Genomic DNA, 144179 nt, shown 5'->3' with positions numbered 1-144179 from the left:
CCCTAACCAGGGCCAGATTGGATTTATATAGAAAACTCTGAAACAATTAAGTAAATTTCATGGGGGAAATATAGTTTTAGGAGGAGATTTAAATGTTGATGCAATGGTGCTAACTGGGGGAACCAAAATTATTTTCAAAAAACAATCTTTACTTTATAAGAATCTCCAGAAACTAATGCAATCGAATGAGCTAGTAGATACGTGGGGAGTTATGAATCCTTCAGCTAGAGGATTTACCTTTTTTCTGGGTAGACATCAATATTCTACGATAGATTATATATGGGCTTCCAGAAGCTTTTAAAATCAATTTCAGCAAGGAGAAATTGCACCTATACTTATAAGAGATCATGCCCTGGGGATTTTTGAACTTAAATTGGAGGAGAATGTTCCATTTACAAAAATGTTTCATTTTTAACAGCTTAATCATGTATTATTTAATAATTCAATAGCAAAACAACAGTTAGCTCAAACATTAAACAATTTTTTCCATGAAAATGATATGGAGCAAACGCCATTAACTATAAGATGGGATGCTATGAAGGCTGTTATAAGGGGGGGAATGCATATCTCAGATGAATAGTATTAAAAAGGGAACACTGGGAAAGATAAATATATTACATTTAAAGATAAAGAACCTACTGTCAATGTACAATAGAACGGGATCCGTAAATATTTATGAACAATTGGAAAAGGGAAAGGGAAAGCTTGAAGTTATAGAGACTGGGAAAATTTCTGCTCAATTTTTATATGTTAAACAAAGATATTAGGGGAGGCAGGGCAAGATAGTGATGGGCTAACAACCTAATCATCAAGCTTCTGCCTGTACCTGGGCATTCCCCCTCCCCAGGCATGCCACTGAAGGGGTTGATCCCATCCAGGGGGAGAAAAAGACTACTGAGGAGTCCCAGCAGCAAGAGCCCCCCCCCCAAAGGAAGAAGGGGGGAAATCAAGGAAGAAGAAACAGCTAAGGATTGAAAACTTCCTCCCCCCAACTGAGGCAGTGCCAGAAGACTCTTTTGCTGTGAGTACCAAGAACAGATTCACAGCCCTGACCTCGGAAGCCCCCACCCCCACTGACAGGCAGACTCACCGGGAGACACATAGCAAACAATCCACCTCAAGATCGTCTCAACGGAGGAATCAGGAGGGAATCTCTCCAAGCCATGGGGGCCAAAGCTCTTGGGAAAGCACCTCACTCCCAGTCTGACCTTGTTACCCAGCAGTTGAGCGATGCCTGTCTTATCTCTCCAGAAGGTTTGCTTTTAATTCTAGGGTGTTTATACCAAATTGGAAGACAAATAGAGGCTCTAACACAGGCTTTTGCCCAATTCTCAGCTAGGACCCAGCAAGGGGTTAACAACTCGGCAAAATGGACACCGCATTTGGATCAAGCATTGAGAGAGCTACTTGCCTCTGACCACCTGCAGTGTATCCAATCCTCCTTACTTAACAGCAACCCCATCTATGCACCTCTGGAGTCCTATAAGGCCCTAGTCCAGGAATTACAGCAGCTCCTCTCTCATAAGAACCGTGAGCCTCATACACAGCATCAACCAGCCTCCAAGCAATAGTTTGATAAGTTTTGATGTCATTGCCAAAAAAGCCCTTGCCAATACCTATCGAGATTACAAATCTGGCTCAGAACTGTGGGCTGTGCAGAAAAGGCAGTATAAAATTCTTCTGACTCGTAAGAAAAAAGAGGCCATGAAAGAGGCTTGGATAAGACTCATTCAGGCCGTTAGATCCAAAGACTCTGCTATGTTCTGGCATCTAATAAAGAACTCTCCCAGGTATGGCCCAAATCACTTGGACCGTCCAGAGATCTGGGAGAAACACTTTCAAGATTTATACAAAGACCCTGTCGTAGTCTGCAAAAGTCCCTCCTGTGCCATTGAGGATACCCCAGCATGGTCTCCGGTGTCAGCTTCAGAGATCCGCAGTCTATTCACCCAACTAAGACTGGGAAAGGCTCCAGGAGATGTCCTCATTCCTCCGGAGGCTGTTAAAAACAATCCGGACTGGTGCACTCTCATCCTGGCATCACTTTTTATCTATAGCAATATGAATGGCCAAATTCCCAAGGACTGGGGAGTAGCGATCATTGTCCTCATATTTAAAAAGGGCAAGAAGGACGATCCCGCCAATTATAGACCCATTCGTTTGCTCAATACCATCAGCAAACTCTATGCGAGACACCTATACCGGAAACTTAGAGATTGGCTTGAACAGGAAAATCTCCTTGCTGAGGAACAAGCAGGCTTTAGGGAAGGGTTATCCACCATCAATCAGTGCCTAGTCCTATGGCACCAGATAGAGAAATATTCCTCCTGCAGGACGACCTCCCTTTATGCCGCCTTAATTGATCTCAAGTCAGCATTCGATTCTATTTCATGTGTTAAACTATGGGAGAAGTTGGAGGCCTCCTCCATTGACCGGCATCTGCTATATCTCCTCCACACCCTGCATATAGACACCTCACTCAAGGTGAGATGTAGTCCACAAGGGTTGTTCTAATTCAGAAAGGCTTTGAAAAAGGATGTATCTTGGCCCTAATTCTACTTAACTTCTACATTAATTCTATGGTGGGCCAGCTTAGCAATCCTGATTTTCACCCTCCAAAACTTGCGAGGAGACACATTGCCATATTGTTATATGCAGATGATGCAGCTATCTTCTCAAGGACCCCCGTCAGCCTTAGAAGAGCACTGAGGGCCTTGTTGCTGCACTGTAAGGAGGATCGCCTCGAAATTACCTATCACAAAACTAAAATTATGGCCTTTGCCAGGAGGCCCAAGATCTACTCTTGGAGGTTAGAAAGTCATGAGATTGAACAGGTTACCCATTTTAAGTACTTGGGAGTAGTTTTCCACTCTGGTGGCTCTAGAAAAGCCCATGGAGAACACATGGCTTTAAATGCCCAGAGAAACTCCTCTGCTATTCTTCAGTACCTATGGACAAGAGGAGGCCATTATCTACCCGCAGCACTTGAACTGCTCAAAGCCAAGCCACTAGCTCAGCTCCTCTATGGTGCTCAGTTGGGCCTCTTTCCCAACATTGCGTCTCTGGAACGGGTACAATCTGGAAACAGGCCTGATCAAGATTGAAGCCAGGGTGTGGGCGACCACTCTTTGTTATTGGCTCAGATTATCCTCTCGCCCAATTGGCCTTGCCCCATTAACCCTATACAACGACTACAATTCTAGTTCAATACAGACAATTGAGGCCAAAATGGCTTTGCTGGGGCTCTCCACCCTGACCATGCTCAGCATGAGCTATGATAAGGCAAAAACAACCATCAAGCAGCGCATTACAGACACTGAGCAACAAACTGATCTCAGCAGTGTCCCAAAATTTTATATCAGTGATGGGCTTAGATATTCTGCTTCTCCTGCAGTATATCTCAGTCAATTGGGGGTCCCAAACCACAGAAGGGTGTTAACCTTGGCTCGCTGCCATGGGCCTCACCTCAGCAGTGCTAAAAGGCCGCTATAGAAGGATCCCACTTGCAGACCGTCTATGCCCCTGTGGCTCAGGGCAGATTGAAACTACTGAGCATGTCCTTGTATACTGCTCGTTCTATAGAGATATTCATGCTTCTCTCATTCTTCCACTGTTAAGCAAGATCCCAGGACAACCAAGACAGTTCTACAGTTCCCTGCTACTCTCTGACCTTAAGCCTAACATAATTTATAGCGTTGACAGATACTGTGCAGCTGCGATCAGCATCCGCCAACGGATGACTGGCTCTGAACCTTTTTAGCCCTGATTTGATTTAGTAATTGCTCACGCCTCCCCTTTTACTCCTTTTATTGGTCTTAACGTTCAATATAATTTTTACTCTGACTTTTTTAGTTCTATTATATTATGCTTTTTAAATTCTACTATTTTATGTCCCCTTTTAAATGTCTTTTATGCATTTTTATTATTTTTAAACATAGTAATAGTATTATCATTATAATATGCATTTACATTTTAGTACTTTTAGCTCTTTTAGCATTCACATTTTTAACACCCTCATACATTCTAAGTACTATTAGTTCTTTTAATGTTAATATGCATCATCACATGTGTGACTACCTTCCATTTCCAATTATTTACTCGTATTTTCTAACATGTAATTTTATGCTGGTCTATGACTAATAAAGGATGATGATGATGATCAAAGATATGAATTTGATAATAAAAATCTGAGATTAATGGCGTTTAAATTAAAGAAAGCTAAGGAAAAAAGATTTGTTAGAGCAATAAAAGATAATAAAGGTCGGATCATTACTAATACTAAAGATATTAGTAAAGAATTTACTTCTTTTTTTAAAACAATTATGTTAATCCAACACTGTATGAAATAAGTAAATATTTAAGTAGATTGAATTTTCTGGAAGTTTCTTCATTAGATGTTCAGTATTTGGATTTGCCTTTTTCAGAGTTAGAAATAATTGAAGTTTACAAAATTATCAGGAATGGAAAAGCCCCAGGCCCGGATGGCTCATCGGGGTGGGGGGGAGTTTTATCAAGAGTTTAAAGAAATTATTATTCCTGGATTTCTATTGATATGCAATGAGTTACATCAGGGCAGCTCTCTTCTAGGAACTTGGAATTAGTCTAAAATAACCATGATTCCTAAGGCTGGTAAAGACTTGCAAGAGGTAACTTCATATAGACCTATTTCATTACTTAATGTAGACTATAAACTTTATACTAAATTACTGGCAAATCGTCTTAAGTCAATGATAAATAAAACAATTCATCTAGACCAGTATGGCTTTATTCCAAGAAGAAATATATCTAGTTCCAATAGGAAATTGTTAAACATTATATATTTTTGTAAAATTAACACACTTTCATTAACAATATGTTCATTAGATATATTTAAAGCTTTTGATTGTTTGGAGGGATCTTTTTTAAAACAAGTATTACAGAAATTTAAATTCGGTCCCCAGTTTTCCAATATAATTGATCGGATTTAAAGTTTAACAAAAGCCCAGATAAGAATTAATAATTATGATTCAGAATTGATTATGATTTCTAGAGGTACTAAACAGTGCTGTCCTTTATCTCCTCTGTTGTTTAATTTGGCTATGGAGGCATTGGCTATTGTAATGCGTACCAATAATCAAATTTGTGGGATAAAAATAGGGGCTAAGAATTATTTATTAAATTTGTTTGCGGACAATATGATCCTAACTCTTGCAAATTCTGGATGTTCTGGATGTTCAGCTAAATATATTAAGGAGGAGTTACAAGATTTCACAGAAGTATCAGGATTAACAGTTAATTTTCAAAAATCTTAATTGATTTTTTTTCATACTCCCCCTATAGTTCAGAAAGAGGTATCTAATATTTTGAGAATATCAGTGGTTTATCATTCTTTTTGATACCTAGGTATCAATCTTACTAAACATTTCAATAAACTATTTAATAATAATTTTATCCCAGTCTGGAAAAAATTAAGTAAAGAGATGAAACGTTGGGGGAAAAACATATTAATATATTAGGATGGATTGCAGCTGTAAAAATGATGGTTCTTTCAAGATTTAATTTTTTTGCTTCGATCTCTCCCAGTGAAAATTCCTGATAGAATATAATCACAATGGCAGATGAAAATTGAAAAATTTTGTTTTAGCTCTAAGAAACTGTGGATTAATAAGAAGATAGTGTATAGGCCACAGAAGAAGAGAGGATGGAGAATTCCAAATTTAAAACTATATTATCAAGCTGCACACCTTTGACATATGATATCATTTATACTAGAAAACTCAACTAAACAGTGGGTCCAAACAGAGAATGTACAAGAGGCAGATGGTTTTTTAATATGAGTTCTTTTTTCCCCAATTCCCCCCCGCAAAGATAGCCAAAATTAACCATTTGTTTACTAAAGCGATGTTCCAGATATGGAAGAATAGATATAAGGAGTTGTTGGGGACTATTTCCCTATTAACACCTTAAAAAAAATCAGTGAAATTTTTTAATTTTAATAGAGAATTATAACAAAAACATAGTTGAGTCAAGACATTCCAAATCACAGATGATATTACAAAATGCCAATCTATAGCCATCATATCACAAAACTCCCATAAAGCAAAGTAATGAAAGTATGTCTGTAAAGTTTAAAAGAAAAACCCTCATATAGAGAAAAATAAGATAAGAAGAAACAAAGGAAACAAAGAAATACAACTAAGTAAAATGTGAAGAGTAAAATATTCAAAAAGAGTAAAAAAGCAACAATAATAATTGTAAATAATCAGATAGCAAAGAGTGTATACTTAAGTAATTATTACAATATCTATATCTATATCTATATATTCAATACTTAATTAAAGAAATATGGATATTAATTGCTATTATGGTTCTCTCAATGCTAGTTATAAATTTATGTATCTATTGGAGTCTGTTAGAGTCTTAGCGTATTTAGAAAAAGCCAACTAGATTGAATTTAATCTTTTCCCACCCAAGAGATAGTACCAATAATTTTCCCTCAGCATATATCTTCATTTTCTTGCAATGAACAATATATCTATAGCTAATATTTACTCACTTCATTTGGTCAAAGACTGCAAATAAATACTAAAGCCAAAGTTATTTACTCGCAAGATAATTTCTGACCCCAAGAGTTACTTTTGATCATCTCTTGTCCAGGAAATGATGCTAAATTCTTAAGCCTGGGCTTCTTATTAAAAAAACTCATTAATCTCCATAGTAATAACCTGTAGAAAAAAGGTAAAAACAAACCAACAGACAAAAACCTTGATCTCTAGTCTTGATTCTCCCACATTAAGTCTCTCCTTATGTTTGAAAACTGATTAATTTGGTTATTATTTAAAGGAATGTTAAACATGTTAAAATAATTTCTGATTTGTAGTTCTTTATTCAAGAATAGGCAAATGATAAACAGGCTGTTTACCTTTGGGATCCGAATCCCTATTTAATGCATTGTTAATGATTGTATTACAGGATAGATTGATAGATAAACTTTATTATTGTACAACAAAAAACATTACATAAGACTAGAGCGCATAATACAATGTAGCAAAACCTAGCCACATTGAAAGTGATCTCTCAAAAGTTAGATAACAAAAACTCTAAATAAAATGCATCAGAGTGACCTGGAAACTTCCCCAAAAGAGGAGTAATTAGTTTTAAACGAGCATCGCTATAAAATTTACAATATAAAATAACATGAGGGGTAGTTTCTACGGCACCCATTCCACAGGAGCAAATCCTCAAATTAAACGGAATCCCTTTACCATCCCTGAATTATGCTTGATTTAAACACTTTTCACAAAGCACTTAAAAGTGTTCAAACGAGAAAAATTAGTAATGTTCTAGTTTCTTCCTGTAGAAAAACAAGCTGAAGTTGTAATCTACAGAAATTCCACTGAGCTGATAAGCAGACAAAACAAAAGAGACAAACTTGAGTGGGGGCAAACAGTTCACTAAAAAACAGTCAACAGCAAAAGAAGTCCCAAGAAGGATTTTTCCAACAAGGGAGAGTAAAACTTTCCAGTGGCCTCCCCCAGCCTCCTCCAGGCGGCACTTTGCCCACCACCTGGCTCCCTCCCTCCCTATGGAGGCCCCTTGTCCTACTCCTCCATCCATAATCTACCCTGCCCTAGCCTGTCTGGTCATCCAACAGAGTTGGGACTGCAGTGTCAGAGGGGTTGGAGCTGGAAGGCCACACCCGCGAGGACTTGATGTTCTGCGAGTCCTTCTGAGACACCGTAGCCGTCTTGAAAAAGCACGAAGGGGGGAAGACTGACAATAGCAAATAGGTAGTTTAGCACCAAACCAAATAAGCACCTGTACTGGAGTGAGACAGGGCAAAAACTGGGTCTGATGGGGTATCTCCTCAGCTCACCAGGTGAAGTTGTTTCCTGATTGACCCTGTCTTGGAGCAGGTGGGGGAGCAACCCAGCATCACCAGATACACTCCCCCATTGAGGGAGAATTGCAGCCAATGTACTTGTTAACAAAACCGATGTTGAGCCTGTTGACAAAGAAGGGGAAGAAGGCGGGCGCCCATCTTTTGGGCAGTTCTTCTTTTTAGTTTTAGTATAATTTTCTTCATCGGTTTTGACTCTTTTAGATGGTTATAAAGAGTCAGTTTCTTCACTCTCTGAAGTCAAATCCACTTTCAGATCGACATCTCAGTTCTGAAGGGTTAAAGAAAAATCTTATGTCAGAAAATGACAACTGTTTTTCAGTCGCCAAAACAATAATCATCTGATTTTACATCACAGACTATATTTATTTTTCAAAATAGGTATATATCCTGCCTTTCCAACAGTTAGGCCCACACATTTGAATAAAATTGTTATCAGTTTCAGCACTTCCATATACTGTTTGTTCCACCCTAAAACAGACCAGCACATCCCACCCTACACGTTCTCTTTCCAGCCACAATCCCAATACCGAACAGGCCTGCGAGTGCATGCTCTTTCCCAAAGAAAATAGCCCTAGTGTGCATGCAGTGACTTTATTAACACATGTTGTTTGGCCCTTGTTTAGGTTTAGTTGCAACAGTTGTAAGGGAGGTAGAGTTTGGTCAAACGGAAAAGGTGCTTTGCCCCCAGACCCAAGGAGACGCTGAGACATTGCTATGGTGGAATCAGCCAATTTTTATTGAGGTTTAGTCGCATTGTGCATAAAGGCATATTAGCTGGGATTAGTTCATCCCCTTACAGTGCGGTAGCTAGCTGGCCGGCCACAGCCGTGACCACCCTCACCTAAATGCCCGTGGCGATAGCACCTTGGCTCCAGGCTGCTCCTCCGCTCTAAGATGGATGTGCCCTTTTTCACCGACCTTAGGTCAGATTTCCACTATCAAACACCACCCCTCCGATGTTGCACAGCCATACGGAAAGGATGTCGCCTGCAGAGAGATAGGAGCTAAGCAGCATCCCTGATCTGTTAAGCCTCAAGGGATCCGCTCCTCCTCGACTTAAAAACTTACCTAAGGTGCCACACCCTTACTTAGCTGTTCCCCACCACACTGTAGCTGCCATAGTGGGCGTTAGTCTAGCTTAATGTCCCGCACCCCACAGGCCCAGTATCACCCCTGCCAATCCCAGCCTCAAATCATAGATGAAAAGCCTCATGCCCATGGCTGATAGGTGGACCCTGTCACCCTGATAAAGGGCGGGCTGTGAAAATACGATGTCATCATGCGGAATACATCCCCCGCCCCTAGAGGCCAAGAAGTGAGCCATTGCTGCATTAACACCTCGCCTAGCCCTGTCCACCTTGTTCTGCTTGAGTGTCCCCTTCCACACCTGAGCTGTGTGATGTCAGACCAAACAAGGACCACACCTGGGCACCAAGCGAAAACCATAACCATCCCCAGATCCCGCGTGGTCTGTTGGGACAGTGAAATTCCTGACTGACTCACTAGATCGTTCTCCCCGAAATGCAGGAGCAGGATATCCGGTGTTGTATTCTCCTCCAGGTACTCCCGCAACATTGGCAGCAAGTGGGCCCTTGGCATACCACTCCACCTGCGCCACTCGATGGAGGCCCATCGCCCCAGGCCCAATTGCGTTCCTGGATCTGTGCCTTGCGCCCACTTGAGGGCCCAAAATACAAAGGAGTGGCCCAAGACGAAGACTCTGGCCCGCTTCGCCGGAGGCTTCGCCCCTGTGTAGAGGGGATGGGGGGTTGCAGGTATAGGGAGGTGGGGAGGTGTGGGAACACCCCCCCCCCTCAACTCACATACTTGTGGTAGACTGCGGACCGCCAACGGCCCAACCTCTGAATGGCCGAGTAGCCCAAACCTGCTGATGATGATGCTGCCCTGATTCTGAAGGAGTGTGGTGCTAAGTGGCACATGGACATGCCGGCCACTCTGAAGGATCTCCTCATCAACGCCCAGAAATGGTACTGAGACAAATGGCCTCCGTTGGCATGCACAAAGAGGCATCCTTCCGCCTCACCTCTCACCGCCATATAGTCTCCCAGAGCCTGCACCGGGCACATGCGATGGTCAGTGGACCTGTGGAAGGTGACCAGCTGCCCCTTGCCGCGCTGGTCCATCTTAGAGAAGCAGAGCCGCAGCATTACCGAGGCTGGCCCCACAGCCAGGTCACGCTTCTGCAGGACCCTTCCCACCAGGCTGCGCTCTCCCCTAGGGAACAACTCCCCAACCCTGAAGGCCCCATAGAAGGTTACCAGTGCCACCGCTCAGAACAATGCCTCCTCATAAGGGGAGGAGCACACACCCCTGAGGCGCTGCATGGCATGCTGCAGCACTTCAGGCGAAATGGGCCGGCGCTGATCCGGCTGGGCCGGTGTCTCCCTGGCCCAGCCCTCCAGCATGTGCCGGACTCTAAAATCACTTAAGTGGTCAGGGAGCTCCCTGGCCTTCCCGTAGAATGCCAGTGCCGCCAAATGCCCGGCCATGGTGCTCACCGCCAGCCCATCTGCCTGGAGGTGTACCAGGTACCACATCAGGTGCTCAGGCAGGGCCGGCCATTCCTGGTCAATCCCTACCTGTGACCTAAAGCGTTGGAAGGCCTTAACTCTCCTGTCATAGGCCACCCATGTCCTAGGCCTCAATTGCCCTGAGCACCTTTACACTCCAGGATTCCACAGCCCCTCGGGCATCTTCTCAGGTGCCTTTTTGGGGCCCATGGCCGTGGGTGCTTCCTGAACCGCTGTGTGGGGGGGAGGGTTGGGGCATACACGTGCGGGGCCCACACTTGCTTTGTGGCGGTGGCTACACAGGACCAGGCCACCGGATGGCCACCCTCCTTACTCGCCTCCCAAGTTAACCAGGGACAACTGGAGGGGCGGGGTGGGGTGGGGTGTTAAGGGATACAAAAGGCCATAGCTTGGCTAGTCACCTGCCCGCTCCCCTGACCTTATCCCGGCCTGCCCCCACCCCTATCCACATCCTCCAAACCTGGGCTGGGTCGAACCCTGCCTGCTGTGCCGACCGATGCTGCTCCTGGCATCCTCCGGTTGGTCAATGAAGAAAAAGGGGGGGGCAGGCTCAATAGCCTGGGCCCTCCTTTACAGCCCCCAGGCAGGCGGAATAGCAAAAAGGAGGTGGAGAAGAAGGGGGGCTAAGGTGCCCAGGCCCTCATTACTACCACGTGGGCGAACAACAAAGGTCGGCGGGCCTCAAAGCCCGAACTCTCTGCTGTGCCCCCTGCCCCCACCGGGCCACTCCTAGGGCCAGGCCACATGCTCCAACCCAGCACATCCGAGTGCTCTGAGAGCTCTGGGCAAGTTCAAAATGTGGGCGGGCCTCCCGCAGGCCGGCCATGCACTCCGCAGCCGAAAATGGCAGCCAGAGCATACCGCACAGGGTCCCACCGCCCTGGCACCCCGAGAGTGCCAGGCGAGACAAAGAAGCAGGCGGGCCTTGAAGCCCGAACTCTCCACTTGCTGCCCCCCGCTGAGCTGCTCTTAGGGCCAGGCCACGTACTCCTGCCCGGCACATCTGACCTCTTCAGCACAAGAGGCGGACTGAGTGCCGGTGCAGGTACGCTGCCAGCTTGGCACTTCTGGCCCCGGAAGCACCCCGGGCCAATGGGAGCCAGCTCCCAGGCCCCCCGTGCTCCAAGGGGATGGGCTGGGGCAAAACAGCTGTGCTGCCGATGTGGGGGGGCGAGCGGCTTGCTTCTGAAGAGGGGTTTAAAGGATATGAGAGACATGGCAATTCTAGGCACAAGGGAGAAAGGATGGAGTTGTTTGATGGGTCTGAGGGTGGTAGAGCTCAATGAGGAAAGGTCACAGGCAAGGGTGTGTAAGTACAGTATTGAGAAAGTGTAAGTACTGAATATAGAACAACTTTGAATTTAAGACTATCCCTGGATTTCTAATATCAACGAGCTTGAAAAAACCCTAGTCTTGGATTCAAGTAATATGGTATATGACAGTTGATAAATAAGGTGGGGCGGGGGTGGGGGACAAGGCCATGGGGGGGCGGTTGTAGGCAGAAATAAGAGACATGTGCAGGATCAAGGAATGGGCAGAAAGCCAATGCGGGGATTTAAAGAGGGGAATCTTAAGGTCAGAGTGAGAAGACAGGTGAAAAGGTTTTTGCAGCTGGTCTGGATGGAGGTGAGGAGACTGAGGTAAAACAACAGAAAACCAGGGGAGGAAAACAGAAATCCTCTGGGCATCCTCACAGATGGGTACTATGCCTGTGCGGACCAACACCCAGGATACCCCAGTAGGTCCTTGAGATGTTGTTTCAATACTGCCCTTGTTCAGTGGGCGTGATGGTGAAGGCATAGCAATTGAAGTGTCTCCTCTTCATTACTTCCAAGACCACTGCTGAAAGAATAACTGGAATCCCTCGCCTCTTACATTGCAATTCCTTCTACAAAAGAGATACACAGTGTTATCTTTTGGTGAAATTAACCTACCTAATTTTATTGGTTTTGTTAAATACTGAGAGTGGAGTTCATTTGAACACATTTAAATTCATTAATGAGTGTGAAGAAAACCTTGGGGAGGACCACTGTGCCAATTCACGTGGAATTTGCAATTGATTCTCCAAGCAACAAGATGTAATACAGAACTAAGGCTGAGAGCCTCTCTCTAAAGAATAGCTTTAAAATCTCCAACAATGTCTCCCACTTAGCAATCAGAGGTCCACAAAACAATGAGCTCAGTACAGTCAGAACCCCCTAAAAACACTGAAACAAAAATCTTCTTCATCAGTGTCAAAGGAAGAAGAGACTTCTTTATGGCCCCAAATCTGGTTGCATATTTCACAATACAATATCTTGCCTATCTTTTTACTTAAGTCTCAGCTGGGCAAAATTCAATACATTTCCAACGGCTTTCTCTTTACCTAATCTCCCCAAAGACAACACCGAGAGGACAAACATTACTCTCAAGCGAGTTAGGACAACTCTTCACCTTCCACATACTCAATGATTGCAACTAATCCTTTTCCTCCTAAAGGGAACATATACAAAGTGCAGTATGGACTAACTAATCAACCAAGATGATGTGGGATGAAGCTCAAACTGAGCCCAAATCCTTTGGAAGTCGCTACATCACACATTGCGATGTAGCAAAACTTGCCATTTCTTCTCTACTCCCCACCAGCCTCCAGGAGAGATGGAAGCTGATAAAAAGGAGGGTGTAGGCCAGTGCCGTAGTGGTGGCATGGTGTCAGATCCAAGTACCTCTCCACATTTTACAGATGAAAATGGAGACATGCCTGTGCATAAGTACGTAGTGCTAGAGATGGAGCCCTTTAGCCCAGCAACATCACCTGGCAGAAAATACATGCTCAAATGGGCCTCAGCCAGGAAGCAGAAGCTAAATGTGCACACAAGCAGAGGACTACAGAGGTGAACAGCAGAGAGTTGACCCATAGGCTACACGGGAAGCCCTGCCTTCTTATGGTTAAGGACAATCAGTAACAGCAGAGGGCCTTGCAGAATATGCGGACAGGTTTCAGTTGCTTCCTCCCCATAATTCCTCCAGAATTAGGAAGTGGGGTGATGAAGTGATGAAGACATCTCTCCCAGAGAGATTCAGACCCAAACACCTTTCTCTTCAGAATCACTAACCCTATTGCCGTTCCATTACACACAACAATTCTTTTTGTTTTATTGATCCTCCTCATCCTAGCAGTGCTTCACAAAATTAGGCTCTTTCTCCCTCCTCAGTTCTTGACCTTCCTATGGGCAGGCTTCCATCATCCATGCTTTCCTTCCTCCCTCAATTTAATTTGTGCCTAGGATTCACTAGGGCTCAGAGCACTAGTTTGTTTTCAGTACTAGGGCTGAGTTCTCAAACATGGGAAGGAAATTACTTCTGAGCATGTGCAGAATGCCTTCTCACCACTGAACAACTGAAGAGGACTACCAGAGAGTAGGGTCAACAATGGGAACTGGAGCAAGTCTAGTCAACAATTAGACAAGGCTGGAGCAAGTCAAGGCAATTCTGTTGAATAAAAGGGGGAGGGGACATAGCTGATGTTTTTTTTAAACAAAAAAGCAGGAATATTAGTTTTGTCCATAATGGGCATTTGAAAATGTGATTTTTCTAATAGAGCCAGAACACTTGGAAGGCTATAGAATGACGATCCAGGCTAGAGTCCATTTTATATTCTCAAAGCTCTGGGGACAGGCCTTTTTCAGTCATGATACTGCAGCTATTGAATGCCCTCCCTGGGAAAAACTGCCAAGCCTCCTCTTTCACAACCTTCGAGGTGGCTGTGAAAATCCTCCTTTTCTGAAACAGTTTATCTGCTAGTTTTTCTGCTGCTGATTAATTTTTAATCTCTGTGTTGTGGAGTTGTGCTAGAATGGTGGGACAAAGAGAAATGAAATAATACCTTAATGACTGAACCTTCAGAGGTGTTCCTAGCTCACCAGGCATTCAGTGCCTGAAGTCTTGGGTGCATCTCTCTTTCCTCACACGCCGGATCATCTCTTTATTTACCCGGTGGAGTCTCCCTTTGGTGTGATCATTAAAGGCTTGCTGCAGGACACGCATGGTGCTTGCTCCTGCACTCCTTACCTGCTCAACCTCATGCCTCATCATCCCTTCAAGCCCTGAGGGGGCAAGAGAGAATAGATCAGCTGGCCAAAGATGCACAGATGACTACCCTTCCACCCACCCCAACACCAGTGGGATGTATTTCTTTAGACTTCAAAGGGCAAAAAAACTGTGCCAAGACATGGGCAAGTTGGTAGTAGGAGAGGGAATAATGGGGGTGGGAGACAGCCACTAGATTGCCCTCTTCCCATTAATTCACACAGGCCACAGGTCATTGGAAAGTTTCCCTCACAGGCCCCAGGGACAGTGGAGTTTTGCTACAATGGTGGTTCCTCACCCACCAGGCATTCAGTACTTGAAGCCTTGGGGGAATCTCTCTTTCCTCACACGAAGGATGAACCTCTTCTTTAGTGTGTGGACTCTTCCTTTTGCGTGGTCATTAAAGGCTCGCTGCACTAAACAAATGTTGCTTGCTCCTACACGCCTCACCTCTTCATCTTCATGCTCAGCCATCCCTTCAAGCCGTGAGGGAGTAAGAGAGAATCGATCAGCTGGCCAAAGATGCACAGATGACTACCCTTCCACCCACCCCAACACCAGTGGGATGTATTTCTTTAGACTTCAAAGGACAAAAAAACTGTGCCAAGACAAGGGCAAGTTGGTAGTAGGAGAGGGAATAATGGGGGTGGGGGACAGCCACTAGATTGCCCACCTCCCATTAATTCACACAGGCCACAGGTCATTGGAAAGTTTCCCTCACAGGCCCCAGGGACAGTGGAGTTGTGCCACAATGGTGTTTCCTCACTCACCAGGCATTCAGTGCTTGAAGTCTTGGGGGCATCTTTCCTTTCTCACACGAAGGATGAACCTCTAGTTTGTGGACTCTTCCTTTTGCGTGGTCATTAAAGGCTCCCTGCACTACACAAATGCTGCTTGCTCCTACACCTCTTCATCTTCATGCTCGGACATCCCTTCAAGCCCTGAGGGAGCAAGAAAGAATCGATCAGCTGGCCAAAGATGCACAGATGACTACCCTTCCACCCACCCCAACACCAGTGGGATGTATTTCTTTAGACTTCAAAGGGCAAAAAAGCTGTGCCAAGACATGGGCAAGTTGGTAGTAGGAGAGGGAATAATGGGGGTGGGGGACAGCCACTAGATTGCCCACTTCCCATTAATTCACACAGGCCACAGGTCATTGGAAAGTTTCCCTCACAGGCCCCAGGGACAGTGGAGTTGTGCCACAATGGTGGTTCCTCAGTCACCAGGCATTCAGTGCCTGAAGTCTTGGGAGCATCTCTGTTTCCTCACACGCCGGAACATCCGCTTCTTGACCCGGTGGAGTCTCCCTTTGCCGTGATCTTCTAAGGCTTGTTGCAGTACATGCATGGTGCTTGCTCCTGCACTCCTTACATGCTCATCCTCATGCCCCATCATCCCTTCAAGCCCTGAGGGGGCAAGAGAGAATAGATCAGCTGGCAAAAGATGCACAGATAACTACCCTTCCCCCCCACCCCAACACCAGTGGGATGTATTTCTTTAGACTTCAAAGGGCAAAAAAACTGTGCCAAGACATGGGCAAGTTGGTAGTAGGAGAGGGAATAATGGGGGTGGGGGACAGCCACTAGATTGCCCACTTCCCATTAATTCACACAGGCCACAGGTCATTGGAAAGTTTCCCTCACAGGCCCCAGGGACAGTGGAGTTGTGCCACAATGGTGTTTCCTCACTCACCAGGCATTCAGTGCTTGAAGTCTTGGGGGCATCTTTCCTTTCTCACACGAAGGATGAACCTCTAGTTTGTGGACTCTTCCTTTTGCGTGGTCATTAAAGGCTCCCTGCACTACACAAATGCTGCTTGCTCCTACACCTCTTCATCTTCATGCTCGGCCATCCCTTCAAGCCCTGAGGGAGCAAGAGAGAATCGATCAGCTGGCCAAAGATGCACAGATGACTACCCTTCCACCCACCCGAACACCAGTGGGATGTATTTCTTTAGACTTCAAATGACAAAAAAACTGTGCCAAGACATGGGCAAGTTGGTAGTAAGAGAGGGAATAATGGGGGTGGGGGACAGCCACTAGATTGCCCACCTCCCATTAATTCACACAGGCCACGGGTCATTGGAAAGTATCCCTCACAGGCCCCAGGGACAGTGGAGTTGTGCCACAATGGTGTTTCCTCACTCACCAGGCATTCAGTGCTTGAAGTCTTGGGGGAATATCTCTTTCCTCACACGAAGGATGAACCTCTTCTTTAGTTTGTGGACTCTTCCTTTTGCGTGGTCATTAAAGGCTCCATGCACTACACAAATGCTGCTTGCTCCTACACCTCTTCATCTTCATGCTCGGCCATCCCTTCAAGCCCTGAGGGAGTAAGAGAGAATCGATCAGCTGTCCAAAGATGCACAGATGACTACCCTTCCACCCACCCCAACACCAGTGGGATGTATTTCTTTAGACTTCAAAGGGCAAAAAAGCTGTGCCAAGACATGGGCAAGTTGGTAGTAAGAGAGGGAATAATGGGGGTGGGGGACAGCCACTAGATTGCCCACTTCCCATTAATTCACACAGGCCACAGGTCATTGGAAAGTTTCCCTCACAGGCCCCAGGGACAGTGGAGTTGTGCCACAATGGTGGTTCCTCACTCACCAGGCATTCAGTGCCTGAAGTCCTGGGGGCATCTCTGTTTCCTCACACGCCGGATCATCCGCTTCTTGACCCGGTGGAGTCTCCCTTTGCTGTGATCTTCTAAGGTTTGTTGCAGTACATGCATGATGCTTGCTCCTGCACTCCTTACATGCTCATCCTCATGCCCCATCATCCCTTCAAGCCCTGAGGGAGAAAGAGAGAATAGATCAGCTGGCCAAAGATGCACAGATGACTACCCTTCCACCCACCCCAACACCAGTGGGATGTATTTCTTTAGACTTCAAAGGGCAAAAAAACTGTGCCAAGACATGGGCAAGTTGGTAGTAGGAGAGGGAATAATGGGGGTGGGGGACAGCCACCAGGAACGCTTCTCTCTGCTTCCTTTGTGTCTGAACCTGACAGAGGCACAGAGGATACCAATAGTGCAGCTGGGAGGAAGCTTTTTCTAGCAGATGTCACACCAAAGCCACTTACAAGTTACTGGTTCTTGGGTAACCTGGAACGGAATCTGTATTCCCATTGTTCTCAAAGAGTCACGGAATGACTCCGGGGATTAGGATGGGGAAGATGGCTTGGTTATCTATCGGCTGTAGCCACCATGTGGACATCAGAGACATAGCACCAGTGCCTTCCAGGGCCATTTCAGAGGCATGTTTTCTCTGAGAAAACAAAAGCTTGTCCGCCCTTCTCATTTTTCCAAGCCAGAACTTGCTCCAAACAGAAAGAGAAATGAACATGTGTTTTGGGGGCTGTGGAGTTGCCATCAACATCCATCCATCCATCCATCCATCCATCCATCCATCCCTCTTCTCAGTGTTGCATCTGTCTTCATCCAGGCACACTTGCCAGCAAAAGCCGCTTCCTTCCCTCCCTTCCAAAGACAAATCTCCCACTTACATGTACAGTAACAACCCATGTCCTCCAGTGTAATGAAGCTGGCATTCTTGTGAGTGAGGTGTCCTATAGAGACAACAGAGCAAACAGGAGTCACCACCGGGGAATCAGTCTCAATCAGATGTAACTAGTGCAGGAGGGGATCACCCCTTAGGTCCAGGATCACCCCTTATGGGAGGCAGCTAGAGCTTCTTCGTCCTGAAATCTTCTGGAAGAGCAAAGTGAGCTGGATTAAACTGCCTTGAGTCTCTGAGAGAAGGGCAGGGAGAGTGGGAGAAAAAGCCATGCATGTTTAGCTCGGTTTTATTGTTTCTGGGATAGAATGGGCCTCTGCCCAATTAATCAGCTAATTACAGCAGGATCCCTTCGCCTCAGAGGAAGGATAAACAAACGGTCCAAGAGCAGAGGACAGCAGAAGAGGTCGTGGTGAGCTGTGCATGGCAAAACTCCTGGGAGAGACTGGATGGACTCCTGAACTCTGCCTCCCTAAGAGGGGACTCAGAGAACACCTCTCAGACTTGATCCAGCCTTTCTCCAAGAGGAGAGTTTCCTGCTTTTTCTTTCATATGTGGTAATTCAATTGTGCCACCTAGTGGAGAAACTGAAAGCTGCACTTAGCTCACATGGTGTGTGTTTTGTCTTTAAGAGGAATCTTAATGTATTTATGCTGCCTACATGATAAGGGAAATTACTGGAAGCAGTCAAAATTAAAAAGACAAGACAAGCATTAACTTGTCCTTTTAATTCCAAAGGGACTGCTTTGAGTAGTTTTCCTCATGGTGTCAGTCAATGTTTTTACCCCGGTTTTTCTCCAAAGTGCTTAAGATAGCATCTATAATCCCACCCTCTATTTTATCCTCACAACAGCCCTGTGATGTAGGCTAGGCTGGTGGATAGTGACTGGCCAAACTCACCTAGTAAAAGCTTGCAGGTCTTAATAGTCGTAATGAAGGAGCAGTTAAGCAAGCCATGAGCTGCTAGACATGGGCTCAGGGTGCAGCCAAGACCTCTGGGAGAAGGAAAGTCAATGATGGTAATGATTCTGGTATCTGAACTGCCTCCTCGACAGCTGCATAAGCACTCCTTTAACAATGGTAGTATTGTAAGCCTGTTGGCCTAATATGGAGTTGTACTGCCAGACTACCTGGCTGGCTTGTTGTGAATGATGATGTATTCAGATGTATCAATTGTTGTATAAAAGCTTTGGATGGACACCATCTTGGGTCCGTCTTGTCTTTGGGAACTATCCCCTAGACTACCACTTTGTTATTCTGCAGAATCCAATAAAGTTTCTTTGAACTATAGTTTTCTCCTTCTTGGTAAAGCGAGAATTGGCAGTTGTCTACCAAGTAGATAATAACCCATTGGTTAACAGTGTTGCTTATACTAGGGGTGTGCATGGAACCGCTTTTGCGGGTTCAGTTCAAATCAAACCCAGATTTGAACCAACCTGGTCCAGTTTCAGGTCCAGTCGAACTGGGTCTGGTCTGGTTCAGCCACCAAACCAGGCCGAATTGGTTTGCGGGATGGTTCAGGGATATACTTGTAAAGGGGAATCTGGCAAGGATTCTGGTAAGGTCAGGGGGCGGGGAGAGAAAGGGTATTTCTTACCTGATTGGAGGGGGCGGAGACATCAAAGGTGGTGGGGGCTCCTCCAATCCCCCCCCCCGCTGGCCTCCTGAAGGACAGCCAGTGCCACTGTGGTCCGGTTTGAATGCCACTGCCTCCAGTGTCTTCGCCACCTCCAATCAGGTATGAAGGGCCCTTTCTTTGCCTGCCACCCCTGGCCTTACTATAGGGAATGTCCCTCTTTTCTTGTAAAGGGTCATCCTCGCTGGATCTCCCTTTACAAGTATATCCCCAAACTGGTTGAGGAAACTGACAGCAAAGGACAATGAAGAAAGACTGTTCAGTCACAAACAGTTTAAGGGGGATGCAAATGGTGTATTTGCATTGAGCCCTTTGAAGTCCATATTATCAGATGTCTACATAGGTGATTTTGGAGCCTGAACCTAAAGGCCTTTTGCCCACCCCACAGCCACAAAATAAACTGCAATACTCTATTTTTTTTCCACCAGAACATGCTCAGGGAAAGCTAGAAACTCCTTTTTTGGAAGAAATTCTGAATAAGATATTTCCCATTGACCTGCACATACCACATTTTGCATGCCCTGGCCACAGCCAGGATTGCATGGGGAAGCCTCCTGGCACTGCTGTGGCGAGTCACCAAGTCCTTTTGCCAGCCATAGGAATCAGGCACCGGGCTGCAAAGAAGGAAGCTGCCGTCACTCACCAGGGCATGAATCTGGTACCCATCTCTCTCTTCCCCTGCTCCATCGGGAGGTGCCTTGACAGCACCCTTTCTGCACCACCAGTTCTGCCCATTTTGCAGATGGAGACTCTCTAACCCATGAAGTCAAGAGGCCACACAGCTGTGTTTGGACACGCGAGTCCAGAGCTGCCAGGAGCCCACCCCGCCCCTGTGTTGCGGAGCTGTGCTCTGCCACCTCGGAGCCTTCACCGTGTCGCTTAAAACTGAGTCTGCTTTTGAGCATATGGAGCTGCCTTGAAGCAAGTCAGACCGTGAGCCCCTTGGCTTGAGCCCAGTCCTGTTTCTTGTGCTGGGTAGGTAGTAGCCCTTCTCCCGGATCTCAGGCAGACAGGAATCTGAGTCGACTCCTCTCTGCCCAGCCCTGCTGCCTGAACTGGGACTCCATTTTACTGGGGATGCTGGGAAGGAATCTGGCCCCTTTTCCATGCAAAGCAGGGGCTCTGCCCCATAAGCTCTCCTTGAATGTAGAAAACTGCCTTGCATTGGGTCAGGACTGTGTTCCACTTAGTCCATGATTGCCTACTCTGACTGGCAGAAGCTGCCCAAGCTCCTCCCCAGCAATGTTAGCTGGAAGCTTGCATCTAGAGATTGAACCTGGGACCTTCTGAATGCTGAGCATATATTCTGCACACTGGATGGAACCCATTGGTGATATAGAGTCTGAAGAAGTCCTTCCTCTTCTCCAACCCAAGTCTCCTGCCATTCAGCTTCATTGGATTTTGCAAAATGGATCATAGGGGATTGTTTTTAACGCTTGCTCCCCCCACCCCATCCTTAATTTCTTGTTTATCAAACAAACCAACAAACCTGGGGTGACTTCATGTGCATTTTGAAAACCAGATTGGTTGTACATGGGGTCTTGTCTAAATTGCTTTTTTGGCTTGGCTTTCCTTTCCTCGTCAGACTTGGTCTAGAGTGATTGAGGCATGAGATGCTGGGTTGTGCAGTTCAGATTAACCGGTTTTATTTGAATGAAATCAGTCATGTATACGGTATTTGAAGGTATTAATGTTTTATGTATTTTATGAATTTTACTGTTGTTGTTTCTTTTTCTTGTATTTATGCTGGCCTTTGGCCGAAATAATCAAATATTACTACTTCCTCGTTAGACCTTTGGCAAGGTCATTCTTATGCTTTTCTTTATGAGACATATGTATTTGCCCACTTGTCTAAGGAAGAGATTACAACCGTTATTCAAAAAGGTATACTGCCTCTGAACATAGAAAGCCATCATGATGCTGGCTTACATTTGGATAGGTGAATGCATATGAGTACTGTAAGGTATCTCCCTTGTGAGATGGGCCTATAGTCCAGTGAAGGAGCATCTGCATGCTTGCATGCAGAAGGTACCAGATCCAATCCCTGGCAGCATCTCCAGGGAGGGTATGGAACATCTTCCGTTTGAAAAACCATGGAGAATTGCTGGTAGTCTGAGTAGACACTACTGCAAACGATGGACCAATGGTCTGGCTTAGGATAAGGCAGCTTCCTGCGTTCCTAAGGTCACTATGTGGTAAATAACTTCATGAGGTTCAAGTTTTGTAGGATTACAAAACTATCCTTGTAACAGAACCCCCAGAATTATTGCATCTACAGGTGGAATTCAATATTTGTGGGGTTCCATTCCATGGCTGTACTGCGGATATGGAAACCGCAACTATCAAATCATTTATCCCTATGGGATCGTGGAGATTAGGTTCCTGGTTGGCCATTTTCGGCAGATTTCTGCCGGGGGGGGCGCTTCTTACCTTGCTCTGCTGCTCCCCCCAAGTCATGCTGTGCCCCCCCAATGGCTGAAAAGATGCCGGAAATTGCATGTTCTTTTGTTTTGTTTTGAATGGGAGCCATTTTGTGGCTCCCATTCCTAAAATGGCAGCCAGAAATTATCTCCATGGTCATTTCTGGCCACCTCCAACACACAGATACACGAGATCAGTAGTATGCTTTATTTCCCCCCCCCCCCGTATATACCAAGGTCAGCTGTCATTTCCCCCAACCGTGGATACGCAAAACCACGGATAACGAATTCGCAAATAACCAAGTCCACCTGTATTTAAGTGGGATGTGGCTATATGGGGCATAGTTGTGCCCCATATAGTTGTGAAAGAGAAACTAAAGTATGTAGTATACCCCTCTGGGCTCCTTGGAGGAAGAGTGGGATATAAATGTAAAAATAAAAATAATAATAGCAGCTGTCAGGGTGAGAGTGGCTGTGGGGACTGCCTGCTGACCCTGGAGCAGGGGGGTTGTGGGGGGAAACAACTTTTTGGTGAGAGAGGGACCTCAAGAACTTATTTTGCAGTAGACTCCAAAATTGCTTCTTCCAGCCCTGCTCAGGCCACCTGGGAGCAATGTGTGAGTGCCACCTTGGATTTCATGGAGGACAGAAAGATAGGATACGAGGGATGGATGAGAATGTGTGACTGTATTCCTGACAGAAGGGAGAGTCCCTGCTTCAGCAGGCCTGGCTTTTGCAAGGAGGGTGCCAATGCAGTTCCACCAGCTATGAAACCCAGGTTTGTTCTCTCATTCATGTGTGGGGCATGCAGAAGAGTCCGAAGCAACAGAAGAATGAGACAAGCAAATGGTACTCTGAGAGTCAAGTATTTGCTGGGTGAGGGGAGACCTAAACCCGCCTGAAGGAAGAATATGGTGCCATGGGGTGCTCGTTTTCAGCCACTCCCCAATCATACCACCCCACAGCACTAACATTTGAAGTTGTAAATAAATACCATGACACGGCTGAGTTGATTTGCACCCACTGCTATATATTATCAGTCCAGCTGATAAGCAGCAACACATCCCTTTTGGGGAAAGAGCATAATATGATCCTGCAATTATTCCAGCTAAGAACAATTCCTGTGCACAGCATCTACAGTAGATTTTTAAAAGGCACACAGATTCTTGCTTTGTGTTGTTGTTTTTTTAAAAAAATAATTGCTGCAAAAATTATCTTCTCATCCAACTGTGAAGTCTACGTGAGCTAAACCTAATCTTAGAAGTAAGTGATCACTTGACTTACAGTGCATTTTCTTTTTACACGGGGCTTAGAGTATTGAGCTATTACCCAGTAGAGAGCATATCACAGTTCATCCCAAAAGAGAGAAGCCTGGTTGTCACATAAGAGGGGAGGGGGAGAACACACAGTGCCTTCAGTCCAGTCCAGGCTGGCCTTAAGGGTGGCCAAGCCAGGCGGTCACCAGGCTGGCCTTGCACAAGCCACACAGCTAGGCCACACTGATCAACTAACCACTCCTCACCCAGGTTCACTGTTGATCCAAGGACTGGCCCCGAGTTCAGTCCAAACCCCAAACTGTCAAAATAATAACCAGCAAGCTCGGCATTGCAGGTTTTTTTCTTGGTATAACTTTGAAAGGAGGGCTGTCTGCTCTTATCAGCATTTTTATGCATTCTCTTTAAAAGTTAAGCAAAGAAAGTGCATTTTTTTGGATGCACCTTTTTGGATGAATCTGTTAATGAGGTGAGAGACATCTGTACTAAGAAACACAAGACACTGAAGAAGCAGCATGGGCAGGCCAGTTTACATTCCCTGTTTTGTCTCAATCAAAAACAGGAGAAATGGAGAGAGAAATAGATCTGTTAGAGTGACTACTGTGTCACCCTTAAGGCCAGCCTGGACTGGACTGAAGGCATTGTATGTTCTCCCCCTCCCCTCTTATGTGACAACTGTGTCAAGGAGCCCCTGGTGGCGCAGTGGTAAAACTGCCGCCCTGTAACCAGAAGGTTACAAGTTCGATCCTGACCAGGGGCTCAAGGTTGACTCAGCCTTCCATCCTTCCGAGGTCGGTAAAATGAGTACCCAGAATGTTGGGGGCAATATGCTAAATCATTGTAAACCGCTTAGAGAGCTCCGGCTATAGAGCAGTATATAAATGTAAGTGCTATAAGGCACTGGTTGACAAATTGAGAGTTAATCAGACACATATGTTAGTTTTTAAGGTGGCATCTGTGCCCAAGCCTGGGAATTGCAAAGTCTGGGAGCCAGACACAAATGCTTTCAAGGGAAGATGGGATTATCACAGGACCTCAGCCAGGGCTAGGACAGTCTAGGGTATAATTGATCTGGAAGAGCCGGGTTAAAATTGCTGCCGAGTCCAAGGGGCCTCTCCACACATATGGATACATCACTTGATGACTTGCAGTTGAATGTGTGAACCAACGTGTTGGAGGAGATGTGAAAGTTCTGCCTGTGGGAGTTAATCTGTCACACGTGCAAATCACCACTTGATACTTAATAGTAACATGTGTGACCCAGCTCTAAGCCTCTCAACATCACTTCATCATCTATAAAACGAGAACAAGAGTGACCTATCCCCAAAGGGTTATGCTGACAGTAAGAAAGACTGTGAACTGTAAAGCGCTCTGTAAACTGGAAGTTCTAATATTCTTAGAAACAACCACCAGTCCTTGTATTTTTGATATGACTCTACAAGGAATGAACCAAGCCTTTGGTGACTCACAGAACTGACATCACAGAGATTGACTAGGGTCTCCGATAGGGAGGGGAGATAATTTTTGATTGTGTTCCTTTGAAAAAGAAAACAAGGTCCCCTTCCTTTTACTCCTCTCAAAGAACATGGTTGACACCACAAAACTAACAACAATTCATGTTCAGCAGCAGCAATCACAACTTGAAAAATCCTGTGCACCTCTCCTAATCCCTGCATATATTAATCTTTATAAATACAGTAATTCTACAAATTGATCTGTAGAAAGTCGTCATTCAAGGAACCTTTCTCAGCAGAAACATGCTGCTGTGTAAAGTCTTCCAGGAACTCATCAGAGATACCTTGCGGCACCAAAATATCTTGAGCCAAAACTGTTGCTTGCTGTCAATACATTTCTCCAAAGTCTGCCAGCCTGACCCACTCTGGTTGATGAACTCCCCATACTATTCTTTTACTTGCAGGCAGTCAAATCCCATTGACTTGTTTTCCAGTTCACACAGCACACTGATATCTCTGAAGGTTCCTAGACCAAAAGATGGAGCACAAGGCATGTTCGGCTTTTGCTGCCGATATTGTCAGGGCACCATGGCCAAGTGAGCAGTCATAGTTCGTCTCTCGCAGAGGACGGGTTGAGAGAGGGCTGAGGTGGCAAGGCATCTTTGTTCTGAGCATCTGTATGGATCTGGCCCTGCTGCCGCGTTTTTCGAGACAGCGTTCTGTCCCAGTCAGTGGGCACAGTCTCATTGTCCCAGATTGTGGAGGTCTCTGTGTCACTAAGGTAACCTGGCTGCCCAGTGTAGTGGGTTGGATAGACCAGCAAAGGCTCCGCAGAGAAGGCTTTCAGGTCCCTGGTTTCATAATATTCCATGTACTTGGCACTAAAGAGAGGAGGAAACCAACATCAACATAGCTGCAGATCGGAAAGGGGGAACTTTAACAGCACATTGTGAAATTGTATGCATTTGATGGGGAGCTTGGGCAGCGTAGTGGCTAAAGGACCACATGGTCCTCCCCCAAATCTTACCTCTACTGTGAACCTCTACTCATTAAACACCCTTAAGCAAGCCTTTTTCTCTGAACCCCCATCTACCCCAGTTACAGGGGGATAATTATACCAACCTACTGTCCAAAGTTGTTATAAGGGTTACTGGGATAATGTCTGTGTAGAGCTTTATACTCTAAACATATATATGAAGTGTAAGTATTCTCTTTATAACTATGTATTATACTGAAATGCTGATTTTATATGGTTGTTTACTTGAGCCTTTGTCTCAGAAGAGAGGGTTATAAAGCAAAGCAAACATGTGTGTTTAAAAGAGGCTAAGAAACTAAATAGAATCAAGAGGATCATTTCCCTCTCCCACCCACCCCCACGCCCCCTCTGCCCCCAACCTAGAGTCCCTTTTGCTCTCCACATCACATTTCTGGGTTCTGCCGTTGAAGCTCTCCAGTATTCCTAGACAAAAAGAGATTTCATTGTGACTCATGCCTTCACTCCCACTGGGAATCCCATCTGAGACTAACATCTTTTCTCTATTGAGTTGCTTCAAAAGAGGCCATTGCCACAGTATCCGACAGAGATACTGAGTGCATAATTTAAAAAAAAAATAAAACATGCCTCTTAAGGATGGCAGTGGCAAGTTGCCCAAGCCAAAAGCTGGTCTAGAGACGCAGTTTTCAGTTAGGCAATAGCAAGCAGCTGTTTACTTATGACAGGAACATAAATGGCACAAACCTAGCTTACAGCCCAATGGAAGCTAAAATCAGGTACTCAGGGCCAATGACTTACACTGGGTGCTTGTTATACATGACCGGCAGGAATTCATCTACAGGCAACATCTTGCTGAAAGGCTGAGCCCCAATCAGTTTCTGAGCCCCCTGCAAGGAGATGGCATAACCCAGTGTCCAGTAAGAGTAATCAGCTTCCACAAGATTCATGACGTTGGGAACAGCCTTCTCAGGGCGCTCCACCTGCATCCGTTTCCGACCAATGTAACTAGAAAGAAAAGAAGGAAAATGCTGCCATGTCCATGACATTCTAGTCACATATGTATCACGGGGAATGGTCTGCAAGCACCTGAAGCTGTAAGCATGTGTTGAATCTAACCAAGAGTAGACCTCAGCCATGCCCGAATAGAAGAGTTCTGGGAGCTTCAAGCAAGCTACTCTCAGCTTTCCAAGATGAAAAGTGAGATATAAGAAACAAACAGGCATGCACAGTTAACACCAATGCATAAAGATGATGTGTGGGGGTGGGGGGAGAATTCACATTCTGCTATAAGAATTGAAATAATGAACCAAGAACCAAACCGCAAGGAAAACCTGCGTTCAAAAGTGTCCAGGACTTTGCATCTCTAGAAAGGGTGTGCTACAAGGAAAAAAAATGAAACATGTATATCTACCTACAGAAGAGGCTGCATCTCTATATGATTTAACTACTCTGGCCTTGCTTTCTAGCAATTGGGAGACACATCCAGATTAATAACTTATGCAGAAATGTAAGTGTGTGTGTGTGTTTTCATGGAGTGTTCCTCTATAGGGAAGTAATTCTTAGAGACTCTAAAGGTAAACGTTTGCAGATGCAAGACATTCCCCCAGAGAGAGAGAGAGAGAGAGAGAGAGAGAGAGAGAGAGAGAGAAGAGTGAGCATGCTGGTATGCGCAAGATCGAGAGTGAGCGAGTGAGTATGAAAGCTCAGGAAGTTTTAATTAATTAAAGATCCTTGCTTGCATCAGGCACTAATCCCATCCCTTTTTCAATCCAGGCAGTAGAATCCATTTACCACATTTAATTGTGATCTTCTGCACAGGTATGCAAACCAAGTTGGCCAGTGTTCCCAAGATGCATTGCTCCTTTGCAAATCACATTAAGTCAAGCACAATCCATTCAGAGTGCATCTCAATGAGACCCCCAAAGGCCTACTCAATTTCTTCACTGTAATGCCATGCTGGGCAATTCCTAGGCCTTCCAATTACTCTTTCTCCTACCTCAGTATTTGGGCTGCCAGTGCCAGCTCTTGCAAGCATGCCTGTGGACCACTCCTAAGCTCCGCAGAAGGGAGACCTTCAGCAGGCAACATGAGGTGGACTGCTACTTACATGAGCTCCCAGTCAAGCTGGGCTCTCTCAATATCATCCATCAACTTTGTGAGCTTCCTCTTGAACTGATGCTCAAAGCGCACGTCATCTTCAATGACGAGAGTCTTCTCCATCTCTCTGTCTACCACCTTAAAGAAACAGTAAGAGAAGTCACTGTAATAGACTTTACTAATGACACCTACCAGTTGCTGCAAGACATTCAGGAGTAGTTTGGCAGATCTTCTTGGTGACAGCGCAACAACTTCAGACTGCCTTCCCCACTGATATCTGACTAGCTCCCTCCTTGTCTGGTTTAGAGGCTAAAAGGAAGAAAACAGGAACGGTGCACTGGCAGTTTATTAAAAGAGAGGTCCCAACACATTTCGAGTGGAACTCATCTTCAAGTGATTCACAAAGCACAATGCTCAACTTTTCAGCAGCTACTAGAAATGCTAATCTTTCGAGGTCTCTTTCAAGGCCTTGCAGAAGAAAGAAAAGGGAAACTAAAGACCTTCCTTGAACCCCCTTGTACAATAGGTCAGTGACAAACTTCACCTCCTTCCAGATATAGTAGTGGCTAAGAAAGCATCCAATCTCCCCTCTGGTCAAAACCCTTGAGGAGTAAGGATCCTGGTAGCCAGGGAGCATGTCAATGTTGAGGGCTTTCAGCTGGCTCGTATTTAGTGCCCTGGAAACAAACAACAATAAAAAACAGTGACAGATGCACATCTCAGTATCTTGGCCTAGCTTATACATGGAGGAAAATGAGGTGATAAAATGCTGCCCAATGTCAAGAACTCCCTAGAACAGAAAACTAGCGCAGTTGACAAATTAGGGCCTTTTGCCTTAATGTTCTAGCTTTCTGTTTGCAGAATGCTTCCCCTGCCACCCCGTCACCCCCGCAGGAAACATGAGGAGAAATTCAAAAGAAATGCTTCCACTCACAGAGGAAGAGGCACAGTCCATTCTACCAGTTCATTCCAGCTTTGTGGCAGGTATGGACCCAGAAATACTAGGAGGTGACACAAGTTCACTGCACTTTGCCTTGTAACACAAGGGATAGCGGGCTATCTGAAACTCACAGGATTTGCCCATTGAAGCAGAATTTAACGGCATTTGCAGAATACATGTAAGGGAATGCCAGTGTCTGCATATTGCCAAATCTTATCCAGATCACTACTCTAGGTTTGCTTCCCCCATGCCAAGGCTCTTCATGAAATTTCCCCTTAGTGATCTGTGTGACCCGCCATTTTGCTGCAAGTCATTCCTTCCTCTTCAGCCATTGAAATCGAACAAGATGAATTTGCCCCACATAGCCTTGGAGTTACTCACACACACCCTACATAGAACCCTGAGAATCTCAGTTTTCAACAAAAGCCTTGAGGCCACCCAAGAGCACATCAGAAGGTAGTTGCTACTTCCCTCAGACAGCAGCAGAAAGACCTGTCATCAGTATCCTCTTGAATACATTGATCTCTTGTGCAGCCATAGAAAGCTTTAGAAATATATAACTATCTTCAGAATATTTGCCATCACATGTCTATTTAAACTGCAGCATATCTGTTAAGGGAAGCTGACCAGACACAGAACACACCAATAAAGCTCTTTAATGCCAATCCCATTGGAAAGGGCTGTACAAATGCACAACAATGCTCCACTCTTCTAGTGAATTGTGCCTATAAGCAGTGTTCCCTCTAACAGGGATTCCCAGATGTTGTTGACTACAACTCATAAGAACGCAACAAGGTTCTGATCTGTTTGAGTACACAAGTTCTTCTCTACAGCAAGATGAGAACCATCTGAGAAAGCCAACATGAATCATTTTGCACCAACCAGCTTCACCTTAAATTAATATTTCCCGAAGTTCTGAGACATGCCTTATTCCAAAATAATTTGAAGGCAAACTCTGCTCTTACACACACAGGTTTAGATTATGTAAAACTAAGAAGGGCTGTTCGGTAGTAGAGTACATGTTTTGCATGCAGAAGGCCTCTGGTTCAATCCCTGGTATTTCCAGATAGGTCTGGGAAAGATCCCTGGCCTGGGTCCCTTGGAGAGTCACTGCCAGTCATGAGAGACAACTAGCTGAACCCACACAGATCAGCCGTTAGCTAGGACTCTATTGCTCTCCTTGACCCCTGCCACAGCCCCTGCTTTATTGCTCAGTGTCAGCCACCCACTCTCACTCGCCCCCTCCTCGCTGCTCTTCCTTCTCTGCATATGAAATCCCCAATGCCCAATCACCACAGTGCTTCTGTTCTGTTACCTCCAATTGTCAATGTGTGGGCAGGGCTTGCCACGTATGACCTTAGTGTATTATATATATACTGTACTAGCTTAACCCATGCAGACCATCTGCGCACTAGTACTTGATTCCTCCCCTCACCCCCTGCCAGCCTCCCTCACCTCAGATCTTTCCACCCTCACCTGAGCCATACTCCTGCTCCTCCTCCTGCATCCCATTGCTTCCATCCCCCTCACCTCTCTTGGTCACTCCTCCATCCATTTATTCCATCCCCCTCAACCCTACTGGTCGTGGCTGTAGCATTGTGGCACCTATTGGCCAAGCTACAGCCCCCTATCCCCAGAGACCTCCCCACCCTCATCCAATCCCCGCTCCTGCTCCTCCCAACAGGAGGAGCAGTGGTTGACCAGGCCCTTCCTCGCTGTTGCCACCGCCATGACCGCTCGTTCCCTTCAGGCTGCTGACAGGCCTGGGCCTGTCCCTTGCCTGCCTGCCTCCACCAATGGCCTTGGTAGCCCCAAACAGCAGCAGTGGTTGACCGAGCCCTTCCTTGCTGCCGCTGCAGCCATGCCTGCTCATTCCCCTCAGGCCACTGACAGGCTCAGACCCATCCCTCACCCTCCCTTCTTTCTCTCCTCCTCCCCTCCCCCTCTTTCTCCTCCACTCACTCTTCTCCTGTCTTTCTTCTTCTCCTCCCTCTCCCTCCCTGAGTTAACAGATCTTGTTCGTCTCGTTTCCTCATCTGATTCACACAGTGGCAGCCTCCTTCTCCTGAAGGGGCTCTTTCCTCCCTCATGACCCCTCTCTTTGCAGACCCCTGTCCACTACTATGAGAGCAGAAGCATCATGGTGATTGCGCAGTGGGGATTCCATGTGCAGATAGGGAGGAAGAAACTGTGATGGTTAAGGTCAGTTGGAAAAAATGTGTCTCTCTCTCTCTCTCTCTCTCACACACACACACACACACGCACTGCCACACATGGGATTAGCCACAGGTACGCCTTAGAGAATTATATATACAGATAGATATGGATTGACCAATGGTCTGGCTTGTATAATGCAGATTTCTAATGTTCAGAAGAAAGTGGCTTCATGCATTCAGATGCCCTCAGCAGCTCTGGGTATCTGTATTAGTCACTGATCTGGTGTTTCCACTGACTGGAAGGAGGGAAATCCAAAGCAGGGTGTCATGTTGACCAGCATCAGGCATCCTTGTATAAGGGCAATTAATTCTGCTGCATTAAGAACAACTGAACAACAATCCAGTCATGCCCAATGCAGAGAAGTGGCAGAATACCTATCCTCAATGGAGGTAGAATGGAAGGCAGCAAAGCCAGAGCCAATGAATTATGCAGAAATTTAGCAGGAAACTTCCTCTGTGGATGAGTGTGTCAGGCTCAAAAAGGCCTTGCAGTATTTTGCATAGTCCACAAGCATTTCCAGGCAGATAGTGTGACAGAGACTGCCTCAAAGATATCTTTCATGCCCTGCCATCCATCAAATTCAACATATCAAAAATAGTTCTGTTGTCGAGGTTCAAGCATTGTGCCAGACGATGTTTAAGCCTTCCACAGTCATAGGAGGCAGATCAAGACTCACTTTCCATCCACGGCTTCTACCAGCTTGACAGCAATTTCCTGCTCGTGCAAGGTTCGCAACATTCGATCCCGCCTGTCTTTCCGACGTTTCAGGTTTATCATGAAAATCTAGAAAGAGAGAGGGAGACCAGATTTCCCCTGCAAAATTAAAGAAGGCAGTGGGGGTGGGGAAGTGTGTAGTGGGCTGAGAGACTTATGGATTGGGGTGTTGTTCTTTTCAGTTTGATTAATGCCATACCATAAAATATATCCACAGCTGAGTAAAAGGACTCTTGCCATTCAACTTAGTGGCCAATTGTCATGGAAAATCAAAGCACGTGTGTGTGCGCACACACACATACACATGCCCCAGAACACAAAACTGCTGAGAACCCAAAGAACTGGGGGTGGAGGGAATAAAAGCCCACACATGTGTGAGTGTTAGCACGACTCTGATCTTGCTCTGGATAAAGAAGCTTAGACACTACATTCCCTGGGTAGGGACAATTCAGTGCCTCACTGCCAATGGCATTCAGGGCTGCAGCTCAATGGTCAGACACACTTGCTTTGCGTGCAGAAGACCCAGGTTCAATCTTGGCACCTCCCAAGCAGGTCTGGAAAAGATCCCTGTCCAGCAGCTGCAGAGACCTTGGCTGGCCTCACTCAGCCCTAAAGCTCTCTCCAGGGCTAGTCTGTCCACTAGGTCAGGCTACCCCAACCTGCTGCCCTCCAGATGCTGCTGAACTACAACTCCCAGCATACCCAGTCACAATAAATTGTGGCTAGAGATGCTGGGAGTTGTAGTTCAGCAACATCTGGAGGGCAGCAGGTTGGGGAAGCCTGCACTAGGTGGTCACCTAGGGCACCAAGTGGGGAGGGGCACTGATGGCCTGGGTCATGTGCCAGGCAGTGAGCCAAGAGCAGGGCCAGCCTGCGTGCTAGGCAGACCCAGGTGGCCACCAGGAGCAGCAACTTGTCAGATAGGTTGTTGCATTGTTGCACCACCCCCACCCCTTGGGCCCCGTGGGTGGGTGCATGCATCTCCCATTGTGCAAGTGAGCGGGCGGGCGGCTGAGCAGGCACTCCCCATCCCTTTTGCCCACCCAGCTGCCCGTTTGCTCTCCCCACACTTCTGTTGCTGGTGGAATCCAAGGGGAAAGAGCATCTAAACCAGAGCTGCACAACTTTGGCCCTCTAGTGGCTGTTGGACTACAACACCCATCATCCCCAGCCAGAGTGGCCAGTCATCAGGAATTATGGGAGCTGTAGTAGTCCGACAAATAGCTGGAGGGCCATAGTTGCGCAATCCTAACCTTAATAGACCCCAAATGTGAATTTTTAGTGGCAAGTTGTTTTGCTTTCCAACAGACCAGGAGCTTGCTTGTGAGACGCCTTAAAAAGGAGAGAAGATTAATTTAGCAGAGTTCAGAGTCCCACCAAAAGCTGTCTCTGTTCCACACAGCCATTACCAGATGCATCTATGACCATAACAACAGTGTAAGCCAAGTTCAGCTGTGCAGAGAACTGCCACAAACCAATCAGCAGCTTATCTTGCCTGAACTGTAAGTGGATTACCAGTTACAACAAGGGCAAGGAATAGGTAGAAAAGGTTTGCCAGGCAGTCGTACCTAGCCCAAGCCAAGCACTTACAAACCCAAACCTGCCTAGCCAAGAGCATCACTGAAAACATGCAGAATGGTCTATGGGGTGCACTCCTGGCCAAAAGCAAGCAAGAACAAGTGCAGCTTTCAGGCATAGGGAGGAGGAACTGGCATCTATTTAAAACCCAGCTTGTACTCCAGCACTTCCTCCTAACGTGGCACAGATAAATAAGTCTGGCAAACAGAATGCAAGCCACAAAAGGTACAGAACAGCTTAAAATATTCCAGCCACCAGACAGCATAACCGCCAAACATGATGTGTTTATACAACACAGTCAGGTAGTGTTACACAAGTCACATAAACAGAGACATCTCAGGGCTGGTCAAGCCAGCAGGCCAGCTCCTGGCAGTGAAAAACTAGAGACAACAGCAGCCAGTTGTTGGTAGCTCCACCCATTCTCCTAATCCCTCCCAAGAATTCTACAGACAATTCAGTAGCCCTGTGTAGGGTATCGACGCAAGGGTGTTTATCCAACCATTTCTGCCAGCACCTCTTAACCCCTCTCTTTCTACATAGCATAGGTAGGGTGTGGTAGGACTAAAACCTTACCACACCAGCATCCCAGTGTGAACTGGCAAGAAGGGAGTTCAGAAAGAGCCTCTGTATTCTTCTTATGATGCTTCCATGCGTATGTAGAAACAAGAGCAAAATAATGATCGTTCACAGATCAAACCATACAGTCGATGGGCGCCAATGAGCTCTTTCTTCTTCTTGTCAAATATCAGACATGGGAGTCCCAATTGAGTTTGTTAAGGGAAGCAAAGTGTTAACACACCTCTTCTCCATGCCTCCCCCAGTCTCACAGCTGTTATTTATATTTTTAAAAATCAAGCACAGGGGCCCCAGTCACTTGCCATATCATCAAGTTTGGCCTTTTGATGCCTGAAACCAAGCAGCATCCAGTATGGCAGCAATGTCTACAGCCAATCCCTACTGATTTTGCTCTATGCTCTTTCACTCTCAATGAAATTAGCACACAAAAGCAGGCACCCTCCCATTACCTCATCAAATCCCATCTTGTCTGGATGCCTTGGAGGAACCGTGACATACTCAGAAGGTTCAACTGGAGGACGGTCAACTGGAAGAGATGAGAAACAGCCATCACAACACATTAACAACAAATGTCTTGAAGCTGCTCGGTGGAGAGTGAAAATCGTTCTCTGAGTACAATCAGGTTTGTACGCAGCTTCTCATTGTGCTGGGCAACTTACTTAAGGGTCAATCCATATGCAAGTTCCAATGCATTCAATGGGGCTTGCTCCTAGTTAAATGTGAATAGGGCTGCAGCCTTAGCAGGCTGCTACTGGTCTCTAATGCAATTTTATAAGAACAGAAACTCACCAGTAAAACATAACTTATAGACAACAGCCTAGTAATGGCTGGTTTCTCCTCTGCATCAGCCTGAATATCCCGAATGCTAATCTAAATCATGCCAGAAACTTGAGTTGGTGCATCAGAGCAATTTTGAAAGGCTGTTCTAGCTGGGTAGACTACCAGAAATCAGTTTAGATATCATCATTAATCAATGCAATTCAATTTGATACTGGTGAGCACACATTGATACTTTGGGGGTCTCAACAAAAGAGCTTGTTCTGTATCTACACCCTTCATTTCTTTAACAGTGGTGTTGTGAAACATGTGGAATGCCAATGTAAAGAGTCTTTAATGAGCCAACTAGGACACTACTGGGTAGAAGTTTTGTCCCAACAGTCAGAACTAACTCCCCTGGCCCAATTTGGGATGGGGATTCAGTAAAACAAATTCACTTTTGGCAACACCTGAAAACACCTCCAATTACCTTGATCCTATTTCAGTTCAACACCATCACACTCCCAATGACATTGCCAACGTTTTGAGCGACCAATTCCTGCAATTTGACATGATGCCACAGCGAGCTCATTTTCAACTTCTCCATTATGGCAAGCCCAAAAGTCTCCCGGCCACCACTGCATCCCTTCTTCAGACTTCCCTCAATGAGCATTTGCAGTGGTGTGGAGGGCTTAGGGTAGCATAGGCTTCAGGATTAAGGCCTCATCATGGACATGAGCATGCATGGCAGCAATCCAAAATGGAGTTACTGCTTGTGACACCATCCAGGCTCACTCACAGTGAGCTTGGTGTGGCATAATGTCAAACTGCAGGAATTTGAAGCTTAAAAGCCCAATTATGAACTTTGGCAACATCACTAGTTAATGTTAATGACATTTCCTCATAACTAAGAGGTACTTAAAACCTCAGAATTCAAAAATGGCTGCCAGCAGAAATCTGAAGGAAAAACTGCACTGCAGTGAGATGGTGCATGGATGCCCAATATATTACTTACTCATTGCCTCAGTTAGCAGATGAATAAGATTTTCAGCTTCATCTTCCAGGGTCTGGTGGGGTTTCAAGGGCACAGGGAGGTAACCGTAATGTTCTCTGTTGCAAATGTACATCTGAATGTCTGGGGGTAAAAAGGGAAGGGGGAGGCAGAAATATGTTGTTGGCCCCCTTAGTGAAGCAAAAGCAGTTACCATGGCAATCTCCCCTGACCGCTTTCAGATCGTGTTTTGAATTGGTCTAGAATCCCTCCAGATCATTAGTACAATACAGGAAACTGCATGTCCCATCTTGGCCCTGACAATCAACTCAGTGTCAGGGCCAAGGGGCAAGCCAGCAATCACCCTCTATTTAAGAAACATCTCGCATATAGTACTAGGGGCGGCACATGAATAAAATGAAGAGGCCCCAATATGTAAGTGGACATTCTAGACAAAAACCATGAAACAAGGAGGAGGCCACAGAAGAAAAGGAGGAAACATGGCACTTGCTGGTTAATGGTAGTAACACCTATACAAGAATTAGCCCATCCCAACAATTAAAAAAAAATCAACGGAATTAAGGAGGAAAACGGTGTTGCACTTTCAATAATTTCTTAATTAAGGGTAAAGTTTTCCTGCTCTGTTGGGGCATTCTCAGTGTGTCTGTGAAGCCATGCTGACCTTACCCTGGGGCTCGAGGAAGAAGCACATTATGAGGAAGAGAGCAAGCACAGCTAAGCGAGTTGTCAGCCAATCCAGTTATGGAGGACACAAACTGGTTCCTTCGCTTGGATCAGATCACCAGAGCAATGAGTTAAATAGCAACTGATTTGCATGTTAGAACCCTTTCACACATCATGCAGTAGCAAACCCTGATTTGCAACTAAAACTACACTCAGCATGGAGTTAGAATCAGAACTGAGTGGCTGTGTGTAGGGTGAGTTTCTCCTCTTGTATGTTCCCACCCATGCAATGGACACTGTGTGTATCAGAGGCCTGGCTTTGGGTTCCCCAACCAACTAAGATGTGGTGGGAGAGGAGCAGGACCAGGACCATTTGAGTTGTCATATATTTTCTAGGGAATCCCGCTTGGCCCCTTGGATGTTTTCATCATTTAGTTAGAACCTGACTTTTTAGGCAGGCTTTTGGAGCAGATTTATCTGCTGCTGTGCTGTGGGAGGAAATCTCATGATTCTTCTGAGTGTTTTCTGTATTATTAGATTTGGAGTTGATGCTCTAGATATTGATGTTTTGATTATTTCTTTGTTTGTTTAAATCTGTTAGCTGCTTTGCCTTTTCTTTGAGGGGGGAAGTGAGAGAAACATTTTTAGCCTACTTTCCTTAAGAAAGTAAGCTTATAAGACTCATGCGTGTGTGCGTGTGTGTGTGTGTGTGTGTGTGTCCTATCAACCAAATTGGGTACAGTTGTAGGGACAAATAGGGATGCCTCAAAAATTGGGTACAGTTGTAGGGACACATATGGATGGCTCAAAAGGGCATCGTCTGTAATTATGTCATCCACCCCAATTCATGATGGCAGATGTGTGAACATTTGAGGCACAAGTGGGCTAACTTGTGGACCACCTAACTGATTTGGACCAATTTTGGCGCAGTTGTAGTGAGTGACACAAAGCAGCCTCAACAGCCTAGTTTCTGACTATATCATCCACCTCAATCCAGGATGGCAGACATTTGAATCTTTAAGGCACAAGTGGGCTAACCTATGAACTGCCTAATTGGTTTGGACCAAAATTAGTCCAATTGTAGGGATAGTGAAAGGAAAATAGGCAGATTAGTTATTACCAAAACAACTTATGTAAATACAAGTTCATGCATTTGACTCAATACATTGTCAGAAACTTTATATTTTCAACTATCAACTTAAAAAGTATTTAGTGTACTGTACAACACACACAAGTATACCAGGCTCAATGTAGTTTTTGTCACGGGAATCTTAACCAGGTATAATGCTCAGCCCAATGCCATTAGCAAATCCATTTTTCAACAAACTCTGACTATAGCTCAGCACATAATAGCACAGGTCCCTTAAATTTAGATGTTTGGACTGAGATTCAAATAAGAGACAGCTGGACTTGGCTTGCTTATTGTTGCTACATCCGTTCCCCAGTGAAAATATTTTGTGGGCACATGATTCTCTTCCTTATGCGCATGCCTCTTCTTTGGTTCTGGGACTTGGCATTTGAGCCAAAAGCCACCAAAGCCAAAAGGGAAAGAGTCCCGGTGATTGCAATGGGCTGTAGATCAGACTACCAGTTCAAGCGCCAGCAGGCCTGAGAAGCTGCAGAAATTCAGCCACTCCATAGCTGCTTTCCAATACGAAGTTGAAAATAAATATTTCCAACTCCATGGGTTTTCCTTCCCCCCCCCCCACTTTTTTTGAAGGCCCGAGCTCCAAAGTTGAAAACTAAGCTCCAAGCAGACATGACCTGCTGAGCCAGTGGCTCAGATTATAAATAGCAGGACTAACCTCCGCACCCCAGTATTTTTTAGTAGAGCAGGATTGTCTGCGAAAAGAGCTATTGTGTCTCTGCACCATTATGAACTCTTGTCTACAGGCAAACCAGCTGACTGCAATTCTTGCCAAACCACAGTTCAACTGTCAGGTGGCCTTTATGGGAAATTGAAGGAAAGTTATCCTGACTTTAACGGATTTGGCAAGAATTTAATCAACTATTTTGCACACCCAGCTGCCTCATTCCCCAGCCTCTGACTTGTTAACCATTGTAAAAACATCCCAATTGCTCAATAAGCTTTGGGTAAGGTTTGCATTTTCCTTCGTATCTTCATTACCCCTTTATGCACATGTGTGTGCGTACACCGACCCACCCACACCTGAAATTGGCTTTGAATTCATCTAGAATGCTGTCTGTTGCTCAGTTTTTTAAATCAATGCCATGCTCTCCAACATTTCACAGAGGCAAATAGGGACAACATTTAAGCAACAGTCCTTTTCTCACACCAAGGATCACTGCCTGAGCCCCTTTCATATTGCTGAAGACTCTTCTCTCCGGCTGTTTTCATGTAGAACTTTTCTACACATTACATGGAATGAGGTGGAAGACTAGGGTGATAAGAATTCTGGATTGTACCATTTCAGAGACCAGATGGAGAGTTGTCATTTCCCCCCCACAAAAAAAATTTAAACATGCATATAGTAAGCTAGTACACCAGGATGAAAGATTTAGCACAGATTCTCCCTAATGTGCACAGGGTTGTTGTGAAAGAGAAACTTAAGTATGTAGTACACCGCTCTGGGCTCCTTGGAGGAAGAGCAGGATATAAATGAATAATAATAATAATAATAATAATAATAATAATAATAATAATAATAATAATAATAATAAAAAATATCACCCTTCCACCTGGACTTTGAAGTTTTGCTGTCCAGATTACCAAAAAAATCCCTTGACAAATTTTGGATTTTTCCATACAAATTTTTTAAGAAGTTGGGACTTGTACAGGGAATGTACAAAATACAGACACAATGTAAAAACTGATATCAGAGTGATAATGTTGGTACAAATATTCATGTTGTTACCAAGGGAAATATTCCAAGACTAAATGCATCCAAGTCAGGAGGTGATGACTGAAAGGAGTCAGTTGACATTTGTACTTCCAGGTTTGACAAGTTCACTTATTTATCTATCATATTTTTATACCGCCTGATATGCATATCTCTAGGCAGTGTACAAAATTTAAAATATTTAAAAGTCACAAATTAAAATACATGACAATAAAACAATAGAATAAAAATATTAAAACAAGTTTTTTAAAATTATTAAAGTTATTAAACATGTCAGGGAGGGAAACCATTTCTCAAGAACATTGCCTTTATATATTTGGGATGTAATGTCGCTTATAGCTGGGTTGAAATTTTATTCATAATAAGTATGTCCCATGTTTTCTTATACCATTCCTTGATTGAGGATGTTCTTTTTTGTTGTTGCTTTTTTTCATTTCAACACTATTTAGGATTTTGCCGCTATTAAAAGAAGTGTGTTCACTGTTGGAATAGTCTCACAAACATCCCACAGTAGGAAAAGTACCATGGGGTTTAAAGGTAAGCTATATCCTGTAATTTTTAAAAAATATGATTAGCAATAGCAATAGCAATAGCACTTACATTTATATACCGCTCTATAGCCGGAGCTCTCTAAGCGGTTTACAATGATTTTAGCATATTGCCCCCAACATTCTGGGTACTCATTTTACCGACCTCGGAAGGATGGAAGGCTGAGTCAACCTTGAGCCCCTGGTCAGGATTGAACTTGCAACCTTCTGGTTACAGGGCGGCAGTTTTACCACTGCGCCACCAGGGGCTTAGTTATCTTAAATCACTGTTGATGGGGACAGATCCACCAAGCAAAAGTATATATAACCCCAACTCTCCACACAATTTTCAATACTGCCACTGAATTTGGTCACCTCAGTCTACTGCCTGTTTCTTAATGTGTAGAATGGCTCTTACTCTTCAATCACCTCTCTTCTGTTGATTTAAGAGCAAATAATAGATATGTTCCTTTGGTTAAAAATGACCTATACCTTCACTGATATAGGTCAGTTCTGCCCCACTCAGCAGTGGGAAGGGTAACTGTTCCTATCCAACCTCACATCATCGTTTTTCTAGTGGCTGTTACTAGTGTCTACCATTTTGTTTTGGACTATGAGCCCTTTTGGTACAGGGAATAATCTTATTTCTTTTTTCTATGTAAGCTACTTTGAGAGCCTTTTTGTTGAAAAGCAGTATATAAATATCCATAATAATAATGATTCCGCTTAGCAGAACAAAATGAACTTCACTAGCTACAGCAAGCCTGCTCATCTCCCCACCCCCAACAACTACCATAATCCTCAGCCACAGTGGCCAATAGTCAGAGATTATGGGAGTTTAAGGCCAACATCTGCAGGAGGGTCAAAGCTGAGCAGCACTGAGCTACAGCATGCAAGAGGACAGGCTAAACTCAATGTCGGCCTCAGTGTCCATATTTATGATCTTATTGGTATGTGCACGAAAGACAACATGCATTTACTGCTATTCCAGACTTGGTTTATACTCATCTCCGAGTTTAAGTCATCATTGCAGAGTGGCTGGCTGTAAGAACAACAGTCCCGAGGGTCACCTAAGCAATCACTGGACCCATAACCAGAGCATACCATCTGAGGGGTGGGCAAGAGGAGCAGTTGCACCCCACCCCAGATTGAGAAAATCCTGTTGAATTCAATGGGGCTAACTCCCAGATAAGTGGGTATAGGATTACAATTTTCACAGGCCCTGGAAAAAGTCTTGGGCATGGTGTCCGCCCATGCCCATAACATTATTATAATACAATTACTTCCACGGTTGGTTCACAAGGGATACCTGCTTGGCGACTTGAGAAGGCAAAGACAATGATGTCATCAAAGGTCCAGGTATAGTCCTGATGTGGGGGATAAAACATCAGCTTATCAGAGGCCTCTTTTCTCAGGTCAATTAGGAATGTGGAGTGAACCATCGGAACTGCAAAGCAGCCGGTCCTCTTCCATTCCCTGACCAGGACATAATCTGGTGTTCTCTTGTAGTAGCCCTGGAATAAGGAGAATGCACAGCTTAGTAAAAGGAGAACGACTGCCTACCAGAACCTCTACATCTGGTCCATTTCAGCCAGTAGCAGAATCCTACAATATCAAGTACCCAAATGGTATGACTGTTTGAACTCTGGATCTGGGAATCAGATCATCTAGCAAAAACCATACCACTCTTCTTTTAAACAAGTTGCAAAATTTAAAAAATAAAATAAAATAAATAAAATAAAATAAAATAAAATAAAATATGAAGTCCTACATTTGAACCAAAAAAAAAAAAAAAAAGCATAGTCAGGCTGATCAAAGACCCAGCTGAACATAAACTATACTCACTAGGATTAGCTGGTGCTCTGCAGGAAGTACTCAGGTCCTCAAAGTATCTGCACTTTTTCCTACTTCGTTGCAAAAGGAGATGAGAGCTTACACCTCATCAAAAAGCAACAGTGCACCATGGAACAACCCTATACCAAAGCCATCTAACCCTAAATGCAGAGGCAGGCCTACAATCAAGGGAACATGCGACCTGCCATCTGGCTTCCCTGTTGCACCATAAGGCTCAGTCTCCGAAGTGCTTCTAAGATTAACTCCCATTTCCCACAAAAATGGAATATGTGCAAATGATACTTTACACTCCGCCTGCTAGGTCATTGGCCTATTTGAAAGTGACCAAACTCCCTCTGTCAAGAATGGGATAGACCACCTGGGCACAATACGAAGGGAATCTAAAAACAACAAACAAGCAAACAAAATCTCTGGAGAAGGAATATCAGAAATATATTCCCAGCTCCCTAGGAACCCTCCTTAAGTTGTAGGGCTAAGACAAGAGAGAACCTGAATCAAAATGTATCATCATGCCTGGCAAATATTACTGCATAAACCACTTTCAGTGACGGAAACAATTACTTAAATGTCCATCCTGAAAAAACACAACTTTCCAGCTCATTGGCAAGATGTGAGAACAGCATGGCACAGACAGAAGCAAACCTGAAAATAATTCCAAACACTGAGTCACTGAGATGAAAGGTGTGAACACCATTTGTTGCCCTGGTTTTCTGTGCTACCTACCTACCCTCAGATTGTAGCTTTGCTGGGAACAGCAGCCACTTATCAGACAATCAAACCCAGCTTTGCTTGAAGAGGTTTCTAACAGACAGATGTCATACTAAAGAGCAAGGAATTTGGGTTGCTTCTGTTCCCAGGAACTGCTGCAACACTGCTGCTCCAGCTGCACACAGATGTCAGCCTATTCACCAACAACTAATCCCCAAAAGGGGAAAACTCAGGAAGAGCAGAACGAAACCACTGGACTAGAAGTGTAATACAAAATCTAGGAGTGGCAGGGGAAAACATGTTTTCGTTTCATCTTCACAAGAAAACTTACAAGACGTAATTCCCTGTCAAGATTATTTTCTTTGTGGGCTTCATTTTCCCATCAAAAAATCAATTACACTAAAGAACTGGATACTTGGGTTAAATGTGATGGACCTGGATGTCAAACCCCAAAGGCTTTGGGCAAAGTCATAAGTCTTTCAACCTTAGATTCCTGTTTGTATTATAAGAATAGCAGCAGTGTCCCTCACCAGGTTGGGAGGAGGAGGAGGTGGAGGAGGTTGTTTGATTGAAGAATGTGGTTAAGTTTAACATGTATAAGAATTAATAAGAGCTTCCTGTGTCAGATCAGACTAGGCTGATACCAATAGAATTCCATCAGAGCAATCTAAGGAACCACCACTAACTTAGAGAGGGAAAGAAACTGGTCTTACAGATGCCCAAAATAACACACACACAAAATTCATGTGGTTTTAAAATTGTTTGTTTAACAGTCATTCCCAATTAAATATGGAATGCCAGGACTGAACTCTTGAAGTTGTCAGGTATATGACAAACTATTGTCTCTGACCTGGAAACATTCAGTGAGTAAGAATTTTCAGCTAATAAGTATTATCCTACATTTATTTCCTACATACTCTGGTGAAGTAAATGCTGCTAGTTGCTTCCAACTGGTTATATAGAATGGCAAAATATATACCCAACTAAACAAAGAAGGTCTCCTTATTTTAAATATCAAAACATTAAGATTTAGAAACATTAAGATTTAGATTTTTAACAGTATATCTGCCTAAGGGGCCAACTTAAGGTGGCTTCACACATGACCCTATATATATTTGTTATTGTTGCATTTAAATCCCACTCTTCCTTCAGAAAGCTTAATTTCCAAACCAGGCACGGACTAAGTATAGAGACCTGCTTTGTTTTTAAACGCACAAAGAATCATCTGCCCATAGACCACTTTTGCACTGAAGATGATGGGTTTGTGGCATGTTATGGTACTATCACACATAACCAGGAACTGAAGATTTTGAATCAGTACGCAAGCAGATAAAACTGGCCTAAATTTACTCCCAGCTCAACTCACCCCACTTTCAAACATTATAATGCAAGTTCCTTGGGGCAAGTACTTGGATATTTTTATTTGCTAATGTATAAAGCATCATGTACAGTAGTGGCGCTTAGTAACAATACTTGCCTGAGGTGTCATTCCACACCAGAAGTTAGAGTAGAGAGAGCGCGATTCAAGCATTGGTGCCACAATGGTCTTATTCTCTGCTATCATCAGATTCAGCACTTCTGGGTTAGTCAGGAAGTTATCAGCATCAATGAACTAGGAAAAAGGAGACAAAAACAGACAAGGCTCCATCCAATAGGTTCTTGGGGATGGGATAGCTTCTAGATGGCTCAAAATAAGAGTGTGATCCATCTTGAGCTCTTACAACATGAACTTTTGCATCCTTCACAAATCCAGAAGCATTAAGCTAGCCAAAATCTACACTGTACTGAAGCCAACAGCAGACATTAGTAAACTTTCCAACTACTTTTGGTACATACCAAAAGCTGACACTAAATAGTAAGGAATTTAATTGATTTCTACTGAATTACCCCTGGAATTCATAAGCAAGAATAGAAACCTCCAAATATTTTTGCACTGGGCCCAGCAAAGTGGTCCACTCTGTAGCCATTATAGGAAAAGAGCTTGATTTGCGCTTTGGTGGAACCCCGGTCCCATTTTTGTCTACAAGAGCCCAACCTGGAATAACTGAAGTAGTATGCACAAGAGCAGAATTCTTTCTCCTCACCAATATGTTACTTAAGTTGGAATTAGAGGCTGCTGGAATTAGAGGCTTTGAAGCAAGAGTATATGGCTTTCAGGCAGCCTTAAAGAGAGAGTGTAAATCTGTACTGCGGTGGGAGCCACCGAGCATCTTGGATCATTCAGCAACAGCAGTGCCCCAAGCACTGCCCTAAGACATTGGCACTATCCATGAATATCAGGTCAACATGGTGCATCGTGGTTTGTTAATGTGTGAATGTAGCAATCAATACACAGTGCAGTGTTGGTGAACAGTTGGTTAGGCATGTTTTGGAATCTAACTAGCTACATATAGCAGCTCACACAGATGCTTGCATGGAGAGATGTATGGGAATCCAGGTCTTAGAGCAAGAAATCTTATGAAAAAATCTTGTCCTAGTACTAGGAAAGAATCACTAGAGTGACAGGTGTAGGAGACAAGAAGCAGTGAATGTTAAAAACAACAACAACCCACAGTATGCAAAATTTCAGAACAAAGTTTTGGGAAGGAGACACTTCTGAAGATACACACACCACTACACCACTCTCCCCCTTTTAAGCTCAGCCAGAGAATGATCCTCTGAAATATTCAATTAGTAAATCAAGAAAAGAAAGCAAGCCTAGTAACCCAGCACTTTTTTTTTTTTACCATGATATAATCAGACCACTTTTCCCTGGCAGTTCTCAGAGCAGCCTGCCGCAGCTTCATCACGTGGGTAAACCTGGAGTTTGGCCAATGTTTGGGCCCAATTTCCTCAGGGTAAGACCTATGAAGTGATGAACAAAACAAAACATTACTACCTTCTTGCCATATTATGTGCTGTAGCTCTTGCAGGATTGCTCAGTATTATTTCCTTGCCTATTTCAGCATATTTTTTTAAAAAGAGAAGCAAATATACTGAGTCACCTCAAGTGCCCCCAAAGGTAAGAGAAGAAATGAGAAGGAAAGTTTTAAGCCACGGAAACACTTCCAAATTTATTCCTGGATTGTGTACCCAGGACTTAATGGAACACGCAGCATCACTGCACTTCCTGCTAAACATGTGTGCTGTGCATTAAAAGGGAACTTTTAAAAAACACACCACCTTTTTTGTAAACAAAGCTCTGGATTTATGTAAGACAGCATTAGCTCGCTTACAACATTCAATTCCACAAAATTTAGATATGGACACATCACTCTTAGATGGTTTTGAAGAGGATTAGAAAGATTATCTCCCTTTTTGAGGAGAGATTATATTGTTTAATGTATGTGATCACTGTATTCTCAAAAGGCTGCATTTCGGAAATGAATGGATTTACTAGTGGGGTGGGCTGTGATGCTGCAGTCTCAAGTTTTGAGCAAAGAAAGGTATGGCAGTAGGAGACGGACTAACTGATTAAGGATAGGGGTGTAACTATAATAGAGCAAGGGGAGACAGTTGTCTGGGGGCCCACTACCTTGGAGGGCACCCCAGAGGCAAGTCACATGACTGACTCCCCCAGTTGTGCACCCGCCCGAGCTTCCTTCGGTTGTATTCATCTTCCGAAATTGATGTGAGTGTTAAGACCTGGAGCTACCAGAACAGCATGTCTTTCTCTAGTGCCATTAAATGACTTGCATCGTCCACAATTTACAAAATCTTTAAAAAAATAATTTAGGATGATCTATTGTGGCACATAGGAGATCTCTCTTTCTCTCTGCTTTTTGTTACCACTATTCAGCCTCATTTAAGATTTCTTTACTTCAAGAGCTGAGCTTCAGTGAAGGGGCACATTTTAAAATCTTGTCTCTGGGCCCACTCCAACCTTGCTATGCCAATGGTTAAGGAAAAGGGTGTTTGGGGATTTACTGGCTATTCCATTTCCCCTTGAGAGGTAGACCGAGACCAAGACCAACACTCCCAGATGAGTTGATCCTGGTTGTCCTGTCACTGAGCTGTTGAGGTGGCAATACCAGCCAAATCACTTTCTGAGAAAACGGCTGTATGTGCATAGGCATGAGTGAGCTTTTGTATCTCATGCTGGATACAATGGAAATAAGCTTATGATAAACTTGGATATGGTCAAGTTTATGAAAACTGTAGTGATCAGCCACTCCACCCCCACCCCCTACTCTAAAGAGCTAACAGGAAGTGAACCCTGTCTTGACTGACAGACTGGTGAACACCAGGGCTCAGCCAATCAGCATACCTGGTGGGTGGGACCTAGAGAGCTGTTGGTAGGAAGTTCTTTGTTAGAGAAGGACATGTGGCCATGGAGGCTGGCTGCAGGAGAAGGACTGCAGCTCCTGGAAGACAGAAGCTGCAAGGGCTTGATTCTCAACCAGTGTTCAAGGAAAAGGGAAGTTTAGTCTAGGGAAAAGTTTGTTTAGTCAGACTTTGCATTTGAATTTCTATTTCTTTGGTGGGGGGGGCTTTGTATATCCCTAATACTGTTCTAGTACTGATTACCTGCAACTTAATTAAAATAAGAAAAATTAGCCTATGCCCATTCTACCTAGGGAATTACAAAAGACTCTATAAACATGTGCATTAAGACAACCTATTTTTGTAATCCTATTAAGTATTCTTAGCTGTATTTAAAACTGAGAAAGCCTCAAAAGGAAGCAGTCTGTAGTAACTGGATAAAACTGTTATTTTAAGTCTTTTCTGTTTACAAGACCCTCTGAGTTGGTTTTTAACTCAGGAAAAAGGGGGGACTGAAGGGGAGAGTTCTCTGGTGCAAACACATCCTCAGATGCTCAGCAGCTAACAGTTTTCTCATCCTGTGAAAGCTTACATGTGGAAGGTTTTTGTATTTGCCCAATACCCAGTTACAGAGGGACCTTGGAATTACAGCACCCAATCCACTGGTCCAGCTCTCTTTAAGTTTTAGTGTGCTTGGTGGCAGCCTTTAGAACCTACTGATAATATAGAATAGTTTTAAGAGAAGCCTGGCCAGGCAGCTCAGGCAGGGATGATTCAGCATTTTGTTCCCTCACGTTAGCTCACCCTGAGACAAAGGCTTTAATCTGCTACAAAAACAAACTTGGATACACAAGACAGAACAGGGATTCTTTTAGTATATCATCCATGCCACTGCTTAACACAAGCAGCCCAAATGCAGCTGGCTGGCTGATACTGGAATCAGAATTCTGGACTATATGCACAGCATAGCAGTTGCAAAATTTTTAGCACTGTCTTCCTGATTGTACTAGCACAGGTCCTCCACCTTGGATACAATTACCATACAAAATGGCTACTCAGCCATTTGGGATGTTATGCAATTCATAGCAAGCCAGTGATATGTGTAGTGGTTAGACTACGACTGCACAGCTCCCATCATCCCCAGTCACTGTGGCTAACATTGAGTGATGATGGGAGTTGTAGTCCAACATCTGCAGGAGGGCTGACGTTGTGCAGCCCTTGGTTAGACTGTCAGACTATAACTAGAACAACCCAAGTTCAAATTCCCACAGCCATGAATCTCATTGGGTGACCTTCGGCCAGTATTCATCTTCCAGCCAGTGTTCCCTCTAACAGGGATTCCCAGATGTTGTTGGCTACAACTCCCAGAATCCCCAAGCAATGAAGCTGGGGATTCTGGGAGTTGTAGTCAACAACATCTGAGAATCCCTGTTAGAGGGAACAGTGCTCCCAGCCCAAGATAATAAACTGTAGGGGAAAAAACCATGTATGCTGCCCCAAGCTCCTTGGAAAAGATGGACCAAAAATGGTAGTCTTGTGTTAAGCTCCTCCCCTTCTCATAACATTTCATCAGACTTGCTACGTAATTTCTCTGCATCTCCCATCCCTCTGCTACCAATCGATGATATAAAGTTGTGGTGGGCAAATGATACTGATAAAAATGAACATGACAGGGGGGACTCAACACGAGGCTGTTGTTTTTTAAGATAACCCCATGTTTGTGTTTCACATCCAGTTGTCCCCCATGGAGATGGCAGGGCAGAGAAAACGAAGCCTGCATCTGCTGCTGTACATCCCCACCAAGGGGCAAAGAAGAGGGAGTCTCTTCCCTATCCATTAGGTGGCTTAGGCAGGGTTGTGCTGGGGAAGGAGATTTCCACAAAAGATTCACCAGCAGGGGACAGCGGACCACTTGCAAACAATTTTTTGAGGCCTTAAGCTTGTCAGTATGATTATTTTGCCAGAAAAGCAAAGACTTACTGAGGGTCATCCATTGGCCTCCACTCCACATCGTGATACAATTTTTGTACATTCTTCAGCCACTCTCTCAGGATGCCTGTTGTGTTGTCAACGTTGTGGTCAGTGGCTACCCTAAGCAGCAACGGTTCATACAGAGAATTAGTACTTGAGAATACCATCTTCCAGTCAAAGATCATCTCAAGAAGGCATGTGCTGGATGGTAATCACTGCTCTGTCAATGCTTCATATACGCATGGAGGGTTAGTGAACATTTTTCCAGAGGATAAACTCCATTTGGGGTCTGAAAGATGCACACAAATCTCTATCAACCAAGGTCCAGAGACATCCTAAAATTATACTAAACAAGAACAAGCCATATCTTTCAGTGGACCAGTTTCAGTTAGTGCAATAGTGTGCAGACTTTCAAGTTACTCAGACTGTTACATCAGTTGAAAAAACAAAAACAGAAAGGCAGCTAGGTTTTGGCCTATACAGGAAGCAAATGGTTAGTTACAGACAAAAGTTTATTAGTTGTTATTGTAATATAATCAAACCTTTATTACAGTCCATGCCCAATATAATCACTCATATCTTGCTTATACTGTAAGAACTATATAGACTGTGCTGGTAACCCACGGGTGGGGGAAATGAGATGCAAAGAACAGCATTTGTCTACAATTAACTTCAGTAAGTGCGCATGCCTGAAAACTAGTTGCCCTTCCATTCTGCCTGAGGAAGCATTCTGTGTAACTAAAAAACTTGCGTACTTCTATGAAACAAACTGATACAATCACAATCGTTTTTACCTTCCCCTCCTCTGACCATGGGACACAAATGCAGCCAGCACTCAGGACAAAAGGCTGTGAAAGTTCTCCCTTCATATATTTGACAACAGCATGAATTCTGACAGCAGAAGAGATTGTCCCATGGCAACCAGGATCTGTGCCTACAAAAGGCAAGCTACATTTACTCATATATGCCTCTAATATCGTGTGCCATTTTAAAACCTTGAAACCCAATTCCGTGGACTTTAGACTAGTTTTATTTATGGAGCTGAAATTCTTGCTGTAGGGAAAATGACAAGAATACTCAGCAATCAGCAGTGTTGTTCAGAAGCATAATGAGTTGATTCAGTTCATGGCATTGTCAGCCAGCTGTACACTTTAGAAAGCAAAAAGCTTTGTTACATTATATTAAAACAAAAGATTTTCTATTTTGCCCTGCTTTGCCATATGCCAAACACACACACACACACACACACGAGCTTCTGCCAAGGCAAGAGAATTAGCTCCTGTTAAAAACGGTCAAATAGAAGAGAAAGATTTCTTCCCCAGCCACAATGGAAGGAAACAGCTTACATGAGAGCCATTTTCATTAAAATGCTTACCCAGAATGAACAGAAAGCCTATACAAATAGTCTCTTTAGACTGGCTGGCAGAATGTACAGGGGCCACATCTGCATTATGTGGACATACAAGAATGGAGGACATGCGCAGAGTAACAGGAATATCTCTGCTGTATACTCCCTCTTCAGGTGGTAAGCAGAAAGCAAGGCTGGGCTGATAATCCCCTTGGGGTAGGATGTAAAGAATGCAGAACATTGTTGCCACTTTTTCTAATTTCACAGCTCCAATTGCAGCATTTTTAGGGTCTGAAGGCTTCTTTACTATTAACAAGGGATGAGCACAGCTTGGATAAGCACAGCCCCAAACCTGTCAATGGCAGGTACTTCTTGTCTTCCCCACAACCCACATCCCACAATGATGGGTTCCTCCAGCAGAATCTACGTAGAGTATCAATGAAATACTGAAGAATGCCACATAAGAATTGTGTGAACCGCCCTGAGCCATTTTTGGAAGGGTGGTATGTAAAGCAAGCAAGCAAGCAAGCAAGCAAGCAAGCAAATAAATAAGAACTACCTGGGCTGGGCGCAGAGCATCTGCGCCTCCAGCATGCCCGGCTTTCTTTGTGGTCGCTCCCCCCGCCGCCGCTCGCTTCTCCCCCCTCCTCGCACTTTCTGACAGGCTGGCTGGCCGGCCTGCTTCCTCTCCCCCCCCCCACCTCATGCTTTATGGCTTGCAGGCTGGCCAGAAAGCTGGCCTGCCACCTCCTCCTCCTGGCAGCCGGGCCAGGGCTCGGCAGAGGGCGCTCTCCCTCCCTGCCCGGCAGCGGGCGCTCTCCTTCCTGGCCAGCCCAGTCAGTGGCGGGCACTCTCCCTCCCTGCCAGCTGGCCCGGCAGTGGGCGCTTTCCCTCCCACTGGCCCAGTGATGGTGACCATTTTCTCTCTCCACACCCATCACTAGTGAGAGCTGCCACGCATGGGATTTGCAACGGGTACACCTAAGAGAAATAAATAAATAGATAGAAGATAGATTGTACACACTGAAAAGGTGCAATATTTTGCCTAGAATTTAACTTTTTGAGCAAAGTTCAAACCTTCCCCCAGTATGAATTCATATTTCTAGCCTTAATGCTTATATAAAGGTAAAGTTGTGCCCTCGAGTCGGTGTCAACTCCTGGTGACCACAGAGCCTTGTGGTTGTCTTTGGTAGAATACAGGAGGGGTTTACCTTTGCCTCCTCTAGTGCAGTATGAGATGATGCCTTCCAGCATCTTCCTATATCGCTGCTACCCAATATAGGTACCAGCAGGGATTCGAGCTAGCAACCTCATGCCTGCTAGGCAAGTCATTTCCCGCTGCGCCATTAGGTGGCTAATGGTTATATAGATACATATAACCAACCCCACCCCCACCCCACCCCCCCACACACATGAGGTACTGATAAAATGTTCCAAGTCCAGCGGCTGGAATATGCATCTTGCATGCAGCCTCACACCACTTTGAGATCTGTTTCTTTAAACGCAGTATGTGTTTGCATGTGTACCCATACACGCACCTGTGCTCACTATAAATTAGAAAAAGGAAATCTTTTCATTACTGCTCCTCTTTTATCCCTTGCACTACCATCACTCTCCTTGACAAAAGACTTCCAAGAGATAGGGAGCAAGAAGCATATTTTTCAAGAAGCCTCTCTTACCTGTGGCAGTTCTGACCACTGAGCTGTCAGAACTTCGTGCTATAGAAAAACAGTCAGAATCAAACATTCCAGTTTATTTGCCATTGGCCCACCCTAACATAGCTGTATTCAAACAAACACCAACAGATAATTCTTAGTAAAACCAGCCAGAAAGTTAATGGGAAAAGTTCCATCCACTCTCTTCTCCTTTTTATCCTTGTTTTGAGCTTCTACTTATTTCCTGTTTGTTTATTTTGAGCCTGGTGTCGGGGAGCAAAAGAGCAGACTAGTTTGCTAGTTTTCATCCTTGAAGGAAAACTACCAAAACTCCTACCAAAGGAACACTGTGTGCCTGCTAGCTTTCGAGGTTATGTCCTGCATTTTGTGGCCCATGCAGTAGGGGTGAGGGGAAATCTCCAAGTCAAACCTAATGCTGTGTTTTCCCCTCCTGCCTCCCACCTTAACATTCATTCATCCATTGCTCAGGTGGGCTAGGAGGAATGAAGTGAGGAACAACATAAAATATTACACCTCTCCCAGTTCTGGAGAGTGAAATGCGAGTAGAAAGCAAGTGGTACTGAAACAGAGCACACACTGATTTAAACTGATTTAATAGCCCCTCCCTAAGTGGCACAGTGGGGAAATGCTTGACTAATAAGCAGAAGGTTGCAATTCAAATCAACGCTGGTACTATAACGGGCAGCAGCGATATAGGAAGATGCTGAAAGGCATCATCTCAGACTTCATGGGAGGAGGCAATGGTAAACTCCTCCTGTATTCTACCAAAACCAAAAACCACAGGGCTCTGTGGGCACCAAGAGTCAAAATCGACTCAACAGCACACTTTACCTTTACCTTAATAGCCACTCCCTCTCTCCAAGGAAAAGTGGGGGGGGGCACTATGCATCTCTAACAGAGAAAAACCTTGGCATCCTTACCAAACTTCACACACGTGTCCAGTAGCACGAGAGCCACTTCATTGAGGTGCAAACAGATACTGTGGGGATTCAGATGTGAGTGTGGTCACCTGGGCAAGGCTGAACGTGTAGGTCTCTCTCAAACTCAGTATGAGGAAGATCCATATGTTGGGCCTTGACAAAGTGATTGCATTATTCACATGCGTGCCCCTGCAGTGTGCAATCACAAAATACTTCCAGGTATTCAAATGAAGGACACCTACAAGTCCCAGGAAGCACGGGCAAAATATAAGAGAAAGATTTGCTGGGCTCATGGCCAATCCCTGGCCACCTCTAGTTATAGTCTTCACACTGCTGCAACAGCAGAATGACTTTTGCTGAGTAAGTCACTCCATCATTGCCTCCTCCATCCCATCCCATCCACAAAATGAGAGCTTTCCCTCAGAAAAGTTCTCATTTGTGAGAAACAAGGGGGGAAAGCTCCTCGGTGGAAGAGGGAGGATAGAATGATGGTGCACAACCTTTTAGCCCTGTTAGTGGGGAGGGGGATGAGGGAGAGGGGAGAAAGAAAGGGAGCATTCAGGAGGAGTTTGCTATTGCCACTGTCTATAGCATAGGTGGGCAAACTTCACCCTCTAGCTCTTGTTGATTTGCAAATTATATCATCCCTCACTATTGGCCATTGTGGCTGGGGATGATGGGAGCTGTAATTCAACAACCTGGGAGCTGGGAGGGCCAGGTTTGCCCACTCCTGTCCTATGGCAAAGGATGGAATAGAGACTATATACCAACCTTCTGCCCAGCAACAAGCTAAACCCAGGTATGAAGGTGCCTATAGACGGCACTTTGCCAAGCAGCACCCCCTTCAAATATGCAGCTAGCTTCAAAATTCCTTAACAAATCTGCACACGTTTTAGGATTAAGACTATCAGCAATGTCTTTTCTTAGGTCCCGATATTCCATTTATGTCTCTCCACTATGACAGAAGCAGGATCAAAATGGGTATGTAGTTGGAGAGGATTATAGCCTTTGTCTCAGAGCAAGCTCACGTGAGGGAAAGAAATGCTGACTCATCCCTTCAGAGCTTTCTGGCAAGAGTCACTCTTAAAAACTGCCCGGTGGTTTTTTGGTAGGTTCAAAACGGCTGCTGCCACCACCTTTCTCTGTTACAGAGCTTGACCCTCCCTGGGCTTCGGGTGGAAATCCCAGGGGAAACTTGCTTTCTTTTGCTTTGAAAGGTACCCCCCCCCCCAAAAAACCCCTTCCATATGCAAGCCTACATGTGGGGAGAAATAGCCGTTGACCAATTGAGGTGTGCTTTGCACTAAAGAAAAAGCCCCCTTCTAGCCCCCACTTTCTCCTGAGTTAAAAACCCACTCGAATGAGGCTTGTAAAAGAAAAGAACAAAAAGAAAAAACAATTTTATTCAAATGCCACAGACTGCTTCTGTCTGAGGCTTTCCCAGTTTTTAGTTACAGGTAGAAATGCTCGGTAGGTTATAAGAATACTTCAGAAAGCACCCCAGATGAAGCTGGGATGGCATGCTTTAAAAAATCGTGGTTACCCAGTTGCAAGCAACAGGTATGTAGGAATATACAAAAGCACAATTAAAACTTACAGAGTCTTCTACAATGCCCTGGCTGGATAGGTGTAGGTTAGTGTTTCTTAGCTTAATTACATTGCAGATGAACAGTAATAGACCAGTATCAGGGATATACCAAACACACACAAAAGAAAATGAAAAGTCTAACGTGAAATCTGACTAAACAAACTTTCCCTAGACTAAATTTCCCGAAGCCAAAGCCCTGGCTTCCTTTGTCTTGAAATCAACAAATCCTGGATGAGAATTCAAGCTTCCTGCCCTCCTGGCTTCCTAGGAACCTGCAGAGGTCATTCTATAAGAGAAATCTCCAGGCTAGCTTTTGACCATGAGGGAGAAAAACTCCATTGCTCCTCACTAAGCCTTTCCACCCATGCTTCTCTCACCTCCAGCCTAGCTTCTTCTAACAAAGAGACTTATTTTCCTCCCATGGCTCTCTAGGTCCCACCCACCTGGTGTGCTGATAGGCTGAGCCCTGGAGTTCACCAGTCTGTCAGTCAGGACAAGGTTCACTTCTGGTTAACTCTTAAGGAGAGGGCTGGCTGGTCACTACAGTAGACAAGTGTGTCAGTACATAGCAGGAAAATATTCTGTTAGGTGCAGAACATTTTTACTTGAAAAGGTCAGCAAGAAATATATGTTCCAAACAACAGTAGCTCTGCACTAGAGAAATGACTTAGGATTTGCTTTTATATGGGCAGAAGGAGTGATTCTCATGGATATTTATTGTATTTTTTTTTTACACCACTTCCCTCCCAATAGGGTTCTAGTATAGTTAACAATGAGAATACAGTAAATCAATAGAATAAACGGGACTTTTTAAAAGTCACAATTAAAATGAGCAAATCGAAATAAAACTCCATAGACAGTTTATTAGCAAAAATGAATTTTTAACAGTCAACTAAACAAATGTTTTCCAAAAATGGAAGCTCTTCTTTATCAACCTTATAAACAAAACAGATGCAGATTGGCTGCTAACCAGGCTTCTCTAGGTAGGAAGGTGCCTAGAGAGGGTGCAATTTCCAATGCCTATTAATGGTAGAGGAATCTGTAGCAGGACATCTCCGGAAGATCTTGTGGCACAGAAGGGGATTATTTTACTAATATGTTGTAAAAACCATGAGAAACCACGCTGATATCCTCAACAGACTGCCCTTCATACTTATTTCTAATCTGCTGCTTTTGGAAAGACAGGAGGAGGAGGAGTAGACCCTTCCCCCGCCCCGCCATTTCATAATACAAGACGTAGACTCTAAAACAGTCCTAAGAAAAGCCAAACAACAAAATAGTTTTAACTTCCCCATTACCAGCACTAAAAACAAGGAAAGTCATTTCTTCCTTCTTATTCATCAGGGCGTGTATTAACTGCTCACTTCTAAAAAAAAGAAAACAGGTTTGTCATTGCAAACCAAAAGATCTCATCTATGAAAGAAGAATCCTTCCTTCAGTACAAAACACACCGACATACCAAAAATCTCCAGACACACTTTGTGACATGGTCCAACAAGCTCTTTTGGTCCGACATGCTCTTTTTCCAAAAGCAATAAGAAACAGAAGAAAACAAGTATTTCAATGAGGCAGAACTGCTGGAGTTCTCTTTGTCCTTCTTTACATTTATATCCCACCCTTCTCACATTATGCTGGTAACATGCTTGCAATGTCGCTCTTGGACTCAATAAATAATAGTAGCCTAGTGAAGTAAGATACTGTTTTATAGCTGCTTCCCTCAAATCACACAAAGTAATCTTTATAGATTTAACTGAGAATTTATTCAGAAACAACTCCATTTTTCTCCTTCCCCTTCCTTTTCTTTTCTGACTCCACCCCCCGCCCACACACTCTAACAACAAATCATACAAGATACCGGTAGTAGGGTGCATGGTTCGGTTCGGGCACACTGTTACAGACCTCCGGACCGGTTCGGCAGTCCGGTGGTCCGAAGGTTCGGATGGGCGGCGGCATGTAGCTTTAAGCAGGGGGATGGTAGTACTTACCCACCCACCCCTGCCGCTCTTCCCCCTCCGGCGCTGGTCCTTTTAAACATCTTCTTGGGGCGGCAGAGTTCCTCCCTGCCGCCCCTGCCCCCGTCGTTGTTCCTTAAGGCTTAAAAGAGACTAGAGCTAGCGGCGTGCATGCGCCCTGCGTGGCGCGCATGCTCGTCTCTGATGCTGGCACGCACACACCACATATATCACGTATGTGGTGCATGCGCCAGCGTCACATACGAGTGCGTGCGCCGCACAGGGTGCATGTGAGCCACTAGCTCTAGTCTCTTTTAAGCCTTAAGGAACGACGATGGGGGCAGGGGCGGCAGGGAGGAACTCTGCTGCCCCAAGAAGATGTTTAAAAGGACCAGCGCCAGAGGGAGAAGAGCGGCGGGGGGGGGGAAGTACTACCACCACCCCGCTTAAAGTAACAGTCCCCCCCATGCCGGACCGGGGAGGACTCTGGACCGTGCACACCCCTAGATACTGGACAGAATACAACAGTTACTTCTAGTCATTTTAAAATAAATAGCTCCTTTATGCTTAGCATAATTTTAAAATAAATCGATCCTTAATGTTTAGCTACACATGTAACAGTATTTTAGAAAATTACTTAATTATTACTGGTGTTATTATACTTTATTAATACCATTACATGTATAGTTAAGCATATAGGATCTATTTATTTTAAAAATGAATGTTTCATGACCCTATCGAGCAATTTAGTATGTACTTCTGTTTTGGAAATATATGGAGTACATATTCAACACACTGGGAAACTAGTTCCATGCAAACCAGTGCAGATGCTACTGCACTCAGCTAACTTTTAAAAATATGCTTGCACAAATGAATACATTTGATGTTGAGCTGCACCTCTGAGGTGAAGATTCTGACAACCAGCTCATAGTGGCAACTAGGGCTCTAAAACAGAATTCTTAGCACCGCAAACAACAATTCTCAAGTTCTTTGAGGAGGCCATTAAAATTGTGCTGTTGAGTCAGTGTTGAGGCCTCATTAATCCCCTCTACCCCAATGTGAACTGTGACAGAGATCATATGCAAGATCCCTCCATGTGAGGGAAAAGAGCTAGTCTTCTGGTAGCAAGCATGACTTGTCCCCTTAGCCAAGCATGGTCTTGCCTGGTTGCATAGTAATAGGAGACTTGTTGTGTGAGCACTGTAAGTTATTCGATTCAGGGGATGGAGCCACTCTGGGAAGAGTAGAAGGTTCCAAGTTCCCTCCCTGGCATCTCCAGGATAGGACTGAGAGAGATTCCTGCCTGCAACCTTGGAGAAGGTGCTGCCACCAGTCTGTGTAGACAATACTGAGCTAGATGGACCAATGGTGTGACTTGCTATATGGCAGCTTCCTATGTGCATCTCAGTTGCTTGCTCCATAACACACAGCAGCTGGGGTACCAAAGGAAAAGCTCTGTCAAAACCTTTTGCTATCCACACAGCAGCAAACAGAGATTAATGAGCCCTTTGGTTGTTTGAGAGGAAAACCATAGGGTGTGGTAATGTCTCAACAACCCTGTGAAGTAGGCTGATGGACCCTGAGACACCCACTGAGTTTTATGGCTGAATGGGGATTTGAACTTGGGTCTCCCCAGTCCTAGTCCAACACTTTAACCACTACACATCAGCTTGTTGTAAACTGCCCAGAGACATAAGTTTTAGGTGGTATGAAAATGTAAAATAAATAAATAAATAAATATACATGTCCTGATCAGACATTATACTGTACCTATGTTCAGAAGTTTGTGCACACATACATGTTTTTGTGTAAATTAAAAATTTTTAATTAGACTTAAAGTTTTTAAAAATTAATACTAGGTTTTAAATGTTTTAAATGATTTTAATTGATAATTGATTTGATGTTTTAAATGTAAACCACCCGAGACGTAGGTTTTGGGCGGTTTAGAAATATTTTAAATAAAATTAAATCAAAATAAATAGACTGTATCCATAGTCATTTTAAGAGTGAACCTGGGTACAGGTCTCTCAAATGCATGGTACAGATAGGAAGTGTACTGTTGTACCCATGCTCAACATTACATATGAATAACTGTACCTGTGTACCAATCTGTACCTGTGTACGCTGTACACAGATTCTATGAGTGCTGGACATAACATATGAATAGGGCTATAGTCACCTAGTTTTGCTTATTGCTCAGGTTGACCCTGCTGACTGATTATCTGTCCGACTGAATAGGATTGAGCAGTGATCAGTAAAGCACACCAGTTCAGGGAACAGAATGAAGACCCTTTCTGCTGACTAACATATTGCTACCAATAAATAATCATGGTTAAAAATAGTCAGCTTTTAAGAAGATTCTTATTTACAATACCCATCCTCACTATATGCTAAAGTTCAGTTTTCATATATGGTATTACACATACCCCACATTCTAGCTGACATCCTGACTAAAACTGTGGGCACTATGTAAGACGTGCCAGTGCTGCGGATGGTTTCAACTAATTCAGCACTGGCAATTGCATGAGGGGAAAGATTTTGACAGCCTCCCCTTCCCCTGGAAGTGCTTTGTGTCACACAAAGATATGTCCCTGAAGATCACACAGCCCTCAGGGACATATTCCCAGGTGGTACTGAGTGCTTCAGGGGAAAGGGGGGTTGTCAAAATGTAGTCTAGCCAAAGAAAGCAGGCTCCTTCCTCCATGAATGGAAGGCATATCTAAAAGATTTATTTAACAGGTAGCAGGTTTATTATCAGCAATCTAATGAAAAGTTTACCCAGTATAACAATGTAAAGGCTTTTGTAATTATGCCCCTTACTACCCAACTGGCAAAGTAGCAAATGCAGTCGCTAACTGGGCAAAGAGGTGCCTATCCATGTGGTGATTTGCTTCTGTTTAGCAGAGGAAGGAGAACTAGCTCAATTCAATTCCCAGTACCAGCGGCTGGCGCTGGTATCTACCTTGTGTTTCTTTTTTTCCTGCAAACCCTGGTTTGGGGACAGGGGACCATCTTCTTATTCTCTGTCTAAGTAAATGGCTTTGAGAACCTTTTAACTGAAAGCTGAATGAATGAAAGGGACTCTACTCAGTCTTTTAAAAAGTGACATATTCTAGTACTGCAATAGAGCTAGAGGCATGGGGGGGGGGTAGCTGCTTGTTGCTAGTTGTCTTCAGAACCAGGTGTGCTCGGCCCCCTTGAACATACTGTTTGCAGAGAGCATTCAGGAAGGAGGAAGAATCGCCACGGGGCATTTTGCAGTGCAGCAGATCAAGTTTCAGGTATGTGCATTGACAGCAGAGTGCTTCCAGAATGCGATCCAGTAGTGTTTCAGTGGCGTGCCTATTATAAATGGTCATAAATGTAACATCAGGAGAATGAGGGAGTTCTCTAGTGAGGATATAGTCACCCCAGCCATGCTGCTGGCCTGTCATTAATCACCCACTGGGCCATCTGTGCAGTTTGGCTTCCCAACAGCAATTACACCCTCTTGAATTTTTATCCTTGATAGTTGTGCTAGTCTATCATAGTAGAAACCATAAGAGAAACTGGTAATACTATTTAGCCAGTCAAGATATTTTAAAGATAATAAAGGATTGATTGATTGATATATTCAAGCATGAGCGTTTGTGGGTGACAGTCCACTTCATCTGGTATTCTGCTTTGCATCCGATGAAGTGGGCTGTCACCCACAAAAACCGTTACTAGCGATTCAACGGGCCAAAATTCACTTGTATATCTATAAAACATCTTGAGAGGCTGCACAGTGTTACTATTTTCCCTTATAGGTTTTTTATATCCACTGGAGTACAATGAACGGACTTGGTTTGAACTAAAGATTCCAAAATGGTGCTTGCTAGTATCACTCTTCTGAGAGAATAGAATTGCTCTGGTTTCATACAGAGAAGATAAAGGATTCTTTAATATGTCCTTAGAAGACATCTTAGGTCCTGTCCATCCACCAGTTACTTCAGTTAACGAAATGAAATGCATTTAAACCCCCGTGTTATTCTGATAAGTTTTTAAAAGTGAGAGTAGGGTTACAAATAAAACTTTTGAGTATAAAGATCTACTCCTGTACCACTTCTTTGTGTAGATGTTGCAAGTGTTATAGGGTGACCCATTTCACTTCAGGATGTCTTTATCCACTACAGAGGGGCAGACTAAATAAAACAATATAGAGCTTTAGGATGCCCTTATGACTTCTCTGATCATATAATAATCACAAAATAAAATAATCATAAAATAACCCTTGTGGGGGAAATGTGTGTGCATGTGCGTGAAGCAAGAATGTACTCCAGTGCATAAATTTCGTAAACCGTATAGAAATAACATCTTTCTGAATGACCCAAGTGCCTAATGTTGCTATTTGCCTTTGTTCATATGAATACAGACTTATATTTTCAAAGAAATTCACTATACACACTGAAATTTCGCTAAGGCTGAATCTACATATGCAGCAGAATGAGGGCGCAGGGACTGCACCATTTCGCACTGTGGTGGGTTTTCTGCAAGAAAAAACACACAGGCACCTCAGGTACAAAAGATCACCGTATTCAGGCATTCTAATCCCCTGGACTATACAGCTGCCACTGGACCATGCCTTGAAGCCCCTCCCCAACACTGATGCGCCTTGAAGCCCTACACATGTTCACCACAAAGACAGCATTTGTCTGAAGAGACAAACACTGTAAGGGAGAGATTTTCCCCGTGGTTCAGCTGACAGCTGAGCTTACTGCAGTTAACCCTTTACTCTGCTAATTGAGCAAAGAGGCACCTTTTAAAAGTGGCGATTCTCTTTACTGAGCAGGGGGAGAGCAACTGGCCCTATCCATACCCAACACAGCATCCCTCCACTGGATATTGCTGGAGTCTATCTTATGTTTCCTTTTTAGACTGTGAGCCCTTTGGGGACAGGGATCCATTTTATTTATTTATATCTATGGAAACTGCTTTGGGAACTTTTGTTGAAAAGTGGTATATCAATATTCATCTTATTTGTATCCACAGACTTAGAAAGCCTGAATAGGGCTGTTCTAGCCCAGTCCTTGCTGTGTGCCAATCTCCTATGTGCTTTTATGTAGGATAGCATTCAAAATTATGATATTCTACCCTGAATCTAAGTAGCAAAATGCCTCAGGAGTCTACAACTTCATTCCTAACATATTCTGCTCTACGTGTAGACATGTGTCCCCCTCGCTCCACAGTAATGGTATCCACTCCTAACTGCATTTGTGTTACTTGGAACAATACATCCATGATAACTAACACAGCTGGGCAGTAACAGATAAATCAAACAGATAGCCTAATCCTGCTAAATTCACATATATTTCAGAAATTCCTCAGATTCTGAAATAGTACTGTCAGTTTTGCAATGAGCTCTCACAGACTTAAGCTTCTTTTTTTACCAGATATAGTGCATTTTCCTACCATTGCCTGAAAGAGAAATTTCACTCTGACAACTGTCAAAATCAATTAGAAAATAGTTTTGTTGCATTATCCATCATGTTTCCTTCTTTGCAGATCTCATTTAATATGTACTGAAGCCAACAGCAATCTTTCCTCAGACATGAGAGGCCCTTTTTACTCACAACTGTCTTATTTCCTAATGCCCCAAACTGTCATAAATGAAGGAATCCATGTTACCAGTTTTACGGCTGCGCACACACCTTCTCCACCAAAATCTACGACGAGGCTTGCTCTGAAGTGTGGTAGTTATCACCCTTCGTGATTGTGCTATGGCTTAATATGGAGGATTTAATTCAATTTAATTCAAACCTACATACAGCCCAAATGTACACTGATGTACCAGAAAAGCTGGTCATAGACAGGATACACTCATGTTAGAGCACAATAGAGTATAGACACTAGGGTTGTGCAAACCAGTTCAAATTTGTTCCGGTTAGACATTGAACAGGCCTAGTTCAAGGGCTTGACATTGAGCCAGCCTCGAAATGAACCTGCCCCAGTTTGGCTCAAGATCAAGCCGAATACCCTCGGCTGGTTCGGGGGTTCTGGCTGTTAAAATTTTTTTTAAAGCAACTCACTGCCTCTGGGGGCGCTGCCACAGCGAGTATTCAAAGGCTCCCCGCCCGCCTCCACTGGCTTCCCTCAGTATCAGAATGGCCCAGTTTGGGTGGTTTTTGGCCCGTTCCGGACCTCTGTGTAGTAGCTTTGGCCATTTTGTAGGCTGCCACATATGCGCAATGGACACCTGTGTGATCCGGTAGCACCCCCAGAACTGGTGAGTTAAAAAAAAATAATAACCCCCAAACCAGTTTGAACTGGACCAGGTGTGTGTGTTCAGGAGTGCACAGAACCAAACATGCCTGGTCCGATTTGATTCCAGTTCAGACTTGAACCGAACAGGGCAAACCAGTTTTGTGCACACACCTAATAGACATGTTCCTTGAAAGCAAAGTTAGGTTTTATTGAAGAGCAAAGATTTACAGTAAAGGCAATGATTAGCACCTCAGCAAGGTGGCTGATAATGACCTTCCTTTAAGGGGTTAATGCTCTGAGAATTGCCATGAATGGCCTCCAATCTACATTTAGAAGTTAGCACTGAGGAACAGGCAAGAGAGTTGGTAAGGAATGGGGAAGAGAGACTGATTTATAGTTACAGGGGTTGCAGTTGCAGGATTTCTTTGTGGAATGAGGTTGGACATTTTGTTAATGGGGGCGGAGTGAAGAAACTCCGGGTCACAAGCAAGGCAATGTGCCTAGCAAAGACTGAGCTCTGGCTGCCCAGGGGAGTTCTAAGGCTCTCCCAGGGAAGGGAAACAAAAGCAACATATGCCCCAGTGCAAGAGACGAATCTCTGTATGGTCTGGCAAAAGAGTGAGATGCCATTGGGATGGTGGAAACTGCAAAGCAAGCAGTGTGCTATTCCCCAAAACCTGTTCCAGAAGGTAACTAAAGTAATATAAAAGATCAGGAATAACCATAATTTAGTTCTAGGTTAATAATACGTGTGTGTATTCTCTAAGGCGTACCTGTGGCTATCCCATGTGTGGCAGCTTTAGCGAGAGTTCGCGAGCAGAAGCACCTGACTGGGCAGTGGGGACTCCATATGCAGATAGGGAAGAGGAGCCTGTGATGGCTAAGGTCAGTTGGAATGCAAGTGTTACTGGTCGGAATATGTTCTTGATTGTAGAAGAGAGGAATGAATAGATAGATAAGACAGACAAGACAAGACAGACAAGACAGAGGGCAGGAGTCTGCGAAGAGAGGGGTCATGAGGGAGGAAAGAGCCCCTTCAGGAGAAGGAGTCTGCCACTATGTGAATTAGATGAGGAAACAAGATCTGTTAACTCAAGAAAGGAGAGAGAGAGAAGAAGAAAAAAGAAAAAAAGAAGGGAGGGGAAGAAAGACAGAGAGGGAGAGTGAGTGGAGGAGAGAGAAAGAAAGAGAGAAAAAGCAGTGGAAGAGAGGAAGAAGGAAGGGCGAGGGCTGGGCCTGAGCCTGTCAGTGGCCTGTCAGGGAACGAGCAGCCATGGTGGTGGCAGCAGCAAAGAAGGGCCCAGTCAACCACTGCTGACGTTTGGGACTACCGAGGCCATTGGCGGAGACAGGCAGGCAGGCAAGGGACAGGCCCAAGCCTGTCAGCAGCCTGAGGGGAACAAGCGGTCATGGTGGTGGCGGCAGTGAGGAAGGGCCCGGTCAACCACTGCTGCTGCTGCTGCAGGGAGGAGCAGGAGCAGGTCTCGGGTGAGGGTGGGGAGGTCTCTGGGAATAGGGGGCTGCAGCTTGGTGAATAGGCACCAGCAACGCTGTCGCCATGACCAAGAGGGTTGACGGAGATGGAAGCAACAGGATGGAGGAGGAGCAGGAGTGCAGCTCAGGTGAGGGTGGAGAGATCTCTGAGGTGAGCGGGGCTGCGGCAGGGGGTGAGGGGAGCAATCACGTACTAGCGTTCCGATGCTCTGCACAGGTTAAACTAGTATAAATGGATATTTTAATAGGAAAGATTGGTGGTTCTTGATAAAAACACTTAAAAGTCAAAAATTAACAAGGACTTTGTTAAAAAAGTAAATGCTGGTTAATTCATTGATTCTTGTATCATAAAAAGTACTCAGGTATATAGTGTTGCCTCCAGGATGGGGTGGTGAGAGAGAGAGTCTTTTAAAACTTCAAAACATCCTGAGGGCATGATACTGGGTGATATTACCAGCTGAGCTTATTCTGCCTGCTCCCAGAAGCCTCCCTGGTTGCAGCTTCATCTCCAGGCTTGGAGATTTCACTTTTGCTATGCTCAGGAGCTGCACCGCAATGTGAGCTCCCAGTTTATGTTATACATGGGGACAATTTTATTTAGGTACTTAGTTGGCAGTGGACTGGTGGTCCCTAGATCTGGGCTGCAGGTAACACAAATTGCAAAGGGGATTAGCTTCTCACCCCCTATCCCTATGTGGGGGCCTGGCTAAGCAGACTCCAGAACTAGCTACTGTGAGTTATCTGGGACATGAGGTCATTTTGGACTTAGGATGAACGCTAAAACTCCCCTCATCCTCTCGCAAAAGAGATAGCACCTGATGCTAATGAAGCAATTAGGCCAGGAAGAGAAGGCAGATAAGACAAGTGCAACAGCAGACTCCATTACAATAGGGGTGAGTTAGTGACATAACTTTGAAAAGGTGCCCATCGAAACTTTTGATAGAACTATTGGGAAGCCCTTCCCAGCACAGTATACTGTTGGATTCACCTGCACACTCCAGCTGTCCTCACAATCAGCCTTGAATACAACAGGTCATTCACACAGCTTCCTACTCAGGAAGGATGATCAGACACAATGCATTTTTTTTTTTAAAGCCTACCTGGACTTCCCCTACAGCACAGCATGACAACAGCAAAGTGCCCCCAAAGGCACGTTTTGGGATATAAGTATCCCTAACCCCATGACTCAGTGTGCTTCCTTGTGTATTATACACCTGGGACTCCACTGCAACAAGAACTCCAGCAGACCACCTTGGTGTGCCCCTCTCTATTGAGGCCACCTGAGCTGAAATCACAACCTGGATTGGCCCATGTACCAACCAGCCAGCTTACCTAGCAGGCGCAGGAAGCACGGTCCACCTAGAAGCCGTTCTCATGGGCATCCCTCCACACTAATTCCTACAACTCTCCTGCTTTCCACTTTACCTCCCCAGACGGACGCTAGTCTCCAGCTGCCTGAGTTGGATCTTTGTGAGGACAGGTGATATAGCCTCTTGCCCAGCTCCCCTTTCTCTTATTTCTGAAACTTTGCCCCTCTGTCTCAAAGTACCTCTCTCTAGCCCACCTGGGAATTTACATGTAATTTGGAACTTTAAATGTGCCTTACAATAGTCTGTTTCTAAATATATTTGTATTGTTTTTACACTAGGGCCACCTAGTAATTTAGTCTTATTTTGCTTTCAATAAACTCCTTTTTTATTTAATTAAAACCTCTCTCTCAAGCCGATTGTCTTGAGTTCATACGCTTGCACAAATTAAGGCTGATTGAAACTATCTCCCCTTTTCAGCTAAATTCCCCACATTCACCCGAACTGAAGGTGCCGACCAATCACCCTCCAAGCAGTTCCATCAACAGTGAGTCCATTGTTCTGTGAACAGAGAGATACTTTGACTAATGGAGTGAAGGGTGGCTGGGCTCTGTGTGCTCTTAGACATTTCTCTTAAGACAAAGGGCTGGACAGGACCTCTCCCAAGGGAGGTACCTGTGGCGGCAGGGGGGCGGAAAACACTGATTTTCAGCACTTGGTTGAATCTAAAGGTCTTATCTATGGGAGGGAATCTGTCCTTTGTTCCTTGGCTGATTTGGGTGTTCTCTTGTTAAGAGAGAGAAACTGCATTCCAACTGCAGTACTCCGATGCTTGTTCTATTCTTGCACCTTCCGTTCATGCTCAGGACAGTGACTATGAGTGTGGCATTTCCTAGTCCCCTATGATCAATCACACTAATGACTTGAGGGCACTTCAGAAAAGCCTGGCCAGACGGACCCATTTCCATGAATCAGAGGACTACACTCAGACAGGTTTCTTCATCACCAGAAATAGTGATATGGCCAAGTTCCAACCTGCGAGTGCTAGTCTGGTCTATAAGCACAATAATGTATAAGTACCGTATTTTACGGACTATAAGACGCTAGGGACTATAAGACGCACCTTAATTTTAATCCAGTTTTTCAGAGTTTTAACATATTAAACTGTTAAAACATATAAGACACTCCTGAATTTTGGCGGATATTTTTCGAGGAAAAAAGTGAGTCTTATAGTCCATAAAATACGGTAAGTAATCTGGGAGTGCACTGGCACAATGGGAACAGGCAGGTGTGGCAATACCCTTAAGGTTTCAGCTGCAAATAAGTTAATTTTTGCTGCTATTATTGGGGAGATTCTTAAGGATCAGGAACTTAGATGCATTATACATCATGGCGGCGCCTGCAAACAACTGGAAAGAACTACTGTATCTATTGCAGTTATTTGTGGCCAGTTTTTGCAAAGCTTCTCCAACTGATCACCCAAAGACAATTATTATTATTCACCATAGGGGACCAGGAAAAGGCCATTTACGCAAGCCTGCTTCACAAATCACCCTTAACAAAGTTGTTCTTAATGGAAGTAGGTTTAGTTATTTGAGTACTTGAAATTTTCCATATGGCAGTTAAACATTACAGGCAGGATAAACAAACAAGGGAATCAGAAAACCCAGTGGGTCAAACTACATGTTACTTTAATCCCATCATTATTAGGAGAAGGGCTGGAAAGCAGAATTGTCCATGCCACTCCCACCTCCCCCAAAAAGGCAGATGCAGGAGGGAAAGGTGATGGACAATGAGACCATGGGAAGCTAACACTTACTCCACCCCCGTAACATTTCCCCATACTCCCAAAGCAGCTATTTGCTGCAAAGAACCACTTTCAAGAGGCAATTCTTAGTGGGAAACACAGAGCATGGGTGTTAATCCCCTTCCCATGGTCCAATTCACATTCCTCCCTGCTCACAGTTGCTTTTTGTAGGGGTGGAGAGAAAAGAGGTAATTTCATTTTCAAGCCTGTCTCTTAATGTAATGAAAGAGAAATTAGACAGAGAGGGGAAATGGAAGAACAGGAGAGGGGAAATGGATTATCAGCTTCATCTGATATGCCAACTGTGACCTTACTTGGATGGAGGTAGTGTTGGCTACCACTAGGGGTCCACTTGCACTCTGTGCACACCCAATCAACAGGCAGCAGAGTGAAAGGGAAACTGGTGCTGCAGCCCCCACAGTTCTAGTTCCTAACGTGGCTCATGGACAAACTGATGTCAGAGAGAGCGGGCGGGGGGTGGGGGTGCAGGAGAGAAAACCAGACCATAACTATTGAAGGAATGTAAGCTTTATTGTAAGAAAATGGAAACTGGAGCATCGAGGCAATACTACATACAATGTTAGCAATACTTAGTAATCAAATACAAAGCACAATACTACCTCTCTAATGTTATATGCATGCAGTTTGTTTCTAATCTGACTGAACGAATCAAACAAAAACACAGTTTCTACTGAGAGGAGCCGGGGGGGGGACTTAGATGAATGCGGGGCAGGGTGGGGGAGTGGAATATAGGCAAGGGAAAGGAGAAAGGCTGGGAACCAGCAGCTCAGACAAGCGGTGGCTGCTTATCAGTGACCGGGAGGGAAGAGGGGGAGGATTTTCAAGTGCAGAATCTCTAGGAAAGGAAAAGGAGCTGCGTAATTACCCATCTAGGCTTGGCAGTCAAGCAAGGGATCCCAGTTCGAGTCACTCAGGCCGGCACTGAGTAGGAAGCAGGCATCTTGAATCAGGGCCAGATGATAATGTCATATCATCTGCATATCAGCTACACAGTATTATGCACTAGCAAGTTCCCTCTATGAAAACTGGCTTTTGTCAATACTCAAGCGTTAGACAGCCAGCCAGACAAGGTGGATTGCTTTCCTTATTGCTCTCTGCCATATTGCCCAAAGACAACCTCTCTTATAGGGTTCAGATTCTTAGATCTGCCCCTATAGCTTTCAGATGGATTTTTCCATGCCTGTCAACCTGGTATTGTAAACAATTGCTCTAGTCTCAGCATACGCACACTTCGGACACTTTGCCCCCATCTACATTTATTTATTGATTTGATTTTTATACAGCCCTTCCAAAATGGCTCAGGGCGGTTTACAATTAAAACAAATCATTAAAACAGAAAGAGCTAAAATAAAAAATAAAAAAACAATATAACAACAATTAACTATTTAAAAACATTTTAAAACAACAATTAACAGTCGCAGTAATTAAAAACCCTGAAACCGGGTTAAAATATTAAAACCGATTTTAAAACCCTGGAAAGCCAGGCCAAACAGATACGTTTTAAGGGCTCTCCTGAAGGCTAATAGAGAATTCAAATTACGGATTTCCTCAGAAAGCGCATTCCATAGCCCCGGAGCAGCTATAGAGAAGGTTCGCCTGTACATCAGGGCCATAAGAGTACATGGGACTCTTATCCACAAAATTCTGTCTTCCAAGAAACATGTAACTAATTTGCACAGGCAACTCAGTGCCTCTGTCTGGGTCAAAACAAGGAGGGGTGTCAAGGAAATAACAAAAGGAGGGATGGGTACCACATAAGAACACTGGATCATGGTTCAATGACCAGTACTTTCTCTCTAAGCTTTTCAATATTGTTTTAGCAAGCAATTTTCACTATAGTACAACAATATTCAGACCTCTCCAGACAGATAGATAAAAACGAGTATGTTCAGCACCACGAAAGAACAACAAAATGTTGGTAAGAATGCATAAGTACAACATAACATTCAAGGCATTTAGCAGTTATCAAAAAGAAAATGTCTAGTAATTTCCCCCTTTCTCTGGGTGACTGGTTCACCTAACTTTCAGTCATGCCCCTAACCAGAGCATCACTTGGACAAGCAAATCCAGGGATTGACATAGACCTCAATCTCTCCATTTGGGGGACCTTTGAAGGTAGGCCCCAGTTGGACCCCTTGCTAACAAAAAGTAGCTTGGCCACATGCTCTGGTAACTTCCTGCTTAGATTACTGCAATGCGTTGTACGTGGGGCTGCCTTTGAAAACGGTCCAGAAACTGTAGTCGGTACAAAATAGGGCTGCAAGATTAACAATTGCGGCTGGATGCTTTGATCATATCATGCCAGTAGTTTGTCAGCTGCGCTGGCTCCCACTCCATTTTCAAGCCAATTCAAAGTGCTGGTTTTAACCTTTAAAGCCCTAAAAAACTTGGGACCGGGTTACCCGAGAGCATGTCTTGAGGAGGAGGAGGAGGAGGAGGAGGAGGAGGGGAATCCTGTGGCTATAGGGAACCAGATTACGATCCATGGATGCTGACATCTACAACTGAGGGATGCTCAGAGGAAGGGTGTTTATAGACTGTTTCCAAATAATCTGGAAGCTAAAACAGAAAAATCTCTGTTGCCACTTACTGGCACCTTGACCAGTCTATGGTGCTCAATTTATGCTCAAGAGATGCCAGCACGAGACAAGAGTCTTGGACTGTCCATTGGGAAGGCAGCTCAGCAAACACAGTTAACTGTTATGCTAAAATATTGACCTAATAGCTTTGCAAACTGGAGTCAATAAAAAACATTACCAGCCTTCAAAAAGCTTGAAGAGCTAGGTAGTGTGAGTGAGAAGCACTTGCTGACAAGAACTCAAGCACCTCTTAATCTTCTAGGTGTGCTGCAGAACTGGCCTTCCTCTGTGGCAACACCAAATCATGACACACAGGAAATGTGTTGTGCAGGAAGTGTTAAGTTCTTCCAGGTCTAAGTCCTTAAATGGAAGGAGTGTCTGAGTTATATGCCAAATCCTGTGTAGAGATGTGTATGAATCAAAAATTGAGATTCATTTCACATTTGAATCAAAACCAGCTTTCGAACATGAATCTAGCCTGCTTGAAACCAGGTCAATTCAGTCTTGCTTTTTCTAATCAAATCTGAATCAATTCGACCTGTGCTGTGGATTGGGGAAGAGCCTCATGTAACGGTATTTTTAAGAACACATAGAGGTGCTGGGGTGCCCCGAAATTACCTTTATTCACTGCAGAGTCTGTGGGGGTATGTGTGGGTGACTATTAGTACAGAGCTGGCAGTGGTGGGGAGGCGGCGACAGAACCCGCCATCCTTTCCCGCCACAGCTGGCCCGGTCAGCCACTCACACTAACTGAAGCCAGTGCTGGGCTAAGCCTCCTTTAAATGGCCTCTGTGCAGGCACTGGGAAGCCATTTAAAAGGGATAGTCTGGTGTTCTTCTAGCGAAGAGAACACCGGCCGGTTGCCACCTCCCCACTGCTGCCAGCTCTGTACTATTACTGCTCCCACCGGGAACGGTTAAAAGGTACCTCAGGTCCACACACCTCTTCTTCCTCACAGAAACAGCCAGCAGCCACAGGAGAATGGTGGGTCAGGTCACCACCTCCCCCCTACTGCGGGCTCTGCAGTGAAGAAAGGTGATTTTGGGGCAACCCAGAACCTCTTTGTTTTTTGTTTTAAAAGCATACAGGATGCTCTCCCCTCCTTCCCCCCCCCCCCCCGCAATACAGTGAAGGTTGACTCGATTCGGCTAGATTTGATCCAAATCTGGCTGATTCAATTCAACTTCAAATCTAATAACCCCTTTTGGGGTGATTCGTTTCAAATTAGAAACACTAGAATCAGCCAGATTCAAGTCGAATAGATTCAATGCCGAATTGATTTGCACATCCCTAATACTGAGTATGCTGCAAAGTGCAGGAGCACAGAAAAGCTACCGAATGTACTTATAGCTGCAGAAGTCAGCTTCTGGAGGACCCCGCTTTTCTTGTCTTTTTTAACATGCAAGTTTTTCGCCCTTATTATTTCAAAGCTATACATGGAAGCATGTAAATACTGCAGTTCCTCATGGCATCTCAGAAACTGCCTAGTTTCTGGAAGACAAACAAGGGTTCCTTCAGTGCCCTGACTCGCCTCATGACTAGAAGTGAAACAGATAGTACAAAATAGGAAAATTACAGAACTGTACACATCTGCACAATTGACTGAAGTTACCGCATTTTAATATATTAGTTATACATGATATATATACCTAAAAGGCCAGGTGGTAAGACCTCTGTGGCTTTGCATCAGGGATTTGGCAGATAAAATGTTAGCACATTTTGTCAGTCTTCTTCCCTGCTCTGATGTCAGTTATATTCCTGTGGCACAGCTACTGGAAAATTACCTAGCAAATGAACAAGGCACAGTAAGTTCTCTTACCCATCTGCATTCCTAAACATGACTCTGCATTTTCCTCTCATGAAAGATACCCCTGTTTGGTGAATGAAATGGCAGAGAGAGATCTGTAGGAGTTTGCACTGGCTGAAAGTGAAGAGGAGGAGGTGGTGGTGCAGGAATTTGAAAATCACTGCTGCTGAGAGGCAGAAAGTGTTGCAGCTGCAAAGCACAGTGCCCAGATGGGCTTTTCTGCATTAGAATATTCTGCAGCAACAAGTACAAAAAGAAAAATCTGTCAGGAATACTACTAGTGTTTCAAAAAGAATGAGTAAAAATGCAACCCAAGCTATACATGGTAAATGGGAATCTGGAAGGAATTAGACACCTCCGGGAGGTTCTCCAGACAGGCTGGCTTATCTGCAGAAGGAAGTGCGATAAACCAAATAGTTTAATGTTAGTCCACAGACCATAACAAGCAAAATGATAAATGCAATCTGGAAGCACACTAAGGGCTGTCCACACCAACTGCTCCTCTTTCCACTTTTCTCCCCATCCATACAGGAGGCTTTCACACTGAAAAAGTGCTGGCTTCATCTCCTCGCCTATTTCCCCGCCCATTGCCATCCATTCTTTCTTGAATCCCCCACCTGTTGTCTACACATCACTCTTTCATTCCCACCCACCCCATAACACTTTGTGTGTACATGTATGGTATGTACAGTTCACCTGGACATATGATTTTTATGTCAATAATATTTTTAATAATATTTTTAAATTTGAAGTTCTTTTAGACTATTGGCACACTTGCTGTAGTACTTCCAAGCACCAGGTAGCTTCTGCACCTACATAGAGAATACAAATTTTTTTTGAGGGGTGTCAGGTCATCTTGGGTAAGGTTTTCCCCAGGCAGGCAGGCCTTGTTTTTTCCTGTTTATTATTATTTTAAAACACATTTTTATGGCATATCAAACAAATATACACAAGTTCGCCTTTGCACAAGCCTGCAAATACACTTAGGTTGCTCAACACTTCACTTTCTACAGCCATAACAACTCAGTTGGGCATACCCATCACTTCTGCAGCTGGACACACCTCTGCAGACCCCTTTCCTGTGGTGCACAGTCTGTTTCTGGTCACCTAGCAGGCTTGCTAGACAAAAAGGTGGACTTAAAATGTCTGCTAGGAGAAGGATGGAAAAGGTACATAATGGTTGCCAGCTAATGGTCAGAAGTAGCCAATAGCGATGTGCATGAAACATTTTTTCGCAATTTGGTTTGGGGCTGAATCGAGTCAGCCAGATTCAACTCAAACTCTAATCTGCAAACCCGAATCTGATCAGGTTTGATTTGAGTTGGATTTGATTCAATTCAGATATGGCTCTATTTGGACCACTTCAAAAGGTCCTAGGGGCACCAGATTTGGGTGGGGGGTAGGACCCCATGGGTGTTACCCACCATCCAAATTTCAAGGCAGTGGGACACTTGGTTGGTTTTGGGTGTTTTGGGGTGTTTTGGGTTTTTTTTAGTTTTTACTGATTTTTGTATATTTCTGTCATAGGAAATAATGGGCATTTGAAGTCGCCCTATCCCTAACCCATGGATCCCCAGCTTTAATATTTTTTTTAAAGTTAAGCTTTAGCCGTTGTAGAAATATGGAGCAAAATGTCTGGTCACTATTTTTCAATGGTTTAGATTCTTTGGTGTCTAATAACTTTTCCTCATAATGAGTCCCTATGAAGCTTCATAACACACCTTCATTTATTCTGTTCATTTAGACTGTCATTGGACAGTGCCAGCTGTCAATTGCCATGTGTCAACTGCACACACCCACCATACACACACACACTGGGGTACTCAGTTTATTTTTTAGGGCTTTTTGAAGTGTTTAGAGTCTTTGGTGTTTTTATTACACACCTTCATTTCTTCTGTTCATTTTGACCCCACTGCTTTGTGGGTGGGGGTGGAGAATTAGTGGCATCCCATGTGCCAACTACCCCCCAAACCCGCAAGCCACTGGGGTACTCAGTTTATATTTTAGGAATGCTTGAGGTGTTTAGACTCTTGGATGTGTAATGAATCTTCACAGGGATTCATTATGAGGACAGGTTATTAGACACTAGTCTAAACACTTGAAAAAATTCCTAGAACATACACTGAGTAGTACCCCACTGCCTTGTGGGTGGGAGGGGGTGTAGTTGGCACATGGCAGTTGACACTGTCCAATGACAGTCAAAATGAACAGAATAAATGAAGGTGTGTAATGAATCCTCATAGGGATTCATTGAGAGGGAGCCTAGAATCTCAGACTGAATTCTCAGTCCCCACATTACAGTAATACTCTCAGGATTTTTGGGGAAGAGCCATGATAGTTACACTGAAATAAAACTGATATACGTTTCTAGTACAACCATCCCTTGCCAACTGCGAGGGTAACATTCTCACATAACCCCACGATTGGCAAATTCACAGTTGGTGAGCAATAGGAATGAATGGGAAACAGGGGATTAGGGGAAACATAATTGTGAAAAGACCTCAACATCGAAGGGAAAGTGGTCAAAAATCACCAAAAATCCCTTAATATCACCAAGAGGAATGAGCAGATTGAACATCTGGAAATTTTTTGAACCCCTCAAAATCACTCTAATGCACTTTTAAGTCACCAAGAGTCACCAGGAGTCAGCAAGAGCAATGAGCAGGTTGAACGTCTGACCACCACCACCATCCCATCACTAAAATGCCTCGCCAACTACAGATAATCAGGTCATGGTTGGCAGACCAGCCACAGTTTCCCATTCGCGAATACTTAAAACCGTGGTTGATAAACCCGCCGTTGGCAAGGGATTACTGTATGCATATACACTGTGAAAACCAGATAGATATTCTTCAAGTCTCTACATCTGGCATAGGGCAGTGGCCAAGTCCAGTACTCTACTGCCTGGTATGGAAGGAAGGCTATCCTTCCTCCTAAGTTCTGCAAGCAGTTGTTGGGTCAGTAGCTGCTGCTGATTCCTTTAACACCTCCCCAAGGCTGGGAACACACAAGCTCTTGCCCATGACCTTGATTAAGCTTGACCCTGTTTTAGTGCTTAAGCCCCAACTGTTGCTTAAGATGCGACTGGCAGGTCAGATCATGCAACAAGTCTCCAGGAAATTCAAACACCAGAAGTCCATGCTTTTAAGTTTGGGAGTTGTTAATTTAGGCTGCTCTTGTTTGTCTCCCTCCATCTGTACTTGCTTCTTTGAAACCTGCCTATAACCAGTCTCATTTACTTCCTTGCCTAGGTACTTTTTTATTTCTCTATCATATCTTTTGGAGAGCGGAAACAATGTCCAATAGGCAATCACTGCCTGCAGTCCTAGTCTTCACTCCTGAGAAGGAATAGACAGACATTTACACACTACATTACAAATCTGCTTCTCTATACAATAGATATCTTCCAGCAGACATATCAAAAGAGATATAGCTGAACATTTTATCTACAGATCTATACATAACATGAGAAGCCGTGAAGGCATAGAAGAGAAACCCAGATCAGGTCCTGACCTCAATAAGTTTATGGCCAAGATAGGAAACTGCTTTCTGCTCAAACCTGCTTTTCCCTCTCTCCTCCATAGGGAGAAAGATATACAATTCTCACCTTACTGGAGGAGTTGCTTGCAAATTCTCAAGTTAATCATGCAAGGATGAGAACTGAGAGGGGGGAAACACACAGTACATTTGGCACAAACTCAAAAGTCTGTGGCATCAAACCAAGAAAGGCCGAAGACCAGTTGCAAAAAGCAACAAGTAGCCCTTTGGGAGTTCTATTATTAAGATTAGATTTCTTTTCTTTTTAAATTAAGGTTAGATTTTTTGCTGCAGAGTCAAAAGATCTGGTTGCATAGGTTTCTTTGTGCCTGTGCAGATTAAACAGAAGAGAAACTGCTCTCAGGTGTCTCACAAAAGAGCATCATTGTCTTCTGTAATGAATGCAAGCTCACCTCTTCTCAATTCATGTGTTAAGCAAGTACCATTCCACCGGAGTCACTTAAGTTGCACCTGTTTTCAGGACACTTGAGTTTGTCTAATGTTATTCCTTCCTTTATAAAAGAAAAAAAGTTATCATGTTTCTCCTCTGAAAGAAAGCTGTCATTGTTTGATGTCAAACGACTATTATATCTAATAGCTGCTTATTATTATTTCTAATAATAACTAGTGCACCTATGGAAACAAAGTAGTGAGGTTCTAGAAAGGTTCAAAGGCATAAAAGATGTAAACACCTGCTAACTTGGCAAAGAGGCACCTTTTAATGTGATGATTCTCTTTGTTCAGCAGGGGGAGAGTAACTGGCCCTATTCACCCCCAGCACAGTATCTCCAATGACTGTTGCTGGTGTCTATCATGTTTCTTTTAGATTGTAAGCCCTTTGGGGACAGGGATCCATCTGATTTATTCATTATTTCTCTGTGTAAACCACCCTGAGCCATATCTGGAAGAGCGATATAGAAATCAAATAAATAACAACAACAACAACAACAACCAAGATCCCTTTCTGCTCCCTACTGTGCTCTGACAACTGCTTGATAAATATCACAGCCATATAGCAGTCTATTTAAATGCAGCCGTGTCCATCTTAAAACCAGCGCTCATGTGAATCTCACATTTGAGCAAAGGGTCACATCCACAAGGAAAGCCAGTGGGTTTTTGAGACATCGGATTCACATCCACAAGGAAAATGGAAGAATCATGGAGGAGATAGGAGTAAAGGAGATCAAGGTGTTGCCTTAAGTTCCCATTGTCAGCCTTTTAACATTTCTAATTTGAAACCTGCTTTCTAGCCAACAGAACCTAATTCCTAGATGTAACCTTGGAAACCAATTTTAGAAGATCATTGGGGAGAATGAGAGAAGAATAAAAGGTATGTACCAGAGATTCCCAATGTGTGAGCCAGGGAAAAATTAGTGTGCCTCAAAATATTTTTCTTCCTCTTTTTAAATTTCAAACAGCTTTGTTTGCACATTTTAACACACAGCACTATGGTTTTAAGCACATGTTTCAATGGGATGCAGGAAGCGGGAGTTGTTTCTAAGAGAGCATGATGTTTTTGTCACAGAACCACACAAATGCCAAATGCGGATGTGGCAGCTGTCAAACTCTTATTCATCTGAGTGAGAAGTTATAGCTACACTTAAAAAAAAAAGTCTTAGGGCCCAGTCCAGTCAGTTCACTACACATATCATTAGGTACACTCAGTTCTCCTACCAGACAACTCTCTGCTCGCACAAAGACTGCCAATGTGGCGGGGTGGGGTGGGGGGAATGGCTTCAGTGAGCAGAGCACACTGAAGAGTATGGGAGAGAGCACCAAGCGTGACTGTATCATGCCACTAGAATGAAGGTAAATCAGCTATGAATGTGATAGGCTTTAAGCCTATCAAGCTCAGCTTTCACACTGATATTAGCCCTCTTCAGACATTACAGCCAAATTCAGATGTAACACAGAACTGAGGGTGTGATGGACCCTTGGGTCTGCCCCGCCCCCCGCAGAGCACTTACCTGTCTGAATTCAGACATAAGGAGGGGGAGGTGGCTGCCAGGACAGAGGGAGGGAGGAGCTTATACGATGAATCAGGACAGAGGGAGGGAGGAGCTTATACGATGAATATTTATATACTGCTTTTCAACCGAAATTCCCAAAGAGGTTTACATCGATATAAATAAAATGGCTCCCTGTCCTCAAAGGGCTCACAATCTTCCTCCCCTTAACTCCGGTCCCAAGGAAGACTGCCTCCATTACTGAATTAGGACATAATGGAAGCAGACTGGAGCCTGGAGGCAGCAAACCTCACATCAAACCAAGGGTTCAAGCTGGAATTTGGTGAGTGAACCCTCAGTTTGAGTTAGGGTCCAAACTGCAGTTTCTCGCATTTGGACATTAAGGTTTGGGGACCTCTGGCAGCTCTGCCTCTGGTTCCCCGTTATGTCCAAATCTGACCTATGAGTGTCCTGGGCACTAAGAGACAAATGTGGGGAGGAGGTCCCACTGTCAATCACCCCCCCCCACACACACACACACGCCAATGATCACAGTTACGTCGCTGTTCGTCTGATGGGGGTGGCACCATAAGCATAATCACAGTAACTTTATGAGTGGCTAGATCTACATCTCAGGTCAGATGTAGCATCATTACATCACTGGGGGGGAAATCACATTGGTCAGTACCAGCTAATCAGATTAAAATGGCAGTGTGGGCAAATGAGGCTGGGGGCTCTGTGAAGGCAAAAAAGGGAAATGGTACTGAGAAGGCGAAAAAGGAAAATGGTACTGAGAAGACCACCATCAAAATAGTGTGAATGTATTCACAAATGTCAAGACACCAGAAGCACTTAACATTCCCAAAACAAAGTTCAGAATGATTTTCACCTCAGCCTTTGTTAAATTCATTCTTCATTAAATGCACTCTAAACAATTTGAAACTGGAGCCTATTTTCAGATTCACTCTCCCACCCCACCAACATTTACACAAGCATTTTTTTAAGCACCGAGTTCATTCTGGCACCAATTGTGAGTTAAGGTTTATTTTCAAGGCCCTGAAGTGCTGGTCTTTGGACAGCAGAGGGAAAACGTGTAAGGATTAAGTGTACTGTTCACACAGCTCAAAAGATACCAGGTCAAGTATGAAGCAGGATTACAAACTGATCCTTATAAATTGTTAACAGCTTTATTTATAAAAGGATGCAGTGTGGAATGTTTCCGGCTTAGTCATTCTTATTTTTATAGAGGTATATTTATTTTCTGATGCCAGAGACTTTTCATTTTAATACCACAACAGCTACATTATATTGATACATCAACACGACAAGGGCATGTGTTAACTATTTACATTTTCCCCCTTTTAATCCCTGCCTCCAGATAGTTCGGAGTTAAAGGGGGGGGAAATACATGAGTATGGTATCATGGGGTCTCAGAGACCCCATTGGAATGAACACCAGACATCATTACAGACCCAATATATCATCCTCGTATATTTGTACCCCTGAATATAAACAACAATCTTCAATACAATGTCATGTGTTTCGTCATTAAATTGGAGTAATAAAAAATAGTATTTGGCAAAGTATGACTAATCTATGTGAGTCCAGTATCAGATGAGAAACATGCAAGTATTGAAGAGGTAAATGCTAGATGGTTGACAATACAGTATATCAGTTAATAGCAACATTATCTAACTGGGTTGCTAATTTGTCATTCTGTCAGGTAGAATCAATTTCACATAAATTGTGTTCTCTTAACCTCTCTTTAGCAGCTTTGCAGCAGCTTGCTTGACAAACTGGCATGCGGATTCCACTTAGAAGATGTGCTAAGTAGCACTTTGGACAACAGCATTTAATTGAAGAGGTTGTTCAATAAGGGGAGCATTTGATCAAAGTATTTAAAGATGAAGATTACACAAAAGTGACAGGAGGTAATCTGGCTTGGTAAAGATGTAGTGATGATGAGGCAGACCACTGCTTATTAGCAAAATGTACAGAAAACCATGGATAGGTACCCCAGCCCCAAGTCATGTAGGGCTTTAAAAGTCAAGACCTGCACCTTGAATCTAGCCCGGAAGTAGACCGGTAATCAGTGAAGCTGCCGCTGGATGAATGTGACACTCATGAAACAAATTGCACCCACGAGCATCCTTGCAGCAGCATTCTGGACCAGCTGAAGCTTCTAAACCATCTTCAAGGGCAGCCCCACAAAGAGTGCATTGCAGTAGTCCAATCTGGCCGTTACCAAAGCATGAGTGACTGAGGTCAGGTCTGACTGCTCCAAGTAGGGTCACAGCTGGGGTACCAACTGGAGCTAGTAAAAGCACCTCTGCACACTGCCAAAACCTGTGCCTCTAAGTACAGCATTGGGTCCAGAACCACCCCCAAGTTGAGCTTTGTCTTTTGGGGGAGTGTGACCCCATCCAAGACCAGATTTACCTCACTATTCATATCATCGGTTTTACCAGTCGAGAGCACTTCCTCATTATCTGGGTTAAGTTGCAGCTTGTTTGCCCCCATCCAACCCAGAACAGCCTCCAAACCCCAGTTCAGAGCAACCACTGCCTACCTGGCTTTAAAAAGGTAGGTAGAGCTGGGTATTAGCAGTATATTGATGGCACTGCAGTCCACACTGAGGGATAACCTCTCCCAGAGGTTTCATGTAGATGTTAAAAAGCTTAGGAGCCAAAACAGATCCCTGTGGCACCCCATTGGTCAAAAGCCAATGGGTGGAATATGCATCGCCAAGCACCACCTTCAAGTATGACCCTCCAGGTAGGAGTGGAGCCACTGTATAAATGTGCCCTCAAGTCCCAACCCAGAGAGATGACCCAGAAAGATACCATGGTTGATGGCAATGAAAGTCGCTGAGAGGTTCAGGAGAATCAACATCTCATCATGCCTCTAGTGGCCTGAAGAGGTTAGTGCAGTGCTAATAACAAGGCTTCAGAATTCACACTTCTAACAAACCATAGTTGGCACTGACAACTAGTTTTATAGGAGACCCACCTTCAGAAGGGAGATGGTGGAAGGTACTGGGCCAGGGCCTCCATCTCATCTTACAAAGTGGACTAACAAAAAGTCCCATTGCGCAGTCACCAATCCTGCCACACATTTCTCTTGCATGTGAGTTGGCCACTGGGACCCATCTAGTACACCTCAGGGTCCCAGATCTGACTGCAAGACCTGCAGTTGCCAAACTCTTGTCTAGAAGGCTGGAGAAGGACTGCTCCAGAAGCAGCAGGAGGGAATTATAAAGATGTACCAAAGATGACTTGGCAAATTGGGAGGGTAAATATGACATCGAAGGCCCAAAAAGAACAAGAGATACCAATGAGAAAGAGATATTAGAAGAAGCTACTGAGTCTGGGGCCAAAATATTGCAAGTAGGCCTGTCCACCAGCTTAACACATTTTAGCTGAGGGGGGTGGAAGCAATGGGATGGAGGAGGAGAAACAGGAGTGCGGCTCAGGTGAGGGTGGAGAGATCTCTGAAGTGAGATCTCTGAAGTGAGGGGAGCAATCAAGTACTAGCGCGCAGATACTCTGCGCGGGTTAAGCTAGTTTTTAATATTTCCCTTTTTCAACTCCCTGTATCAGTGACACAAGATGCAAACTAGCCTCAATAAATATATAAACATGCTCTTAACTATCAGCCCCATTGATTAAAATTTAACATCATTGATTAAGACTCCCCAAACCAAGGCTCTAGATAAGCAATGCACAATTAAAATTTGAAGCTATATTGGGAAACTTTGTTTGGACCAGGAGCTGAACGGGGTGAGGGGGGAAAGAAGAGAGGCAGGGCTTACAATGCAGAGACAAATGGGATTATTAAGGAGTAGATATGGCTGGTCCAACTCCTGTTCTCCCTCCCTCCCTCCCTCCCACACACACACACGCACCCACTCACTCCATAAGACCACAGGCTGCTTCTGGCATGATTTCACAGACCCATTGGTATATGGTTCATAAATCTTGGGGGAATATATTTATGATGAACATGACCTGAAGTCAGATTCACAAGAAACAGATTTTATGGATTTAATCCCACTTTTAAACAACACACTTAGCAAGAGCACAACACTGTAAGTAGCCTAGACTGGCTGGGTTCTCTCTCATGAGCCTGGCTACATATTCTCAAGATGAACATAGACAAGGACAATCACATTCATTTTGGCAAACGGAATCAGCTTCGGAATATCAGGCACCCCAATAAACAGAACCAGTTCATATATTACGAGGGCAGGGGGAGAAAACAAGCAACTTGCACTTCTGCATCTGTTTCAAGAGAGCTGCCTGTTCTAGTGCAGCACTGGACTTGGAACAGGGGACGCCTTGAGCTATGAAGCTCACTAGCTGAACTTGAGCCAGTTACTGGCCCGGACGTAATCCTGCCTGGTCACCAAATCATAGTTTGGTAATCAGGAGTGCCCCCTCAGGCTCATGCACTCCTTCCCCTCCCTTGCAGTTCTGGATAAGCTAGAGTTGTTATTACAACTGCACTGACATTTCCCCTAACAACAGTTAGTCCAAATAACAGTTTACAGACTTGCTTCTGACTATGGTTTCAACCTGTTTAGCATTAACTACAATTAGCAAAACTGGAGCAGGCAGAACTCAAATCATAGTTATCACCAAAACTGAAGGGGGAGGGGGGAATGCTCACATGAAAGGAGAGAAGGACGATGAGGCAGGTCCATTTCAATCCCCAAACTGCAATCTGGCAGCAGTCAGTGTTATATCCGTACCATGCCACTATCTTAATACCCCTGTGAGATAAGCTATACTGAGAGCCAAAGTAGACAATACATTAATGGTGTGATTGGAGTCTGTTTTGTTTAAATATAAACAGCTGCACAGATCTGCTCTCTGGACCAGGAACATGGCAGCAGGAGGGGGCCTTGTACCCAACTGTAGCCCTAGTCAGTGTTCTCTCTAACAGGGATTCTCAGATGTTGTTGACTACAACTCCCAGAATCCCTAGCTGCAATGGCTTTTGCTTGGGGATTCTGGGAGTTGTAGTCAACAACATCTGGGAATCCCTTTTAGATGGAACACTAGTCCTAGTCTGGACTGGGGGCCCCTGTGGCTTTTTACATTTAAAAACATACATACATACATACATACATACATACATACATACATACATACGGGGTCCCAATCAAACAAATAACATACTGTCTAATTTTAACCCATGAGAGGATTCTATGGTGTATAACAAACGACAGTTACACATGGACTCCTATCTGCTAGCTGGCCATTTTTAAAGAGAAGGGGGAGATCCAGTGCTAAATTGATTTTCCTTTTGATTTGTGGAAGAACATTAAGCTTGTTAGTAAAAAGTGCCTCTATAACTTGCTTAAACACCCTTCTATTCCCTCCTCTCTCCAGAAGGTTCAAAGTAATAATTTATTCTTTCTGCTACATGTGTTTTCAATTAATGTCACTTAATTTTCAAAGCTTTGGAAACTATAAAAATTCAGCCTTAAGTAGTTTATTTCAGGATGAAACTACTGCTGTAGGGACATACAAAAGAAGGGGTTTTTTAAAATAAAATTGCCTATTTAACCCCACAAGACTTTGTGACAATGGGTGGAGCCGAATGAACATTTTATTGTGCGATAGCTGCTGCAATGTGGCTCTAACTGCATAAAGAACTAGTCTCACATTCAATGTGAGCCACACAGTTAGCTCACCATTTCTACATGGCCACAACTGCTCAGAGGGCTTTCAGACATTGCTGAAATTTTTTTAGACTACAGGGATCAACTTGGAAGCACCTATACTGTATTCAGACCAAACTTACCTTTCTTATCTATGGCTGACTAGTGGCCAGGGGATGGGACTGATGAAATTTTGCAGCAGAAACTAGTTGTGGACAGTGCTGATTGGCTGACATCCGTGTGACATCACATGGCTCTGAATCTGTTTGGCTCACTATCCTACGGACTCTCATACAAGTGAATTGTAGTCCTTTGCTCCTCACTTCTCTTCCCCACCTTCCTGCCTGCTCCTCATGAGGAGACTTCTGCCAACATGCAACAAATGCACCAACAACCAGGAAGGATAGGTAAATGAACCTCTTGCCCTTCTAAGCCTCCTCACCGCCCCACCGCCCTTTTCAGCCTCCCTGTTTTCAAGCACTTTCCATCTCAAGCCTTAAGTCAGGCTATGGTCAAGCTCCTTAGCCAAACTGATTGATCCATAATTAGGACTTCAAGCTAAATTGCCACTAGCCTTACTCTTACCTAGAATATCTGCTAAGATTTATTGCCTTGCCTAACTGAACTTCTACATTCTGCACCACCATATACCCTTAATAAGACTTTTGAACAGTACTCCTCTCTCCCTTTTTTCCATGACACCAAACTTGCTCAGATTTGATCCTGGAACCAAACTGCTTCCCCTAGTGAAGCCAATTTCACCACGCTAAGCCACATCTGGAGTATCTAGCCAGTGCTCTGGGGCACTTCTGGTAGCTCTGGTGTCACAGAGCTGACAACCTCAGGTAGCTGGGGCGTCAAAAGAAAATCCATATAGGGTTTTGTTTTCGTGTGTTTCTATTTCAACCCTCAGGTAGCTGCCAAGCTCGGCTCCCCAAGGAAGACGGGGCCCAACTTGCAACTGGCAGCCTCCAGCAGGACGGGCCTGTTTTCCTCTTTCTTGCCAGCAGACAGATGTGTCACATGGCACTCCATTCTGCTTCTCACGTCCTCTATGTTATAACCTAAGCAAGCAAGCAAGCAGGGAGTGTAGCATTGCAGCTGCTTGCCTAGGTGCACCACAGCTGCCTGTTGCTACCACTACTGCTGCTGTGCCATCAGAAAGCAGGAAAGCTGGTAGCAAGCATGCCTTAGCTAAGCAGGGTCTGCCCTGGTTGCATATGAATGGGATACTTGATGTGTGAGCACTGTAAGATATTCCCCTCAGGGGATGGAGCCGCTCTAAGAAGCACAGAAGGTTCAAAGTTCCCTCCTTGGCTTCTCCAAGATAGGGCTGAGAGAGATTCCTGCCTGCAACCTTGGGGAAGCCACTGCCAGTCTGTGTAGACAATACTGAGCTAGATGGACCTATGGTCTGACTCGGTATTTGGCAGCTTCCTACATTCCTAAAGCTGCAAGAGCTACCATGGCTGGCTGCAGCAGTGTTTTGCCTACATGTGCCACCTGCTCACTGCAAAGGAAAGCAAGATAGATCCAGTTTGGTATGAGGGCACCTGCCAGAGGCCACCCTAGTGAAAGGTCTCTTCAAACTTGTCTTGCTGCTTTCCTGTGATCTGACAGTTCCCAATTTCTAGTCTTCCAAACTCCCTCCAAAACTCTTGCTTTCTATTGTTATTTCTAGGCTCTCTTCATTGTATGTTCCCAGTGACAGACTGCCATGGGTCACAACACGTTTGTGGGTCACTGTTCTGCCACTGGCTCTTCCTTTCAGGCTCAAAGCTGTCATGCTGAATACCTAGCTTTCGCCTCTGTCTTGGTCTGATTGGCTTCTAGAGTAGAGCGAGCTAAGAGTTAACGTTCTGGTCCTGGCACTACAAAAACTATTCAGTGTCCTAATGCATGCTTTCTTGTTTGCAGAACTATAAATAGGAAAATCCCTATCATCAGAAAATGTCACTGACAGAAGAAAATATCTCTTGACCTGTCCAAGGAGCTCTCCTTCAACACTCAGGTATGCAAAATGAATTCTGGCAATAAACTTATTTTGCATGAGCCACTCTAAACTAGCATCTGCCAAGCAGACAGCTATGACTTCATTGGCCTGGAATAACTCCTCATTGGGAAGGTCACTTTGTTTTATTGGTACAACCACCAGTTGCAATCATGCCAAAAAAGGAACCCTGAAATCCCTCCCCACCTTATTTTCTAGTCAAGAGAATGTCCAGATCAGCCCTGGCTTACTTTTTAAAAAAGAAAAGAAAAAAGATGACTGCTGGTGAAGGTAAAAGGCTGAAGCCAGCTGAAACCTTTATGGACTCAGGCCATTCTTTGCACTCTCTTCAGCTTTGGTACTTTGGTATTCAGCAGCCCTCTGTTCCAGGAAAAAAAAGCACATTAGGGCAATTATTACCCTTGTGTTAGCTACATAAAATGACTTTAGCCAGGTTGTTCCAGTAACTGGATCTTGTTTGTAAGAGGACATCATAATTTTTTTTAAAGCTGTCCAAAAGAATTTCCTGCTCAGGACTCACGAAGCCCATTATTAAATGTGTTCATAAATGAAAACAGCAGGGGCAGGCCCTGTCAGATTAAACTCCTCCAATGAGCTCCTGCTGTCACACACTACTCTAGTAATTCTCAAACAGGGTGCTGCAATGAAGGGCTCACAAGAGCATAGATTACGCCCACAAAGAGGCTACCCCTGGTGTCCCTGATTGATGTATAGCTCTGGCCCTGCCTCCTTCCAATCAACCTATGCTGGAAAAAGGAACATTGGCTCATCATGAGGGGTTCTTTTCCCCTGTGACTGGAGCTCATCAGGATGGGTTGTGGACTGAACATGCTCGAGACAAGACTGGATCATGTGATGTTAATTTCCTGCCACTGCAGGCACCATAGCCCCAGTTCCAGGACTGGTGAGAGAATGCGGCGACATGTTCAAAGAGCGTAGAGGCCTAGATCCTGGTATAAAGGAATAAACAACTGAACCGTGGTTAGTAAGGAAGGCATAGTAGGAAGAGGGATGCAGGGATAGAACTATTACTATAACACTGGGAGCTGCCGCCACCCAAAAACGCAGAGTACCCCCGAGAATTAAAAACCAACTACTTACATCTGGGAGGGCCTGATGAATTCCAGTCACAGGGAAAGAGAACTCTTCACAGTAAGCCAATTTTCCTTTCCCCCGCTGTGCTGGAGTTAATCAGATAGGGACATGCCCAAGTGGTAGGAGGATGGACCAAGTGGGTGGGAAGGATATGTCTAGAGTACTTGTTGCAGTACCCTCCAGCCAAAGGCCACCTGAGGAGTGAGGAAAGACGATATTTTGTAGTGACGAATAAAGGGTGTGATGGAGGACCATTTGGCCGTCTTGCAGATATCGGCCAGAGGAGTGTGAGCAGAAAACGCTGCAGAGATAACTGTGCTCCTGGTGGAGTGAGTGGTGATTCCTCGAGGGAGGGGATTGAGAGCCTCATAGGTGAGGGATATGCAGAATTTGATACACCTGGAGAAGGTGACCTTGGAAACTTTGTGTCCCGGTGATTTACGGATGAAATGAGACAAATAGGGAGTCGGACTTGTGAAGGGTTTTGGTGCTCCTAACAAATTTGTAGGGCCCTACGTACATTGAGGGTGTGCCATACTTTTTTCTTGGGATGAAAGGGAGAGGGGCAGAAAGAAGGAAGAACCATGTCTTGGGAGCGATGAAAAGGAGTGATGGGGAGCAAGGTAGGGTTGAGCTTAAGGACCACCAAGTCGGGCTGAAAAGGGCACAGTTCCTTACAGACAGAGAGGGCCCCTAACTCAGAGACTCTGTGTGCCGCGGTGATAGCTACCAGGAACAGAACTTTGAACGAAAGGATCTTGAGCGGGACTGACAAAGAGGTTCAAAGGAGATCCAAGTGAGAGCATTCAGCACCTTATTAACGTTCAAGGATGGGAAGCGTTGCAAAGGAGGTGGGGTGAGGTTAGAGGCCTTTCTGTGAAACCTGGAGATATGTGGATGAAGAGCAGAGGTCCCCAGGCTGAGGTTTGATATATGGAAGACAGAGGCTAGAGCAGAAGCTTGGCGCTTGAGTATGTTAGGGAGAAGGTGGAGATCGAGGCCAGATTGGAGGAAGGCAAGAACCTTGAGAATTCCTGCACCGAGCGGGTCCTGGCAATGTCTCCTGGACCACCTGGAGGTGGCCATCCAAGATGCCTGATAGATTCTGATAGTGGATGGTTTGCAGGATGCCAGGTGGGTATCTTGTACTGGGCAAGAATAGCCCTTAGTGGCTAGGTTGGTGCACTCAACCACCAGGTGTACAGTTGCAGCCACCCGGGATCTGGGTATAACAGGGGCCCCTGAGAGAGAATATCCTTTGGGGCGGGGGAGGCATCATGGCAGGTGAATTGACAAGTCGAGGTCGGGAAACCAGGGCCTCTGCGGCCAGTGAGGTACAACTAAAATCAGATCTGCCTGTTCCAGGACCAGCTTTTTGAGGACTTTTGTGATGATGGCTGTCTGAGGAAAGACATAGAGCAGGGACCTTGGCCAGAGGGTCATGAGGGCATCCATCACTTCTGCCTGAGGAGTTTGGAATCAGGAGAAGAACTGGAGGAAGATGATGGTTGGTCGAGGACACGAAGAGGTCCACTTGAGGCCTTCCGAATACCTTGCTGATTTGTTGGAAAACATCCTGGTGCAGTGTCCATTCGGCTGGGTCTACCTCCTGTCTGCTGAACCAGTCTGCCTGTCGGTTTTCCATGCCGCTCAGGTGTTTGGCGGTGATCGAGGCCAGATGAACTTCCACCCACTGGAAGATGAGGTAGGCCTCTGCCATGAGGGACCTTGTGCCACCCTGTCTGTTCACATGGGCTTTGGTCGTGACATTGTCCATCTGGACCAGGACATGCTTCCCATGTGGTAGATGGAGGAGTGCAAGTCTTACTGCATGGAACTCGAGCCAATTGATACTCTTGCGAGCTTCTTTTGGGGACAAGCAACCCTGGTTGAGGCAGAAGGCTCCCCAACCGGAGAGGCTGGCATCTGTCGTGATCACGATTCTGGAGGGTGCTGACGGGGGGGGGGCATTTGAGTGCTGCAGAGAGCCACGACCGGAAGGACTGTCTGACTCTGAGGGGAAGGCAGATGTGCTTGTGCATGGAAGCCATGATCTCATCCTGTTGTGGTAGGAGAAGCCACTGTAGAGGGCGGGAGCGCCACCTGGACCACAGAGTGCATGTCATGCATGCCACCATGGACCCCAGGGCTTGAGAAAGCAGCAGGAAGTCTGCAGCACAACTCTGGAGCAATGGGCGAAGTTGGGAGGAAATCTTGTCTCTTCTATCCAGGGGGAGGGAAATGGAATCCTGAGTTATGTTAAAAAGGGCTCCTAGATGTTGAAGAGAGCAAGATAGCTGAAAGTGACTTTTTTCTGTGTTGATCACAAAGCTGTGGTCCTGCAGGCAGTGAAGTGAGCACAGGATATCCTCCCAGGCCTGACGGAGGGATGGCGCCCAGATGAGAAGGTCATCTAGTGATGGGTAAATATGCACCCCCTGAAAGAGTAGGTGGACAATGACCACCACCATGACTTTGGTGAAGATATGGCGTGCTGAGGAGAGGCCAAAAGGCAGTGCCCTGTATTGGTAATGTGTGCTGTTGTAGAAGAACCAAAGGAACTGCCTGTGATCCTGAAGGATGGGCACATGGAGGTAGGCCTCAGAGGTCCGCCAATGCCAGGTAATCATTCAGACAGATAACCTCCTTGATGGTGTGTAGGGACTCCATTCTGAACTTTTTCTTTCATATGAAGTGATTTAGGTGTTTGAGATCTAAGACCACTCACCATGAACCATCCTCCTTTGGTATGAGAAACAAAAGTAGACACCTTGTCATGATTGCTTTGATGGAACTGCTTCTTTTGTTCTTATCTGAAGAAGATGATGAATTGCCTGGGTCATTCAAAGATGTTTCTCAGGGTTCCTTGAGTGTGGGGAGATGAGGAAACGATGTGAAGGTATGGCAATAAGGTCGATGGAGTAGCTGTTTGAGACTGTGTTGATCACCCACCTGTCCTGAGTAGTGGACATCCACGTAGGGGTGAAGTACAACAGTCTGGCCCCAACAGCTTGCAAGTCATTGTTTTCGGAGATTGGGGGAGAAAGTGTGGTTTCCCTGAGTCCTGGGCAAGAACTGGAAGCGTTGCCTCCATTGTGGCCTGTCAAAGCCTCTGGAATTGAAGGTTCGCTGATCTCTGAATTGGTTGGTGACCAGTCCCTGGAATTGTCTATGCTGATGAAATAAGTGGTTCTGATATAGAAATGGCTTGCGAAATTCTTTGCGCAGAGTTGGCATCGTTTTCTTATCTTTTGTCTCAGTACTATACCCTAGGGTATTGTGATATAAGTGGTATTATGTTTTTATTTTAAACTGTGTTATATTCTATTCCTTTGTTGTGCTGGTCATAGACTGTAATGAACTTTGAACTTGATCTTTTGTCTCTACTAAAACTGGTTCAATTGAAGGACTGAACAGATCCATGCCTGCCAAGGGGGAGGAAGTCAGTGCCAGTGTGGACTTACTGTTCATAGTCCAGCTTTTAACCCAGAGACCCCTGTGAACTGCCACTCTAGCCACCATGGCCCTGGATGCCTGCTGAATGCAGTCCAGACTGGAATCAGCCATAAAAACTGAAGCTTTCGCCGTTTTGTTAATCCCATGGCAAAGTCTAGTGTTTTCTGGGGGAATGAATTCACAGAGGGATTAGCCAGCCTTTGGGGTTTAGGGGTGGTTTCACTTACTGAAGTAGGCTGCTCTGTGAGTTATCAGCAGGTAGGCAGCTGTCCGATGAAGGCTGTGGATGAAGCAGCTCAGCAGGAGCCAGACAGATGGGACGTGGCATAGCGGGAGCCAGGAGCCAGACAGCAGTACAGGGGTGGGACACGGGCCAACTGATTCCCCCTTGATCACTGTACCCACTGGTGGGTTAGCCGGAGACATCAAGGAGTTCCCCAAAGGGCGTTGGTCTGGCTTTGGCGCTTCTTTGACCTTTGGAGACAAGTGCTGAGGTTTGGAGCGTTTGCAAATTGCTTTGATAACCAAGCTTTCGCTCAGGCAAACTGAGCTTTCTTCCTTCAATGAAGGTGATTTTTTGCTCTTTTTCTTTTTCTTAATTTGCTCCTTGCATTTTTTGTTTTGTTTTGTGGAGAGCCTTTCTGGGAGTCTGTAGCGGTTCCAACCCTTGAGCAGCCAAGATAGCAAGGTTGTTAATGGGAGGCGCTGGGAATGCTGGGCTATTCCACAATGGCCAGTCGGGTGGGGTAGAAGATGGCCGCAGGGCCATTCGTGCTGATTGGGGACCTTTAGCTAGGGAGCCCCTTAAAAGATCCTCAGCACACTCCATGTCTCCCGGGGGAGTAAACAAACAAAAACTCTAGGTGCCAATTAGCCAAACTGAAAGAAAAAAAGATTTTGGAAGAAAATGTAATAGTGACTAAAAGCCAGCTCCCTTCCCACCATCGCACAATCTAAACGGGTGGGGTGGGGGATAAACAGGAAGGAAAAATAAACCAAACAGTGCAGAGAGGAGCAAGACTAATAGTAGGATCTAGGCCAAATCTCAAGAGCTTTCTCACAGACCTGTGTGCATGAGCAAGACAGGACTGGAACTGGGGCTATGGCGCCTGAGAAAGGTGCCTGAAATTAACCTCACATGATCCAGTCCTGTCTCGAGCGAGCTCAGTACACAACCCTATCTAATGAGTTCCAGCACAGGGGGAAATGGGTAATTCTGCTTTCCCACTGCATCCATTTTGATCATTCAACTGCTTCAAATACAGGGTCAGCTGCCCTTAGAGAAGACTGTTTGTGACATCTCTGCATGAGTCACTACTCTGGGCGTAGCTCCTTCCAGTAAGGAGACACATCCACAACAGTGACTCATACAGAGGGGTGGGCTGTTCTTCTCTTAAAAAGGCTGAAAGTATGAGTGAAAGATGCCACCAATTTTAATTTTTTTAAAAAATAAGTATCTTGGCTATCAGAAGTTTGGGACATATTTTTTCTTTATACTAAAAACAAATTTATGCCATTTTCTTATTTCAAACACAGAATGCCCAAAGCATCTAGCAATCACAAAATCAGTTACAATACAAGCAGTCAAATATAACTGCAGTAACCAACCAACCTGGGGAAAACAGCACAAAAATGTATACTTTTCTACACCTACCAATGCCATTTGGTAATCATCAATAGCAGTTTCAAAGGCCTCATATCTGGGCTTGTATTTGCCTGTTTAGCATTGTGACATAGATGATAAAATACCAAGCAGAGATGTAAACACCCACCAATTCTGATAGTAACCAGTATTTGGAATAGTTTCCCAAAAGAGGTTTGCCTGACTACCGATGTTCTTTGTTCAGTGGACAGTGTTTGTCTTATTCTAGTGGACTTCCTGGATGCTGCTTCTAAATGCAATCTGACTGCAGTTTCTGTTTTCTTTCAGTTTTTAAAAATGGATGCTTTTAAATTGATGCTCCTTTCATTATTATTTTACTCGCACATTTATTGATTATCTAGTTTTGTGAGATACCTTGATTGTTTACATGGGAAGACTGTACAAGTACAGTGGACCTCATCACACACAGCCCGGACACATGAGGTTTCATGTTTCCGTGGTCAGGAAATGGAGACCCGACCTCATTATATGTGTTTTTAAAAGGGCTAAAATCTGTGTATCCGTGGTTCCTAGGTAGCCGGAAATTACCTTTACGGTCATTTCCAGCCACCAATTTGCTGAAAGGAGTCATTCTGTGGCTCCTTTGTAAATAATAAAAATTCTCCAATTTTTCATGGCAAGTGTTTGAATCCAAGGTTTTGGGGTCATTGCTGGACAGCATGGTACACTGCTTTTCTGCTCCTATTTCTGGCTTTTTTCTTTTTTTGCCTTTTTCTGCCCTCCAGGAACCTAACCCCTCCAATCCCCATTCACTCATTGTCTTCGTTATCCATGGCTGTAGGGCAGAACGGAACCCCTGTGGAAAATGAGGTCCACCTATACTACAAATGAAAAAGCAAGACTCAACTAATGAGGGCAAGGTTGCACAATGGTTAGGATAATGAGCTGAGGCAGGCTTCCTCAAACTGCGGCCCTCCAGATGTTGCTGAACTACAACTCCCAGCATACCCAGCCACATAAAATTGTGTCTAGGGATGCTGGGAGTTGTAGTTCAGCAACATCTGGAGGGCCGCAGTTTGGGGAAGCCTGAGCTGAGGTGAGAAGTCGCTGCTTCAGACCTAGCCAGCAATGAAGTAGCTATACAGGAAAGTAACTTGGGCAAATCAGCATTTCAGCTCCTCTGCCATTCTGCAATATGGGGCAACAACTTTGGCTTCTTACACAACTGTTGTAAGGAAGAGGTCATGAATATGAAGTTCTTTGAACACACACGGTAAGTGAGCAAGTTTCGGAGGAAAGCAGTAGTAGTGCGATTATGATTCGTTATATTACAAAGTATGTTTAAAAAAAGACTTCTGTTCGCTCCTAACCACCTAAGACGGTTGATGAGCCAAGCAGTGATGTGATTCTGCCCAAGGGGCTGTGAGCTTCAGACACAGAAGGCCAAAGAGCTTCTTTCCATGCTCATGTGTGCGCATAGCCTGCATCAGTTCCCAGGGAACAACAGAGACTTCTTTTCAGCTCTTGCTGGGACTCACGTTTACCTCCTTCCATCAAGTCCAATTTATGCCTTTGCAGGTCATGGAATGTATCCACACATCCTTTTCTGGAAGTCTGCAGGGGTTTACTTTTTCAAGAGCTCAGCAGTGAATAATTCATGGATTCCAATCAATGACAGTGGATGGAAGACGGCAGAGAAGAAGCCAGTATTGACATCTGGGGGGAAATTAACACCTTGCTAACTTGACACAATTATTCATCCAAGTATTTCCATTTAAGGAAAAAGGTTTGGGTGTTGTTGTTTTTTAATGTGTAGAAATTAGTGCACATTAGTAATATGTGTACTAATCTGTATACATATTGGAACACATAGTTACTACTATGTAGACTGAAGTTACATATTCACTGGATGCTGATCTGAGAACCTAGATTACTGCCAAAGCCACAAAGCAGAGGGCAGGGGGAGGCATGATTTGAAGTAATAGATAGGATGGGACCCCACCAGCATTCCCTCTAACAGTGGATTCCAGATGTTGACTACAGCTTCCAGCATCCCCAGCTGTGATGGCCTTTGGCTAGGAATTGTGGGAGTTGTAGTCAACCACATCTGGAATCCCTGATAGAGGGAACACTGGACCCCACCCACCACTTTCCCCCCTGCAACCCCCAGACACACTCTCCCTACAATACATCAAAGAGGTAGCAATAACTTTGACTGGGGCAGGGTGGGGGGCAGGGAGGGAGCTGGTGGGTGACAGGAAAGAGAGGGAGGATAAAAGCAATCAAAAGCCACGTCACACCCTCTACTGGCTGCTTTGCAGCTTCTCGGTGAAGAGCTGGGTTTCCAGAAGAGTGTCTCTGCCCAACAGGTTGTTTTGTCCTCAATCAACAGGGTGAGAATGCTTGGAAAGGCACATTTCTCAGCCCGGCTTGGGGGTTGCTTTCTTTCTGGTAAGCAGCTACTGTGTATGCAAAGTCAGCAGGACCTTTGATCTTCTGCACAAGTGGTGATCCTCTGCCAGTCTCAACAACAGCACAGACAGTTAAGCTTTGATATGGCAAGGTATTATTTGGCCACGTATATGAAGTTCAGAACAGATTACAGCCATGTACAACTTTCACCTTCAGATAGGAAAGAGTCAGAGAGGGGAAAAACACCAAAACATTCCTCTAGACCAGTGATTCTCAAACTTGGGTCCTCAGGTGTTATTGGACTTCAACTCCCATAATCCCCAACCAAAGGCCACTGAGGCTGGGGATTATGGGAGTTGAAGTCCAATAACACCTGAGGACCCAAGTTTGAGAATCCTTGCTCTAGACAGAGACAGAAATTACTCTCATTTATTATCATAAGTTGTTTTTAAAATAATTATTTCTTCCACACTTGCTTCAAGAGAAACCCCATTCTCAGGACTATTTGCACTCTATGGGGAGGGTGGTACCAAAACTGAATTCTACAACCATTATGACTGTATATCTATTCTCCATAATGTATTCTGTATTTAAACAAAACATTTTGCAGGATACAATTTGGCTTTGCTAATCATGAAGCAGAAAGGTATGTAGCCACTGAAGCTCTGCCTCCACTCAGCTGCTGGATTTCTTATTCTGCCCTCCCCATCCCATTGGCTTCTAAGAGTTCAGCAGGCCTTGCCCACATCTTTTCAAGCTTATTGTCAAAACATGAGGACTAGGAACTTGGGATTATATATTTTTTAATTGACTGAAATTCTCAAAGCTGTTTTCTACTCCCAGGACCATGTTCTGTGGTATTTCTGCATTTGCATAGAATTGACACATCCTCTCAGCTTGAAATAGGATGGGGACCATAACTCAGGACCCAGGTTCAAACCCTGCATCCCTGGTAGGGCTGGGAAAGACCCCAGTCTAAAGCCCTTGAGAGCTGTGCCAGTCAGGGCAGACAATGCCAAGCTAGATGAACCAGTGATCTGACTCAGTACAAGGCAGTTTCATATGCTTAATAGTAAAATGGCAATCCTGGAGACAATAGATCACTACACAAGAATAGGCAGCAGCTCCTGAAGAATCATAGCATACACACAGTTTAATCATAAGCTTCTCACCAGGGTTGATTTTATTTAAATCACTATTTATATCACTTCACAGAAAGACTCAATTTCAATTATTTAAATCACTAGCCAGGAAAATCATCGTTTTCTAGTAAAAGCACATTCTTGTCGTCTAATATAACGTTGATACATATTCAGATACAGATGTAGGTTTCATTTTCAGAAGATAGGTACACACTTCTCCTAGTGCCGTTTCCTTTGGGCAACCGGGCCTTACATTTCTTTGTTGTACTGTCTGCATTTCGCACACAGGTGTGTCTCACCCACAGAAACTTCATTAAAATATTCCCAAATGGAGTTTCTCTTACAGCCTGCTGCCATGGCAGGTGTTTCCCTTCTATAGTGGGACGCACTCGAAAAAGTTTTCCTTAGGATTGCATGAATATGTTTTGTTCACTTTTGTTTTCACTTTCTATCACACACACACACACACACACACCGCATTCCTTGCATTTATTATAATTTTTAACACCTCCTTACTCAGGTCTACTCCATCCCCCCATATCCTCTATTCATTTACTGAACACCTTTGTCGCTGCACTTTTAGGGAGGTGGGGCAAGGGCTTGACTGTGTGTGGGTTGCATGTAAACCACCTGCAGAATAGGATTGATCAGCTTTGTTATTTCTCACCCCCATATACGGCTGTGAACATGAATATAATGAGGTTATGATTAATATTCATGATGATATATTTGACTTGGGTTCTTTAATGAATTGTTTTTTAAAAAATCCAATTTAAAAAATCAATTTACATAAAGAAAATTGGATGTTTTAATTCACACACACACACACACACCCCGATGATTTTATCAACCCTGCTTCTCACACTAACATGTACATACAGCTGCAAAGAGATCCAAGGCCTGCTGGCATGCAAACTAGCTCAGGATAATCATCCAAATCTTGGCCGAATTCGGACGTAACCTGAAACCGGAGGTCCCTTCGCCTCCGGTTTCCATTGCTGTACATCCATATACGGGCAGCCAGAGGTAAGTGGAAAAATGGACCCGGGTTTCCCCACAGTGAACTCCAGTTTGAACCTTTGGTTCAAAGTGGAGTTTTACAGCCTCCAACTCTGGTGATGCAGTGCCAGCATTACATTTGAATGCTGGCTCCACAGTTTCACCCCTCTGAAACCGGAGCTGAGGGAGCAAGCTCCTCCCTCGTTCTGGCTCCTATTGGCTGTGCAGGCTGTTCTTCATGACAGAAGGAAGTACAGCCAGTTCCCTCTACTCTCTGCAGTCAGCAAGACTGCAGAGAGGTAGCTCTCCATTTTGTCTGAAAAAAAGTTTAGAAGTTAATCGCTGGGTTGGATGCATCCCCTACCTATATCAAGACAGCCCAATGCAGCATTGATTCCTCCCTCCTATATATATATATATATATATATATATATATATATATATATATATATATATATGTATATGTGTGTATATATATATATATATATATATATATATATATATATATATATATATATCAATGTCATCCCAAGAGAGGGAAGATATATAAAAGTGGGGCCAGGTTGGCAGTAGCAGTGCCAAGTTGTGGGAAGCCCTGAGACAAAGACCTGCACTGAGCTCCCACAGTAGGCCTCTTCCTGACTGACCAGATAATGGGAAGAGAAACACAAGTGGCAGTAGTGCCTCCTCCTCCCATTTTCAGATGGTAGGAGGAAGAGGAGCCACTGCTGCTGCATCCATTCTTGCCGCCTCCATCCAATCAACAGGGACTGAATAGGGCGAGAGAAAGAAAATTAGTTTCAGCCAAGAGACTGGCAGGCAGCTCCTCTTCCTCCCACTCTTCCACATCCAGGGACGTTTGGGAGAAAGCCCATTGGCCAACAATGGGCTTTCTCCCAAATATCCCTGGGTCATCATGCAGTAGCTCCTCCTCTTTCTCCTGCCCTTCCCAGCCCTCAGCCTTTCATATTGTTCAACTAAATAATGGGATAAATGACTCATTATCATCATTGCAGAGGTTCAAGTAATCAAGTAACAGCAACTGATTGCCTAAAAGGGGTAACCCCCACCTAACGATATTAAAAATTGCACAAACATTCATTTGATCCAAATGTAGAAATCTGGGTTCCACGATACAAAAGTCCCTGAATTTTCTCAAGCATGCTGTTACCTAGCATATATAGGAACATGGGAAGCTGCCATATACTGAGTCAGACCATAGCTCCATCTAGCTCAGCATTGTCTACACAGACTGGCAGTGGCTTCTCCAAGGTTGCAGGCAGGAATCTCTCTCGGCCCTATCTTGGAGATGCTAGGGAGGGAACTTGGAACTTCTGTTCTTCCAAGAGCGGCTCCATCCCCTGAGGGGAATATCTTACAGTTCTCACACATCAAGTCTGCCATTAATATGCAACCAGGGTAGGCCCTGCTTGGCTAAGGGGACAAGTCATGCTTGCTACCACAAGACTGTCTCTCCTCTCCTGGTAGAATTCCAGGTTCTGAATACAAGAGGCCTACAATCAATTAACAAAAGGATTGTGCTCTAGCAGGCTCACAGACTTTGCCTGAGGTATATTGCTTTGCCATATGGTTATAATTTATGGAAGTCCAACTGGATGGCGAGCTGGAAGCCTGTTGACTGGATTCACCTCTCAAAGCTATTTTATCTGACCCCCTAGTAGTCCTACCAAGTTTAAATCAAGCTGTGATGCCAATTCTACTTGTCCAAATCTCACTTACAGATGTTGCATGTAATGTTCAACTGTGCCCAAGCATTTCTAAAACTGTAAAAATCTGATTTATACAAGATTGATCACACATAAGAAGTCTGGCCCCAGAACAAAACTATCTGGAACCCTGTTCTATAGGACAAAACTGCCCACTACAAATACAAAGGCTGGCCATCCTCATTCTAATCTCAAGGTGAGAAAATCAAGCATAAGGAAAAACTGGTGAGGCCTCAATACTTAAAGAAAGAAAATTTCAGAACAGGCCATTTGGACAGGCTGCCTGCCACGTGATCAGACTTGGCAAGAGCAAAGGGTCATGAAGTTGAGGAAGATTAGAGCCCATATGCAACTAGGGAGCAGAGGTCTCTAAAGAACCATGCATGATGTGATGCAGATGGACCACATTTGGCCTTCATCTGACCCTTGAATAGGGAGCAGCATCAACGTGTTCCTACTAAAACAGAGGAAATGAAATGCAAACAAAGAAGACAGACATTTTTAAAAATCACATCTGAGACATCATTGCAAAGGACGGAAATTCCAGTGAAACTCTCCCCAAATACTAAGCAGTCCACTTCAGCCTTCCAATGCCCTGTGGCACAGCCATAGTCTTCTATGGCATCTCCCACCTTTGGTCTTGGTTGGAGACTTAAATATGTAGCCACCTCCCTGTACTCCAGGGTACCATGTGAATGTACCTGGGTCTGTTTATGTACCCTCAAAGTTCATAAAACCACACTAACGGCTCAGGCAAACAGTGCTGCAGCATAGAGTGAATACAAAAGACATATCTGAAAGCCCTATGTATGTTGTTGGACTGTACCATCTCAGACTGCAGAAGGTAAAATAAGATCTCTACTGAGGGGGTGGGGAGAGCATTCTGATACATTCAAAATTGTCAGGGTCACAGCTAGCCTAAAACCTTTCCCCTGGCGTAACAGCTGGGGGCTTGGCTTGATTGCCCCCCCCCAACAAACACACACACACACACACGGAAGTATTGAAACATACAGTTCTCCTCCATGAAGTCTGAAGTGGTATAGCCTAGCAAGAGGTGCACCATGTAGCATGATTCTCAGTCAACACAGCAAGAAAGGCCTTGTTGTGATGGGGCCACTTCTTTGTTCTATAAGGGGACTGATCTAAAGGTGGAATGTAATGGTCGAATTTTGTACAGCACCCGTTCAAACAGCAGGTGGGTTGTCATATTTCTGAAGGGTCTCCTCTCATAAAAACCCAATGCTTATTATAAATTACCACAGAAAGCTTTGCTAGAGCCCTCTTGCCAAAACACAAGCTTTCTACACCAAAGTGTCTTTTTATATAGAGAAAGAGAGCATTTAAAAAACATTACCTCTCCTATCTGTAGTCTGAAGTTGTCCAGTCTAGAATCCTACCATCCATTCTATGTCATGTATAAATCTGTTCCAATTCTAGATTTTTAAAAACTGGTAAATCTTGTGATTGGAGTCTCAGCTGGCTTAAGTTAGGAGACCTGGCCCTAAGGACCAGCATTGTTTCTTTTTCTCTATAGTTCATACTGCTTTTTTTGAATTTCATTCAACTCTGTAAACATTTTCCTTAACCTAGACTGGCTGTGTTATAAACTAACTTAGTCTCGCAGTCATGATCATATCTTGTGGCAGTGAATCTCATAAGTGAATTGTTTGTGGGGTGAAGGAACGCTTTCTTTTGTCAGTCCTGAACCTGACCATGGCTCAAATTCTAGATTTAAGAGGGATATAAACATTTTTCCCCAATATTCATAACTTTAGTCACCCTTTTTTCCAACCTAAAAGCCTCATATGCTTTGGCCTCCCTTCTACGAAAAGGTGCTACAACGCCTGGATAATTTAAGTGGGGTTTTTTCTGTACTACTTCTACTCAGTCCTTTTGTGGGGGACAGAGCAACCAACATTGTATGCAGATATAGCAATTTATCAGTTGCACCTTTTAAAGTATTTCCTGACATATCGGTCTTTTACTTGTTAGAAGATCCAACACTGAGATCTACAAACTAAATTCCATCAGATCATTCCTGCTTTCGGTTATATCAATGCATAGGGAAGAGGGAAGATCTTGGGCTGGCAGTGACTGTGTTTCTGCTTCTGCCCTACCTTTCTTCAGGTGTGTTCCATCTGTGGGGCTGACTCTGCTGCTTTAAAGCTCAGGCTGGGCCAGGGCCTGAAGAAGGGAAGAGGGAAGATCTTGGGCTGGCAGTGACTGTGTTTCTGCTTCTGCCCTACCTTTCTTCAGGTGTGTTCCATCTGTGGGGCTGACTCTGCTGCTTTAAAGCTCAGGCTGGGCCAGGGCCTGAAGAAGGGAAGAGGGAAGATCTTGGGCTGGCAGTGACTGTGTTTCTGCTTCTGCCCTACCTTTCTTCAGGTGTGTTCCATCTGTGGGGCTGACTCTGCTGCTTTAAAGCTCAGGCTGGGCCAGGGGCGTGAGCCTCTTGGCGTGAGCCGAAGGGCTCTCGTCCTTGTGGCTCTCAGCCGTGGGGTGAGCTGCCTGGGGCCCTGAAGATCCTTTCCTTCTGCCCTGAAGAACTGTCTTCCCACAATCAAGAAGCTAGCAGGAGATCACGCAAGTCTGGTCTTGGTTTTTTATTAAGCCAAGAAGCCGTGGTGGTTTATTCTGGGGAGATGTGCCTGGGGGAGCGAAAAAGTGGGTCTGGAGTGGGGGCGGCAATATCACGGGTAGCGGGCAGAGGGAGGTATGGCGGTGGGAGTTCGGCAGGCCGTTACAGGGGAAAACGGTCCAGGCAATTGAGGCCTGTTCCTTTTTCCGGCCCTTCTCCCAACCCTCTGACCCTAGGGAGCTCTGGGAACACTCCTTCGAGGATTAGGGTGCTGCTGCTGAATGCCAGGTCAGTTAACACAAAAACATCTCTTATCCACGATCTGATTGTGGATGAGCGTGCTGACCTGGTATGCGTGACGGAGACCTGGTTGGATCCGCTGGGCGGGGTTGGTCTCTCTCAGCTTTGTCCTCCAGGTTTCCAGATCGTGCAGCAGCCCCGCCTCGAGGGTCGGGGAGGAGGCGTTGCGGTCATCTTTCGTGAGACTCTTCCCGTTTCCAGGTGCCCGGTCAGGCAATCTCAGAATTTTGAGTGTTTGTCCTTGAGGGTGGGCCTCCGAGATAGGCTGGGGATTCTGCTGGTGTACCGACCACCCCGCTGCACTTCAGTCTCCCTACCTGAGCTGGCGGGGGTGGTCTCGGAGGTGGCTTTGGGTTCCCCCAGGCTTATTGTTTTGGGGGATTTCAATGTCCACGCTGAGGCTCCCCTAGTGGGTGCGGCTCAGGATTTCATGGCCTCCATGGCAACCATGGGCCTGTCTCAATTGGTATCGGGCCCTACCCATGTGGCGGGACACACTCTGGATCTGGTTTTTGCCGACCGGGAAATAAATGATCTGGAGGTGGGGGAATTTGAGACCACTCCCTTGTCATGGACAGATCATCACCTGGTGGGGTTTAGTTTGACTGCTCCGTCTACCCTCTGCAGGGGTGGTGGGCCGATTAAGATGATCCGCCCCCGGAGGCTTATGGATCCGCTTGGATTTCAGACGGCCCTCGGGGAGTTTCCAGTGTCCAGAGCTGGTGACCCTGTCGAGGCCTTGGTTGATCTCTGGAATGGAGAGATGGCCCGGGCTGTTGACACGGTTGCCCCCAAGCGCCCTCTCCGGCTTGGTGGAGCCCGTTCTGCTCCTTGGTTTTCCGCGGAGCTTAGGGCGATGAAGCAACTTGGACGACGGCTGGAGCGACGCTGGAGGAAGAGTCGTCACGAATCCGACCGAACACGGGCTAGAGCCCATTTTAGGGACTATGCCGTGGCGGTGGGGGCGGCGAAGAAATGCTTTTTCTCCGCCTCCATTGCGTCTGCTCAGTGCAGACAAACAGAGCTGTTTCGTGTGGTGAAAACCTTGCTCCACACATCCCCCCAGACAATGGGGGAGGAGCCATCTACAGCTCTTTGTGATCGGTTTGCCTGTCGCTTTGCAGATAAAGTCGCTTGCATCCGTGCTGACCTGGACTCCAGAGTTTTGGCAGTTCCGGCAGACGTGCCTTTGGTACCATCTGGTCCCGTTGTGTTGGATTCTTTTCGGTTGGTGCGGCCTGAGGATGTGGACAAGATCCTGGGCAGTGTGCGGGCGACTTCGTGCGCTCTTGACCCTTGCCCTTCATGGCTAATAAAAGCTGCCAGGGAGGGGACAGGTAGATGGCTGGAGGTGATCGTTAATGCTTCATTAAGGGAGGGCAGGATGCCATCGTGCCTTAAGGAGGCGGTGGTAAGACCTCTATTAAAAAAGCCCTCCCTTGATCCCTCCAGCCTGGACAACTATAGACCTGTGTCTAACCTCCCCTTTTTGGGCAAGGTGATGGAGCGTGTGGTGGCGTCCCAGCTGCAGAGGGTCTTGGATGATACGGATTATCTGGACCCTTTTCAATCTGGCTTCCGCCCCGGGTATGGGACTGAGACTGCCTTGGTCGCTCTAGTGGATGACCTACGCCGGGAACTAGACAGGGGGAGTGCGTCCCTGTTGGTTCTGCTGGACCTCTCGGCGGCATTCGATACCATCGACCATGGTATCCTTCTGGGCCGCCTCTCGAGTATGGGAATCGGAGGCACTGCGTTGCAGTGGTTTCGGTCCTTTCTTGAGGGGAGGGTTCAGAAGGTAGTGCTGGGGGACTACTGCTCGGCCCCGTGGCCGTTGGCCTGTGGGGTCCCGCAGGGATCGGTCTTGTCCCCCATGCTGTTTAACATCTACATGAAGCCGCTGGGAGAGGTCATCCGGAGATTTGGACTGAGTTGTCAGCAATATGCGGATGACACTCAGCTCTATCTCTCCTTGTCATCTGATCCTAGGGAGGCGGTGGATGTCCTGAATCGGGGGCTGGAGGCCGTGATGGGTTGGATGTGGGCTAACAAACTGAAATTGAATCCGGATAAGACGGAGGTACTGTTGGTCAGTAGGAGAGCCAATCGGGATGAGGAGATTTTACCAGTTCTGGATGGGGTTGCACTCCCCTTGAAGGAGCAAGTACGCAGCTTGGGGGTACTACTGGACCCGGCTCTGCTTTTGGAAGCTCAGGTGGAGGCGGTGGCCAGGGGTGCCTTTGCACGGCTTCGGCTGGTGCGCCAGCTGCGTCCCTTTCTCGAGAAGGCAGATCTGGCCACGGTTACCCACGCCTTAGTCACGTCGCGGCTGGATTACTGTAACGCGCTCTACGTGGGGCTGCCCTTGAAGAATATCCGGAAACTGCAGCTAGTGCAAAACGCGGCAGCTAGGGTTTTATCCGGAGCTGCCCGTTGGGAACATATCACCCCCATTTTGAAAGAGCTGCACTGGCTGCCGGTTCGTTTCCGGGTCCAATTCAAGGTGCTGGTTTTGACCTTTAAAGCCCTAAACGGTTTGGGCCCGGGGTATCTGAGGGACCGCCTGCTCCCACGGGTTGCTGCCCGCTTGACAAGGACATCTGAGGGGGCCCTGCTCCAGGTGCCGACAATGAGGGAGGCCCGGCTGTCGTGCACTCGGGACAGGGCCTTCTCTGTTGCTGCCCCCAGACTCTGGAATGCTCTCCCAGTGGCCATTCGTTCCTCGGACTCCATCACGGCTTTTAGAAAGCTTTTAAAGACTTGGCTTTTTACTCAGGCTTTTACATGATCGTTTTCTACTGCAGCTTCTTTGTGTTTTTATTTGTTGTATTTGTTGTGTTGTTTTTAATGCCTGTTTTTATATTTTTAACATGATGTTTTTATTGTCTTTTTATTGTATGTTTTTAACTTTTGTAAACCGCCTTGGGGTTATTTTTTAACGAAAGGCGGTATATAAATGCAAAAATAAATAAATAAATAAATAAATAAAATCACCTGTAAGCCACATTTACGTCTTTTCCCCCTCTGACAGCATAGAAGAATATCACCTGGATATCCATCAATGTAGTCTTTAGTCTTCTAGTATTAGCCCAACTTTATCCAAGAGTTCAAAATACAGTACTCTCACAGACATACCACTGTTCTAAATGATATTGTTACAGACCAGGCCTGATTTATATACTAAATATGCTCATTAGCCAGTATACAAAATAGGTCTGGACCAAGTTCTTTTATATTAGTGACCATGTGTGGTCTGGATGCAAGGAAGAAAGGAGATCAAACCACTCAAAAGGATTCAATGGGCTTTACTGAGTATAAAGACTAACAACACAATCTAGCAAAGCAGAAAGCAGAACCCTCTATCAATATTAGCAACAGTATTTAAACAGAACATCCTAACTAGTATCAATATTCACCCATGTGCCTAACTAACATATGTGTCTGCAATTAAATCTTCCTAGATTTTAATACAGTTCAGATACAGACAGAAAAGAGAGGCGGGGGGAGGAAGGCTGAGGGCTGGCATGTTTCGGAGAGATTAGTAGAGGAAAAGGTGGGGGGAGGAGAAGGGAGCAGGGAAAGGATGGAGGAACCCAAGCCTTGTAAAGGAGCAGCATATTTACCCAGGACCAGAGACTTCTCGTCAGCTGAAGCAGTGAGGCGCTTGGCTGGAGACAGGAGTTGTTGCAGTGCTCAGATCATGGCTGATAGCCGGAGCATCATAGCTGGGGAGTCATGACTTTCTCACTGCACAATAGAAGTCACAGACAGCCTCTGACCATGGCAGAGTTCCTGCTTTGCCCCGCAGCTTAGCAGCAAAACCCTGGGATTCTCGTGAGCAGCTTTTGCTGTAGCAAAAGATTGCTAACTCTCTGTCTAAAAAGCCTCATTCTTATAGTGTATTTCTCCTTGATCTTTGAAGAGAATCTATTCAAAATCTCCTCTTTTCCTGGGTGTCCAAAAAAGTGACAACTTGCTGCTACCTTCTGAACAAAATCTTAATTATTCAGGATATTGGCCAGTCCAGAGAGATCTCTGAATCTCATCTTCTGTAAACTCTGTGCTGAGAAGGGAGGGGCGGGGAAATCTGCATCTAAGATGCTGCAAATTGCATCTTCCCCCAATAGGTGTTAAAATTCAGAGGAGTTAGTAAGGAAATTAGTTGTGAGACAGCAATTACATTATTTCTTGTATATCTCTACCTAGTGTTTTTCTTGTAATTGAAAACAAGAGAATATTTAACATATATGTGTCAGACGTCCAATACATTTGTGGCATCAGTGAGGTGAGATTAAAATCTACAGACCGATCTCTGTATGCATTTGGCTATGTTGAACTTCCATGGAGAACAATACAGTTAATCCCTGACAAGGATTTAACACTGACTTCTTGTAACAGGAAGTGGGGGGGAGAATCAGCCCCCTGGCTCCTTCCACAGACACTTGGTAGTCAGTGGTATTAGCATATGGATTACAGCATTCAGCATTCAGACCTGGCTTCATTGTGTTTCCTTGCATATCCATTTTAACAACACAATGCTGGATCACCTCTTCCATTCAGAGCAGGGAGAGCAACATCCTAGTTCACCTTGAGTTCAGGTATCATTTCTTAATATAAAATGAAATCAGACACAGGCCTATATTTCACCATACTTCTGAGTTGGTACCTCTGGTTCTGATATGCTATAGACCGTTCATAACAATATGAACAGTTTCTGGATGAAAACAATAGATCATTTTAAATAAATAATCTTGGTAACTTTTTAAAGAGACCCACAGAACCATGCATGCAATTGTTAAACTCTAACTATAGACAGGTAAAAACATTTTGTTCATATTTTTAGCATATTTTAGTGTAAAACACACACACACACACACACACACACACACACACACACACACAGAGCTCCCTCTTCCCAAATCTCCAACTCTGAAGCTAAGATTAATCAGAGTCTTTCCATCCTAAGACAGTTATGCTTTTCTAAAAGCCTTCTAAATACATAAACGTTCTTACTGTTTGGATTCTATCAACCAGCTTCTGTTGCTGTTTCCATGTATAATTCATATGCAACTGAAAGAAAATACTTCCTCCCCTTGCGTACACCAAGTTGCTAGCCAATAGTATTTGGTCATCATATGTTTTATTAGGATATATCCAAGTTCCTGACCAGCAATAACCTTTACAGAGCAAGTGGTGGGGAAAGTTACAGCCAACGACCACTGTCAAAATGCTGCCCATCCACACCCCTCTTTTGGTAACTTGGCCCCATTGCTTTATTGCCAAAGGATGCATACAGTCATCTGTAGCATCTAACCATAGGGCAAGGCAAATTTTATCAGGACTCCTTAGTCTGCATTTTTGTGCAGCACTGTCATAAACATAATCACCTGTATCCACTTACTGTGGAAGGAGCTTGGTGAAGTCCCTTTTCTTTGCCTTGCATTTTCACCAACCAATTGGTGCAACGACATTTCCACCACTGGACTAATTAAAGAGAGTGCCCAAGATACATTTATTTGCATATAGACACCTAGAAACACTGCTGCATTTTGAGATAACAGAATCCCACAAAGACCAAAGGCCTATCCAGTCATAAGAACATAGGAAGCTGCCATATACCAAGTCAGACCACTGATCCATCTAACTCAGTATTATCTACACAGACTGGCAGCAGTTTCTTCAAGGCTGCAGGCAGGAATCTCTCTCAGCCTGGAGACACCAGGCAGAACTTGGAATCTTCATGCAAATGCTCCTCCCAGAGCGGCTCCATCCCCTGAGAGGAACATCTTACAGTGCTCACTCATGTAGCCTCCCATTCATATGCAACCAGGGCAGACCCTGCTTAGCAAAGAGAACAAGTCATGCTTGCCACCACAAGGCCAGCTCTCCTCTCAGTGGCCAGCATCCTGCTCCATGCAGTAGCCAACCAGGTGCATCTAGAAAGCTCTCAAGCAGGGAAAAGGAGGGCAACTGTTGCCTCCCATTGGTCTTCCTTAGCACCTGGTGTTCATGGGTACGTCACCTCTGATCCTGATGGAATTATACAGCTATGAAGGCTAGTAGCCACTGACAGCTCTATGCACATCAATCAGTCTAATCTCCTTTTAGAACTGTCCAGACTGGTCATCATCACAACCAGCAGCAGTGAATTCCATAGTTTAACTACACCTTGTATAAAGTACTTCATTTTGTCCGTTTTGCATCTTCCAACATTTAGCTTCAACAGATGACCCAGGTTCTAATATTATGAGAACTAGGGAGAAAAAAAGACTTATCCACATCATGCATAATTTTATACATTCATTACTGAACAAAGCAGAAGCTATTTAGGCTTTGACTGCATGACAAAGTAACAAATTAGTCAATCGCTCTACAGTTAATATTGTTTATTATGAGGCCCATTTGCATCAGCAGAACCTGAGACAGCAAGAGATCCATCCATGTAATCATGCAAGAGCCAGATGGAAGACAAAATCAACTGTGAGGCCCCTGGGTGTTGCAGTGTGGCCTCACGCAACACGCAAGTGCCCATAACCCTTTGCACAGAGGGAGAGAACAGTGGAATGGTTTCTATCTCACACACACAGTTTAAGACTATTCTACAATAAATCTCATGACATTATTTTCAGGACTACAACAGCAACTTTTTCATTCAGCTGTTTGTCAGGAAAATATGCAACTCTTCCTCCTCCAGCACCATGTTTCAACAGGCCAAGGGCTAGTCCTTCCTGCTACCACATGTGCCCTGCCCTCCCAAACACATGGCTTAGACATCAGTCTAGTTACTGCCTGCTTTAATAGTTTGGTATACAGTTACTGTATTCCAAAGTGAAGGGGAAATGCTGCTACTACAGACTGCTATAAAACATCTCCTTTGCTTTATCATATTGATAAAAATGGTGGTTCAGCAGATAAATACACATAGTCTTCTCCAGTGTTGCCTAGAACAGGAATTCCCAGATGTTAACTACAGCTCCCATAGTGCCCAGCCAAAGGACACTGCAGCTGGGGATGCTGGGAGTTGTAGTGAACAACATCTGGGAATCCCTGTTGGAGGGAACACTGGTAAGAATGTGCACAGAACCAGTGGGGGCTGGTTCGACGGCAGTGGTGGTGGTGGCTTTAAGGGTGGGGGAGGATGCACTTACACACACCCTGCCATGTTCTCCCCTCCAGCGCACATCTTGCTAAAAGCCCATCATGGTGGCAGCGTTCCTCCCTGACGCCCCGCTCCAACATTATCCAGAACTAACCAGAAGGAGCAGCTGCAACTGCATGCGTTGCTCGCGCACATGTCGCATATGTCACGCACACGCACCCAACATGTGGGCGCAGTCGCAACTACTACTTCCAATTACTTCCAGATAACATTGGAGCGGGGCAGTAGGGAGGTGCGCTGCTACTCCGATGGGCTTTTAGTGAGATGTGCACCGGCAGGGGGAAACGTGCCGGGGGGGGGGGGGAATGCATCCTCCCCCACCCTTAAAGCTGCCACCACCCCGCCAACGAACCCTCAAGCCAGGCAATGTTCGAACTGGTTCAGAGGCCCGTATAAGGGCCTCCAAACCTGTTCGTGCACATCCCTAAACACTGGTCTTCTCCTGACAGGTAGGGAGAACACAAGTGCATATACACCGCTACACTGAAATCCCTCAATAAATCTCTCCATAGGAGTAGGGAGCCTGAAGCTAGGAATGAGCTGCGGGGGGGGGGGGGTGAGTCAGAATTTCCCCCTGGTTCAATTAAGCCAGACATGACCAAGCTGAGGCTCTCCAACCGTTGCTAGACTACAACTCCTTTCATTCCCAGTTGCTGCAGCTGGGAATGATGGGAACTGTAGCCCAACAACAGCTGGAGAGCCTCAGGTTGGCCATCCCTGAATTAAGCAACTCGCATCTACCACGGTTGAACCAACAACCTGATTTCAGAAGTCCACAGCCCTAGCAACCACCTCTACCCTCTTCGTGCAAAAGGTCTTAAAGCTTGCAGCAGCCATGGTGTAACTAAACATGTTTCTGAACCACAAGCCTTCCCCTCTCTTTACTAACAAAATGCAAAAAAGCGGGGGGGGGGCTCCTCTCTGCCACCGTTGCCATTGCTGCAGGGTGCAAGATGGGTTCCCTACTTTCAAATCTAGCACAGTAGTTCCATTCTTACACCACTCTCCTTGTCTGCCAGACTGGCCGAGCCAGTCTCCTCAATCCCATGATCTGACCGAGAAACAAGTCCCACTGAATTCATTGGGGCTTATTCCCAAATACATAAGGTCTCAGCCTTAGATTCCACCCCTTGCTTTTTCTCCTGGGTCATCCCTCCCTGATTCTGCATCCTTCACCTTTCCGTTCACCACTCTTAGAGGCTCCCCCCAATCTCCGTAATCCACTCCGGCACATAAAAAGAGGGATGCCCCTTTTGTTTATTGTTTAAGGCAGCCCACTCTTCTTGAGCTTTTAATAGCTGCATAAGATGCAAACTAGCAGGTGAGAAACATGCTCTATGCTGTGAGAGTTCCACCTGCGGATTTCTGCAGAACAAACTCTAGTTAAAGGCACAGGAGCAGCCTGGGTCATTTATGCCTGGTCAGTTGGCAACCCAACCTGGCTAACCCTCCCCTCTCTCTGTAGCTTTGCATCAGTGCTCAACGATTCCTCCATACATCACCCTGATCATGCTCATCTTGAGCAAGTCTCTGAAAACTTTTTGGTGGGTGTGGGGGGGGCTCCCCATCTTCCGAAGGGGGTATTTTCGATTTCAGCCCTGCCCCCACCATCCCCCTCGCTGAGGAAACTAGAGAGCTCGGCAAGCCCACGCTCCCCTTTTCCAACCAGCGGTAACTTACCATATGGCGATCCTGTTCTTGGGGTACCGCAGCCTCTCCACGCACCCGAGGAAATGGGGCAGGGAGTGGGCAGCGTTCCTGGCGACGATGGCTAGGAAGACGGTGGGCTTCTGCAAGGCGGATTCGGGCAGCGGGTCTGGGCTGAGGAATTCCTGCGCTTCCTCCGGGGGCGAGCTAGGCGTGCAGCCGCTCCTCTTCAGCCAGAAGGCTAACGGGAGGTGGAGAAGCAGCAGCAGCTGGACCAGGGAGGCAGTGGAAGGGAGAGCGGGGATCGCAGCCATGTTTCGGCGGGTCCCAGTTTCGGTGGATCTTCTGGGAAAGGAAAGAGTCTCTTTGCGGATACAGAACGCCACCGCCGCCGCGACAGAGAGGCTGAGCAAAAAACTCCAGGCGTACCTGCCGGGCTGAAAGGGAAGGAAAGGAGACTGGGCTTGAGAATCGCCGCTGCGCGCTCTCACACGGACACACACGCCTTTTTTTCTTAATTTGCTCAAAGAGGAGGCGGAGGCTGTTCCTTCTTTGCAAAGGGCGGATTGGTGGCAGCAAACCTGCCGCCAGCCCAGTCCCCCTTCTTTCAACTCTCGGAGGTGTGCCTTTTGAGGCTCGGCGCCGTGTTTACAAGAATAAGCAAACAACTTTGTAACAATGATCAGATTCACACAACCAGTTTGGAGGTTCCGGGCTGTACGGCCGGGGGCGGAGCGGGGCGGCGGCGGGGAACTGAGTGGATCGCGCTCTGCACGTGTTGAGTGACTAGACCGTAAACAGAATGAAGGGGTGGAATTCTGTGTAGGGGCCATTTTTTCCACACGGTTGTCAATACTGGCCCTATCCACCCCCAGCACAGTACCTCCAGTGACTGTTTGCTGGTGTCTATGGTATGTTTCTTTTAGATTGTGAGCCCTTTGGGGGCAGGGATCCATCCATATTATTTATGTATTATTTCTCTGTGTAAACCACCCTGAGCTGTTTTTGGAAGGGCAGTATAGAAATCGAATTAATAATAATAATAATAATAATACCCATTTAATTTGTGCAACGGTCCTTTGAATACAGGTGGGAAACTGCAGATGCAGATGGAGGGGTGGTGGAGGAGTGCATTTCGACTATTCTTGATCCAGGGTAAAAGAATATTGTGGATATGTACATTTTATCACATACATTCTCTAATGAGTCATTCCATCCCAAAATAAAATGGTTCATGGGAGCTACAAAGCAAGCAATACAAAACTCCAAAGTAACCAATAATAAACTAAATAAACTAAAGGGAATTATGTGATTGCTTGCTATCCTTTGGGAAACACATGGGAACAAGCTCCAGAAAAGTGTTGCACTGTGGGATAGTTTTGAAGCACTGCAGATTATGTACATTTTATAATTGCTTGCAACCCAATTCTAAACTTTATTGAACCTAAACATACTTATTCAGAAGTAAGCCCAGCCCAGTGCAGTATTGATTCCAAGTAAATGTACTTAGAAATGTGGCCCATGTGGGCTGCAGACTGTTTTGTTACCAGAACTGCCCTGAGGTGCTGGCTAGACTTCTTAACTATGCTTTTGACTTGACTCGGGGAAATTAGCTTGGCTTGGGGAGCAGTTCGATTCCAGGATCAATTTGAGCAAGTTTTGGCATATTGGAAAAACGAGGAGACAGGAATATAGTTCAAAGGCTTTATTAATGGTAAAATGTGGACAGAGGAGCTCTTACCCCTGGACTTCGAGCCTCCACCACAGCCCCTGCCCCCTCCCAATCCTCTTTAGTCTGTTCTGGGTGGTGTGGTCGTCCGGCGGAGCATGATGATGCTTAATTTGCAGTGGAGGGGGGCCTCCAAAGGCCTTTAGGTCCAGGCTCCAAAATTACCTAGGTGCACCTCTGAATGGGGGTACAGAAGACAAACGTTCAGTTAGGCGATGCAATCAATCTCAGCTAATATTTTAACTTGGCTAATATTTTCAATTATTTGGTAATAATTTAGCTAACGTCCTAATTAAGAGGGAATGAGGTTGGCTCAGGCTCTTAGATCGGAGCCTGGATTAAGGCTTGCCGTAAAAAGTGCTTGGGAAGCAGGGAGGGAGACAGAGCAAGGAGAGAAGCGGCGAGGAAACATAGAAGGGCAAGAGGTTGGTTTACCTGTCCTTCCCAAGTAAGTTGGTGCGTTTGTTGCACATTGGCAGGGAAGCTTCATCTCGGGGAACAGGCAAGAAAGTGAAGAAGAGGACCAAGGAGCCAAGGGCTACAACTCTCATGTATGACGCTCCATAGGAAAGTGATCCAAACACATTCCCAAGCCATATGCTTTGGCTACAAGTAGATATACCTTGAAACATGTCCTGGGGCAGTTTCCAAGCAATTCTTCTTACCCAGGGGGTGGCAGATTTTATGAGAGACCAATAAATCTTCACACTTAATCACTCTGAGGATAGCTTGCCCAACAAAATCAGGAGGAAGTTGTGTAAATGTGATGTGCGTGGTGAATAGGACTGTGCTTGGTTGACTATCTAAACAGTTGTGGAAAGAGTACACATCTATAGTTTTTGTGAGTATCTCCACCGAGTCCTTGCCAGCCAATTTGTTAATTCATGACAAGTTTGGGAAATGTGCCACTTTATCTGCGTTACTCCCAAGAGTGCTTCACTGTTATCCTTCCCATCAGTGAGTTGCCTTTGAGGTAGGGTCTGAATAGCCTGGCATTCCTCATTAGCGAGGTGTGGGTGCATCCTGGTTTCAGTCTATCTTAATAGCTTAGAGCTAGGGGTGTGCACGAACCATTTCAAAAGACCGGTGTTTGAGCCGGTTTGAAGGTGCATGTTTGAGTTGCTTTAAGCAGCAGAGAGAGTGCCCTTACCTCCCCCACTGCATTTTCCCCTCTGGCACTGCTCCCAAAATCGCTCTCATGGGGTGGCTGTATACCCTCTTGCCGCCCTGGTCAGCATCATACTGGAAGTGGTGGGTGCGCATGCACGTACATGACCTGCACACACGCACCCACCACTTCTGGTATGACACTGACTGGGGCATCAAGAGAATATATAGCCACTCTGCGACAGTGGTTTGGAAGCAGCACCAGAGGGGAAAATGTGGCGGGGGAGGTAAGGACACCCTCCCCACTGCTCAAAGCAACCCCTCCCCATCATCCAGGTGTGCACGGAACCAGTTCCACGCACATCCCTACTTAGAGCTGAAGGCACGCTGCCAGCATAACCTGTGCTATCGACCTGCTTTGAGCCAAGAGTCAAGTTACTTTGACTAGGCAGAGGGGCGATCAACAAAAATCGGGCTAGGAGAGCCTAGCCTGATTTTTGTTGATCTTAAGAACCACCGGGCTCACAGCTGAGCCCGGTGGTTCTTGAGCGTGTAACCCGCTCGAGAACCCCTGCTAAAAAGCAGGTTTGCGGAGCGAGCACTCCAGCAAACCTGCTTTTTAGGATCGTGAGTAGCCATGGCGTGGCTTCGCGCCGCTGCTACTTGCGAGTAGACCCCTGACCGGGAGGTGAAAAGCCGTCTCCCGGCTCTGGGGGTCTCCCTAATATGCCCTGCGTGCTCGCGCAGGGCATACTGGGGCTTGCAGGGGCTGTGCGGCCCCTGCTCCCCCCACCCCCGCCGGCTCTGTCACAGGGCCAGCCATCGTGTGGGCGGCCGATCCAGCCGCCCAGGGCTCCCTCCCCGCTCGTGAGCAGGGAGAGCAGGCTTAGCCCGCTCTTCCCGCTCACTGCCCCAAACTGGGTCTCACTGATCGTGAGACCCGGTCCAGAGTAAAGTGGGAGCCAGCGTGGTGTAATGGTTAGAGTGCCGGACTAGGACCGGGGAGACCCGAGTTCAAATCCCCATTCAGCCATGAAACTAGCTGGGTGACTCTGGGCCAGTCACTTCTCTCTCAGCCTAACCTACTACACAGGGTTGTTGTGAAAGAGAAACTCAAGTATGTAGTACATCGCTCTGGGCTCCTTGGAGGAAGAGCGGGATATACTGTAAATGTAAAAATAATAATAATAATAATAATAAGTACTTGATCCAGTGCGATTGAGGCTTTTGGGTAGATGGAGTGCTCCCTCTGCTACCCCAAAATTTGACTTGCTGGCAACAGTTTTGTGTAGCACAGTCCCCACAAAACAGTATGCATTGTAAGTCTGACAAATTATTGTGCCATCCTTCTCGCATCATGCTTTCAACTGACATCTATCAGAAGACAAAAATAGAGCTTTTTCAGGATTGCCAATCTGCAGCATTATTTTTAGGAGGCAGGCACTTCATAAACTTGCTTGTTTTATCAATTACTTCTAGAACTCTGCTTGTAACATCACACTGAAATAACCAAACAATTCTCGCCTTCCATTTCTGTGGAAGTAGTCTAGTTATTGCAATGTTTGGGCTTGGACAGATGGCTCTTCCAGGTACCCTTCTCTTCTTCCAGTTTAACTCAGACTAACTTTCAGATTGTTTCAGATTGTTCCTCAGGATCCTATTATATATTTCCTCCACCCTTTGCCCCTCCTTCCAAGTGTTATGTACACTTCCAGAATAGCCGACACCATAGTTTGATATTACCACTGAAGTAGGGACATTCTCATCTGCTACTGTCAGAAGATCAAGCTGCCATTAAAGGCTCAGAAATCAGGAGTGGGTGGTGGGTGTTGGTTACCATCATTCTTAAAGCTCTTTTTATGGGGTTTCCTTGACTCTGTGCCTTTTTTCTGTTATTTCTTCCTCTTCTTTTCTTCCCCCCAGTCATTTATGAAGGGTCTTCCTGAATGATCATGCTTAGCATATATATGGCACTTTTGGCGCGTCAGCAGGTAAATTTATTTGGAGTACCATCTTTCATCCTCTTCAAGCAGTCACAGGGCCACTCAGAGCAGACCCATTTATCTTCAGCAGTAGAGTAGCCAGTATGTACAGCAGAGCTGCGGTAGCGTACCAGCTCATCCACTGAGCAATGAACTAGGAATGCCATGGTTTAAGCCTTTCTTTTGCCACAAAACTATCTGTAATATGGAGAATAAAAACCAGTAGCCTATTGTACAGCATTGTTATGTGGCTTACTGAACAAGTATATGAGAAGTACATTAGTAATTTGCCTAAGGAGCAAGAGGTTGCTGGTTTGAATCCCCACTGGTATGTTTCCCAGACTATGGGGAAATATTTTGACCCCAAACAGGCTGTTTTGCATGTTTCAAACTTGAAACAAAATGCCCTTTAAATAAAGGGGCTGTTTTGACCTTGGAATAAAACAATACTGTTTTGATTCGAAACGTTTTGACATTTTGAGCACCATTTTGGAGGGCTGTTTTTCCCATGCTGGTTGGTTTTCTGGCACTGGCTTCCGATTGGCTTGCAATCTCCTTGCTTCTGGGTTGGCTTGTTATCATACAAACCAAGTGTTGGCATGGGCAACTGTGCCCCCATTGCGAGGGGGAGAGGGAATAGGGAGGGGGAACACAAAAGGATGGTATTTCAAAATGTATTCAAAGGGACTGGGAGGCAGAGAGAGCCCATAAAGTGTGCCTCTCTTGAAAAGGATACATCAGGAGAGGAGGAAGAAATCGAGGAAGGTTTGATTTTGTGGTTTTCTCAGCACTGAATATAATATACTGTGCTATTGCCACTATAACTATCTGATTATGCTGGATCTCAGATTGATAAAGGCAGTACTTAGGTGCTTTCCTTCCTTGAGTTGTAGTTTGTTTTGTTTGTGATATAGTGTTGTGGTGAAAAATGTACAGTGGCAGGCTTGTGTGCGTAATATTTCTTGGTGATTGCTATGATGAGATCTTGTGCTTCACTCACTGTTCTGGTCTGCTCTGCAATCTACATCGCAAGGTATACTCAGTCAAAATGTGGCTGAAGTTGCTCTGGTTGAGCTTATGACCATGCTTGCTGCTAAGGGTGCTGCTGTTGCAGCTGTTGCAATGCTAGGAAGTAAGGAATAATAATTGTGTGAGAGAGAGCAATTTGTGCCTGTGATGTTACCTCAGTGCAGGCACTGTGGCTGACAGTGGATTCTGGGTCAGTGATTCTTTTTTGGCCATTTTTGAACTGTGTTTGAAATGTGTGTTCTGTGTTGGGAGGGACAGATTCCCTTTTACTGTGTGCTTCAAGGCAAGTGTTTTTCAAGGCAAGGTTGCAAAATGCATTGCAAATTGCAGTGCAAAACATGTATGCACTCTGTGGGTGCAGCTTGTTCCAGCCAGAGGGAACAATGGGGAAACCAAAAACACCCCATTGTTCCCCATGGATAGCTCCTAGGGGCACCCAAGTGGGTTGTGTGGTAGGGCATGATGGATTCTAGCTACCACCTGACCAGTATTCCCTCTAACAGGGATTCCCAGATGTTTTTGACTACAACTCCCATAATCCCCAGCCAAGGGCCATTGCAGCTGGGCATGCTGGGATTTGTAGTGAATAACATCCGGCAATCCCTGTTAGTGGAAACAGTGCACCCAACCCACAAAAGTAATGGGCAAGCAGGCAATTTCAAACAAATTTTTAACCTTATCCCCAAACCACAATAGGATCCTTAGGGTCCATACTCAAAAAGTGCTTTTCACCATGCTATCAAAAGCTTCATCTGCTGATTTCTGAAGATCAGGCTGCTTCTAAGGGCACGAGAGTAAGCCAGACTGGCTAGTGTGTTCAGCTGGCAACCCTAGACAGGATTCCAAGATTTAGCAAAAACTGCAGGGGGAAATTACATTTACAGTCCAATCAGGGCCAACCTGCCTGCTAGGCAAACTAAGTGTCCACGTAGGGTGCCAACCAGGCAGGGGCAGCGATGGCCTATGTCACATGGGACCCAGGGTTGGCCTGCGCCCTTCACCCGCGCAAATGGGCCTTGTGAGCAGGCCTTGTCGGCACATGGGTGGGCACGTAGGTGGGTCTGTTTGGCACTCCCTGTCATGCTCCACCTCTGCTTTTGTAGTGAGTTATAATCAGGGGCTTAGCTAGCCCGCCGGTGGCCCGTGTGTGGCCGTGGTGGGCACCCCGATAGCCCCGCCCCCTGCATCTGACATCAGACGCAGGGGATAGCCACGCCCCCCGCGTCTGATGTCAGACACGGGAGGTGTGGCCTGGCTCCCGAACGGAGCCTTGAGGCTCCATTCGGGACTCTCGGGAGTCAGCAGCTCAGTTGTAACTGCTGAAGGGGCCGCACGGCCCCTTCGGCAGTTAGAAGAAGGCTGGTGCTGCTTTCGCAGCATAGCCCAGGAGCGGCTCTTCCCTGAAGGGAAGAGCCACTCCTGGGCTGTGTTGCGAACGCAGCACCAGTCTTAGCTCCTGAAGGGGCCGCGCGGCCCCTTCAGGAGCTAGTTAGGCTGGCGCTGCGTTTGCAGTGCGCAGCCAGGAGTGACTCTTCCCTGCCTTTTCAGGGAAGAGCCGCTCCTGGCTGGCGCTGCAAATGCAGCACCAGCCTTAGTTTAGTTCCTGAAGGGGCCGCGCGGCCCCCGCTCGGGAGCTAAACTACCGCCCCCGCGTCTGATGTCAGACATGGGGGGCGTGTCGGGGCCGCTCTCGCAGCTCCTGATTGGTCACCGGCCTGGGTTCTTTGAACCCATTGGCCCAATGGTGGCTCCGCCTCTGGTTATAATGATGTTGCCACATTGTGTGGCAACGTCATTATAACTCACCACTAAAGAAGCAGATGTGGAGGTGCTGGCGAGGAGAGTGGGCAGGTGGGTGATGGGGAGCACCTGCTCAATCTCCCGCCGTCCTCGCCCTCACCTCCAACCGCTGCTTTCATGGGGAGCTATAATTATTTATTTATCATTATTATTTATTAAATTTTTCTTATATACTGCCACCTCCATAAACTCTAGGTGGTGAACAACAATAACAATTAATTAGTTATTATTATTAGTTGTAATTAATAAAAATTAATTACAATTAATGATGATGTTGATGATGATGATGTCATTATAGCTCTTTGTGAAAGCAGAGGGTGGAGGCGGTGGCAGCAAGGAGGGCAGGCATGTGCTCCCTGTCACGCTCCTGCCTGCCGCCTCCTCTGTGTTCAAGATGGCTCTTGCCACTTTCGGCACTCAGAGGTGGTGGCCAGGAGGTCAGATGATGGGGACAGTTGTGGGTGCCCAGGTGGTCTTCTCATGGGATGCCCTGGAGCCTTGAGTCCAATCCTATGCATGTTTATTTGGAAGCAGTGTTCTCTCTAAGTAAGTGTGTGTGTGTGTGTGTGTGTGTGTGTGTGTGTGTGTGTGTGTGTGTGTGATGAATTTTGTTCTGGGTGGCAGTCTCAAGGCAGTGTGTGCACACGTATATTCAGAATGGAGCCTTCCTGATTAACCCTGAGTGGGATCTAAAATTAACTGATTGGACAGCAAAAAACATGTGAGTGCACACACACATGCATGCCTTAGAGGGAACACTGCTTGGAAGTCATTTCTACTGTGTTCAATGGAGTTTATTCCCAGGTAAGGAGCAGAGCATTACTTCTTTGCACTCTTTTGTCTTCCCTAATAGAAACGAGAATTGTGCCAGCTTTTAAAAAACACAAACCTCAATCCTAATTAGAATCATTCAGAAATGACTTAATATTTTATTTCCAGAGGGATTGCCAAATCAGTCTGTTGTAGCAAGAGTCTTGTAAGCAGCATAAAGACTAAGAGATTTATTTCAGCATAATCTATCCTTTCATCAGACTGATATATTACATTTCTGAATCTAAGGATAAAAACATGTTATGTTACACCAATACACACACACACTACAAGATATGCTGTGGAATTTTAACTTTCAAAAAAGTGCGACTTTGAATTGAACCTGAGGTTTTAATAAACTTTTGACAGCAAGCATTTTGACGATGAGCCGTCAGTAGCAGTCATTTCCTCAATGCATTCTTTATAGATACATAACCTAAGCACTTATCTGCTTGAAACAGGAACCTTAAATCTCTGAAGACGTTCCTAACCGGACCTTCATTGGTGGGACACCAAGTGGCACGAAGCTGAATGACATGAGAGTTGGGTATGGAGGCAGCAGGGAGCAGCTCCGGGCATGCAACAGTGGTGGGCAGTGTTTCATCAGCGGAGAGCTCCAGGGTGTATGATCAGGAGGAGGAAGAAGCTCCAAAGCCTGGGAAATGGGCACTGCAAAGGAACTGGCTGGCTACTCATCCTACGGTTAGTTACATGCGGCTGGGAAATCACGGCTTGCTCCCTCGGGAAAGAAATCCCCGATTTTGGTATATTGCTCCCTTTGCAAGGCACATATTTGTAGGGTGCTGCGAATATGCTTTGCTACGCGCCCCCCCCCCCCCTTTGCTTGATGGCTGCAGGAATGAAGTGAGGGCGAAATAACCATCTATACGTGAAGTAACCTCTCTTCTTTTTTGTGCTGCTTGGTTGGGCTTCCTCGCTCAACTATGTCCTCTTAAAAAGCGTGGAGATGCACTGGAGCTAATGTTTTGTTGTATGCTGTATTGAGGTGTGTTATATTGTTGCTGCAAGCCTCTTTCTTTCTAATCAACAGCTAGGGGAGATGGCTCTAATTCCTTCGAGAAAAGACTTACCTGGAGCCACAGCTTATGAAGTAGTAGTAACAGCAATGATATGTCTTAAACAACACATATTATAGAAACCGGAACTCTGCCTGCAAGCTTTCAATGTAAATAAGCTGACACCTCAGACAAAAAGGGAACGGTGTTTTTAAACGTGTGCTGAGTGTGGTGCTGGTCATAGCAGATTTTACACCTGCAGCAAGAAGTCAAAATAATGCCTTTCTATATTTTTATTAACAACAAAAGTTTGCAGAGATGGAGACTGCAGGGAGAGTGTCTATCCTATGGTGGCCATATAGCCATTCATCTGATTATAGCTGGTGTATGCTAATAGTGATAATCCTACTATTTTGTGCTAGTGAAATTACTGGCCTATATGAATCTGTATATATAAAGGGTGGGGGACTTTTTAATGGATCATGTGTTAAGGGGTATGTTCCAGGAGAGAGCAAATGAATGCTATGTAGCTGCTTGCTGCAAGTTTGTTTTGTTTGTTTGTTTGTTTTAATTATATTTTTATACTGCCTGATATGTAAATCTCTAGGCAGTGTACAACTCCCAGCATTAAAGTCATAAGTTAAAATACATACAACATGATAAAAACAATATAAAACAAATTATTAAAATTATTAAAATTCTAATTAAAAGCTTGCAAGAACAGGAAAATCTTGAAAGTCTTCCTGAAAACAAACAGAGAAGGAGATGCTCTTATTTCAGCAGGGAGCATATTCCAAAGCCCCGGGGGACCTCTCCAGAATATTGTAAAAGGTGGGAGGGTTCATGACAAAGGAGGCGCTGTCTTAAATAGCCTGGTCCTACGCCATTAAGGGCTTTATAGGTAATAACCAGCACTTTGTATTTCACCCAGAAACATATCAGCAGCCAGTGCAGTTCTTTTAAAACCGGTGTTATATGGTCCCTTCATGTTGTCCCAGAGACCAATCTGGCTGCCGCATTCTGTACCAATGGTAGTTTCCAGACTACGTACACAGGCAGCCCCACGAGCACACTACAGTAGTCAAGTCTGAAGGTTACCAGCATATGTACCACTGTTTTAAGGTCATTCACCTCTAGAAATTGACACAGCTGACGTATTAACCAAAGCTGATAAAAAGTGCTCCTGGCCATTGCCTCAACCTGAGAAACCAGGGAGAGTTTTGGGTCCAGGAGCACTCCCAAGCTACGTACCTGATCTTTCAGTGGGAGTGTAACCCCATCCCAGAACAGGCAGATCTAAACCATCTCTCGGATCCCGACCCCCAGAGCCAGTACTTCTGTCTTATTTGGATTCAACTTCAGTTTGTTATCCCTCATCCAGTTCATTACCACCTCCAAGGAGGCATTTAGGGAAGATATGCCATTTCCTGATGAAAAGGAATTTTATCAGCAATATTATTTACTGCTTAATGACAACAACAAAAGTTCTCTAAACAGTTGCAATAGCAAAAGGAATCAGAAAATGGTTCTTTATCCCAAAAGGGTTCACAATATAAAAACGAAACGCAAGGGAGATGCCAGCCACAGCCCTGGGAGGGACACTATGCTGAGTTGAATAGGGACAATTGCTACCCCATAAGACTGTGCCACTGTTTTAAAAAGTGCATCTTTGCCCAGTTAGTAGAGATTATTGTTACTTATTCTGTGCTCTATCCTTAGTGCCATACAAGAAATAAAAGATAGATGTCCCTGTCCACAGGCTGCAGTCTAGTTATAGATGTGGAAATGGAATTAAGATGCACAATGTGCCAAATGTCAATGGGGAAATCTGAAAACAGAAATATGAATTTCCCATAGCTTCTTAAATACAGGAAAACTAGAAGCCAATTGGATTAATGGTGGGTGGGTATTCCAGGCATGTGACACAGCAAATTAAAAGAATGTAGCCAAGAAATAAATTTTGGAAATCAAAGGATTCACACCCCTGTCTAGGAACTAGGGATGTGCACGGAACAAGGCGCGGGTGTCTCAATGGCAGGGGGTGTTTCACTTTAAGGGCAGGGGAGGGTGCAATTATCCCTCCCTCCGCTTCCCCCCCACCGGCACCCAGTATTTTACACGTCCTACGGGGTGGCAGCGTACTTCCCTGCTGCCTCGTTTGCTCTTCAGCCAGAAGTGGATTGTTTTTAATGAAACGCTCCTTGGGATTGTTTTTAATGAAAGGCGGTATATAAATGTAACAATAAATAAATAAAATAAGTAGCCGGCGAGCGAGTACCTGCCAGCTACTTCCAGCCATTTCTGGCTGGAAAGCAAACTGGGCGGTAGGGAAGTACACTGCCGCCCTGTAGGACGTATAAAATACCGGGCACCGGTGGGGGGAAAGCGGAGTGCGGGGTAAGTGCATCCTCCCCTACCCTTAAAGTGAGACACACACACCCTGCCTTCGAACTTTGAACCCCCCCAGTATTCAAACTTGTTCGGAGGCCCGTAAAAGGGCCTCCAAACAGGTTTGTGCACATCCCTACTAGGAGCCACTCCCTGGTTGTGCTCTGTAGTTCTCTAATGTAATTTTACACCGGGAGTGTAAAATGTGTTTACTGAACATTGAGAGGGATAGCAACACTGTGCTTGCTGGCAACGTAGCTCAACAAACTCACTGGCCATGCTCACCAGCGGACATACATTCAGCTTTCTTGAGAAAGGAGCCGTACCCATGTATTCCCCATGAACAGGAATCCTGAATGATCAAAGATCTTTCAAACACGCCCCCGCCCCACCTTTAGATGCCAGCTGAGATTCCTCTTATGAAGTCCGGCTGACTTCAGTGAGTCTTGAAAGCCACATTCACATAGAAACCATATTTAGAATTAGGCCGCACAGAATCCATGAAGCATCAGAAAATTCAGTGTTCAGTTCAGATATGTCCAGGAATTAGTGCAGCAATAACTTTTAATAGACTAAATCTTATTGGTATAGGAATCAAGTAGCTCTCTACAACAGCTCTCTGTCTGGGTTAGAACAACAATTATATATTTTTGCCAGGATGCAGAATTCCATGTGCTGATGTGAGTTTAACTGTAATAACCCTCTTAGGAGTTTGGTGTGTTAAAAGAGAGCTTATTTCTCTGGTTGCCTAATACAAACAATCGGAGGTATAAAAAAGTATTAACTCATTCAAGCTTATAAAATGCTAACATTGCAACTCAAATACTTAGCTTTTTCGTTTTAATTTTTAATATACAGAAGACATCGAGCCCTGTATAGATTGGTTGAGGCCTAATACTGTGCATGTACAGATAGAACTTGTCACATGTCCCTAGCAATACCACTATTTGACACTTCTGTAGTTCCAGTAATCTAATTCTGCTGCTAATTCAGGAATTTCATGGGTGGAGGCTATGCCTTAACCTAGCAATCTGTCTAAGATTGGGCACCTTGTAGGGTGCTTGGAGCACTCTTCAGGCCCAAAAGAAGAACGGGAGAAAGGGGTGTTAATATGACCTTCTGACCTTTCCTGGTCAACTGAGCAATACCGTATGTCTGCTATGCTTCTGGCTCTAGCCCCTAGTTCCAGCAGAGCTCTGTATTCGAAAACACCCATTCCAGCTTTGGATTCGGGTATAGCCACCCACATCATAAGGTACTGCTCTATGTCAGGTGCTGCTACAAACCACAGAAATGAGGCTGTTCCTACCCAGAAGATTTAGGACAGAACTAAACTTGTTTTATGAACAATATGTGCTCTTTAATGATCACACACACACACACACACACACACACACACACACACACACAGGATCTCCACTACTGCTTTTATAGAACAGTTTTATTTACCTTCTAAAACACAATCTGTAAGCCTTTTAATAGGCGTTATCTAGCAGTAACTCCTTTAACAGCGCCCCCCGCCAAACACCACCACCACCAGTGCTTGAAAGAGTGTGGGTGTGGGGTGCTTTTTTTGGAATTCTGCCAAATGTCCCTGGAGTCCGTTGGAAAACACTTCCAAAAATGGTGGATTGATGTTCTGCTTGGGTTGTGTTGCTTGCAGTGTGCGCCACCCCTCCTCCCATCGTAGCTTTTAACCCCCCCTTGCTTCCTTCTGTGTATTTCAGCTCACAAGGATGATGTCATTAGATGTGGCTGACAGCAGCAGCGTGTATGCAGCTTTCTTAGTTTACTTAGACCTCTTAGAAGGTAAGTTTATGGAGGTACTATCAAGGGCAGCCTGTAAAATAATTTAAAAAAACCAAACCGTTAAGGCATACGTTCTGGTTTGAAACAAGTGCCAACAATGCACTTCTCCTGCTAGAAGAAATTTTGAGCCTTCTGCAGGTGCGGCTTGAGCTTGTTTGAGGCTGTGGATTGGGATCCTGCATGCTCTGCGGCACCCCTGTCCCCAGGCATGCCTCATCCCTGGGCAGTGGATACTGTAGTCCCCATATGAACCAGAGACCAATACATATGTGGCACTTACTCCATCCAATGTGTTTTAGGTGGGCCCAGGGGTAGGTGGGTGCAGTCTCAATACCCCACTGTATGCTTCCTCTATACAGTTAGAACTATAACTGCATAATGTTCTTGTTGGTATCATTTGTACAGTAGTTGTTGCCACTATTTTATGCTCTTAGAGAGAACATATTTACATATGTAAATATAGCTGGTATTGAACAGGACCACCTTATTGTTTTCATTTCGTAGTTTAACCTCTTACATGATTATCACTGTTCTTCATCTACACAAGCAATTTCTCTCTTGTACGCCATCTATGTTTTTTCCACCACTCATTTTTTCCCCCACCACCTGTGTGATGTAGTGGGGAAAGAATTGGGCTTGGATCAGGGAGAACCTGCCTTGCATCCCTACTCAGTCATGAAGCTCACCTGGTGGCCTTTGGGTAAACCACTGGCCTGGTTTAGATGCCATGTGGAACTAGGGATGTGCATGGAACCAGTCTGTGTATTCCCGGGAGGGCTGGGGATCATTTTAAGGGACAGGGAAGGTGCTTCCTATCTGCCCATCCTTGCTCCACTGCTTTCCCCCCACCGGCACTCTCCTAAACAGCATGGGTACGGGGCTGCAGTGTTCCTGCTTGCAACCCTGTTCAGCGTCGCCACACCCATGGCTGACACATGTGCGTATGCTTCAGCCATGAGCGTGGTGATGCTGAACACGGCTGTAAGCACCCAAGCTGTTTAGGAGAGCGCTGGCAGGGGGATGGGCAGGTAGGAAGCACCTTCCTTGTCACTTAAGTTGATCCCCCCAAAACCGGCTCGAACGCAGGACCTTTGAACCGGTTTGGCACTCTAGAAAAGGAGCGCCAAACTGGTTCCGTGAACATCCCTATGTGGAACCAGGATGGTTCTGCATGAAGTTCTCAGTCCTTAAGGTTACACATTCCCTTCTCCCCTTCATGTGCAAGGGGTAGAAGGAGGATGGTTTAAACCAAACTAGGATTCACCATAATCTCTAAATCCTGGCTTATTTCTAGCCAGAGTTTGAAAACAAGCAAGAATATAAAATAGAGATTCAATTCCAGTTTTCAGCCTCTGGTTAGAACAAGCCAGGATTTGCCACATTTGGGTGGCACAGTGAACCCTGGCTTGTGTTGAAACCAGAATCAGAAGTAGAATCCTTCCCTCCCCTTTGCAGAAGGGGAGGAAGAGTACTCAGGCCAAACGTTCGGAGAGGTTAGAATATTATTTCGGTATGAACTATGGACTAATTACTTTTGTTTTAGTTCATGCTCTCTTTGTTCTTTCTGATACACCCATCCAGCTAGAAACTGGCATGAAGTGTCCTACATTGGGTTAGTGGAATTCCAGCTTGTATGTCTCCATGGACGAGAGAGAGAAGTGGCGGATTTACAAGTAGTGGTGCCAACTCCAGTCCATGTACCATTCAGTCATGAGAGGTGAGTGACTATCTGCAAAGAGTTTGGTTTTGAGCTCAACAGAATGGGGGTGGCAGTAGTTAGGGCTGTTTTGATGCTGCAATTTTGCTTTACAATACCTGTTGAAACCATAGGTGCTGTGCTTTAAAAGACGGTTGGGAAACTTAAGCAGCTCAGAATGTGACAGCCAGGTTATGAACTGGGATTTGCTAGATGGACCATATCTTGCTAGTGTTAAAAGATCTTTGCTGGTTCTTGGTTTGTGTCTGCCCCTCTAACTAGTGGTTTTAACCTATGAAGTCCTAAATGGCCTGGGACCCAGGGTATTTGAACAACAGCTTTCTCCCATGTGAGCCTGCCAAGACCCTTATCAGAGGTACACTTTGGGGTCCCCCTTAGCTTTGGTGGGTAGCAACCAAAATAGGATGGTTGTCACCCACTAACATTCAAAACCAACACTGATTTTGTTTTGGTTTTGATTTTGAGCCAGCGTGGTGTAGTGGTTAGAGTGCTGGACTAGGACCAGGGAGACCCGAGTTAAAATCCCCATTCAGCAATGATATTAGCTGGGTGACTCTGGGCCAGTCACTTCTCTCTCAACCTACTTCACAGGGTTTTTGTGAGGAGAAACTCAAGTATGTAGTACACTGCTCTGGGCTCCTTGGAGGAAGAGTGGGATATAAATGCTGCATCATCATCATCATCATCTATTTGTTGTTGTTGTTGTTTACACAGTCAGACAGGTGTTATTGACTAGTTTGTTTTATCCAGACATCAAGTCCTTCCCAAGGACCTGGGATGCCAGAATTTTATTGTCAATGTTGTTATAGATATCGTCGCAGAATATAGGCTGTTCCCAGTAAAATTGCTTTTTGTAATTGGCTGATGATGATTTCTGTGGCCCCTATGGTGTTGAGGTGCTCTTCAAGTTGTATTGGAATTGCACCTAGGGCGCCAGTGGGATTACCACTGGTATTATTTTGGTCTTTTTCTGCCACAGCCTTTCAATTTCAATTTGTAGATCTTTGTATTTGGTGATTTTTTTCTATTTCTTTTTCTTCTATTCTGCTATCCCCTGGTATAGCTATGTCAATTATTTTCACTTGTTTTTCTTTCTTCTCGACTACAGTGATATCTGGTGTATTGTGTGGCAGATGTTTGTCTGTTTGTAGTCGGAAGTCCCATAATATTTTTGCATCTTCATTTTCTACAACTTTTTCAATTTTATGGTCCCACCAATTTTTGGCTACAGGTAGCTTGTATTTTTTGCAGATGTTCCAGTGTATCATCCCTGCTACCCTGACACACCTTGGTTTGTAGTCAGTCTGTGCGATCTTTTTACAACAGCTGATTAGTGGTCCACTGTTTCATCTGCTTCTTGAAAAAGGCAGCATTTGCTATTTGTTGTGGATTTTTCTACTTTTGCTCTTATTGCATTTGTTCTTAGTGCCTGTTCTTGTGCAGCCAGTATTAAACCCTCTGTTTCTTTCTTCAGGTTGCCATTCTTAAGCCATTGCCAGGTCATGGTGATGTCTGATTTTCCACTTATATTGTGCAAATATTGACCATGCAGTGGCTTATTTTTCCATTTTTCTGCTCGGTTCTTGACTTGTTCTTTCTTGTAGGCCTGCTTTCTTTCATTGATGTTGAATAGTTTTTTGTTATTGACCATTTGAAGTGCATTTTCTTCACTGTCCTTTATATATTCTTCAAGGCCTCTTTTCTCCTCCTCTACTGTTTGATGGACTTGCAGCATTCCTCTTCCACCTGAGCTGTGAGAGAGGTATAGCCTGTCTACATCACCACGGGGGTGCAGAGCATGATTGATGGTCATGATTTTCCTGGTCTTATGATCTAGCAACTCTAGCTCTGCCTGGGTCCAGTCTATTATTCCTGCAGTATATCTGATAACATGTATAGCCCAGGTGTTAATGGCTTGTATGGTGTTCCCGCCATTGAGTTTGGACTTGAGGATTTTTCTAACTCTCCTTATGTATTCACTTCCAATTTTTCTTTTAACTTCAGTGTGTGCAATGTTATCAGCCTGGAGAATGCCCAAGTATTTGTAATGTTCTTTCTCTTCCAGGTTCTTGATGTTGCTTCCATTGGGCAGTTCTATTCCTAGTGTTTTTGTTATTTTTCCTCTGTTCATTATTAATGCAGCACACTTGTCTAGTCCAAACTCCATTGCTATATCGCTACTGAATATACGTACAGTGTTTAGCAGTGATTCAATTTCTGACTGGGACCTTCCATACAACTTCAGATCGTCCATGTACAGCAGATGGTTTATTTTACTTGATGTTTGGTATCCGAGGCATGTTTTGTTTAGTATTTGTGAAAGTGCAGTCATGGCGATTACAAACAGTAATAGTGATATTACTATAGTGATAGTGAGTCCCTTTGGAAAATGCCTCTTCTAATGCTAACCTGTCCAAGTGTCTCACCATTGATTGTTGCCTGTATACTCCACATGCTCATTGCTTTTTTAATAAATATCTGATTTTTTTTGCTGACACCAGTTGTTTCTAAACATTTTAGTATCCATGTGTGAGGCAATGAGTCAAAGGCCTTCTTGTAGTCAATCCATGCAACACTTAGATTTGTTTTTCTTCTCTTGCAATTTTCTAAAATCATTTTGTTAATCAGCAGCTGGTCTTTTGTGCCTCTGTTGTTCGGGCAATTTCCTTTCTGTTCAACTGGAAGCTGCTTATTAGCTAATAAGTGTTGCATTACTTCATCTGCTATTATTCCAGTTAATAATTTGAACATGGTTGGCAGACAGGTTATCGGTCTATAATTACTTGGAACTGCACCTTTTGCTGGGTCTTTCATGATGAGATGAGTTTTCCCAGTTGTTAGCCATTGTTCAATATCACCTCCTTGCAAAATGTGATTGAACTGTTTTGATAGTTGTTTATGAAGGCTAGTTACGTGTTTAAGCCAAAAGCCACGCAGTTGATTGTCGCCTGGTGCAGTCCAATTTTTAATTTTTTTTGCTCTTTCACTTATTAATTCTGGTGTTATTATTAGATCTTGCATTTGTTGGTTACATTTTTCGACCTCTTTCATCCAGCCTGCTTTTTTATTATAATCTATTGGATTGTCCCATAGTTTCCCCCAGAATTGCACTGTTTCTTCTTTATTTGGTGTTTCTAGGTTTCTTGCAGTTTCTTCTTTTATGCTTTGGTAGAAACGTCTCTGATTCGACTGGAATTGGAGATTCTGCCTGTGTTTTGTGATTCTGGCTTCGTATCTGCTAATCTTCTTTGACACTGCTGTTATTTGCTGCTTTATTATTTCTAGGACTTCTCTGATTTTCCTTGAATCTAGGTGGTATTTTTGGATCAGATACTGTTTGGTGTTTTCATTCTTCAGCTTCTTGTCTTTCATATCTTTCAATTTACTAGCATCTGATCTAGGCCTGGCGATTTTATTTTCTAATCTAATCTTCCATTTAGGTGATGTACTACTTTCTTTTTTATAGGTCCGCTGATCTTATATCCGAGCTCTTGTGTTGTTATTGTTGCTGCACTGTACATTAGTTGGTTTGTTTCTTGCAAATTCTTGGTTGTTATTTCTGCAAGTGCAGCATTGACATCTTTTAATACCTGAGCAAGTTGTTTTTTGGCAACTGTTTTTAGAGCTGGAAGTCGAACCCTGGTGGTTGTTTGGTTCATGTGCTCAGTTATTTTTTTGCTTTAGTTCTTGTTGCTTTTCTGTTAAACAGCATTCAGGATTTTGAGGTGAAGGCAAAGGGGAGGTTGCCTGGTTTTGATTTTGAAACAGTTCAGCAACAGTGGCATCCTCTATTTCCAACACCTCCTCCACCTGCGCCTGAACAAATTCTTCAGTTGGTGGTAATTCTTCTTCTGTATCTTGAGCCTGGGTTGCTCTTTGCAGTTCTTCCAGCTCAACTCCTGTGAATACTTTATTTCTTATTATGAATCTTCTCTGGTCTGCTAGCCTTTGTTCTGTTACTTCTGTATCTGGATGCTTCTCTTTCCAAATTTGGTACTTTCTTTTTAAATAACCTCTTCTAGTTGGACTAGACTTGTAATAGCAGATCATTAATTCCTTGTTGGCATTTTTCATATATTTTTTCTGGTTAAGCGACGTTTCTTCCAGTAACCCTGCAGTCTCCAGCCCTGGTTGCTCAACTGAAGATCCTGAGTCCTGTAGCCCACTTGCCATCAGATGCCCAGGGACTCCAGCACCTGGTACGGTCCTTGTTAACCCGGGTGACGACTGATCTGGTATAGATTTATTAAAGTTACGTCTCACCATATTGTTGATGGGAGAGGCACTCTTTGTCTGGCTCCTCTGGTGAGACCTGTCCAGTATGGTTGGACCTCTGGCATAGCTCTCACCTTCCTCAGAGCACACAAGCCCCACAACCACATCAAGGTAGTGCCTCACTGGGGGATTATTATTATTATTATTATTTATTATTTGGTGGGGATGAGAACATTAATTTGCAAATATCTGCTTCTCTGCTGGTGTGGGAGGCCACTCATCGTGGGTTATCCATCCCACTTGCTCTAGAAGGCAGGAAATATGCTAATGAAGAAACCCTTAAGTCTGCAGAGGGCAGTTCCTTCCAGTCTATTTCCTGCCTCTGCTCCAGTTGCAGTTGCCTCCAGTTCAGGTGCCTGCATCTCCTTTCTTTCACTTTGGATCTATCTTATACTTGTTTCTGATACTTACCTTGTTCTTTCCTTGGTTTTCTCTCCAATATTTGGCTTTTGTTTCCTTCTTCTCTGCTTAAAAAAGATTAAAATTAAAATCATTTATCTACTTCTACATTCTGCTGACCTGTTCACTGCTCTTTGTGGTGCCATTCCTTTGAACAGTCCAAACAGTAAGAAGAGAGTAGTCACAGAACAGCCCCCCACCCCGCCCCGCAAAATACCAGAAATTGGTTGGAATAATCTCTGAGTCTCTTATGGAATCCCGAGGGACAGGAGCAGATTCCTCCCAAGGCAGCATGAGCAGAGGCTGAGAATGAACTGAGAGGGAAGCACTCTTCTGCTTATACTATGGGCACCCTTTGAAGGCTCCGATATCACTATGCCTTAAAGGGCCAGCGTCCACCTAAATGGAGCTAAAGATTCTTCTGTGGCTTACTGTGCAGGCGCAGAAGACCCCAGTTGTGAGTGGCCATGGGATCCCCACAGTGATCATAAATTACAGGTAAGCAACCTGTTCTTTCTGCTCCTCTCCACCATGGCGGAGGAATCAAAGGTGCTGGTGCTGGTCTTCAGGCTCAGCATGCCCTGTGCTCAGTGTATCCCACCAAACACGTGGAAGCCCTCCCTGACAGGGAATTCAGGGAGGGAATTCTGCTGGCACCTCTGGGTCACAGCTGCTCCCATTGTTGGCTGCCAGATGGAAAGGTTGAGCCAGGCAGAGCCAGCAGGAAGCTCCAAAGATCCCCAGCTGCCTGTCAAAAGAAGCCGAGCTGATCCTCGCCAAGCCAGAGGAAGTGCGATAGGCAGAGGGGCAAGGGAGCAGCAGAGAGTTGATCACACTATTTCCGCCTCTGGTAGTCTCCCCAGCAGGATGGTGCATGTCTTTGGGCCTTTGCATCATTGCCACCTTCCTGACGCAGCAGGGGCAGCCCATTGATTCAAGGCAGATGGATTCCCACACCCTGTTGCTGGCATCACCCACCACCCAACAGGGAGAGCTGCAGGAAGGAATGGAGGAGGTCACCATTAGTGGCTGTGGCGATGAGAGTGGAGGAGACTCGGAACGGGGAGATGCTTCAACCCAAGAACTGGTGAGTGATACCCTGCCCTCAGGGAGGCCCAAGTCCAACCCTTTGGGACCACTGAATGCCCCCTCAGAGACTCCCCCTCCAGGACAGATCCTCAACCAAAACTTACCAGCGGTCCTGGCAATGTGCCTGACTGGCAGGTGTAGATGGTGGTGGCCTTTAAGAAAGTCTTTGAGGCCAACCGCAAGGCTTTTGGAGGTGGAGAGGACACAAACAGCACAGGCATTGCTTCCTCCTCCTCCTCCACATCTGAGGCGGAACCTTTAAGAAGACGGAAGTGTTCAGTAAAAAGCAAGGGCAAAAGCTCAAGATCCACCTCCCTCTGTCCTTCATCTGAATCGTCGGGTGGAGTCACCAGACATTTATTAGCCACTGGGCCCCATAGCCCCACAGCTCCCAGAGACGACTCTGATTTGATCCAAGACCCCTCTTCTGAGGAAGGTGAATTTCATGATGAGCCCTTAGCACTCCTGCCCAGAGACTAAGGTTGCCTGAGGAAGTTCTGCCACTTATCACACAACCCACTGCTGCCTTGGATTTTCAGGCATCTCAGGCGAAGAATCAGAAGAGCCTTCCAAGGGTTCACTAGTGCTTCCTTCCTCTGCAGTCCATAACATCCTTCTTCTGCAGTGTCAGTGGACAGGTCCACCATGCCTGAGGGATTTATCAACGTTATCAAGCAGGAGTGAGATAAACCCTCCACCTCTAAATCGTCATATACCATGATGAAAAGATCCTGCAACTTCCAAGAGGATGTTATGGACTTATTTCAGGTTCCCCCCACCGGATCCCCAGTAGTGGCATCTCAAGTTGGGTGGTGGTGCCAAAGCATGGCAATTCCACTTTAAAAGAAAGCCGAGGAGGCCATGCATAAAGCACATGAGCCCTTGGCAATGGCCACTATAGCAGATTCAGCAGCTTCCATTGTGTCTAGGGCATCCATGCTGTGACCCAATGAGTTATTAAATATCCTGCCTTTGGAACATCTCTGTTCCATAGGGGGTGAGCATCTATTATCTCGACGATCTGCTGGTCAAAGCACGATCAGAGGGGGAGGCCTTGAGGGCATCACACCTGACATTACGTAGAGAAGAGCCACCCTCACAGGTCCTGCAACACTTCAGAGTGCTTTTAGACACTTCCAGGGCGAGGTTTTTTCTTCCCCCCAGACAGGCTGATAACAGCCCTTTCCAAGGAGTTTCTCCCAAGCAGGTCAGGGGACCTTCTCCATCTGGCATGCCTGCTGGAACTGAGGGTGTCTACAGTGGACTCTGTTTCATGGGCAAGGATCCACCTGCGTCCTTGGCAATGGGTGTTAGTTCCCTACCAGGCACAAATAGCATGCAAGGCTCGATTGTGCACCCCCCTGCCAGGGCACCTACTTCAATCTCTACATTGGTGGATGTTCCCAGAGAACTACTCCAAGGGCAAGTCATTCTTTGAGCCTCGCAGGATCCTTGTGAACACCGACACAAGCCTGTCGGGCTGTTGGGGTGGGGGGGCATCTCCATGCACAGGGCAGGTGGTCTCTGATGGAGGCGAAGCACAGTCTCAATTGGCTAGAGCTTTGAGCTGTCCAATTGGCCCTTTAGAACTTCTCTCATGTACTGGTGGGTACCGATGTGCTCATCTGGATGGACAATGTGTCCACAAAGGCACTTATCTTCCGCCAAGGGGGCATGAGATCGAAATCCCTGGATCGCCCGGCATCTGCAATAATCTTCTGGGCAGAGACTAACCTGAACTGCATCCTGGTGCATCATGTCAGTGAAGTCTTCAACTTTCAGGTGGACTGGCTGTTGCAGGGACTCAGACCCTTCAGAATGGAGTCTTCACCCACAGGTTTTTCAGTTGGTGACTCGCCACCTGGGGGACCCTCTGCTTGATCTGTCTGCCTCTTCAGAGAATGCAAAACTACTAAGTAAGCTACAAAACTTACTGTAAATATCTTTAGGCATAGTCAGGCCTAGCTTCTCTTTTAGCAATCTGCAGCCAACTCTTTGCAATTGTGTTTTCAGGGCTATCCTTTGAATCACTCTATCCATTACAAAAATATTTTGGGTTTTTTTCCTTTTTAGAGTGGAACATAACTATATCAGAGTTTTCAGGTGTTTAGTACAGGAACTTCCATACCTCTTGGCCTTAGTTTAAAAACTGAGTTGCCACACTGAACACCACACATAGCTTAGTTCTCAGGAGAAGCAGGAGACCTGGAATGTTTCTTCCCATATATTCATTCCATGATCTTGTCTGCCACATGTCATCTGCTATGGCAAGCAGATTTGCAGGTGTGCTACACAGCAAGAGAGGTGCAGATGACATGACTGTGGAAAGACTACATGGGAAAGGTTTCGTTGCCTCATCTCCTGCTTTAGTAGGAGTCTTGAAGAGCTGTTTCCAGATAGACAGCATGCAACCCAGTTTAAAAATAGTAATAAAGAGATTATTTTCTTCAGATGGTGTTTACTGGATCCAGTACCAGTACAAGGTCCTGTTCTTGAATGGTATGAGCAATTGTGGAATTATGGAATATAGAGTAGACAAGTCTGGGAACTGTCTTCAGAAATTGTAGATCTCTTTGAATAGTTTCCAGATCTATTTTGGTTTTAGTCAAATATAGGTGTAGGTAGATGCCAGCAAACCTGTGCAGAAACATGTTTGTACTGCTCTGGGATAGTATATTGTGTGCACATCTTAATGTTTCATCAGGTTTTTCATTCATATGTTCCTATTCATGTGAAGTATATCTCCTGACTTCTGTCATCTGAGTGAGAGAGATCCGTTCCTGGAATGTCAAAGAATAAATGAATTGTGTTGATTTAAGTTTGTGACCAGCCTTTCCAATAGGGCAAATACACAATGCGACTGCCCCCCCCCCCAAAAAAAACAACCTCCTACTCTGTCTGAGTTTGACCCCATCTGCCAAATGACTCTGCTTAAGATCTTGTGCCAGTTTTTCTGTGAGCTTCCTGTGGGACTTCTGCAGAATATGTTGTGCACAGTACTGTTCATAATCCAGTATACCCTAAAACAGAACTCGGTATCTGGCACAGAATGGATTCATAAGAATCTGAAGGCTGACCAATAAAGTTCAGAAAAAGTCCTCATGTGACTGTACAGTTTCACAATGCAGGTGGGGGCTGAATACTCCCTCGTCTTAAACCTCCCCTGCCTGCGGAAAATTAGCATATAGAAGTGTCATGGCCTGCTCTCAACCAGCCCTGTGAACTTAAGCTTCACCACTGCCACCAAGCAGACTTGTATATTTTCTCTGACTGTGTCTACTGAAACAGCCTTCCAAACCTGTTTCTTTCAAAGCTCGGTAGGGTGGAAAGACTTCTAAGCTTAGGGTGGGGGAAACAGACAGAGGTGACAGTTTATTAAATCGAAAGTGAAATTTTTTACTTTAGTATCGTTCAATATACAACAGTAGTTCTTTTGGAAAATTTAGTACAAAAAAGCAACCAAGGAACAAACAAAACATGAGAAAAACACATCCAGTCTAACCTGCACCTTATACTGTTCCTTAACTTATAGTACTTAACAGGAGTTTTCTTATAAGCATCTTCAATCAGCTTCCAGAGCAAGCCTGACTTTTTCCCTTTCTCATTTTCAGGTCTTGATCTTCCTTTCCAGTACTAGAGGTTCAATTCTGGGCTGGTCCTTCAGCTGCTTTGAGGGTGATTCAGGTCTCAAGAGAGTTTTCAGCTTAACTTTTCCAGTGATTTTTTCAGCTTTAGTTTCAGCAGCTCTCCTCAGCTTTTCTCTCCTGGCTCTGCCAAACTCCGACTCCAACTTAAACTGACTTTAACTCTTCAGTTCTCCCACTTTTCAACTACTTCTCTGCTGCAGGCAAGTGTCCTTTTATTCCCTCCCACCCCCAATTTCTTTAAACCAGCCAATTAGGACAACTCAAGTTCCCTCCATTATTTTAAACATACCATATCAAATCAAACCCTCTCTTTCCTCCAGAGGTTAACCTAACCCTTTCCCCTCCCCAACCAAACTGTAGAACAGGAGCTGTGAACAACTGACCCCTGTATAGCCTTTTATTCGATTTCTATACCACCCTTCCAAAAATGGCTCAGGGTAGTAGTAGGAGTAAATAAATCAGATGGATCCCTGTCCCCAAAGGGCTTGCAATCTACAAGAAACATGATAGACACCAGCAACAGTCACTGGAGGTACTGTGCTGGGGATGGATAGGGCCAGTTGTTCTCCCCCTGCTAAATAAAGAGAATCACCACGTTAAAAGGTGCCTCGTGGTCAAGTTAGCAGGGGTAATACTATACTATATACTTTACTACTATATGCAGTATAGAAATCTGTAACACAAAAAGAGGAGGTTTAGGCCTCATTCCTTCACAAGAAGATTCTAGTCTAGCCTTCTTCCTGGTGTGATTGTTTTCTTTGTGAAAGGTTTAAAAACAACAACAACAACCTGGGGAAAGAATGCAACACATGCTTACAACCCCCGCACAGTATCCCGCCAGTGGCTGTTGCTGATATCTACCTTTGTGGGGGGTTTTGGATGGTGAGCCCCTTTGGGACTGTAAGCCCCATCATTTTCTCTTCCCCCCCAGCTTTGTAAACTACTTTGAGAACTTTTTTGTTGAACAGTATAGTAGTAGTAGTAGTAGTAGTAGTAGTGGTGGTGGTGGTGCTTTCTGACATGTTACAGTCCTCCAGTCCAAGAAGGACTGTTTTCCTTCCTTTTAAAATGCACACACATTCAGCTGTTCTGCATCAGTCCACCTCCCCCCGCCACTGCCAACACACATCCCATACTGTAGGCAAAATTTATTTAGCTTTTAAAAAGAATAATAATAAAGGCACACACGACAGGTAAACACAATACTTTCTGTCCCCACAAACCGTGCCCACCATTTCTGACTACACACTGACATACTGATCTTTGTTTATATCAAACAGGTGATCATAGATGTAAGATCTATTTCTCATTGAGATAGTAAACATGCATCTGGATTGTGCCACCAGACTGCAAGTGAGGGCTCGTATGACTGACTGCTTATCTATTTAAAAAGTATCCATTCACACAAAATGCTATATACTGGAGAGAGAGAGGTTGTAGTCTGGCCTTCTCCTGTCATTCTAGTTTTCTATGTTCAAGGGCTTTTTTATTTTTGTATGGAGAAACATTAAATCCCGGCATAGGTTTAGCCCCTTGGTGAGAGCTGGGCCACAGTCAACAGCAATTCCCTTGACCAGGCAGGTTTTTTCCTTTCAGAAATGTTCGCTAGCTCAGGCAGATATGCAGTGCATAAAGACATGTGCAAATCAGGCCTCTGTGCATAATATCATTTCTTCCTTGTTCTTGAGGGAAGGATAGTGTGATTTGGGCTTGCATGTACAAATTGGTATAGATGAATTGCCTCATTCATGCAAAGAGGCATGCACCTATTTTTCCATTATGTGTTCTAAGAAGCCCTGTCAGATAAATATGGGAACCCGCCACCTTCTTGATTATCCTCGACACTTGCTAATAAAATAGCTTGATAACAAAATAGCATTCTTTGGTCAGACTCTGGCCTTGGCCTACACAGTACAGAATGAAAGAAACTAGGAATGTTTTAGTTTGCATTCTTAGGAGAAGAAAAGCCTAAAGAATGACTTGGCATTCTGCAAGAAGGCTTTTTCAGAAATTAAGACTGGATATTCTCACACCAGATCTATTCATGGGAGATTTTGCTCTCAGATTTCTTAGTTCGATCTATAGCCTCTGCTTCTGTGTTGGAAAGCAGAGCAAAGGGTGGTTCTGCAAGGAAAGGCTTCCAATTACCGCAAATGGTATTCCTGAGTGATTAACATAAAAACCATGTCTTGTTTTCAAATACTTTTTTGAGCAGAGCGGAAATAAAAGTTGCAATAACACTGACATCTTGTCCTGGCAGTGTCTATAGCCTATGAGCTCATTTCTCTCGCTGCCCAGAAGCCATCAACAGGTCGCTTTCAAATGTTCATTGTAATAAACTGGGCTTTTCAAATAAGACCTATCATTTGGCTCTTAAGAACTGCAGTCTTCAACCTTGCTTAAGTGCAAGGTTTGAGCCAAGAGCAGTTGTTTTACCTTCTACACTCTTTATTTTTCATATTAAAAGGGGAGTGGAATCTTCTGGGATTGCTATCTAGTTTCAGTCCTTGTATTAAAACTTCAGTGATATAATAAATACTAGTAATAACTCTTTAAGTTAGGCTTCTACTTGGTACTGTGTACTAATGGGTGCACAGGTTAGAGCTGGTTTTCAGAAGAATAAATGTTGAAAAGTAGGGGGTCATTTGGAAAGAGGCCCTATCGCCATTTGGAAAGAGGCCCTATCGCCATCTGCTCCTCTTCCAGTGGTATTTCCGCATTTGGCCTCACAGTGTGTTTGAAGTAGAAAATCTTCTTGGCAGGCTTGCATTGTTCTAATGACTTGACGCATAGCAGTTTGTCAGTGTCTCCATTCATGGCAGATGTGTTATACAATGCCTTCAGTGTAATTACAGATGAAGAGCTTCACAGTCAGATTCCCTTCTCTGTTCCTTTCACAAAAAAGCTTCTGCAGAAATAGAACTTATCAGGGAATTTGGTATGTTGGCTCCAGTAATGATGCCTTGAGGCATCGGAAACACTGATTTAGACTTCCTTCATTCCAGAGATGTATTCCCTTGGATGGTATTCTAAAATAAATCATATCAAGCAGCAGAGAATGGATACATGGATGGCAACCAGCTGGCACACGTGTTTCAAATGAAATAGCCATTGCATCTTCAGCACCAACTCATTGTATCTTTGCAATGCATAGTTAATTTTCCTGAGACCAACTCATTGTACCTATCTGAGGCATTACAAATGTGTCCTCCTAGAACTTATCTGCTACTTAGCAATGCTTTACCTTTATTCTTCAAGTTCAATACACTGAGTGCAGGAGGGGTTGATTTTTAATGTACTATTCATTGTGGGGCTGGCTAGCAACTGGCTTACGTAGCCAGAAGCCAGTGTCCCGCTCACTTCATGGGAGCTTGCAGGAAGAGGGGGAACCCAGCATCTGTGAACCTAAAGTTGTCTCTTAATTTTTGACAGGACTTTCTGTGAAGCTGGCTGAGGAGAAGAGTGCTACTAAATGATTAACAACATTTTTGTCCTGCTCTTCCTCCAAGTAATGGTGGTGCACATATCTCTCCCCCTGGTCCCCCCCCCCCACCATCTTATCACAAAAACCTTGTGATTGCGGGGGAGGGGGGAGACTAGCTCAAGGTCACTCGGTGAGCTTAATGGCTGAGTGAGGATTTGAACCTGGGTCAGCCCTTCTACTGGAGCCCTTCTTCCTTTGGGGCCTGGTAAGATTGGAGGAGATTCAAAAATCTTCACACAATTTGTTTGGGAATATTCCTTCAGTATCTTTTATTACTGTCATCATCACAGGGACCTCATGAAAACGCAGCACGGATCTCAGTTGGTTCATGGACCACCATTTTGTTCCTGATCTACAGTCTTGATGAATGGCACATTATCTGCCATCTAGAATTCTATATATACTCTGCATCACTTCCTTCATATTTGTATTCATCTCTCGAATCCACAAAGACAGCTTCTGTAATGCCTCGAGAAAAAGAGGAGAGTAAGAGGTTCTTGTGTGTATGGCTGTTTGGAATGGGAGTAAAATGGTTGGGATTTTATTGAAGGGAAACTTTTAGGTGCTAGAAGGGAGGCTTTCTGTCACCTTTCTGAAGGATTTACTTACATTCAGTAAGGGGTGCTTTCTCTTGCTGTCTGGAACATTAACATGGGGAAAAGTTGGAAAACCAACAAAATGAGACTTTTTTCATACTGCAGTGCTCAAATACAATTTTAGCCAGAAGGGCACTTCATCGGGGAAGTTGATTTAAAATATCTCTTAAGTGTTCTTATTGCTACATAATCCCAGCACTGATATTGACTGACTGACCTTAATTATTTATTGGACTGTTCTGCATGATAGCTTGTTTTAAGGATAATTTTAGATACTGTTATGTAAATGATTAGCTGTTCGTTGACAGCTGTCATGTGTTTGCAGCATTTATATAATAAAAATACTGAAGTTAGATTTATACTACATTCTTACAAATGGATGACTATATAACTTTAATATTTTAAGTTCTTTTTTGCTCTGTTAAAGAGCCATTGTTGCACAAGGCACTTTATATTAGGACAGTTATAGCATTGTCTCTTTGTACTTTTTGAGAGTTTTCATTGTTTCCCTTGCCTGTGAGTTGGTGCAAGCCCTCTGTCCGACTGAGGCGGGTTGTCTGGAGTATGGTGGGCCCAGGACCTTTGGGCAGGGCCTCAGATTCAGGGGAGGGGGGCGTTGACAGCACCCCATTGCTCCTCTTGTGATGTGGGTTGGTTTCTGTGCTGGCCTCCCAACTGGGGAACTACAGCAGTGTTCCCTCTAATGGATTCCCAGATGTTGTTGACTACAACTCCCATAACCCCCAAGCAAAAGCCACTGTGGCTGGGGATTCTGGGAGTTGCAGTCAACAACATCTGGGAATCCCTGTTAGAGGGAACACTGGACTACAGCACTCTCAATCACCAACCACCCTCATCATTGGTTGTGCTCTTTTTTTTTTTTTTTTAAAGGCCCTCTCGCATGCCCCGCCTGTGTCTCCCACCCTGACCCGGCCTTTATTAACCCTGACTGCTCTTCAAGTACTCCTTTATTGCCTCTCCCTGTGGCCTGCCTGGGCCCTGCTCCACCCAGTCATAGCCCTCCCTGTCACTCCCACCCTGCTCATCTGTTGCTGTCGGCACCCTGTTATCAAGGTGTTCCAATCAAGTTTCCCAGCCTGGCACTCAGTCCGGTCGCCCAGGCTTGGGAAGCTGTAGCAGGGCACAGCCCCTCTGGGCTTGCAGCATGGCTCCCCGGCAGCCATGGAGTCCTGCAAAGTGGGCGGACACCTTCTTTGTGATTGATACCGAGCACAGACCATTGGGGAGCTTGCTTAGGGGTTGCATAGGAAACATGCTCAGTGTGATAACTTGAATATCTTTGCAGTGTAAACTAGCAAGAACGTTCCCTGTTATACTACCACTGTGCATAGAACTGCACAGTAAATTGTGTGTGTGGGCGGGGAGGTTAGTGTGAATGAAGCACAAATTTTATATAGCAGTAAAATGAGAATTGCAGAGTTGCCTGAAATGATACAGCTCTTCTGGACTGCTGCCTTATGCGCTGTCACTTTCCATTTGACTTCCCTTTGATCCCTGCCAATATTCTTTTAAGCATGGAGTCAGAGAGAGGCTCCATTTACAGCTGGGCATCTTTTTGGCCACAGTAATAAAGTCTGCCCTACTTGCTGTAGAGGAAGGATCATGTGCTCGTGCCCATGGAAACTGGGTCACCAACAAGCACCTCTGGATCAATAGTAGGGATGGGCCCGGACTGGTCCGGAGGCCATTCTAAAGGTCTCCAGAACGGTCCGGACCTGGGCGGTCCGGTTCGGGTGGGGGGCTTTAAGAGCGGGTGGAGGGTTTACCTACTCCTCCCACCTCTTTCTCGTTCTGGCGCCGTAAGTTTAGTAGTAATTGGGGCGCAAGATACCTCCCTGCCGCCCCTTCCCCGCTGCTGCTCTGCAAAACTCCCAGAAGTTCTTTGCGCGCGCACGTCACAGAGACGTGAAGCGTCTCTGTGACCCTCCACCCGCTCTTAAAGCCACCCCCCACTCCACTGCCAGACCGCAGTTTGGCGGTTCCGTGCACACTCCTAATCAGTAGGTGTATTGCAACACAAACCTTTCCCACCTCTCAAAGAGATCAAAGAAAGCTTAAGTTTAATTTCCTTCAGCTGAATTTCCTAGGGGTCTGATTGGCTGGAAAGACTTAGAAACGTCCTGTCTCGCGCCAGCTGTCTTAAGTTCTGGGCATTCTGACTGCAGACCTGACCTACCATTTCTACCTTGAGAATGCTCTAGCTTTGCTTGATGTAATTATCTCTATGGAGGGTTTTTCCTGCATACTAACCCTTGCTCAGTTTGACCACAGTTATTAGTCATCTCCTTGGAAATGACAAATCAACACCTTTCCTCTCATGCTTAAGATCTGTGTTCCTACATGGATCATCAGTTCCTACATGGCAGCCAGCCTATGGAGTTAGCTATGGACACCTAGCTTTTGACTTTGCCGCAAAAGACTTCCTGGCCAAATGGTCCACAGAGGGTTTAACCCTAGCTGCAGGAGTTAAGCTATGGGGTTCAGCGGAGACAAGTTTGCAACTTGAGACTTGTTAAAAACAAGTGGAGATTTTTCTTTGAGGCTCTGCATTAGAATGGTTATGGGGGCATTTGCACCTTAAGCATCTTCCCATTTACATTTTACCATTTTCTTCAGCTTTGTTGTACTATAAACTTTGTCTTTGGTAGAATACAGGAGGAGTTTACCATCGCCATCTCTCGCGCAGTATGAGATGATGCCTTTCAGCATCTTCTTATATCGCTGCTGCCCGATATAGGTGTTTCCCATAGTCTGGGAAACATACCAGCAGGGATTTGAACTGGCAACCTCTGGCTTGCTAGTCAAGTCATTTCCCCATTGCGCCATTAGGTGGCTCATAGACCAAAGAACCCCTGTCAAAATGGGGCATTTCCCCCTATCCCTGCTTCTTTACTTGCTTTTCTCAGCACTCCCTCTTGTCCTGTGGCATGCTACTGAAGTCTGAATGCAGAGTCAACTAGTAAGCACTGTTGTCACTTTAGAGTACTGGTATCAAGGTACTTCTAAAGCAAGAATTCCCAATCTTGATCCTTGGATGTTGCTTGACTGCAACTCTCATCATCCCAAGCCTTTAGCTATTGTGGCTGGGAAGATGAGATTTGTAGTCCAGCATCTGGCGACCTAAGGTTAGGGGCCCCTATTCTAAAGGAAGCGTGACTACTATAGGTATTACACAGAATTTTGCGCTACTCCTGGACTTGTATCAGGACCTGTGGATGTGGCTTTAAGCCACAGCATTGGACTCAGACCGACACTCTTCCTTCCCCATGCTACATTACTCTTTGCTCCCTCGCTCAGTAAACTAGGGGAAAATTAATATAAGAGCCCTGTGGGAGCAGGCCAAGCAACCCTCTGATCCAGCATCCTGTTTCCAGCAGTGATTGGCCAGATGCTTCTGGAAAACCCATAACCAGGTTATGAAGACAAACTTGCAGCAATTTGTATTGAAAGTTATACTGCTTCTGAATTTGGAGGTTCTATGTAGCTTTTGTGGCAAATAGGTCTATCAAAACACATCTTCCATGAATTTGTCCAGTCTCCTTTGAAACCTGTCTAAACCAGTGGCTATTGCAACGATACCAAGTATTTTACTTGGCATAATATGTGTGTACTTTAGAGCCATTCCTGGAGCTCATCATCTCATACCTTAGACTTTTGCCACATTAGTGTTGCCAGATTTCTTATCTAATATGACTCCAGTGTAAGAAGAGTGTAACAGTTTCAGCCTTTCCCAGCATAGAGACGTAGTGGTGGGGAAAGCTGCACCTTTTAAACCTGAAGCTTAGAGGCACAGGAGCCCTACCAGAAAAAGAAGAAATGTGGCAGCCCCAGTGACACTCTGGCCAAACAGGCTGCCTGCCACTGTTGGATTTATCTGATAGCAACCATGCATGTGATTTTCCCCATGATGAACTTGGTCTATTTACCAGCTTAGCTTCATGTGAAGTCAATGAAAGAGGCATGACCACTGATTGACTATGGTTCTCTCCCCCCACCCTTTTCTTCCCAGGATGAGACAGATCATGAAGAGAGCGCACACGATGCAGGATAAGCCCGATTCCCCACTGTCCATCATGCTAGCTATAGTTGAATCAGACTCGACGATAGTCTACTACAAACTGACAGATGGTTTTGTAATGCCGGACCCTCCTGACGATACTGAAGACATGGACCATAAACAGTGGAGGAAGAAAAGAAAGAGATGTATGAGACGATAGGGATATGATACAGCTGTGTGTGCTCCAGGCTGCTTCTACACTAGTCTGAAAATGTTCAACGAAAAGGCTGAACATCTGCTTTGAAAATCCTTGAGAACTGCCAGGACATTGAAGTGGACCTCTTTGTAATAAAAAGGGGCATCCAAAGAGGGCATTCAAGAATCTGCCTCCTTTTCATCAGTTTAGGCTTAAAGGCTGTGTTTTTAGAAGGAAAGCTTTTTGGAACAAAAAGAAATTCTAACTTCTGTTCCTGATTCAATAGGCACCCAAGAATACTTAATTTTTAAATAAAATATTGGCTTCTCCTAGTGAATTCCTCTATATGTGTGTGTTAATGTTTTCACAGCACCTGCCTTATTAAATTCTTGATTGTTTTGCCAAGCAAGGGGCCTGCAAGTGTTATACAAAGTTTGCTATAGTTTGCTCATCCAAGGAGACGTGCACCCCACCCACCCTTTTGATACAGATGTGATGCAGCTGGGAAAAGATTACTTCACTAATGATAGCTGCTACTGCCAAAGTTCCAAAAGGCATGGCTTAGTTCAGTAAATGAATCTGAAGGTATTCATACTTAGCACGTTTTAAGAGTTCAAAGTAGTTCACACATATTATCTCAACATTCCTTATTGGGACCCTGTAAGGTAGGCTCATGTGGCACTCGAGAAGGCTGAATGGCAATGGCTTACCTAAAGTCACTTCAGAAGTTCATGACCAGGATTTCCTGGCTCAGAGCTAGGACCCAGACTATACATTACATCAGGGTGGGGGAAACTTGGCCCTCCAGCTGGTTTTGGACTACAGCTCCCAGCATCCCCAGCCACAATCTATTGAGGCTAGGGGTGCTGGGAGTTGTAGCTCAACAACAGCTGGAGAGTCAAGTGTGCCCACCCTTGTACTACAGACATGTGTATGCAATGGTAACTTGATGGTCCTTGGAACAGGAGAAGTTGCTTCTTGCAAACAACATTTCACCTTGGCAGGGTTTTAAATGTATGAATGCATAGTTTAGCCACGCAACACTACACCAGTTCTCAGCTGAGTAAGGACTGAAGCAGTTCAATAACTTTTAGAGGCTATTTCTGGACCTACTGAACCTTTGCTACATCTATCTATCTATCTATCTAAGGTGTACCCATGGCTAATCCCATGCGTGGCAGCTCTCACAAGACTTTGCTAGCAGAAGCCCTGTGGTGATTGGGCAGTGGAGATTCCATATGCAGATAGGGGGGAGGAGGAGCCTGTGAGAGCAGAAGCACCATGGTGATTGGGTGGTGGTGATTCCATATGCAGATAGGAAGGAGGAGCCTGTGATGGTTAAGGACAGTTGAAATGCAACTGTTACTAGTCGAAAGATGTTCTTGATTGTAGAGGAGAGGGATAGATAGATATTGGGCAGGGGTCTGCGAAGAGAGGGGTCGTGAGGGAAGAAAGAGCCCCTTCAGGAGAAGGAGGCTGCTGTTGTGTGAATTTATATGAGGAAACAAGATGAATAAGATCTGTTAACTCAGGGAGAGAGAGAGAGAGAGAGAGAGAGAAGGGAGGGGAAGAGTGGGTGGAGGAGAGAGAAAGGAGAGAAGAGAGAAAGAAGAAATGGTGAGGGATGGGCCCGAGCCTGTGAGTGGCCTGAGGGGAACGAGCGGCCATGGCAGCGCCTATTGGCAGCAAGGAAAGGCCCAGTCAACCACTGCTGCTGTTTGAGGCTACTAAGGCCATTGGCGGAGGGAGGCAGGCAAGGCATGGGCCAAGGCCTGTCAGTGGCCTGAGGGGGATGAGTGGTCATGGCAGTGGCAACAGCAAGGAAGGGCCCAGTCAACCGCTGCTGCTGCTGCTGTTCCTGTTGGAAGGAGCAGGAGTGGTGCTCGGGTGAGGGTGGGGAGGTCTCTGGGGATACGGGGATGTACTTTGACCAATAGGCACCAGCAACACTGTAGCCGTAACCAAGGGGGTAAGGGGGATGGAAGCAACAGGATGGAAGAGGAGGAGCACAGCTCAGGTGAGGGTGGAGAGAACTCTGAGGTGAGGGAGGCTGTGGCAGGGGGATCAATCAAGTACTAGGGCGCAGATGCTGTGCGCAGGTTAAGCTAGTATTGGAATAATTCAGATGCCAGTAGCATGTGTCACCACCTTCAATGGATCATCCTGAGCCCCTGTTTAGGAACTAGATTTTTACCGGAGTCTTACTTTGATTTGAGTTCTTGCTAGAGGGCCGTCAACCTTGGTTCTTCTCACTGCCTGAATTAAGGTACAGGCAAAAGGCTCTTCAATGCCATCTTTCCTGGTGTGCACAGCAACAGAGGCTTTGGCAGAGCCCTCTCCTGTCTGTATAGTTCAGCCACTCACTTCAAGGCAGAGGCAAGAGGCTTTTTCACTCTTCTCTGGCCCTAGGTGGGTGGCAATAGAGACGATGACGGTACCTTCTTTTCTCAGTCTTATTTGGCTGAGGGACATAAGAAACAAACTTTGAGCGCCTCTTTTGCTTTTCACAGAGAGGCAAGAGACTCCAGGAAGAACTCTTTGCTTGTTTCTTGAGAATGTAGAAGCATGCAT

The 144179-nt window shown here is 45.1% G+C and overlaps 2 protein-coding genes and 1 long non-coding RNA gene across 7 annotated transcripts; 1 reads left to right on the top strand and 2 right to left on the bottom strand.

The window, feature by feature from the left end:
* Nucleotides 1-6201: 6201 nt before the first annotated feature.
* LOC128325310 (uncharacterized) lies at nt 6202-18522 on the bottom strand. 4 transcript variants are annotated; one of them, XR_008307371.1, is made up of 8 exons: nt 18012-18522; nt 17115-17297; nt 16654-16829; nt 16198-16368; nt 15273-15911; nt 14300-14519; nt 8724-12322; nt 6202-8150 (listed from the first exon to the last, which is right to left on the bottom strand). It is a non-coding gene; the product is annotated as an uncharacterized LOC128325310 (long non-coding RNA). The 4 variants fall into 4 exon arrangements; XR_008307373.1 differs by having other exon boundaries at nt 8724-14519; nt 15273-15443; nt 15729-15911; XR_008307370.1 differs by having other exon boundaries at nt 8724-14519.
* A 4565-nt stretch (nt 18523-23087) lies between these two features.
* Nucleotides 23088-109219, bottom strand: LOC128323982 (procollagen galactosyltransferase 2). 2 transcript variants are annotated; one of them, XM_053248014.1, is made up of 12 exons: nt 108551-109219; nt 48526-48636; nt 45030-45147; nt 43781-43915; nt 41051-41255; nt 35694-35813; nt 34372-34448; nt 31731-31837; nt 28442-28574; nt 27908-28035; nt 26599-26805; nt 23088-25687 (listed from the first exon to the last, which is right to left on the bottom strand). In XM_053248014.1, exons 1-12 carry the CDS (start codon nt 108829-108831, stop codon nt 25411-25413), a joined length of 1899 nt encoding a protein of 632 aa, XP_053103989.1. In that variant the 5' UTR covers nt 108832-109219; the 3' UTR covers nt 23088-25410. The 2 variants fall into 2 exon arrangements, with proteins under 2 accessions (XP_053103989.1, XP_053103990.1); XM_053248015.1 differs by lacking the exon at nt 108551-109219 and adding an exon at nt 81389-81615.
* An 8242-nt stretch (nt 109220-117461) lies between these two features.
* On the top strand, nt 117462-141945 carry TSEN15 (tRNA splicing endonuclease subunit 15). The gene is made up of 4 exons (XM_053248016.1): nt 117462-117676; nt 122106-122187; nt 123769-123904; nt 141425-141945. The coding sequence occupies exons 1-4, from the start codon at nt 117524-117526 to the stop codon at nt 141630-141632; spliced, it is 579 nt and encodes a 192-aa protein (XP_053103991.1). The 5' UTR covers nt 117462-117523; the 3' UTR covers nt 141633-141945.
* The last annotated feature ends 2234 nt before the right edge of the window (nt 141946-144179 follow it).

The sequence above is a fragment of the Hemicordylus capensis genome, chromosome 4, assembly GCF_027244095.1.
Source record: "Hemicordylus capensis ecotype Gifberg chromosome 4, rHemCap1.1.pri, whole genome shotgun sequence".
Classification (NCBI taxonomy): Eukaryota; Metazoa; Chordata; class Lepidosauria; order Squamata; family Cordylidae; genus Hemicordylus; species Hemicordylus capensis.
Note: the sequence above shows the minus strand (reverse complement) of the source record. Positions and strands in the feature narration are given on the sequence as shown.

Coding starts and splice junctions, on each gene's coding strand:
- LOC128323982 (XM_053248014.1), bottom strand. CDS start 108,831: ATGGCTGCGATCCCCGCTCTCCCTTCCACTGCCTCCCTGGTCCAGCTG. Junction 41,256..43,780: donor GGTGTGGAATGACACCTCAG/GCAAGTATTGTT, acceptor TCCTTATTCCAG/GGCTACTACAAGAGAACACC. Junction 25,688..26,598: donor ATGTATAACAAGCACCCAGT/GTAAGTCATTGG, acceptor TCCTCTCTTTAG/TGCCAAGTACATGGAATATT.
- TSEN15 (XM_053248016.1), top strand. CDS start 117,524: ATGGAGGCAGCAGGGAGCAGCTCCGGGCATGCAACAGTGGTGGGCAGT. Junction 117,677..122,105: donor GGCTGGCTACTCATCCTACG/GTTAGTTACATG, acceptor TGTGTATTTCAG/CTCACAAGGATGATGTCATT. Junction 123,905..141,424: donor GTACCATTCAGTCATGAGAG/GTGAGTGACTAT, acceptor TTTTCTTCCCAG/GATGAGACAGATCATGAAGA.